Source organism: Pogoniulus pusillus, chromosome 3, assembly GCF_015220805.1.
Source record: "Pogoniulus pusillus isolate bPogPus1 chromosome 3, bPogPus1.pri, whole genome shotgun sequence".
Lineage (NCBI taxonomy): Eukaryota > Metazoa > Chordata > Aves > Piciformes > Lybiidae > Pogoniulus > Pogoniulus pusillus.
The window spans coordinates 895,797-1,033,977 of NC_087266.1; the positions used below are offsets into that span (position 1 = coordinate 895,797).

At 52.6% G+C, this 138,181-nt stretch overlaps 2 protein-coding genes and 1 non-coding gene across 14 annotated transcripts; 1 reads left to right on the top strand and 2 right to left on the bottom strand.

Moving 5' to 3' along the window:
• Positions 1-9,638: 9,638 nt before the first annotated feature.
• Positions 9,639-9,710, bottom strand: TRNAP-AGG (transfer RNA proline (anticodon AGG)). The gene has a single exon. It is a non-coding gene; the product is annotated as a tRNA-Pro (tRNA).
• Positions 9,711-10,682: 972 nt separating this feature from the next.
• On the bottom strand, positions 10,683-24,538 carry THAP12 (THAP domain containing 12). Of its 3 annotated transcripts, XM_064168468.1 has the most exons (5): positions 24,227-24,538; positions 18,584-18,704; positions 15,920-16,027; positions 13,787-13,823; positions 10,683-13,526 (listed from the first exon to the last, which is right to left on the bottom strand). In XM_064168468.1, exons 1-5 carry the CDS (start codon positions 24,313-24,315, stop codon positions 11,590-11,592), a joined length of 2,292 nt encoding a protein of 763 aa, XP_064024538.1. In that variant the 5' UTR covers positions 24,316-24,538; the 3' UTR covers positions 10,683-11,589. The 3 variants fall into 3 exon arrangements, 2 of the variants coding, with proteins under 2 accessions (XP_064024538.1, XP_064024546.1); XM_064168476.1 differs by lacking the exons at positions 13,787-13,823; positions 15,920-16,027; positions 18,584-18,704; positions 24,227-24,538 and adding an exon at positions 13,630-13,728; XR_010307860.1 differs by lacking the exons at positions 10,683-13,526; positions 13,787-13,823; positions 15,920-16,027; positions 18,584-18,704 and adding an exon at positions 19,171-19,524 and having other exon boundaries at positions 24,227-24,314.
• On the top strand, positions 23,922-79,657 carry EMSY (EMSY transcriptional repressor, BRCA2 interacting). 10 transcript variants are annotated; one of them, XM_064168421.1, is made up of 21 exons: positions 23,922-24,004; positions 24,893-24,972; positions 30,382-30,495; positions 33,845-33,944; positions 36,538-36,612; positions 38,982-39,157; positions 45,227-45,486; positions 51,387-51,660; positions 53,898-54,218; positions 56,435-56,584; positions 59,225-59,398; positions 62,095-62,231; positions 63,932-64,105; positions 65,859-66,057; positions 67,106-67,270; positions 68,552-68,710; positions 70,921-70,980; positions 72,504-72,658; positions 74,315-74,878; positions 76,208-76,372; positions 77,942-79,657. In XM_064168421.1, exons 3-21 carry the CDS (start codon positions 30,465-30,467, stop codon positions 78,134-78,136), a joined length of 3,534 nt encoding a protein of 1,177 aa, XP_064024491.1. In that variant the 5' UTR covers positions 23,922-24,004; positions 24,893-24,972; positions 30,382-30,464; the 3' UTR covers positions 78,137-79,657. The 10 variants fall into 10 exon arrangements, with proteins under 10 accessions (XP_064024491.1, XP_064024468.1, XP_064024475.1 ...); XM_064168398.1 differs by having other exon boundaries at positions 30,382-30,490; XM_064168405.1 differs by lacking the exon at positions 23,922-24,004 and adding an exon at positions 24,794-24,814 and having other exon boundaries at positions 30,382-30,490.
• The last annotated feature ends 58,524 nt before the right edge of the window (positions 79,658-138,181 follow it).

A 138,181-nucleotide genomic window follows, 5' to 3' on the forward strand; every position in this document is an offset into this window, starting at 1 on the left:
GCCTGATTCCGTGATTCTGTGATGCACTGCACTCACAGCAGGTTTGCTGAGCAAACCTTCAGCAGCAAGCCCTGCTCCCAGCAAGGTTTTTCTAATGCTTTTCACTTGCAGTCACTCTCTTGCTGCTTCTACACAAACAGCACATCACAAATGCGATGGTCTCAGAGAATCACAAAATGTTAGGAGCTGGAAGAGACCTCCAGAGATCATCCAGTCCAACCCTGCTGCCAGAGTGGGATCACCCAGGGCAAGCCACACAGGAACAACATTCAGGTGGGTTTGGAGAGTCTTCAGAGAAGGAGACTCCACAACCTCTCTGGGCAGTTTTTTTCTCATATTCAATGCAACCCTCCCCTGCTGCAAGCTGAGACCATTTCCTCTTGTCCTGAAGGCAGTCTCAGACCCTTCTCGGTGCTGCCTGTTGGCAGGATGGGCGTGAACTTGAGTACAGTGAGTTCCATTCAAACACGAGGACACAGGAACTTCACTGTGAGGGTGGTCAAGCAGTGGAACAGGTTACCCAGAGAGGCTCTAATTTCTCCATTCTTAAAGACACTCTCTGCTCCAGGGCTCTGCCACCCTCACTGGAAAGAAAATCTCTCCTTGTGTTGCACCGGAACCTCCTGTGTTCAGGTCATACCCCTCTTGCTTGTCCTATCCCTGGGCCCCACTGAAGAGAGCCTGGCACCTTCCTCTTCACACTCACCCCTCAGATATTTGTGGACATTGATAAAGTCCCTTCTCAGCCTTCTCTTCTCCAGACTAAGCAGCCCCAGGGCTCTCAGCCTTTCCTCACAGGAGAGATGTCAGTTGTCACAGCTCAATCAACACCAGCTAGTTGCAGCTGACCTCACCTGCTGAGTCTGCTTTGCTTTAGCAATGGCTTGTCTCAGCCTACTGCTCCTCTCCTTGACTGAATGGGATGAGATTGAACAAGTGCAGAGTTCTACACTCTGTCCTGCTACTCTGCTCTTGAAGCCAGGCTATTGCACACTTATCTGAAGAGAAGCAGAGGCCAGCTAGAACCAGCCCAACTGTTGCTCTGACCCTCTACTCACTGCACCTTACGCAGGCTGTGCTTATCTCTTCACTTCCGTAACCAAACCACAACGCTGATTGCTGCTGGAACCTTCCAGCCTCCTCCTGCAGGAAAGCACAGCTTGGGGCTATGGATAAAGGGCAACGTTTCACAGCTCCAGAACAGAGGAAAGAAGGACAAAAGGTCAGAGTGCAGAAACAGCATCAGAAGCGGTCGAAGCAGTCGCTGAGAAGAGCACAGCGGAGGACAATGGCAACCAGAGCTGATTGTGTTCAGATGTCAATACAGGAGTGTGAGCTGAAGGTTGCCATTCTCAGCTCTGCTGGCCCAGACTTCCTGACACAAGCAAAACCAATACCGTGTGCTCGGTGGAGCAACCCCACACCGTCACTGAGAAGGGGTTGTGGGGTCAGAATCCTGCCCCTGAACTCTCAGAAACTAAACAACTTTGCACAGAGCGAGGACCCCAAGCAGCTGGAAGGCTGGCTCAGGAGCAGTGTGGGCAGCAGAGCCAATGGCATCCTGGGCTGGCTCAGGAGCAGTGTGGGCAGCAGAGCCAATGGCATCCTGGGCTGGCTCAGGAGCAGTGTGGGCAGCAGAGCCAATGGCATCCTGGGCTGGCTCAGGAGCAGTGTGGGCAGCAGAGCCAATGGCATCCTGGGCTGGCTCAGGAGCAGTGTGGGCAGCAGAGCCAATGGCATCCTGGGCTGGCTCAGGAGCAGTGTGGGCAGCAGAGCCAATGGCATCCTGGGCTGGCTCAGGAGCAGTGTGGGCAGCAGAGCCAATGGTATCCTGGGCTGGCTCAGGAGCAGTGTGGGCAGCAGAGCCAATGGCATCCTGGGCTGGCTCAGGAGCAGTGTGGGCAGCAGGACAAGGGAGGTTCTGCTGCCCCTGTGCTCAGCACTGCTCAGGCCACCCCTGCAGTGCTGTGCCCAGTTGTGGGCTCATGAATTGCAGAGAGATGCTGAGGTGCTGGAATTTGTTGAGAGAAGGGTAGCAAGGAGCACAGCCCTGTGAGGAGAGGCTGAGGGAGCTGGGGGGGTGCAGCCTGCAGCAGAGGAGGCTCAGGGCAGAGCTGATTGCTGCCTGCAGCTGCCTGCAGGGAGGCTGTAGCCAGGTGGGGTTGGGCTCTGCTGCCAGGCAAGCAGCAAGAGAAGAAGGGGACAGAGTCTGAAGCTGTGGCAGGGCAGGTCTAGGCTGGATGTTGTTAGGAAGTTGCTGGCAGAGAGAGTGATTGGCATTGGAATGGGCTGCCCAGGGAGGTGGTGGAGTGGCTGTGGCTGGAGGTGTTGCAGCCAAGCCTGGCTGGGGCACTTAGTGCCATGGTCTGGTTGGTTGGGCAGGGCTGGGTGCTAGGTTGGGCTGGCTGAGCTTGGAGCTCTCTTCCAACCTGCTTGATCCTACGATTCTAAGCTTGGCTGTGGGAGTTCTTGCCAGGCCTCCCCAGTTCCAGCTGACTACTGCAGTTCTGGCACTGCCAGTTGGTGTTGTACAGCTCACTGTGGGGTTTGGTTGTGCAGCTCACCCGTGGGGTTTGGTAACAGGCACCTTTGATTTGCAGCCGCTAAGACGCCAGCGCCCAGGGTGCGAAATGTCTGAGGCTGCCTCTCCTTTCTTCTGCTCGCTCTGAGGTCAGAGGAGAGGGAAGTTTGCACAAAAATCAAGCACCATAAACACCTGTAGTGTTCCTGGGGTGGGAGGCTGCATTCCTTATCAGCAGTCCTCTGCTCTTCTCACATCAGGAGCAAACAGAAGCTATTGCCTTGGCTCCCCACCACATCTCACTGAGGCAAAGTGCAGGGATCAGGTTTCTCTTACTGCAACAGCAGAGCTGGCAGGCACACGAGACCTGAAGGTGCTTGTTTAAGAAAATCAGCCTCAGTTCACTCGGGATATGCTTGTGAGAGGTCAGCTCCCTTGGAACCAGTGCTCACTGAATTGTGCTGCTGTACTTGGAATGGAGCAAAGGTGGAGGTGGGGAGAGAGAGGCTGGAGGTGAGGAGGAAGTTGTTGAGCAGGAGAGTGGTGAGAGGCTGGACTGGGTTGCCCAGGGAGGTGGTTGAGGCCCCATGGCTGGAGGTGTTTGAGGCCAGGCTGGCTGAGGCTGTGGGCAGGTCCCTGGGCATGGCAGGGGTTGGGTTGGGACTGGCTGCTCCTTGTGGTCCCTTCCAACCCTGACTGACTCCATGATTCTGTGAAGGTGTTCTCAAAGGCTGGGCAGCAGAGGCTGCACAGTGCTGCTCAGTGCTGTGTCTCTTTCGGGAGCTGCATCTTCCCTCAGAAGGGTTCTCAGTGGAGCAGAGCAGAGCAGAGCAGAATCCCCTCTCCTGACTGCTGCCCATGTTTCTCTTGGTGCAGCCCAAGCTACAGCTGGCAGCTCCTGCCCAGGTTTCATCACACCTCTTGCTGCATTATGTAATGGCATCCTCTGGCATTTAACTGGGAGCCAAAAGCTGTCACTGAATTAAATATTTGGACTGGCACTGAAGCTTCACAAACATTTAAATGAGCTCTGGGCAGAGTTTTTCTGCTGTGAGTAGCCTCCCTAGATCTTTGGAAGCCATCGAGGTAGTTCAATGTTTGACTTAACCTGAGCAGGATCAGGCCTCCAGAACACTTCTCAGAATCCCTCCTGAAGATGTTTGCTGAAGCACTTAGTGCTCAGCTGAGGCACTCAGCTTGCAGATTGCGCAAGGAGGGGGCACGCTGAGGACAGCACAACTCAACCTCCCCTCTGGGAAGCTTCCAAAAGGCCAAAGCAAACCATGCAAGACCTTTCTGCAGAGCCTGCAGCCACCAGAGCATGAGCACACTGCTGCTGAGCAGAAGGCTTTGCTCCTCATGAGAAAGCACAGGAACCATAGAATGGTAGGGGCTGGGAGTCACCCCTGGAGGTCACTGAGTCCAGCAGGGGCTGGGAGTCACCCCTGGAGGTCACTGAGTCCAGCAGGGGCTGGGAGTCACCCCTGGAGGTCACTGAGTCCAGCAGGGGCTGGAAGTGACCCCTGGAGATCACTGAGCCCAGCAGGAGCTGGGAGTCACCCCTGGAGATCATTGAGTCCAGCAGGGGCTGGAAGTGACCTGATTTAAAAGTGGTAATGATCTCCTCATCCCAATCATTGATAAAGACATTAAACACAACTGGCTCCAAACCTGAGCCTTGGGCTGGCTGCCCACTGCAGTTGCCTCCATTCCCCACCACTCTTTGTCCCCAGCCAGCCAGTTCTGCACCCAGGGAAGCATCCACCTATCCCAGGAGGCTGCTGGAGAGACAGTGCCAAAGGCTTTGCTGAAGTGCAGGCAAGCAGCACCTAAGCCTTGCCCCTGTGCACTAAGCAGGTCACCTTGTCCCAGGAGGATCAGGCTGCCAGGCAGCAGCTGTCCTTCCCAGCCCCATGCTGACTGCCTGTGATCACCTGCTTGTCCTGGCCATGCCATGTGCAGGCACTCAACATTATCTGCTCCAGACGTTCCCCCAGCACCAAGGTCAGGCTGGCAGCCTGTGCTTGCCAACTTCCAGTCAGCAGGAACCTCCCCAGCCAGCCAGGAAAGGGGCTTGGTGAGCACTCCCCCAGCTCTTTCGGTCCCTTTGGGTGGCTCCCACCTGGCTCCATAGCCTGCATGTGCCTGTGGTGCAGTAGGTCATTAACCATTCCCTTTGGATTCTGGGGGGCTTCATTCTGCTTCCTGGTCCTGTCTTCTAGTTCAGGGGGCTGGGTACCCCCAGAACAACTGCTCTCACTATCAAAGCCTGAAGCAAGAGGACAATAAGTACCTCACCATTCTCTTCTCTCTTTGTCACTGTGCTTTCCCCCACATCCAGTTAAGGATGGGGAAGAAACTATAAGGGACTCTTTAGGCTGTCAGGGAGGGACAGGACTGACCCTGGGGGGTCAGGACTGGGGGGAATGGAGCAAAGCTGGAAACGGGGAGATTCAGACTGGGTGTTAGGAAGAAGCTCTTCAGCACGAGGGTGGTGAGAGGCTGGAGTGGGTTGCCCAGGGAGGTGGTTGAGGCCCCATGGCTGGAGGTGTTTGAGGCCAGGCTGGCTGAGGCTGTGTGCAGCCTGCTCTAGGGTAGGGTGTCCCTGGGCATGGCAGGGGGTTGGAACTGGCTGCTCCTTGTCCCTTCCAACCCTGACTGAGTCAATGACTCTGTTCTATGATCCTCCTTGGTCCTCCTTCAGTTACAAATGTATTTACAGAAACCTTTTTTGCTTGTGTGGCAGTACCCAGGTTAAAGTTCTAGCTGGGCTTTGGCCCTTCTAATTTCCTCCCTACATAATCTCACCACATCCCTGCAGTCCTCCTGAGCTGCCTACCCCCTTCTTCAATGGCCATAAATATTGCACTGATGGTACCAAAGGTCTGTTGACTCTGCTGGAGCTGATCTGAGAGCAGTCTCTGGAGACCATTCCGACCTACCTTGGCCACAGCCCAGGGCCAGTTCTGATCCCACACCATCCAGCACTGTGGAACTGTGGATGAAGCTCAGTTTGCAGACACCAAAGCAAAGCAGAGCTGCTGTGCAGGAAGGGCTCCGCTGAGCTGTGCTCCGCTGCCAACGCCACTGTGCCCTGCCTCTCTATGCCCCATCTCATGCTGTGCTCACCAAGGTGCAGCAGGACAGCAGCCCAGCTCATGCAGGTACTCACAGCCAGGAGATGAAGATGCCAAACCTACAAGAGTAAAGCTGTGCAGGATTCTGAACTAAGCCCAGCATCCAGAGACCTTCTGGTTCTCCAGGCATCAAGAGCCCTTCCCCGCCGGGCACCAGCTCACACAAGACGCAGACAAAACCTGCTCTTTCCTCGCCTGACCTCTTCAGGCTCTCAGAAAGACGGAATCAACACTGTCGTGAGCAGAACCTTCCTCTCCTCCTGAGCAGCCACTCGGTTCGGATGCCCACGGCCACCTGCTTTCCCGCTGCGTGGCTCTCCGCGGGAGCGCAGCGCCACCGAGCAGCGCCGCGCACGGCACCGCCTGGGAGCGCTCGCTGAGCACCGCTGCCTGCGGCTGCCGCCGAGCTGGGGCACGGCTGCTGCCTTTAGCCGTCCCCGCGTGGACCTGCCTGGCAAGAGCTTGGTGCGGAGCAGTGGAATGCGTGGAGCTGGAAGGGACTTTAAAGATCATCTGGTTCCAAATCCCTGCTACGGGCAGGGACACCTCCAGCCAAACCAGGTGGCTCAAAGCCTGCTCCAGCCTGGCCTGTCCTGGAGGCAGGGAATTAACGTGGCTAAGGAATTGTCTTAGAACCGCAGAATCAGGCAGGGCTGGAAGGGAGCACAAGGAGCAGGCAGTGCCAACCCCCTGCCATGCCCAGGGACACCCTACCCTAGAGCAGGCTGCACACAGCCTCAGCCAGCCTGGCCTCAAACACCTCCAGCCATGGGGCCTCAACCACCTCCCTGGGCAACCCACTCCAGCCTCTCACCACTCTCCTGCTCAACAACTTCCTCCTCCCCTCCAGCCTCACTCTCCACACCTCCACCTTTGCTCCATTCCCCCCACTCCTGACACTCTCTCACACCCTCAAAAGTCCCTCCCCAGCTTTTTTGTGGCCCCTTCAGATCCTGGCAGGCCACAATGAGGTCCCCTGGGAGCCTCCTCTGCTGCAGCCTGCACAGCCCCAACTCTTTCAGGCTGTGCTCACAGCAGAGCTGCTGCAGCCTCTCAGCATCCTCCTGGCCCTGCTCTGGACACTCTCCAGCATCTCCACAGCCCTCTTGTCCCAGGGGCTCCAGAGCTGGATGCAGTACTCCAGGTGGAGTCCCAGCAGAGCAGAGCAGAGAGAGAGAATCATCCCTCTTAATAGAATTGGTTTACTTTCCTGGGACCCTGTCCCCAGACTATATACAAAAGTTAGTTTAGTTTATTGACAGATTCAGTTTGATCAGGAATTTCTTCAAAAAAAACCAAAAGGATGTTATAAAGAACCTTGGAGGTTTAGGAAGTCAGGAAATGGAAAAGGCTAAGCTATAAACACAGCTGTAAGTCACTATCAGTCAGGCTGAGCAGAATCACAGAACCAACAAGGTTCTGGGCACCTTCCAGCACCTCAACAGCTCTCTGCAATTCAGGAGCCCACAGCTGGACACAGCACTCCAGGGGTGGCCTGAGCAGTGCTGAGCACAGGGGCACAAGAACCTCCCTTGTCCTGCTGCCCACACTGCTCCTGAGCCAGCCCAGGATGCCATTGGCTCTGCTGCCCACCTGGGCACTGCTGCCTCAGCTTCAGCTCCTCTCTCCCAGCACCCCCAGGGCCCTCTCTGCCTGGCTGCTCTCAGCCACTCTGGCCCCAGCCTGTAGTGCTGTTTGGGGTTGCTGTGGCCAAAGGGCAGAACCCTGCAATTGGCCTTGTTCAGTCTCATCCCATGGCCTCTGCTCACCCACCCAGCCTGGCCAGGCCCCTCTGCAGGGCTCTGCTACCCTCCCACAGCTCCACAGCTGCTCCTAGCTTGGTGCCATCTGCAAACTCACTGCTGCTGGACTCAATGCCCTGCTGCAGACCATCAGTAATGATGTTGAACAAGATTGGGCCCAGCACTGATCCCTGGGTGACAGCACTGGTGCCAGCTGGATGTGGCACCCTTCCCCACCGCTCCCTGAGCCCCAGTGACAGGCAAGCAGGACGAAGCAGGAAAGTGCTCTCCGGCCTCGCCTGCCAGCGGCCAGCAGCGCAGCCGCAGCCCACTAGAGGGCGCCGCGGGGCTGGCTCGGGCTCCGGCGCCCGGCCAGGGAAGCAGCCAGCAGCCAGGGACGGCAGCCCCAGGCGTGCCGCCTGCCCCAGCGCCTCGGCAGGGGCGAGCAGCGCGGCTCAGAACTGCACTTCTCACGCCGGTGCTGCAGGAGGGTCGGCAGCTGGAAGAGGTCTGCGTTGGCAGGCTTACCTCGGAGCTCGGAGAGGCTGGCATGCGTTAGTCGCAGGGAATGGTGCCTCAGCTCTTCTGGGGGGCCCCAAGTGAAGGCAGGGGAGCATGCGAAAATGCTCTGCAGGGCCAGGTTCTGTGCCGAGCCTGGCTGGTTTAATAGCGGTGAAACCCAAGAGCTTCGGGGATGAAATGGAGAGAGGAATGGAAGGGAGGCAGAGAAAGGAGCCTGGTCTGGTTCTGTTAGTAGGATGACCCAAAGCAATTGCCCAGGGCAGCCTTGGCACAGAACCCCCTTCCTGCCCTTTAACCATGAGCTGACACGGCTTGCCACAACCACTCCTCAGCTCAGTCTGCTTCAGAACATGTTCTGTGTATGGCATTCGTGGAAGCTGCTGTATGGAGGAGTGAGAGCATCTCAGCCCCATCTCTGCAGCCCTGAGGAGAGGGACTTGGGGGTGCTGCTGGAGGAGAAACTCAGCAGGAGCCAGCAGTGTGCACTTGCAGCCCAGAAAGCCAAGCAGAGCCTGGGCTGCAGCAGCAGCAGTGTGGCCAGCAGGGCCAGGGAGGGGATTCTGCCCCTCTGCTGTGCTCTGCTGAGACCCCACCTGGAGTCCTGCATCCAGCTCTGGAGCCTCTGGGACAAGAGGGCTGTGGAGATGCTGGAGTGTGTCCAGAGCAGGGCCAGGAGGATGCTGAGAGGCTGCAGCAGCTCTGCTGTGAGCACAGCCTGAAAGAGTTGGGGCTGTGCAGGCTGGAGCAGAGGAGGCGCCCAGGGGACTTTCTTGTGGCCTTCCAGCATCTGAAGGGGGCTCCAGAAAAGCTGGGGAGGGACTTTTGAGAGTGTGAGGGAGTGTCAGGAGTGGGAGGAATGGAGCAAAGGTGGAGGTGTGGAGAGTGAGGCTGGAGGTGAGGAGGAAGTTGTTGAGCAGGAGAGTGGTGAGAGGCTGGACTGGGTTGCCCAGGGAGGGGGTTGAGGCCCCATGGCTGGAGGTGTTTGAGGCCAGGCTGTGTGAGGCTGTGTGCAGCCTGCTCTAGGGTAGGGTGTCCCTGGGCATGGCAGGGGGACTGGCACTGGCTGCTCCTTGTGCTCCCTTCCAGCCCTGACTGGTTCTACGACCCCTTGTCCTGTCACAACAGGCCCTGCTAAAAGGTCTGTCCCCAGCTTTCTTGTAGCTCTTTCAAGTAAAGGCAGGCTGCAAGGTCTCCCTGGAGCCTTCTCTTGTCCAGGCTGAACAACCCCAACTCTCTCAGCCTGGCCTTACAGCAGAGAGGCTCCAGCATTGCTATCATGCTTGTGGCCTCCTCTGGCCCCAGTCCAATAGGCCTGTGTCTCTCCTGTGCTGAGGACTCCAGAGCTGGCCCTAGCACTCCAGGTGGGGTTTCTGAACAGCAGATTCCCCTCCCTCCCCTGCTCCCCACACTGCCAGCTGTGCAGCTGGCTCTGGGCTGTGAGCACACACTGCCAGTCCATGTCCAGCTTTTCACCCAGCAGCATCACCAAGTCCTTCTCTGCAGGGCTGCTCCTCATCCCTCCATCCTCTGGCCTGGATTGATACTGGGAATTAACCCAACCTGCATGCAGCACTTCGCACTTCCCCCTGTTGAACCTCCCGGCGTTCACAGAGGCTCACTTCACCATGTCCAAGTTCCCCTGGACAGCATCCAAGCCTTCAGGCACGTCAACCACATCCTTCAGCCTGATGCCATGAGAAAGAGAGAGAAAAAGAAGGGCTCGTCCGGGATTTGAACCCGGGACCTCTCGCACCCTAAGCGAGAATCATACCCCTAGACCAACGAGCCAACGCACTGCAGGCTCACACTGACTGCACACGGCCACGCCTGCAGCTCAGGGCACTTCATAACCTGCTTTCAATCAAATAACTGCATCAAAACATCAAGAACTGCATTTGCCAGTCCCTAAAATCACTGTCCCTTGGGGCCTGATCCACTGCAGAGATTAAAGGAGAGCCGCACATGAGTTCTACACACGCATCGAGGTAGCGGCAAAAAGAACTTCACTTCTCAACAGGCAAATTTCATCTACTTGTGCCTGTTTCAGTTGGAACTTCCATGGTGAAAAGCTCTGTGGTTCGTGCTGCCTCAACATCATAGAATCAAGCAGGTGGGAAGAGAGCTCCAAGCTCAGCCAGCCCAACCTAGCACCCAGCCTTGCCCAACCAACCAGACCATGGCACTAAGTGCCCCAGCCAGGCTTGGCTGCAACACCTCCAGCCACGGCCACTCCACCACCTCCCTGGGCAGCCCATTCCAATGCCAATCACTCTCTCTGCCAGCAACTTCCTAACAACATCCAGCCTAGACCTGCCCTGCCACAGCTTCAGACTCTGTCCCCTTCTTCTCTTGCTGCTTGCCTGGCAGCAGAGCCCAACCCCACCTGGCTACAGCCTCCCTGCAGGCAGCTGCAGGCAGCAATGAGCTCTGCCCTGAGCCTCCTCTGCTGCAGGCTGCACCCTCCCAGCTCCCTCAGCCTCTCCTCACAGGGCTGTGCTCCAGGCCCCTCCCCAGCCTTGCTGCCCTGCTCCAAACACCTTCCAGCACCTCAACAGCTCTCTTCAACTCAGAAGCCCACAACTGGACACCTTAAAGGACCTCCAGCAGGACATCTTACTATGGTTTCCTGTGTCTTAGGGCAATGTGCAAACACAGCGGGGGAAAAGAAAAAAGAAGTTGCCACGACTAAAAGCTACCTCCCAAAGGAAGATTAAATTCTCTGGGAGGCGCAGCTTGACTAAGGAACTCAATGCCACATAAAAAAGCAATTCACATTTTATTTTCAATTGCAATAAACTGTACAAAAAAAAAAAAAAAAAAGAAGTTTCCTTCTTGCCAAAAGTAACAACAACATTTTCAGTCTTGTTTTATTCCTTCCTGGGGGAGCTCACAAATAAACAGACAATAAGATGCGTGGGTTTGGGTCAGAGTCAGGGTAGAACAAAGAGACCGAAACGTTTGTGCAACAAAGGTTAAGGTTCTTTGCATTTTTAGGAGTTTCAGTACTCCTGCCATGCCTCTTAAAAAGCCTGAAGGGAAAAAAAAAACAAACAAAACCCAACACAAAAGTTTTGTGTCTCACACAAAGGAATGTAAACAGCCACCGAGAGATTAAAAGAGGTTGACTCTTCCAACCAAACTGCAGACGTACCTCAATACCACTAAGGTCCACTTTACACCGAGCACAGGGAACGTGCAAGAGCTGAGCCCACTCTCCAAATGCCAATTCAATGAGACAGCCAGAGACTTCTGTCTTTCAACGAGAAGGAAGATCCCAAGGGACGCAGAACTGAAATGGATTGTCCTCTTGTGAAGCATTCTGAGGTCTGTTTCCCTTATCCTGACCCATCAGACGTACAAACCCAACGCTGCTTTTCCAAGATGCAGTAAAGTCAGGGAGCACCTCGCTAGGCTGATTGCACGCAGGAAGCACCGAGAGGGTGGGCTTCTGTACGGGCTTAGTTTTGTTTGCATGACACATTTAATGCAGACTAACCAAACCAATTTGGGTCACTGAAAGTACCTGCTTCTGTCCAAGACCTGAAATGGCAATACAACTGCAGTGACTTTTGAGATTTCAGGGTTCCCCCCCCCCCCATTCTCCTCAGTGCTGAAACTTAGCTAAGAAAAAGCTGTTCCAACAGCTTGGGTAGAGCTCAACAAAAACTTAAGCATTTTCTGTTACTTCTGAGTTGTTTGAGGGAATAAAGTCTTGAAATTCCACTTTATCTGGGTAGAGTTTAATGTAGGTGTCCACCATTAAATCCAAGTCATGTTTTATGTCAAAGTTTATGTTCAGCAAAGCCAGGTTGCTTGACCTTGACAGAGCAGAGGTGCTTCTGAGGTAAGCCTTTAAGCGCTTCCGCCCCATTTCATACTTTTCATTCTCCACCTTCATCACTGGCAGTATGCACAAGACCTTAAGCAGGGCATAAACATTAGGGAAAAACTTGATATCAGGCAAGTGAAGTACTTCGTAAATAGAAGCTGGAAGTTCAATGTCCTTCCCTCGATGTTTCCATTTGATTCTCCAACAGTGAAGCTCAGCTGAAAGCGTATCTGGATTGGGCAGGTCATTTTTGTACACGTCAGCATGATGTTCCTCAGACGTACTGAACTTGAGCTGCCCCATGACTGAGGGCACCAATGATAAGCACTTGAGAGCTTTTAAATGTTGTTCTGAGAATATATCTTTCAATTCTTGAATAATATGCTCCACTGTGGGGACACTAAGGATTTCCTTGTAGTAGTTTTCCGACGTTAAATCGGAGTCCAAGCTCCTTTGCTGCGCCCTGCGGAATTTTCCCGGGAGCTTAATTCTTACATCCAGTTTTGTGGCCAAATTTGTTGCTTCCTCGAACCAAAACTCATGGTAAACGTCAATGTTCTCCATCACTTCATTCAGAGAATGCAACACTGCTGTCAAGCTGCTAGCTGCAAAGAAGACATCGATTGTTTGCCCCTGGAGGTTTTTTCCAAATGCTCTTGTGAAAGACAGGACATTCTTCAGAATGACAATAGTGACAATGAAGTCAAAGTCTGTTAATGCACTCGAAAGTACAAAGGCTCGACCCACAATGAAGCTGCTCCACCTGACAGAGGAGTCACTGCTTACTGCATCCAAGCACAGAACCAGCGCTTGCACGAGGTCCACTAAAACCTCGAACGTATCGTGCCTCCCTGTCCACTGAGAACGGCAGATCTGCTTCAGCTCGTTCCCCTTCTCCTCGTTGTCCTGAAAAAGAGCAGAAATGGTGGTGTCCAGTTCTGCCAACAGCTGAGGAGCCTGCTGAAAGAGACAGCAAACTTCTTCCATCGTTCCCAGTGCAATGGAAACGCCAACCACAGGAACGGATTTTGCCAGCCAGACATTTAAGGCACACGAGGAGCACAGCGTATACACAGCTTGTGGGTACTTCTCCAGCAGTCTTGTGGCCACGACTTTCATTTTAGAAGCAAACCCACTAGAGACAATGTAGGCTTGACCTCGACAGTATTCCATGTTTAGACCCCATTCTTCAGTAATAGTTGTGTGGAACTTAACAGCTAAGATTTCAGGGTCAGCCTCATAGGGTAAAAACCCTACGAACTCTTCCCTTAGGTTATGAGAATCATCAACAAACCTCACCAACACCGGCAAATGCTCCTCTCCAGCTATGTCTACTGCTTCGTCGGTGACAAGAGAAAAGAAGTGCGAGTCTCTTACTTCTCTCAGTGTCTCTTCCCTAACACAGCTTTCACAGATCTCCAGCATCTGCTTCTGCTGAGTTTTCGAACAATACTCCAGATTGACTGCAGTCATCTCAAATCGTTTCCTCAGAACTTCGTCTCCAGCATTTATTCTGTATTCCAGCAGAGCCTGGAAGTTATCCGAAGTAAAAATACCCTCCGGAAGCTCATCCACATTATGGCCATCCAAGGGAATATTTTGTTTACCCATCAGGATCAAAATTTCAAACAAGGATTTAAGGTAATCTTTTTTCTCTCTTTCTTCCAGCGTTAAGGGAGCAGCTTTTTCCTCTTGTCCCTCCTCCAAGACAGTGTTTTGTTCATTGCTTGCATTCAGCCCTTGAGTTGCCTGTTCACATCCAAAACCTTCACCAACTAGAAAATGTGGAAAAAAACACACTGAGTGTCAACACAACTTGAATAAAACATAACATTTGCTTTCTCTTGCTCCCCCCCCACTACTTTTTATCTCACTTACTGAGAAGCATTTCAGACAGAGTTGAGACTGGCTGCTTGAATCAAGCAGAACTCAAATGTAAGTCGATATGTATCAGGAGGATGATTAAGTGTCCTGCATTACCTTGGCAGTCTTAGTAAACAAGGCTTTAATGAGCTCAATTATTTTGCCCACTTACTCTTTTGTTGCTTCAGCATTCTTATTTCATCTTCACTCTTAAAAAAAACAAAAACAAAACCACACTTATACTGATGACAACACCCAGCATGCTACCTTAAATTATTAAAACACTCCAAGACACAAATACTTCAGCTGAGACAGTAATATCTACCAAGAAAGGGCTAGGAGAGACAGACGCCTCTTAAATGCTGGAACAGGTTGCCCAAAGATGTGGTTGAAGCCCCACCCCTGGAGACACAGGTTAAACGTGATGGGACCCTGAGCAAACTGATCTACTAGGAGATGTCTCAGCCCAATGCTGGGGAGGTTGGATAAGATGACCTTTGAGGGTCCCTCCCAACCCGATGCATTCTGTGATTCTTTGGGCAGCTTGGTGTTGCCATGACCCCTATCTACTAACTACATAAGAACAGTTTGCTACTACTGCTAAAGTTTCCATTCCCATTCAGTTTGTTCAGCAACAGAAGAAAGGGACACAGCCTCAAGTTGTGCCAGGGGAGGTCTAGGCTGGATGTGAGAGGAAGTTCCTGGCAGAGAGAGTGATTGGCATTGGAATGGGCTGCCCAGGAAGGTGGTGGAGTTGCCCTGCCTGGAGGTGTTCAGGCAAAGCCTGGCTGGGGCACTTAGTGCCATGGTCTGGTTGGTTGGGCAGGGCTGGGTGCTAGGTTAGGCTGGCTGAGCTTGGAGGTCTCTTCCAACCTGCCTGAGCCTATGATTCTATAATTCCTCTTAAATATATTCCAGTAAAGAATTTAAGAGGCACTATCAGTAGACAGAACTGTCTTTAGCTCTATTCTTACTCAGTAAACAAACTCAAACTCTGAAAAAAAATATTTAAAATTTGTAATTTCCCAACAATTGTAATTGTCCAAATTTAGGAGCTGAATTCTTCTTAACTCAGAGACCCAGAGACTCTTTCTCTGTGCATGATAGAGGTATCAACAACACAAAAAAAAATCAGCTCTTGGTATTGGTTCCATACATGAATGACCTTCTCAGGACAAACCAAGCATGCATATAGGCCTCAAGCTGGGCCAGGAGAGGAGGTTCAGGCTGGATGTTAGGAGGAAGTTTTTGACAGAAAGAGTGATCGGCACTGGAATGGGCTGCCCAGGGAGGTGGTGGAGTCACTGTCCCTGGAGGTGTTCAAGACAAGACTGGATGAGGCACTTAGTGCCATGGTCTGGTGGATTGGCCAGGGCTGGGTGCTAGGTTGTACTGGATGATCTTGGAGCTCTCTTCCAACCTGGTTGATTCAATGCTTCTATGTCTCAACTGGTGCAGACTGCAGCAGTTAAATGGGTGAACTCAAGATCACAATCAGTATGAAGGAGAAATTTCAAGGTATAATGCATAAGATGTACTCAGCCCAGTGATAAGAAGCCAAAAGATGATGTGCACTTTCTTTGGAGCACTGTGCCCTGTTCTGGGCTCTCCAGTGCCAGAGAGACAAAAGAAGTACTGGAGAAAGCCAGCAAGCGCTACAAGGATGAGAGGGCTGGAGGATCTCTCTGGGGAGGAAAGGCTGAGGGAAATGGAGCTGTTCAGCCTGGAGAAAACTGAGAGAGGATCTTCTCAATGCTTGCCAGTAGCTAAAGGGTGAAAAGTCAGGAGGTTGGGGCCAGACTCTTTCAAATGGTGCCTAGTGACAGGACAAGGGTCAATGGGCAGAAATTGGAAAAGAGGAAGTTTCATCTGAACATGAAGAAAAAAATTCTTTCCTGTGAGGGTCCTGGAGCACTGAAAAAGGCTTTCCAGACAGGTTGTGGAGTCTCTTTCTCTGGAGAGATTCCAAAACCTGTCCAGCTATTGTGATCCTGTGCAACCTTCTCTAAGCAATCCTGCTTTTAGCAAGGGAGTTGGATGAGATGAGCTCCAGAGGTCACTTCCAACCCCCATCATTCTGTGATTAGGAAGAAAGAATCAGCTCTGCTCACCACACTTCATTTTGCAGATTCTATCTACCAAGGAAAGTGTAAGTTGGAGTCAACACAAACATACTTCCAGTAGGCGGCAGAGAAAGGGCAACCACTCGAGTGATAAATATTAGTATTCAACGCTTCTGTAAGAGAGTTTGACATGAATTTACTTGTCTGTTTGCTCAGCTAATAGCTCTCCATGCAAAACTTACCAGCTCTTTTATCCTTTTCCTGTGCCTGCTGCGGGGGTTGTTCAGGTGACTCGTAAGGTCAAATATAGTTGGCACAGCATCATCCCGTAAAACCGTCCTGTAAGGGCTCTGTAAGATGACAAACATCTCGATTGGGGACTTTTAGGGAAGGACTTCTGAAGGAACTTCAGAATTTCAGATGCCATGCACCTATCCACCTGCCTTTTCCCTTTTTTTTTCAGTATTTTCACTTTCTGATATTTCAAAGCATCCATATTTTAGGGGAATCAACAGAACAATGAAGACAAGAAAAGAGATACTAAAGCAAACTCCCAATCCAAACTAGAAATGGCTTTTCCTCCCTGTGCTTTTATAGAATCATAAAATGTTTTGGGTTGGAAGGGACCTCATCTAACCCAATGTTCCCCACCTCCCAGCACTGAGCAGGGACATCTTTAACTAGATCAGGTTGCTCAGCACAACCTGACATTGAACATTTGTAACGATGGTGCAGGGACGTTCTTCTGCCCCTGTACTTGGCACTGGCCAGGCCACCCCTTGAGTGCTGTGTCCAGTTGTGGGCTCCTGAATTGCAGAGAGATGTTCAAGAGGTACTGGAAGCTGTTAAGGGAAGGGCAGCAAGGCTGGGGAGGGGCCTGGAGCACAGCCCTGTGAGGAGAGGCTGAGGGAGCTGGGGGTGTGCAGCCTGCAGCAGAGGAGGCTCAGGGCAGAGCTCATTGCTGCCTGCAGCTGCCTGCAGGGAGGCTGTAGCTAGGTGGGGTTGGGCTCTGCTGCCAGGCAAGCAGCAAGAGAAGAAGGGGACAGAGGCTGAAGCTGTGTCAGGGCTGGATGTGAGGAGGAAGTTGCTGGCAGAGAGAGTGATTGGCACTGGAATGGGCTGCCCAGGGAGGTGATGGAGTGGCCGTGGCTGGAGGTGTTGAAGCCAAGCCTGGCTGGGGCACTTAGTGCCATGGTCTGATTGGTTGGACAGGGCTGGATGAGCTTGGAAGTCTCTTCCAAGCTTCTTGATTCTATGGTTCCCACCTCTCTAGGAACCCTGGGCCAGTGTTTCACCACCCTTATAGAAAAAAAAAAAAATCTTCCTTATATCCAGTCTAAATTTTCTCTTTTAATTTAAAACCATCAACTCTTGTCCTGTCACATCAGGTCTTGTTAAAATGACAGCACACCACGTTCTTATAGGCCAACTTTTAAGTACTAGAATCCACAGTGAGGTCCTCCTAAGTCTTCACAAAGACCCCAGATGCACCAATTTTAATTGACTGCAATATTATGGCTCTTGACAAACGAACACTCTGGTTAGGAAAATGTTTGTGCACCAGAAAGGAAGGGATTTGGTACTGCTGTGCTTTGGTTGTTATCACTTTTATTAGAAACAATCAGATAAACCTTTTTGTTTGAGATAGTCTTCAACTGCTTCTTTATGCAGGCTTATGAATTCCACAAAACTCTACAATGGAGGATCATATTGAAGGAGAATTCATCTGTCAGATGAGGAGGAAGAATGATGTAAATGTTTCTAGCAGGTGAGTGAAAAACATACGTATAATTTATATTTGGCCATACTGTAAGCTTCTGTTGTTCATGCTGGCTCATTTCCAGCAAGCAGAACTCTTTAACTGGTGATGCTTACTCCTGTCATGAGACTGAAGTGTATTTTAAACAACCTATGTTTTATAAGTTACATTTCAGGTGCAGAATGACTTCCAAACCCCCTCTGTTTGTCTCTGGAACGCTGGCTAATAGGAGACCCTGCCATGTGTGATACCTCAGGAGCTAAGCCTGCCCTGTATATTTTAATTATCCTTTGTAACTGAAGGAATAACTTTGCCTATGTATCAAAGGGAAATTCAGCCTAGAAATTAAAACTCCATACAAAGCCCTGTGTCCATCAGCTCAAGAGAGACAGGGGTCTGCTGAAGGATGAGTGGGGGACTTGACCATCTCAGTTGTGAAGAGAGATTGAGAGTCCTTGGGATGTTTAGTCCGGAGAAGGCTGAGAGAAGATCTGATCAATGTCTATCAATATCTGTAGGGTGAGTGTCAAGTGGAGGGGGGCAAACTCTTTTGGGTGGTGCACAGCAATAAGACAAGGAGCAATGGATCCAAACTTGAACAGAGAAGGTTTCAGCTCAACGGGAACAGAGACTTCTTCACAGTGAGGGTGCCAGAGCCCTGGCACAGGCTGCCCAGAGAGGTTGTGGACTCTCCTTCTCTGGAGACTTTCCAAACCTGCCCGGATGTGTTCCTGTGTGAACTACCCTAGGGGATCCTGCCATGGTAGGGAGGTTGGACTGGATGATCTCTGGAGGTCCCTTCCAACCTCTAAAGTTCTGTGATTCCCACTGCTCTGTAAGCTGTTAAAAACAAGGTTAGCTTGAGAATTGTTTTGCATAAGTGAGGAACTGCAGTGAGTGCTCCACAGATTCAGACAGCAGGAGCAGGTCTGCTTTTGTCATCCCCAACTGCTCATTTCCACCTTACCCATCGTGCCGACACCTGCAGGTTCTGTGTCCTGGACCATGACAATGATCTCACTTATGACTGAGAGAGAAATTTTCCCAGAGACCAGTTACCCAGCAGATCAAAGGTGAAAAGGCAGCACTCTGCTGGAAAAGGTCAGTCACATTTTGCAAGATGGAATAACCAAAAGCTTGTACTTACACTTCTACATATCATAGAAGTCTCAAAGTGTTTAGCACACAGTCTGTAATGCTTGTTGAGCTGATCTGGAGTTTTACCTTCCAAGTCTGCCCTTCGACAGTTCTCTACCCATCTTTGACATCTGCATGAAAGCAAAAGAATTAGCTAGCCAAAAGATGAAGCAAAGTCCCCTCCAGTTTCAAAGTGCCCTGAGCACTGCCCTTTATACAAGACTACAGAAAGCTGCAATGTAGCACAAATCACTATTGTATTTTCCCCCTTTTGCCCACCCACTTCACACTCAAGAATCAATTCCATCCTATATATCCTGGCCTTCATCTCACACAGGCACACCAGACTATAAACACAGCTGCTCATGAAGCCAGACCATTTTGCTCTTAAGCATTTACCCTTGAATAGTTAAAAAAGAGATGTGCTTATTGACTCAAGCCATAAAACATTTAAAGGAAGCTATTCAGAGCTGTCTTCTCCACCTCCCTCCACAGCAGTGCATTTTTCTTATTTACTGTGGTCACTGGGGAAGTTAGGGTGTGGAAAAAGGAAACAATACAAACAAAAGAGAAAAGGAACCATTCTACAGACAGTGCTCACATGCCCAAAGTAAGTTTCCATTAGATGCAGATTTTTACAACGTTTACTTCTGCTTTGGATAATTTCTCTGAGCTAAAACACAAAGCTGATGGCTTGGTGTGAGTTAGAACAGAAGCAATTCTGCTCAGTGATTTGACTTCTCAGCTCAGTCTCTGCTCAGCGAGGGCACTTTGTGAACTCCAGGACATGACTGCACAGGCAGAGTCTGCTTCTAGCAGTGAGAAGCTGATGGGGAGAGTTACTGCCAAGGGCTGGGCTGCAGAAAGGCTCTGGCTTAGACTTGCTTCTACGGAGACCAAGGTCACTGCTAAACCTTGTGCATCACATAGGGCTGCAGTAAGAAGTGGCACCTGTAGGGAGAAACAGACAGAAGAGATGACCCTAAACTGACAAATAAGGGAGTCCATCCCATGGATGTCATCTTCAGAATAAACCTGAGGGATCACCAGAGTCAAGCCTTTTCTTCAATGTCCAGTGCCTAAGGACTCTGTTCTGCCTCCAATCACAGCCCATGTGTTCCTGTATCCAGTTCCAAAATCCAGAGTCTGACTCTGGTACCCATCTGACACCCAGTTCACTCTAGGACTTGCCCAGTGCCTGCGCAGAGTTTCACTGGTGACAGTAACACAGTTGCCATCAGGAGGCTGGTTTCATTATTTGCTTGTATCCATTTCATTTTACTGCTATTACTTTCATTAAAGCTGGTTTAGTTCCTTTCCCAACCCCATCAGCCTCTCTCCCTTACTCCCTTTCTCATCTCCTTGGGGAATGCAGAAGGGTTCATAGAGAGCGCTTAGTGGCCTGCCCAGCCCCAACCCTTGACAGCCACAGAAACATTTCCCTTACTAACAGTCCTCTTTTTAGATCTGCCAGATGCTGCTTCCTCTGACAAGTACAACACTTGCAGTAATTGATGCAGACGCATTCAGCAGGTTCTATTTCGCCCAGTGGGGTCTTTGCAGTCACTTCCTTACTATGAATTTCTGAGCAAAAACATGCCTGGACCATGCCTGCAGAGTGACTCCAGAAAAACTCACCTGCTATCTCACTGTGCAATGAAAGTCTATAAATAAATCAACAAGACTCCAGCAGCTATGGCTACACCTGGATTTAAAAGTTGTTGTTGTTGTTGTTTTTCAAGTAACTCTTTCCTGTAAAACCAGCACTGCTTCAAAGGACTGTTTTAGTGCACCTGCTTGCAACCCATAGTACCACAGTACTGTGTGCAGTTTGGGGGCCTCGCTACAAGGTCATGGAGGTGCTGAGGAAGGTTCAGAGAAAGGCAGCAAAGCTGGTTAAAGGTCTGGAGAGGAGCGGCTGAGGGAACTGAGGGTAGCCAGCTCTACAAAAATGAGGCCGAGGAGGGACCTCACTGCCCTCTACAAGTCACTGAAAGGAGGCTGCAGTGAGGTGGGTGTGGGTCTCTTCTATTAACACGAGAATGGGGTGAGAGGAAACGCCCTCAAGTTGCACTGGAGGAAGTCTAGGTTGGACATCAGAAGACATTTCTTCACTGAAGGGCTTCTCAAACACTGGAGTAGGCTCCCCAGGGAGCTGGTTGAATCCCTATCCCTGGAGGAATTGAAAAGAGGTAGAGATGTGGTGCTGAGGGACATGGCAGAGTACAGCAGTGGTTGGACCGTGTGGAAAATATCCATTCTCAACATCTTTCAGAAGAGCATTTCTAGCCTGAAGGCAGTGAACTGTCCCATAGGGATTTTACACTACTTGGCATCACTCAGATTTTACAGTATGGACTCCTGACACATTAAGATCGAAGTTCAGACAGCACCACAGAATGGTGGGATTGGAAGGGTCCTCCAGGGGTCATCCAGTCCAACCTCCCTGCTAGAGCAGGGTCACTTTAAGCAGACTGCATAGGATCAAGCCTACATGCACACTGAATCTCTCCAGAGAAGGAGATTCCACAACCCCTCTGGGCAATCTGGTCCAGTGCTCCATCACTCTTCAAAGTAAAGAAGTTCTTCCACATATTTAGGTGAAAATCTCTTCAGTTCTGCACAAACTGTGATCATTCTTATGACTGTGTGAGAACCTGCAGGCTCCAAAGTCTGAGAGTGGGAAGAGGCAACACCAAGAAGTGAGTCATACAAACGAAAGTTTAGGAGTAGGCAACAAACTGTTTGGATTTCAGTCTTCATTTAAAGCATAAATGTGTGTCACATGGATTTGTACTGCAAATCCTTGCCTATGTGGGCATCAGGAAGAGGTCTGGTTATCCCAGCATGAACACAAGGCCTTCAGCCAGGACAATTTTGCTGACAGACCAGAAAAGGCAGCCCTAAGTAGCAGCTACTACCTAGGGGAGCTTTTTAATACACACTCTTTTAAAAATCACTTAGAGAAGAGTGCTCTGTTAGAATGAACTACAGATCCAAAATACCCAGAGGCACTGAAATTCTCCACAGAATCAGCTCAAGCAGCTTCAAGGGAGGGAGTATCACATGTCAGACACTGAGAATTTCAGCCTCAATTACCTGCTCGTATCAGAGATAACTGATACGAAAGATGAGGGGCGAGCAACTGATGCCATTTACCTGGCCCTGAGCAAGGCCTTTGACACTGTCCCCTTTGACACTGGTCTCCAAGCTGGTGACACATGGGTTTGATGGGTGGACCAATGGATGGATAAAGAACTGGCTTGATGGCTGCACCCAAAGAGGGGCTGTCAACAGGTCCATGTCCAAGTGGAGGCCAGTGACAAGCAGAGTCCCTCAGAGATCAGTCCAGCAGTGTGCACTTGCAGCCCAGAAAGCCAAGCAGAGCCTGGGCTGCAGCAGCAGAAGTGTGGCCAGCAGGGCCAGGGAGGGGATTCTCCCCCTCTACTCTGCTCTGCTGAGACCCCACCTGGAGTCCTGCATCCAGCTCTGGAGCCCCTGGGACAAGAGGGCTGTGGAGATGCTGGAGTGTGTCCAGAGCAGGGCCAGGAGGATGCTCAGAGGGCTGCAGCAGCTCTGCTGTGAGCACAGCCTGAAAGAGTTGGGGCTGTGCAGGCTGGAGCAGAGGAGGTTCCCAGGGGACCTTCTTGTGGCCTTCCAGCATCTGAAGGGGGCTACAAAAAAGCTGGGGAGGGACTTTGGAGGGTGTGAAGGAGTGTCAGGAGTGGGGGGAATGGAGCAAAGGTGGAGGTGGGGAGAGTGAGGCTGGAGGTGAGGAGGAAGTTGCTGAGCAGGAGAGTGGTGAGAGGCTGGACTGGGTTGCCCAGGGAGGTGGTTGAGGCCCCATGGCTGGAGGTGTTTGAGGCCAGGCTGGCTGAGGCTGTGTGCAGCCTGCTCTAGGGTAGGGTGTCCCTGGGCATGGCAGGGGGGTTGGGACTGGCTGATCATTGTGGTCCCTTCCAGTCCTGGCTGATTCTATGATACTGCTGTGGTGTCTGTGTACCTTCCAAAGTTCGAGTCAGGTCATGGCTTCATGAGCATTACCTAGATTTTATAGTGATCTTCTACATGGAGGCTGCCAGCTCGTTTAAGTGCATGAGTTATTATTCATGGCATTTCTCACCACCTCTCACTCACACACTTCTCTCTCTAGCAGTGCACCCCTGCTTTTCACCACCGACAACTAGAATATCCCATCACTTCTGCTGCTGCTCTTGCTTCACCAGCAGCACCCTTGGCACCCAACGACAGCTGTCACATCAGCATCCTATGTGCCAGACACACACTTCCTTGTCCAGCACCACATCACCTCAGCACACACAGCACAACTGACAGATTTCCACCATCTGAGCCAGTGCTGGGCCTGCATCCTGCATGGACTCCCCTGCCTCAGCCCACAGCTCCGGCACCCCTCCAGCTGCTCCACACATCTAACAGCCATGCATCCCCTCACTGCTCCACACTCCTAACAAAGAGGTGTCCCTTCCACGTTCCTTCGGGGCAGGTCTAGGCTGGATGTTGTTAGGAAGTTGTTGCCAGAGAGAGTGATTGGCATTGGAATGGGCTGCCCAGGGAGGTGGTGGAGTGGCTGTGGCTGGAGGTGTTGCAGCCAAGCCTGGCTGGGGCACTTAGTGCCATGGTCTGGTTGGTTGGGCAGGGCTGGGTGCTAGGTTGGACTGGAGGAGCTTGGAGCTCTCTTCCAACCTGGCTGATTTTGAGATTCTCACAGCCAGGCAGGCTCCCAGCCCTGTACACACTTCACAGACAGACAGACCTCTCACTCCCCTCACAATCAGGCAGCTCCTCAGCCCCTCATTCCCCTCACACCTTCCCATGCCCCTAATGATCAGGCAAGTCTCTCATACCCTCAGACACCCTCCTGTCTGCTGCTGCTCACAGCCAGGCAGGCACTCATTCGTTCAGCCTGCCGTGCCGCTCAGAGGCAGCCCCCACGTCCCTCAAGATCCAGGCAGCCCTGATATTCTCAGGCGTGTCCCCTCGAGCAGGCAGCCGCTCAAAGCCTCCCACTCCCCTCACAGCCAGGCACCCCCTCACTGCCTCCCAATCCTCTCACAACCCGAGCGCCCCTCACTGCCTGCCTCCCTCCCACTCCTCACAGCCATACAGCCCCTCACTCGCCATCCCCCGGAGCGGCCCCGCCGTCCGTCGCACCGCACACCCGAGCCCCTTCCCTGTCCCCCGAGGGCCGCGGCGGCGGCGCATGCGCAGCTGTTCGCCGCCTCCCCGCCGCAGCCGGAGGGTCCCGCCGAGCCCCGCCCACCGGCGCACAGCGCGGGCGGCCTCCGCCGGGAGCCGCAGCTCCGAGCGGCCTCCGCCAGAGAGCCGGCAGCTCCGGCGGCCGCGGGCCCTGCGCGGCACGCTGCCTGCCCCGGCCCGCCGCCGGCCCTCAGCGTGGCGGCTCCCCGCCCAGGTGAGGAGGCGCGGAGACGGGTTATACTGGGGACGGGGAGGGAGGCGCCTTCCCACCGGGGTGTCTGCTTCAGGCACAGCGTCAGCCTGCGGGCCGGCGGGGCTGGAGAGGCCTGAGGGGAGAAGCGACCGCACCGCCCCCCTCCCTGCCATTACTTCCCCCCTGCCGCCCCTCCGCTGCCTTCCTTGAGGCGGCGTCGGCAGTGCCCGGCTTGGCTCTCACCTGACCGGGTCCCGGGGGAAACGGAAGAAGGCCAGATCGGACTGGGTGCTCTTGCAGGTGCAGTTGGGAGCCGCACAGAAGTTCGGCATGGTCCCCCGGGCGGACGCCGCTGCCCCTTTAAATTCGCGGGCCGGAGGGAGGGGGGGGGGGGTGGGGGGGTGTATGTGGGGTGGTGGAGGAGGAGGAGGACGGGGGGCGGGACGGGGGGGTAGGGCGGTGGGGGGGGAAGCGGCTCTACACTGCTGTGAGCGGCCGGGAGGATTCACCGCCAGCCTCCGCCGGGGCCAGAGCCGCCTCCTTCCCGCCGTGCCCCGCGCCGGCCGCCGGCGGGCCCTGCGCATGCGCCCGCTCCGCTCCGCGCCGCCGGGGGCAGGGCCCGGATGGACGGGGCGCGCGCGCCGGGGGCGCCTGCGCGGAGCCAGAGGAGACGCCGGGGCGCGTGCGCGGAGCGGGAGCGCGAGGGGGCACCGTGCGCGTGCGCGGAGCTGCGCCGGGGGCGCCGTGCGGCGGGGGGCGGTGAGCGCCGTGCGGCGGGGGGCGGTGAGCGCCGTGCGGCGGGGGGCGGTGAGCGCCGTGCGGCGGGGGGCGGTGAGCGCCCTCACCCCGGCGGTGAGCGCAGGGAGCGCCTAACCTCCGCCTCTTCTTTCCTGCCGTTGTGCTGCTTAGGAGGATGAGCCTCTACAGCCGGCATGGGTCATGAGCGAGTGACTGCATCCTGTGCGGAGCCGTGGGTAAACCTGGCACAGGTAACATCGCTTAGCAGGAAAGGAGCAGGCAGCATAACAGTGGAGAGTTGGAACAAGGAAAAGACTTATTGAGCAAGTTAGGATGACAGAAAGTGGCCGCAAGTTGCACCGGGAGAGGTTTAGGTTAGATATTAGAAGAAACTTCATCACTGAAAGGGTTTTCAAACACTGGAGTAGGCTGCCCAGGGAGGGGGTTGAATCCTGTGAGGGTTTAGCTGTTACCCGCCCCCCTCCCTCTTAGGCAATCACCCAGACGCGCTGGAAACTAAGGAATGAAGCTTTGTGTTCACAGCTTAGCACAATATACAAGCAGATACTTATATACTGGCATTGGAATGGGCTGCCCAGGGAGGTGGTGGAGTCGCTGTCCCTAGAGGTGTTCAAGCAAAGCCTGGATGAGGCACTTAGTGCCATGTTCTGGTTGGTTGGGCAGGGCTGGGTGCTAGGTTGGACTGGCTGAGCTTGGAGGTCTCTTCCAACCTGGTTGATTCTATGATTCTATGAAATATACAAGTTAAAAGTGACACAGAAACACAGCAGTCCTCCAGAAACCAGAGTGCCCAGCAGGGGCTCCCAACCACCGTTCCACCTCCTTTCCAACTTGTGATCTTATCAAGCAGAGTGGATTTCTTACCTCTTTTCTCAACTGCTGTCAAGCTGCTACAAATAATCCATTTCTTTCTTCCTTGATTTTCTAATTGTACTTGGGAAATTAGCAGTGTGAAGCTCTAGGCTGCTGCAAATCAACTGTTTATGGCATGGAGGGAGCAGCTGCAGTAGCTGTGTGTGGTTCCCTTCTAGCACCAGGCACTGATTTGCATCTCTCCTACCTGGGGAAGGCTGCTCTGAAGAAAAGGGATTCTTTTGGTGTCTGAATCAGCCAGGCTGGGAGTGGACCTGCAGTTAATAACCCAGCAAGAACTGCACTGAGGGCTGAGAAGTGCAGCTGTGTCCTGCTGATCTGGGTTGCATACAAATCACTTTGTCCGTGTGAAATGTGCTGCTTCTCCCTTGGGCCATCTCACTGCTGATGCTTCCACAGCTCCAGCTCCTTGTCCTTCCCTTTCCGTTGTCTTCAGGGATAGAAGGGAACATGGTGAGGCATAGATTAGTGCCCAGAAAGATTAATTGCCTAAACCACCACCTGCAGTTGAGGAGAATCATTTTTAGAATCATAGAGTCATGGAATGGTTTAGGTTGGAAGGGACCTCAAGGATCAGCCAGTTCCAAGCCCCATGCCATGGGCAGGGACACCCTACTCTGGATCAGGCTGGCCAGCCTCATCCAGCCTGGCCTTAAGAACATCTACTCTGCCCTGCTGAGACCTCATCTTGAGCACTGCCTTCAGTTTTGGGCTCCCCAGTTGCAGAGGCACAGGGGTCTGCTGGAGAGAGTCCAGCGGAGGGCTATGAGGATGATGAGGGGACTGGAGGGCACTGCCTGGTGAGGAGAGGCTGAGGGCCCTGGGGCTGCTTAGTCTGGAGAAGAGAAGACTGAGAGGGGATTGAATCAATGTCTGTAACTATCTGAGGGCTGGGGGTCAGGGGGGGACAGGCTCTGCTCACTGCTCCCTGGCATAGGACAAGCAGCGATGGATGGAAGCTGCAGCAAAAGAAGCTCCAGCTCAACACAAGGGAAGGGTCCCAGAGCTGCCCAGAAAGGTTGTGGAGTCTCCTTCTGTGGAGCCTTTCCAGGCCTGTCTGGATGTGTTCCTGTGTGCCCTGTGCTAGATTGTGTGGTCCTGCTCTGTCAGGGGAGTTGGACTGGATGCTCTCCTTGGGTCCCTTCCAACCCCTGACATCTGTGAGCCTGTGACCTCCAGGCATGAGGCTTCCACCACCTCCAGGCTTTCAGCACCCTCATGGTGAAGAACTTCTTCCTCACATCCAGTCTAAATCTCCCCATTTCCAGCTTTGTTCCATTCCACCCAGTCCAGTCACTACCTGACAGCCTAAAAAGCCACTTAAGATACCAAAAGGTCACAGTAAGATCACCTGGGAGCCTTCTCTCCAAACTGCACAGCCCCAACTGCCTCAGTCTCTCCTTACAGCAGAGCAGCTCCATCCCTCTGCTCATCCTCGTGGCCCTTCTCTGGACATGTTCCAGATGCATTCTTCTCTCTCCTGCAAAATAAAACCAGACTATTGCAAGCTACTTCCACCTTGTGCTTTGGGTTTTTACTGTTTTACACTGTTGAGCCTTGCTTCCTTAGGAACCAGTGATGAAATGTTGCTGCTGCCCATAAGTTTCTCTGCTGCTTTGCTTTCTGAACCGTCAGGAAGTGCTCTGCAGGTTTGGAACTTCCTGAACTGATGACTCAGGATGTAAATAAATAAATAAATAACGAAGGAAGTGATTAACATCCTGGAAGGCAACAAAGGCTAGAAAAGCTGCTAGCAATATTTTCACATTCTGCATTTTGCTCCTTTGCTCACCTGTTGGAGGGTAGCAGAGCCCTGCAGAGGGACCTGGCCAGGCTGGATGAGTGGGCAGAGGCCAAGGGGATGAGACTGAACAAGGCCAAGTGCAGGGTTCTGCACTTTGGCCACAACAACCCCAAGCAGCACTGCAGGCTGGGACCAGGGTGGCTGAGAGCAGTCAGGCAGAGAGGGAGCTGGGGGTGCTGGGAGAGAGGAGCTGAAGCTGAGGCAGCAGTGCCCAGGTGGGCAGCAGAGCCAATGGCATCCTGGGCTGGCTCAGGAGCAGTGTGGCTGAGGGCTGGGGGTCAGGAGGGGGGGACAGGGTCTGCTCACTGCTCCCTGGCATAGGACAAGCAGCAATGGATGGAAGCTGCAGCACAGGAGGTTCCAGCTCAGCACAAGGGGGAACCTCTTGCCTGGAAGGGTCCCAGAGCCCTGGCACAGGCTGCCCAGAGAGGTTGTGGAGTCTCCTTCTCTGGAGCCTTTCCAGGCCTGTCTGCATGTGTTCTGTGTGCTCTGAGCTGGATTGTGTGGTCCTGCTGTGGCAGGGGGACTGGACTGGAAGCTCTCCTTGAGTCCCTTCCAGCCCCTGACATCTGTGAGCCTGTGATTTATTCTTTACTTTGTCACTGTAACATGCAGCAGCCACAGCCTGGAGCTTTTAAGATTCACCGAGACCTTTTCTATTTCTTATCTCAGGACTTTTAAAGATATAAATGTCTGTGTTTCTGGGAAGTACGAAGATAAGGAAAGTTATAATTGCTGTAATACATAAAATAGGTGCCGGGCCCAGGAAATCAGGGTGTTGGTCTCTTCTGCCAGGCACCTAGGGACAGAAGGGGACACAGCCTCAAGCCGTGGCAGAGGTGGTCTAAGGTGGATGTGAGGAGGAAGTTGCTGGCAGAGAGTGATTGGCACTGGAATGGGCTGCCCAGGGAGGTGGTGGAGTGGCTGTGGCTGGAGGTGTTGCAGCCAAGCCTGGCTGGGGCACTTAGTGCCATGTTCTGGTTGGTTGGGCAGGGCTGGGTGCTAGGTTGGGCTGGCTGAGCTGGGAGCTCTCTTCCAGCCTGGTCGATTCTGTGATGGTGTTGGGATGTGATGGTTGCTCTGCTCAGTGACTCGCTGCAGTACGGAGCGAAACTACCCAGCAGCAGTTTCACGCTGCGGATGTAATGACCTTATTGTTTGCACAGAAGCGCCGCTGACTACGTCCCTACCCTGCACGGCTTGCAGCCAGTGCTCGTTTGAAGTCAGAGTGCTGCAATCGGCCAAATGACAGTGCTGCGGATGCCAACCACGCCAGAATCCTTTGCCAGATGCGGTGTTACTGCCTAAAGTTTAGGGGCACGCAACATACATTTAAACGCACCGCTTCCACGGCTGGACCAAGGCGGGCGGGACGCGCGCGAGGTGTTTTGTCCTCTCTCGCTGCCCGTAGGCGGCGGGCCCGCCATGGCGGGGCGAGCCGCCGCTGCGTCCCCATGGCGTCGGCAGAGGCCGCGGGGACTACAGCTCCCGGAGCGCCGTGCTCGGCCGCCATGCGCCTCGCTGCCGCCTCGGCACTGCCTTTCTTCGCCTCGGCACTGCCTTCTCTCTGCCTTCCTCCGCCTCGCCGCTCGCCGGCCGTGAGGAGCGGGACTGCAGCTCCCGGCGTGCTCCGCGGCGCGCGCGCAGCCGGCGCGCTGCCATCTTGGCCCGGGGAGCGCTGCCGCCGCCGAACGGAGCCGGAGCGGCGCCGGAGCGGGGGGATCGGGGCTTGCCGCCGAGGAGCTCTTCCATGTGCCAGGCGCAGCCGGGCAGGTGGGTGCCGTGCCCCGGTAGAGCCGTCGCGCCTCTCTGTGTTGCCCAGGGCGCTCTCCCTCGGGCAGAGGCTCAGCTCCGCTGCTCCCGGCGCCGGGGACCCGCCGCCTCTTCACGGGCCCGCGCCCGCGGCAGCTCTCTGTCCGGCGCTGCAAGCTGCCGCCGCTGCTCCTCCGCCCTGCGCGGGTAAGCAGCGGCCACCACCCGCTCGCTCGCTCGCTCCCTCCCTCCCTCCTGCCGGCGGGGGCCCCGGGGATGGTTACCCCCGAACCTGTCGGGGATCGAGCGTCGTCGGATCCCGCCAGTCCCTCACAGAGGGCCTTGGAGGCCCCGAGAAGGGCGGGCGGGCAGTTCCCGGGTGGTGGCTGCCTCCGGGCGCCTTTGTAGGAGGTCCTCCCTGCAGCCCCGCGCTGGAAGGTGCGACGGCGCCGGGGCTTTTGTTCCCGGTGTCCACCCCCACCCCTCCTGCGCTGTGTCCTTCTCTGCCCGGCGAGCGCAGCGCGGCGCGGCCGCGGGCCGGCCCAGGCCGGCTCGACCCGCTCCGCTCATCTCCGGCTCATCTCCGGCTCATCTCCGGCTCATCTCCGGCTCATCTCCGGCTCATCTCCGGCTCCTCTCTTTCGCTTCGTTTCCCCGTTGCACCGGGGAGAGGCATCTCTCTTCCCCGCCGCCCCCGGGATCTCTGCGAAGTGCCGTCGGTCGGAGGGGTGTTCCCGTGCCAGGCGATTTTTTCCGGGGGGCTGCCGTTGGTTGGAACGCAGAATTCTGACACTGTTTTAGCTATTCTGTCGTATTATGGGCTAGGACTGAATGCATTGCCCGGGGGGGAGGGAGGGCGTGCGGTTAGCTGGAAGAGTTCTTATAATAGGTGCTCTGTGCATAAAGAGGAGGAGGAGACTTGGGCAGCAGTTCGGAGCGTTTCAACATGGGAAAAAAAGGCTGAGGAAGAGATGGGAAACTCGGTAAAAGGCTCTGGTGATGGATCTGAGCAAGAGAGTGCAGGAAGTGCGTGCCCTTGTGAAGCTGCTGAATTCCGGCGTGGCAAAGAATGCCGCTACAAGGTTGGAACCGAGAGGGGAGCGAATGTGTCTGTGGAGTCGTGAGCAGGCTGAGGAGAGTTTGCATTTATCGGCTCGGGAGATCAATAAGTGATGGACTTGCACTTAGTGCATTTATGTTCCTTCTCCAGCGAGGCTGAGCTCGGTGGGAGCGCAGACAGGCGGCAGAGATGCCCGTGGTGTGGCCAACTCTTCTGGATCTCAGCAGAGATGAATGCAAGAGGATCCTTCGCAAACTGGGTACAGTAAGATGCGATCTGTGGCTCTGTATGTTTGCCCTTTTAAAGCTTTGCCTGCCCGCTGCTTCCCTGAAATACTTTAATCTACCTCCAGGCAACTTGCAAGTGATTACCCGCTTTTTGCCTGTGCCATTGGTTGGACAGCCCTGGCTTACAGTGATGTTTGGCAGAGGTTCTCTGCCTGAGCAAGATGGGTAAAGAGGATTGGTTTGGTTGCATCTGCCATGGATGTCCCAGTCCCTCTCTGCCTCGCTGATGTTGTTCTTTTTACAGCTACTGACGTGCAGCAGGAGGGTCTTCATTTGTATTGGACACCTTTTTGTGCAAAATCCCCCATGACAAAATCATAGAACCCTGATTTAACTGTCACTGTGGCTCTGAGTTGAAGTATTTAAGGTGCTGTCAGAAACACCTGAAAGAGGAGGAAAACAAAAGGTGATGGTTTGTGGTTTTGCAGTTACACAGGGCAGGGTTAAAACAGTGTTTGTCACTTCACTGCCATAACAGTGTTTCAGATGTAGTGCAGTATCTGAGACCCCTGCCTGATAAATACATGTTGGGAGGTTGTTTTTTGTGCTCTGTCTTAAAATGTCTCTGTACCAGGAAAGGGTGATAAAAATATCTGCTCTCTCCTCATGCATCCCTGTTTCTGCTATCACAGGAGAGAGAATCCTTTGTTAAACCATGGCTCTGATCTGTGCAGTCATTACTGAGTTCTTAGAGATTAGTTTGTTTGGTTAAGGATTATTTGTGTTTCCCAGTTAAATGATGCATAATACTAGAAGGAGGGAGGAGATTTCTTTTCGAGCTTTCTTCTGGGGAGCATAATCCAGGAGATGATGTCAGGGAGAGAGTTGCGGCTCCCTCTAACTTGCTGTCACCGTTGTCACAGCTTTTCTTCTCTCTGTACTTGAGTATGCTGCAGTTCTTAACTCTCTTGAGGTTCTCATAGATTACCAAGCCACCCACTTTATTTTCTGAGAGCCGAGGGCTTTATTTTCCCTCTCTTTCTGCTTGCATTTAATTTCTTGGGAATCTGGGATTGGCTCAAGCAAGCGCAGACATCGCATGCAGCGTTGCAGCTAAGCTGTACATCTGCTAACATCTGCTGAAGTGACGACTCTAGGTCTTAAGTGAGGCTCAAGAAGTACAAAAACCAGGAGCAAAGTGCAGGGTGCCAGGAGATTTGGACTGCATCTGTGCTACAAAATGAAACCCAAGAAAAACCTCACTTCCACTCCAGCTGTGTGCTGGCAGAACCTTGCTGCTGCCCCTGAGCCAAACAACTGCAGCTACACCTCCTTCAGTGACATAACCTAGGCTGACAGGAAGGAAAAGAAAATATCCAAAAAAGAGGTTTTTTTCTTTCTCTCTCTCTCGCTGGCAGGAGCTGTGTCCCCACAAGGGGGCCCTGCCAGCAGAGCGGCGGCAGAGCCTGTAGCAGCCGCCTCTTGTAGCTCGCAGTTAAACAGACACAGCGCAAGCCCTGAGGGTGAGGGAGCCTGGTGGTCCCGTCCAGCCGTACTCGTCTTCATTGCAGAAGCTCACTTTTCCAGCTCTCAGCCCATCATCTCATCTGTTGGCCACTCAGCAACTCCGTCGTGAGCCAAATGTAGTGGTGTAGGTGAGGCTGAAATGCCTCCTGTGGTGTGCGGTAGCCTCCTGCTGCAGCGCTCCTGGGCTTTAAGTGCACAGGGGATGGTGACAGCGCCTTAACGCCAGGGAATAATGAGGTTTGTTTGTGAAACCTCTCCTGGCCTTTTGTGCTTCGTGCTGGAGAGAGAGCAGCAGTTAGTGATTGATACCTAGATGTAAGGCTGAGGAAGGTGGGTACAGCTGCCCTGTAATATTTTCTAGCTTCCCAAAGGTCGGAATGTGCCTTTTTAAAGCTCTGATGTGGAGGGTTTCTGGTTGAAAAGAATGCAGAGAGGAGGCAAAACTGAATCTATTCTTGCTAAATAATTACACCGTGGTATCTGAGAATTACTTGGTGGTGTTCAGGGAGGAAAGTAATTAGCATCTCAAATATTTTAACATGATTGTCTAAATAAACGTTGATATTAGCAATAACCATTGCAGTAATTAGCAAATGTTTTCTAACTGAAGCTCTAAATGCTTCTGGAGGTCACTCAGCATCCCCAGAGCAGGCTGCGTAGTTAACTAAAGCAACTCTGCTTTGTGTTTTTGTCTCTTTAATCGGGCCAGGAGAGCAGGGCTTCTGCTCAGCACAGTTCCTTGATTTGATTTGTAAATTAGCTCTTTGGAATCCCAAACTGAAAGCTTTTCAGAGTAGCATCAGTCTTTCTTTTGCAGCAAACTTCAGAGGTGTGAGGCTTTGCCCAGCCCCTTTTCTTCTTGCCTGTTTTTATTTCCTGGTTAGCTGGGATGTGCTGTGGGGTAGGTCTGAGTTGGCTGCGGGCATGGGGGACGCTGAATAGAAGGCGTCAGTGAAAGTATCCAACTCATTGGCCTTTCTGGTTTAAAGCAGGAGCTTCAGGAAGGCTTCCTTAAGTTCTGCTAAGCACAGAACAGGAAATCATCCTCTGGCAAGTTAGCAGGCTCTGTTATTGGCACTGAGTGCATTTTCACCCTGCTTGCTAGGACAGAAAATCAGCACTTCTGGTGGCGTTTAACTATTTCTTCAAGTCCTGCTGGCATGATGAGTCACCTGGAATTACAGACTTACATTAAATCAGAGCTGGGCTTTTGTGAGTTGATGCTGATTGCTGTGCACTTAAGAACGGCCTGGTTGTTTCTTTTGTGTTGAGCAGGTTTAATTCGCTCTGTTGCCTTCTTTCCAGCTTCAGGCAGTTGCACATAGCTAGTAAATGGGCATAAAGGCTTCTGATGGTTGTATTTAACAAACTGGAGCTGATGTTCTCCATGCTAATTAAAGCAAGCAATTAAGAACAAAAAAGAAGGTGCTGTTTTGGTGGTGTATTTCTCTTCCACGCTGAGCTTCTCCAGGCAGCTTCTCGTAATGATGCCTGTTCAAGATTTTCTTCTGCTTCTAGAGAGTTCTGAGCAGCTCTCCAGATTTGAGAAGTGTTCAAGTTTTGTGTCTGGACTGTCAGCCCAGAGAGAGAGAGCTTGCAGTACTTGGTTGGGTTTATAAACCAGATAATCCTCTGTGCTGGTAGAATTGTTTCATAGGAAAGCTGTGCGCTGCAGAGTAATTGGCTGAGAGGGTTCTAAATCATCAGCCCCTTTCCAAAGGCACTGCCTAATTGAGAGACATGTTCCTGTTCATGGCTTTGAAAATTAATAGAATGCTGTAACTAAGACTGGCAATAACATTTTCTTTCTTTTCTGCTGTGAGCATTAAGTGGCAATGTTGTTTGCTCTGATTCTTCAGAACTGGAGGCATATGCAGGTGTCATCAGTGCCTTACGTGCACAGGGGGACCTCACGAGAGAGAAGAAGGATCTTCTTGGAGAGCTCTCTAAAGTGCTTAGGTAAGCTGACCTTTGTGGAAGAAGAACTGACCTCCTCTTTTCTGTTAAGGTGTTGTGTGAATCCCACAGGCAGAGTCTCAGCAGGATAGGGGTTGGAAGGGACCTCTGGAGATCATCTGCCCGTGCCTCCCTGCTAAAGCAGGGTCACCCGCAGCAGGCTGCACAGAGCTGCGTCCAGGCGAGTTTGGAATCTCTCCAGAGGAGACTCCACAGCCTCTCTGGGCAGTCTGCTCCAGTGCTCTGGCACCCTCAGAGTTTTTCCTCATGCTTAGGTGAACTTTTGTGTTCCAGGTTGTGCCCATTGCTCCTTGTCCTGTTGCTGGGCACCACTGAGTTGTGCTGGGGGAAGTATAGGCTGGATGTTGTTAGGAAGTTCCTGGCAGAAAGAGTGATTGGCATTGGAATGGGCTGCCCAGGGAGGTGGTGGAGTGGCCGTGGCTGGAGGTGTTGCAGCCAAGCCTGGCTGGGGCACTTAGTGCCATGGTCTGGTTGGTTGGGCAGGGCTGGGTGCTAGGTTGGGCTGGCTGAGCTTGGAGCTCTCTTCCAACCTGCTTGATTCTGTGATTCTATGAAAAGAGTCTAGCCCCATCTTTTTAGATACTTACCAGCAATGAAAAGATGCCCTCTCAGTTTACTCTTCTCCAGGCTAAGCAACCCAAGGTCTCTCAGCTTCTTGTAGAGGAGACATTCCAGTCCAGTAGCCAGCAAAACTCAACTCAGAGAAGTAATTCTCCATCTTGTGGAGATGTAATTCCCATTCTGCTCAAAGTTCTGAATGAGGAAAGGAACTCTTTCTGTAGTGGGAGGTTTAGTGTTTTGAGAGACACTGAGTATTAAAAGGACTACATCCAGCTCAGGAGTGTGAGCTTGTTCACATGGAGCCTCCTCAAGGCAGGACCTTTGGGCTGAGGTTACAACAAGAAGGAACTGTCAGTGTTCGGTGTGATTTTTTTAACATATGCTTTACTGCTCTCATTAGGAGCTTGGATTCTGGTTGCTTTTCAGGGCTGCCCAGTGAGCAGTAATGACAGGGATTGAGTGAGCCCTCAGCAGATTTGCTCATGATAAGAAACTGCAGGGGCAGCAGCCTGTCAGGCTGTGCTGCCATCCAGTGAGATCTGGACTGGCTGGAGGGCTGAGTGAATGGAAACCTCAGGAGGTTCAATAAGGACAAGTGCAGAGTCCTGCATCTGGGGGGGAAGAACACCAGGCACACTGGTGTCTGCCCAGGGATTGTCCTACTGGAAAGCAGCTCCATGGGGAAAGACCCTAGATCCATAGTGGACAGCAATTCTCCGTGAGACAGCAGTATGCCCTGGTGGCTAAGAAGGCCAATGGCATCCCAGGGTGCATCAAGAAAAGTGTGTTCAGCTGGTCTAGGGAGGTTCTCCTCCCTCTGTGCTCTGTCCTGCTGAGATCACACCTGGAATAGTGTCCAGTTTTGGGCTCCCCAGTTCAGGAGAGACGGGGATCTGCTGGAAAGAGTCCAATAGAGCACTGCGAAGATGAGTGGGAGCTTGAACATCTCTGCTGTGAAGAGAGACTGAGAGCCCTGGGGTGATTTATTCTGGAAAGGAGAAGGCTGAGAGGAGATCTTTTCACTGCCTATAATTATCTGAAGGGTGGATGTCAAGATAAAGGTGCCAGGTTCTTTTGGGTGATGCCCTGTGATAGCATAAGGAGCAGTGGGTACAGGCTGGAACATAGCAGGTTCCACCTCACATAGAACCATAGAATCGGGCAGGGTTGGAAGGGAGCACAAGGATCAGCCAGTTCCAACCCCCTGCCATGCCCAGGGATACCCTACCCTAGAGCAGGCTGCACACAACCTCAGCCAGCCTGGCCTCAAACACCTCCAGCCATGGGGCCTCAACCACCTCCCTGGGCAACCCAGTCCAGCCTCTCACCACTCTCCTGCTCAACAACTTCCTCCTCACCTCCAGCCTCCCTCTCCACACCTCCACCTTTGCTCCATTCCCCCCACTCCTGACACTCCCTCACACCCTCCAAAGTCCCTCCCCAGCGTTTTTGGAGCCCCCTTCAGATGCTGGAAGGCCACAAGAAGGTCCCCTGGGAGCCTCCTCTGCTCCAGCCTGCACAGCCTCAACTCTTTCAGGCTGTGCTCACAGCAGAGCTGCTGCAGCCCTCTGAGCATCCTCCTGGCCCTGCTCTGGACACACTTCAGCATCTCCACAGCCCTTGGCTTAAGGGGACACTTCTTTATGGTGAGGGTGATGGAGTCCTGGAACAGGCTGCCCAGAAAGGTTGTGGAGTCTCCTTCACTGGAGATTTTTCAGACCCTTCTGGATGCATTCCTGTCTGACCTGCCCTAGGTGATTCTGCTGGCTGCTCTGTGGAGGTCCCTTCCAACCCCTCTGAGTCTCTCCCCATTCTCCAGTGGTCCCTGAGCACAGCAACACATTTTGTTTGTTCTCACCGCAGTAGCAGAAGGTGAGGCGACAACCTCCTAGATGCAGCTGTGCCTCTTGTCTCTTTGAGTAGGTCGTTCCTAAGGTCAGTTTTAGCTCGAAGTTTGAGATGGATGTTCTGCCTGCCTGCTGACTGAGCTGTGTGGCTGGCTTTCTTTCACCAGCATTTCCACAGAGAGACACCGCGCCGAGGTTCGGAGAGCAGTGAATGATGAGCGGCTAACAACCATCGCGCACAAGTAAGTTAGGGGTCATTTTCTACATGCTTTCCAAAGCTAGCCTTTGCAAAATCCATTATCCCTCCACTGAAGGATAGGACTTGGAAGATGGATGGGGGATTTGAAAGAACAATAGCTACAGCAATTCCTTCATCCATACACTGCTTTGTCAGGTTGACGTTAGAAGACTGGAAGCAGGTCTTCAGCAGCGTTGCGGTTGGGAGCTGAAGGCTTCTCGCTCACTGTACAAGTGCAAGGGATGATTTGGGGGTTTTATGATCTTAGATTGCCCTAAGAAATTCTGAAGGCAACAACCCTGGAAGTGTTCAAGGTTAGGGATCTCCAAAGCTCATCCAGTCCAACCCCCCCTGCAGAGGAGCATCACCTACAGCAGATCACACAGGAGCACATCCAGGCAGGTCTGGAATAGAATATCTCCAGAGAGGGAGACTCCACAGCCCGCCTGGGCAGCCTGTGCCAGGCTCTGTCACCCTCACAGAGAAAAAATTCCTCCTCATGTTTCCATGAAACTTCCTATGGCTCAGCTTCCACCCAGTGCCCCTTGGCCTGGCACTGGGCATCTCCCAGCAGAGCCTGGCTGCAGCCTCTGGGCGCTCATCCTGCACATCTTCACAGACATGATTGAGGTCATCTCTCAGTCTTCTTCAAGCTCAAGAGCCCCAGCTCCCTCAGGCTCTGCTCATAAGAGAGGTCTTCCATTCCCTCCATCATCTTTGTAGCTCTGCTCTGAACTCTCTCAAGCAGTTCTATGTCCTTGAACTGAGGGCCCAGAACTGGACACAGTACTCTGGATTCAGGCTCACCAGGGCAGAGTGGAAGGGAAAAGAAACTCTCTCAACTTACCACACCCCTTTTAATACTCCCTACCATGGCATTGGCCCTCCTGGCCACAAGGGCACACTGCTTTGTTATTTGATTTGCCTTTAGTTTTGTTTAAATCCCCTTGGAAAGAGTCTGTGAAGAGGGACTTAGCTTGATCTGGAAAGACAAAAGGAGGCAAAGAGGTGGCAGAGCTTAGTGGAAAGCAGTGTGTCAGCACAGAGGGGAAAAATGGCCAGAGTGAAAAAAGTGGAGGTGGTGACCTCATTGTACACTCTTAGCTGCTGCATGCAGCTGCTCCAGTGGCATCAGCTGGGTGAGTTCCTCCTTGCATTTGCTTTTGCAAGCGGCACATGGTTTGGAGAGGTGAGGAGCAAGCGGGCAGGTGCTCATGTGTCTTTGGTGGCTGCTCAACAGTGTTGCTGCTTTTTAGAGCTGGACTGTAAGTGCCTGTATTTGTTTTTCTGTGTCATCACCATTAATTTGTAACTGTTGTAGGTTAGGTGTTGGGGGGAGGAAACAAAGAAGCCAGACATGCAAATAGCTGAGTGAGCCATTGTCTGATCCCAGGCTTGCCAAAAATCAGCCTGCTCTTCTAGTGCTGCAGATGGGCAGCTAAGAGTTCAGTGTTTCATGTTCAAGGTTAAGAAGTTAGAAATACACTGTTTACCAAACAAACCCCACCCTTCCCTACACTCTTTCAAAGCCAGAGGGGAAAAACAGCTAATAAACAATGAGCATTTAGTTGGCAAATCAGGCTAAGGGCAAGGCCCAGCAGCTCTGTCAGGGCAGTCCTCAGTATCAGTACAGGCTGAGCCTGATGTTATTGAGAGCAGCCCTGAGAAGAAGGCCTTGAGGGTACTGATGAGTGAAGAGATGGGCATGAACCAGCACTGTACACTCCCAGCCCACAAGTCCTGGGTTGCAGCAGGTGGAGGAAAGGGACTCTCCCCCTCTGCTCCACTCTGCTGAGATACCCACATGCAGTGCTGGGTCTGTCTCTGCAGGCCTCAGCACAGGAGAGACATGGACCCATGGAGGCCACCTTCCAGATCTTGAACGGGGCTACAAGAAGGCTGCAGAGGGCCTGCTTCTAAAGCCCTGCAGTGGCAGGACCAGGGGCAATGGTTTGACCTTAGAGAAGAGGAGCTTTAGGTTGGATATTAGACACAAGTACTTTATCAAGAGAACACTGGAGCAGGTTGCCCAGGAAGGTGGTGGAAGCCCCATCCTTGGAGCTAGTCAAGATTGGGTTCAACAGGGCTTTGGGCCCTCTAATGGAGGATGTGACTGCTGACTGCAGGGGTATTGGACTAGATGACCTCTGGGGGTCCTTTCCAACCCAAACCATTCTGTGCTTCCATGAAATAAAGGTTGATATTCCATGACACTGAAATACAGGTACAGCTCCACGCGAGCAGTGTTGGGAGAGCCTGTGGCTCCGAGCTGCTTGAACTGCCTTCAGCTGTTGACAAAAAGGCCCTTGGAAAAGGTCAGTGAGTGTTCTGGAAGCTCAGCAGAAGGCTCACAGAAGGTTCATTTCTCTGTAGCATGACTGGGCCAAACAGCTCTTCGGAGTGGTCCATCGAAGGTCGTCGCCTGGTGCCGCTGATGCCTCGGCTCGTCCCACAGACGGCTTTTACCGTTACCGCCAACGCCGTGGCCAATGCAGCTGTCCAGCACAACGCCTCTCTTCCCGTTCCTGCGGAGACTGGGAGCAAAGAAGGTGAGGGAAGGCTGGGATTCTGTGGGAATCTAAAAGTGAGCTCAGAGTGTAAGCTGTTACCTTGGGTTTGCTGTGTTAGATACTTACTGACCTAAGTGTTTCTTACTGCACGGCGCTGGTAGGAATGCACGCAGAATGCTGCTTTGTGGTGGTGCTTTAGAGATGCTTTTGCATCATCTGCAGTGTCAGTCTGACAACTTCGTGTTGGTGAGCACACAGGCAACTGAAATAGATTGCCAAGAACTCTGGCCTTCCAGCATCTGAAGGGGGCTACAGAAAAGCTGGGGAGGGACTTTGGAGGCTGTCAGAGAGTGGCAGGAGTGGGGGGAATGGAGCAAAGTTGGAGGTGGGGAGAGGGAGGCTGGAGGTGAGGAGGAAGTTGTTGAGCAGGGGAGTGGTGAGAGGCTGGACTGGGTTGCCCAGGGAGGTGGCTGAGGCCCCATTGCTGGAGGTGTTTGAGGCCAGGCTGGCTGAGGCTGTGTGCAGCCTGCTCTAGGGTAGGGTGTCCCTGGGCATGGCAGGGGGGTTGGAACTGGCAGATGCTTGTGGTCTCTTCCAGCCCTGACTGATTCTGTGATAACTGGGTAAATGCACTGGTTAACCTGTGAAACTATAAGTCCCCTAACTGTAAATGTTTGAGCCACTGCCTTAAGATCTTGTAAAGGTCTTTATGTGATGAAATATTTTTCAGAGCATGTAAAGAATTTTAAGTAGCTTTTGGTGGCAGTCAAGAGGATTTTGTTGGTTTCCTTTTTGTTGGGGTTTTGATTTATTTATTTAGCTTCAGATGAAACGTGAGAAGTTGAAGAGGTTTCCTCCTGCTTTCCCTGTGTCTTTTAAAAGATCCTGGTAGACATTCCACCTAGCTCAGCTGAATGGACTCAAATTATGCTGCATGCAGCTGGAGAATGTGGTAACACCTCTTGAAACAGGCTCTTTTATTCTGGTCAGACTGGATCAGTGTGCTGTTACTTCTGAGTGGCAGTTCAAAAAAGCTGAATAGCAAAACACTTGCTCATTACTGAAGGAATACTTTGGTTTCTTCAACTGACGTGCTGTGAAGAAAGCTAGCTGGCTATTGTCTGTCAGTTACCAGTCTGGATGTGACTGTGTCCAGAAAAGCAAAAGGATCAAAATACTGAATTAATGCTAAAAAGGAAAAGTATGAAGTGTGAGGTAAACCATCAGCTTAATACCTGCAAGTGAAATCTGGAGCAACAATAAACCATCAGCTTAATACCTGCAAGTGAAATCTAGAGCAATAATAAACCATCACCTTACTACATGCAAGTGAAATCTAGAGCAACAATAAACCATCTGTGTTGTCTTTGAAGGCCATTAATCTCACACTTAGGTCAGATTGGGAAGTATTTGACAGTAGAAGGTTTGTAGAGGCAAAGATGTGGATAGTCACCCACTGAGTCTTTGACTTCATGTCAGTTGTTAAGACAGCAATAGAGGCATGGGATTCTGCACTTGGGTTATATGGAAGGTGTCTTTTCTCCTCTTCAGTGGTGGTTTGCTATTCCTACACAAGTACCACTTCAACCCCAACATCTACCCCTGTTCCAAGTGGCAGTGTAGCAACAGTGAAGTCCCCCAGGCCTGCCAGTCCAGCCTCCAATGTAGTCGTCTTGCCAAGTGGAAGTACTGTTTACGTCAAAAGTAAGTGATGCTAGCAACTGATTAACCATGGACTGACTTAAACACTCTTAAACTGACTTAAACACTTGGGCAAGCCATTTAGCACCTTTCTGCTTTTGTTCAGTCTGAAGAATGAATTTCTTGCTTCCCTTTTTTCAGGGAGATTGTGTTCAGGAGAAGGCTGCAACCTGCCAAGCGCCTGAAGGGAGCAGTAGTGGCAAGGGCAGCAAGAGTGGAAAATGGTTTGCAGATAACATAGAGCAGTTGCTGCATATCAGAGCGTTGCTGATCCAGCTCGTTCAGAACTTCTCTTTAAGGTGACTCTGCTGGTTGCTGCTGCAGAAGACTTCCTTCTTCCTCCTGTGTAAATAATGCACTGCGGTCATTTGTTGGAGGTAGAGCAGGGTCCCTGCTTTCCACTTTGATATTTGACCTAGATCACTGTTTTTAGAGCACAGAAGGTTGACAAGCTTTTATATGCCTGCTTAGCTGTGTCTGGACATGCTGTCAGTTATTGAGGCAGCTCTTACTGAGACTTGCATTCCTGGGCAGCTGTGAAAGCTCCAGATCAAATCTCACCAGATACCCACCTGCCTGTAATTAGATTTGGAAATCCAGGGCATAACATCTAGCAACAGGCTTGGGGTTTCTTTTTACCCTCTTTTCTCCTTCTTTTGAGTTACAAACCAGCTAATTCCAAGTGGAGCTTGTCCTTGCCCATATGCCCAGCTCGGCATAGGTAATTAACAATGCTTCCTTGTTTCACAGGATCACAGGTTGGAAGGGGGCCTCAGGAGGTCATCATGTCCAACCTGCCAGCAAGAGCAGGACTGCATAATCTAGTGCAGGTCACACAGGAACACATCCAGACAGGCCTTGAAAGGCTTCAGAGCAGGAGATTCCACAGCCTCTCTGGGCAGGCTGTGCCAGGGCTCTGGGATCCTTCCATGAAGAAATTTTTCCTCACATTGAGGTGGAGCTTGCCATGCTGCAGTTTACATCCATTGCCCCTTGTCCTCTCACAGGGTGTACTTGGGCAGAGCCTGTCCCCTCCCTCTTGACCCCCAGCCCTCAGATACTCATGAGCATTGATTCAATCCCCTCTCAAGCTTCTCTTCTCCAGACCACACAGCCCCAGGTCCCTCAGCCTCTCCTCACAGGGCACTGCTCCAGTCCCTTCAGCATCTCCCTAGCCCTTTATTATTTCTGTGTTTGCTGTTCCTCAGAATTCAGATGACAGAAGTGAAAAGTGGAGCTGCTAAGAGCTGCTTTTGTGTTTGCTGTGGCTACCTCACATACTTTATGAATTGACTCTTTAGGGGAGGTGTAGATGTCAGCTTTTAATTCCTCAGAAATGTCACACTCTGCATTCATAGACTCACCTGCAGTCATGGAATCATAGAGACAAGCAGGTTGGAAGAGGGCTCCAAGCTTATCCAGCCCAACCTAGCACCCAGCCCTGCCCAACCAACCAGACCATGGCACTGAGTGCCCCAGCCAGGCTTGCCTGCAGCACTTCCAGGCACAGCAACTCCACCACCCCCCTGGGCAGCCAAGCCACCACCTCCAGTGGCTGCTCCAGCCCTCAGAGCCCAATACATTTAAGCACTCTCATTTCTCTGATTTAATGCTCTGATCACTCAGCTTTAATTTTAAAGTTCAGGAGGCAATGTTCTTAACCTCCTAAAAATTAGTTTAGCCCTCTGTTGAGTGATGAGAGGGTAATGAGAATAACACCAGTCTGGACACATGATGGAGGGATGAGAGCTTCTCATTTTCATTCTGTCCAGCCCTAGGAGTTACTCTTTTTCCCCCTCTCATTTCACATGCTGCCTTTTTTCCTCCCTGAGGAATCTGTGCCTTTCAGAGTGTGTTGTATCAGCCACATTAGTTCTAATAAACCTGCTGTAAGTCAGGAGGGGCCTGACTTACAGTCTTGACTTTGCCACTGATCTGTTGTGTGACCTCATCCAAGTCAGAGTCTGATTGAGCCATTAACCTCTCCAAGCCTCTGCTTCCTTGCTTCTCAAGTGTGACTTGTAGTCAGGCTGCATTACTTTTGAGCTAAATGCTTGTGGAGAGCCTCCTGCAAGTGCAGTTTCTGACATGGTATCAGAGGAGTTATGTTTTTACAAGACCCCAGCAGTGCAAACAGGAGAAGAAACAAGCAGTATCTAAGATAAATGAATGGTCACAAGGTCACAGGACATTAGGGGTTGTAAAGGACCTTCATAGATCACCTCTGTAGTTCTTCTACTTAAATCTGAATCTCCTACTTCTGTGTTGTGGTGGTTTGGAGGTTTTTTATGGATGACAACCACAAATCATAGAATTAACCAGATTGGAAGAGAGCTCCAAGCTCAACCAGTCCAGCCTAGCACCCAGCCCTGCCCAGCCAACCAGACCATGGCACTAAGTGCCCCAGCCAGGCTTGGCTGCAACACCTCCAGGCACGGCCACTCCACCACCTCCCTGGGCAGCCCATTCCAGTGCCAATCACTCTCTCTGCCAGGAACTTCCTCCTAACATCCAGCCTAGACCTGCCCTGGCACAGCTTGAGACTCTGTCCCCTTCTTCTCTTGCTGCTTGCCTGGCAGCAGAGCCCAACCCCACCTGGCTACAGCCTCCCTGCAGGCAGCTGTAGGCAGCAATGAGCTCTGCCCTGAGCCTCCTCTGCTGCAGGCTGCACCCCCCCAGCTCCCTCAGCCTCTCCTCACAGGGCTGTGCTCCAGGCCCCTCCCCAGCCTTGCTGCCCTGCTCCAAACACCTTCCAGCACCTCAACAGCTCTCTGCAATTCAGGAGCCCAGAACTGGACACAGCACTCCAGGGGTGTCCTGAGCAGTGCTGAGCACAGGGGCAGAAGAACCTCCCTTGTCCTTGCAGAGCTCATTGCTGTCTGCAGCTGCCTGCAGGGAGGCTGCAGCCAGGTGGGGTTGGGCAAGCAGCAAGAGAAGAAGGAAACAGTGTCTGAAGCTATGGCAGGGCAGGTCCAGGCTGGATGTTTTAGGAGGAAGTTCTTGCCAGAGAGAGATTGGAATTCCCAGAGGGAGCCCATTGGAATGGGCTGCCCAGGGAGGTGGTGGAGTGGCTGTGGCTGGAGGTATTGCAGCCAAGCCTGGCTGGGACACTTAGTGCCATGGTCTGGTTGGTTGGGCAGGGCTGGGTGCTAGGTTGGGCTGGCTGAGCTTGGAGCTCTCTTCCAACTTGGGTGATTCTATGATTCTACGTTTAGACTGGGTATAAAGAAGACAGTTGTTGAGGTTGCCCAGAAAGGTGGTAGATGCATCATCCCTGAAAACCTTCAGGGTCCAGTTAGGGCTTTGAGCAACCTGATCTCGGTGACGAAGTCCCTGCTGGCTGCAGAGGGGTTGGGCTGGGTAAGCTTGGATGATCTCTCTGACCTAAATCATTCTCTGATTCAATTCATGAATTCTTTGCCTCCTTAAGAGCATTGTATATAGATTTAAGTACCATCAGTTAGGAACTGATGACACTGCAGAAGCAGTTATCCATTACTCAGCTGATTATTCAGCAGACTTATTTTTCCTACACTTGCAGCAGTAGATTGTGAGGAGGAGTGAGCTCCTGTGAGGCTGGAATTTGGTTTTCCTGATGGTCTGTGTTAGATGCTGGATTATATCTGTTGGATGAGAGCAGAGCTAACAAAGCAGAAGCTGATAAAGGTGAGGTTTAACCTTCACAGTTAAAGTACATCTTTAAAAAAGGATCTCCGGATGCTGTGCTGAGGTGAAAGGAAGAAGGCTGCTGTGATGATAGAGGCATGTCATGAGACTAGAATCATAGAATCAGTCAGGGCTGGAAGGGGCCACAAGGAGCAGCCAGTGCCAACCCCTCTGCCATGGGCAGGGACACCCTACCCTAGAGCAGGCTGCACACAGCCTCAGCCAGCCTGGCCTTAAACACCTCCAGGTATACCAGTTAGGTGTAGAGGTTGAAAGAGGAGAAGACTCCAGGAGGATCAGCTTCAGTTTGTCCTTTGTAATTTTGTAACTTCAGCTCTGTAAGCAAAGCAGGAGCGAGGCCAAGCAGCAGTGCAACGTTTGCACCTGGGACATGCACCCCTGGCCTGCAGAGTCCTGTGAGTCGAACTTCTGGAGGCAGAGTGGAGCCCTGCACTGGTTCCTGCATTAGTTTAATCTCTTAAACTGAGTGATGTAAGCCAGTAACTGAGTGGCTGGTGGGGTCTTGGCTTTCTTTTGTGTTGTGGCACTCTGAAGTGGGGTCTGTCTCAAGGGGTGAGACCATCTGTGGTGCGGTACAGGTTAGTGGTGGTCGTAAGATGTCCTTTCTCCTCTGTTTCTTCTTCCTGGCTGTGAAGGTGGGTGTAAAACTCAGCCATGCTGTGTGTGGTGTGGGAGCCACAGGTGGGGAAATCATGATTTAGAGAAGTGCTTCTCTTGCAGGTGTCAGCTGCTCAGATGATGACGAAAAGCCCCGCAAGAGGCGGCGAACCAACTCTTCCAGTTCTTCTCCTGTCCTCCTGAAGGAAGTCCCGAAGGCGGTGACTCCTGTCACTAAAACCATCACCGTGCCTGTAAGTGGCAGCCCCAAGATGAGTAATATCATGCAGAGCATTGCCAACTCCTTACCAGCACACATGTCTCCTGTGAAGATCACCTTCACTAAGCCCTCCACGCAGACGACGAACACGACGACGCAGAAGGTACGTGGGGAGCCCAGGCGCATGTGGTGTGGGACTCTCCTTTCTGTCAGCTCCCTGCCCCGTGCTGGCTTTGGTGTAAGGATTGCACTTGGGCTAAGTCATCATCCCTCCTCTAAGAACACAGAACAAAGACAAAACCCACCTCGTGTGTGCCTTTGGTTCAGCTGTGTGTGAAGGGACCTGGATTGACAGCCGTGGAGACTGAAGCCCTCTTTTTATCCACAGAACAGGTACAGCACAGGCAGAGGGAGTGCAAGCTTCCCCCAGACTGCCCCACCAATGTGCCTCAGCCCTGACCTGAAGGGACCACTTCTAGGGATGAGAGGGGGTTCAGTCTCCATGCTCATTCAATTCTTGGCCTCTCTGGTGAGACTGCCAACAAGGTTGCCAGTTAGTACCATTTGTGGTGTTGGGTTTTGTGCTGTGGACACTGAGAACTGGATCACTTAGGTCACTGACCAGCCTTCAGATGGTAACAACTATTGGTCAAAGGTAATCTTTCTTATTTCTGTTTTCCTTGTTTCTGATAACTCTTTGCAGTAGAACTCCAGGGGAGGTGGCTTGGGCTTTCCCTTGCCAGGCCTTTTATCTGGAGACTGCTTTCTGGGGCTTTGTAAAGCTTATTCTTGGAGCTGACCAAAGGCTGTGTGGGGAGGTGTGTCCTTGTTTTCCTTTCAGTGCTGTTTCTCATTCACATGAGCAGTGCTGCAGTGCTCAAAGTCAGTGATTGCAGCTGAGTGTGCCAGGCTTTTGCCAGAATGCAGCATGTGGAAGAGCTCTGCCCTCTGTGGCACTCGGATTTTTATGTCCCTCACCCGTGGCCTGGCTATTCCCCGTGCTTTAGGAGGCATTTCAGATGTGTCTGCCTTTTTGTCCTTAAAAGTAAAAGGAAAGATGAAAGGCTCAGACCGAGTTCATTCTTGGTAGGGTTATTAATTAAGGCAGACTTGAGCAGGGGGTGGCCTGTGGAATTCATTTGGCCTCGGTACCAACACACTGATGGTAGGTTGGTCACTAGCAAGCCTGTTTCTCCAACTGTGAGAGTCTGACTGTTGAGCTCGAACCTCCTCCTTCTATTAGTCTTAATTGTTGTATGACTCTGTTTGGATTAAGAGTGCCCATGTCCTGATTCTTGGAAGCTTTAGAAGCAAGGAAGATGAACTGATGTGCAGTGGAGAGCTTGCTTTCTGGCCTTTTCCCACTCCAGAGCTCTTTGATGCTTTTATTTGATTCACTCTTCTTTAACAGTGCCTTTAATCAAATTCCATCTCTCAGTACATGTATAGAAATTCATGAGTGAGCATAAACCATCAAATAAAATGTCCTGCACTCAGTGCAGCAGAGCCACAGCTAGGGCAGGGCTTAAATTAACCCATTCTGTTGTTCTTAGAATCATAGAGTGGTTTAGGTTGGAAGGCACCGCAAGGATTAGCCAGTTCCAACCCCCTGTGCCATAGGCAGGGACACCTCTCGCTAGGAGAGGTTGCTCAAGGCCTCATCCAGCCTGGCCTTGAACACCTCCAGGGAGGTTGTGGAGCACAGAAGCACCCATTGTGATCTTTGATCATATTCTGTGCTTCTGTGCTCCACAACCTCCCTGGGCAGCCTGTGCCAGTGTCTCACCACCCTCACTGCAAAGAACCTTTTCCTAATATCCAGTTTCAATCTCCCCTCTGCCAGTTCAAATCCATTCCTCCTCCTCCTCTCATTCCCAGACCTTGTCAGTAATCCGTCCCCAGCCCTCCTGTAGCCCCCTTCAGATACTGCAAGACTACTCCAAGGTCTCCTGGAAGCCTTGTCTTCTGCAGGCTGCAGAGCCCCAACTCTTGTAGCCTTCTTGTTAGGCTCATTTTGTGGTTTTGAGCAGGAAGAATGATTTTCCTCTGACAATCTGTAGTGTTGCATTAAGTGATGAGTGTTGCACATCATTGTGTTTAAAGGTGGAGTGTGTTAAATCTCCTAGAGGAGGAGAATGGTCTATTGAGAGGCTTTTCTGCACTTAGAATCATAGAATCAGTCAGGGTTGGAAGGGACCACAAAGATCATCTAGTTCCTACCCACTGCCATGGGCAGGGACACTTCACACTAATCAGGCTGGCCAGACCACATCCAACCTGGCCTTAAACACTTGTGGCATGGAAGCTGTAGGGTTTGCTCTGCTAGGACTGTTTGAGTCTCTTGCTAATCTGCAGGGGTAGGGAAATCATCACTTGCTTATTTAGGGAGCCAGCATCATGCTTGCAGCTGAGTTTGCCAGGTTGTCCTCTTTGGCTGGATTTAGATGCACCAGACTGCAGAACTGGATTATTTTGGTGGGAGAAATCCCTCTTAGTGGTTTAGAATGAAATGTCAGACTTGTTACACTGGAATTGGAGATGAACTATTTTGAACAAGTGCAGTTGGCTAGGAGTGAAGCTGGTGGATGTGAATGAAGTCCTTCGTTTCTGCACGCCTGCTCTCTGAGTTGTTTTGACATTTCAGTAGGTGGGAGGAAGATTTATCATAACTAATAATGTCACAGCTCCACTCTCTGGAGTCCTCTGTCTGGGACACAGATGGAGTCTTGGCAGTGAAGCTTCTGGCAGTCAATGCCTTTATTTCTTCAGGAGTTAAGTTCTGATGTCCCTCAGAACAGAGCTGACAGAACTAATTGCAGATGTATGTTAGGGATTAGTTTTTACCACAACAGAATCAAAATCCACCTTGCTTAGATTTTCCTACCAGGAGTTTTGAATCAGGCCACCTCTCTGCTCTGAAAGATGGGAGGCAGGTGAGGTGCCCATGGTGAGCTTACATTGATCATTTGCACATACAGGAGAAAAGAGTATCATAGAATAGAATATCATAGAATAGAATATTAGAGAATCAAGCAGGTGGGAAGAGAGCTCCAAGCTCCTGCAGCCCAACCTAGCACCCAGCCCTGCCCAACCAACCAGACCATGGCACTAAGTGCCCCAGCCAGGCTTGGCTGCAACACCTCCAGCCACGGCCACTCCACCACCTCCCTGGGCAGCCCATTCCAGTGCAAATCACTCTCTCTGCCAACAACTTCCTCCTAGTATCTCAAAAATATAATCACTGTGATAGTTTTCAGTTTTTACCCCAAAATTCTGTTTCCTGGATGTATTTCATACCTGGAGGTCACTAAACTTTGTGCTGCTGTGGTGATTTTTGAAAGAAGGAGGAAAATTGTAGAATAGAATCAGAGAATCAGTCAGGGCTGGAAGAGAGCATAAGCATCAGGCAGTGCCAACCCTCCTGCCATGCCCAGGGACACCCTACCCTAGAGCAGGCTGCCCACAGCCTCAGCCAGCCTGGCCTCAAACACCTCCAGCCATGGGGCCTCAACCACCTCCCTGGCAGCGCAGTCCAGCAGGGGGTTCCTCAGGTAAAGCTAGGACAGGCTTAGCTGAGCAGCAGGGACAATAAGATTGGACTCTAGGGCAAAAGAAGAGGCAGCCACGCTGGGGAAGTTTGCTGCTGCTCTTGTCCTGCCCATGTGGTTAACATTTATTTATCCATTGATTTCTAACAGCAAATGCTGCACTCTCTCTGTGCTTCATCTGTCACTTGAATCTATTCCAGGTGCCACTGCCATGTCATTTCTTTCCCTGTCAGGCAAGGGTTCAGTAGCCCTTGGGCTGGTAGTCCTTTTGGTTTGAGCTGAAGCCAGGTGTGCTTTGCTCCTGTGCCCTTTTGTTCCTGCTCTTGTTTCTACTTTGAAGGCTTTAATCAATGCTGGGTGTTTTCCTGGGGACAATCACATGGTGGAATCAGCTCCTCAGTGTTCTTGCATGGTGAGCTGAAAATCTGCTGTATCTCTGTGCACTGTCTGCTTGTGTTTTGTTTTTAACCCTGTGTTGGTGAGTGCAGGGAGGTAAAGCAGAGTGAAGGGAATGGCTTTATGCAAACAGTGCTGGTATTCAGGGCTCCAGAATTGGTCAGTTGCCTAAGAAGAGATCTCTTCCAGTCTTGTAATCGATTCTGTGGTTTTCCCTAGCCAGCATGGATTTACCAAGGGGAAGTTGTGCTTGACTAACCTGACAGCATTTGATGATGCCATAACTGAATGGGTAGATTCAGGGGGAGCAGTGGATGTAGTCTACCTTGACCTTAGCAAGGCCTTTGACAGCATCTCCCATGACATTTTAGTGAGCAAGCTGAGGCAGTGTGGGCTGGAAGAGCAGACATGAGGTGGGTTAGGAACTGGTTCCAAGATAGAATTCAGAGGGTGGTGATCAATGGTGCCAGGCCCAGCTGGAGAGCTGTGACCAGTGCTGTCCCCCAGGGATCAGTGCTGGGGCCAGTCCTGTTCAACATCTTCATCAATGGCATTGATGAGGGCACAGACAGAGTCTGCTCAGCAAGTTTGCTGCAGACACCAACAATGGGAGGCTTGGCTGAGACAGCTGCAGGCTGTGCTGCCATCCAGAGAGCCCTGGGCACAGAGCTGGGCACAGGGGAACCAGATGAAGTTCAACAAGGCCAAGTGAAGAGTCCTGCATCTAGGGAGAGATAATAAACTGCAGCAGTCCAGGCTGGGAGGTGACTGCTGGAGAGCAGCCCCAAGGAGAGGGAGCTGGCAGTGCTGGGGGAGAACATCCCTGGCACAGCAATGTGCCCTGGGGGCCAAGAGGCCAATGGGGTCCTGGGGGGCATTGAGCAGAGAGTGTCCAGCAGATCCAGGGAGGTTCTCCTGCCCCTCTGCTCTGCCCTGCTGAGACCTCATCTCGAGCACTGCCTTCAGTTTTGGGCTCCCCAGTTGCAGAGGGACAGGGATCTGCTGGAGAGGGTCCAGTAGAGAGCTACAAGGATGAGGAGGAGACTGGAGGGCACTGCCTGGTGAGGAGAGGCTGAGGGCCCTGGGGCTGCTTAGTCTGGAGAAGAGAAGACTCAGAGGGGATTTGATAAAGTTTGTAAGTATCTGAGGGCTGCCAGGAGGGGGGGACAGGCTCTGCTCACTGCTCCCTGGGATAGGACAAGCAGCAATGGGTGTAAATTGCAGCACAGGAGGTTCCAGCTCAGCACAAGGGGAAACTTCTTTGCTGGAAGGGTCCCAGAGCCCTGGCACAGGCTGCCCAGAGAGGCTGTGGAGTCTCCTTCTCTGGAGCCTTTCAAGGCCTGTCTGGATGTGTTCCTGTGTGATCTGTGCTAGATAGCATTGTCCTGCTCTGGCAGGGGGGATGGGCTGGATGCTCTCCTTGGGTCACTTCCAGCCCCTACCACCTCGTGAGCCTGTGAGCCTGTGTCGGGTCAGGTTCGCGGTGTTGTGACTGTCACTAGGGGTAGTGTTTCTTCTCTTTGTACAAATGGTTTTCAGACAGCTGAAGAGTTGAGAGTGTTAATGAGAGCAGAAATTGTTTCAAAGCTAAGCCTGAGGTTTTTTCACAGATGTCATATTGATTGTTTACAGCTTGTGGACCAACAGCCACATTTCCCATTCCTGACTCAGCAACTGCTTGCTAGTTGTTAAAGAGCAGGGGGAAATAAAAGGGATGTCTCTTCTCTTGTTGCTGTTTCTGGATGTGTGTGCAAGGTTTGGGAGAAGGGTGGATAAAACCTGGTGGAAATCTCCTTTTAAAATGGGCTTCAGGCTTCCTGGCCCATGTTACCCAGGCCAAGGAGTTCATTCTTGGCTGTTCACAGGCAGGAGATAATTCTGTTTCACCTAGATAGTGATTGTTTTCCTCACCTTTCTGACTTTCAGGAAATGTTAATTACTTCTTCAGACTGAGTCTTTCCTGTGGCCAGCAAATGTGACCATGATGCTTTGAAATGGTCTTAACAAACAGGTGTCCCTAAGGCTAAATGCAGACAGACAGCTCTGTCAGGCAGGTGTTATTGTGCTTTGAAATGAATGCAAAGGACAAAGGAATTTCTTCTTGTTCTCTCTCTTTCAGGTGATAATAGTAACCACCTCTCCAAGCTCAACTTTTGTACCCAACATCCTTTCCAAGTCCCACAACTATGCAGCGGTTACAAAACTTGTCCCAACGTCTGTCATTGCCTCCACTACCCAAAAGCAGCCAGTGGTTATAACAGCTTCCCAGTCCTCTCTGGTCACTAGCAGCAGCAGCAGCAGCTGTTCCACTCCTTCCTGTACTGCAAGTACCATTGCTGTGACTGCTGTGGTGTCATCAACACCCTCCGTGGTTATGTCCACAGTAGCCCAAGGTATGGCAGCAGCACTCTGGTTGTGAAAGCTCTTGCATGGGTGAGCTGGGGGGGTTGTTTTCAGAACAGCCTAGAGCAAATGCACTTGGGGTTTGCACCTCCCACATGGGCACAGGCTGTGAGGGTTGGGGCCATTCAGCCTGGACAAAAGAAGGCTTCAAGGAGCAGCATTCTAGCACCTGAAGGGCACTACAGGAAAGCCAGGAGGGGACTATTCCAAGGGCTTGTAGTAATAGGGCAAGAGAGAATTGATTGAATCTGGAAGAGAGGAGATTTGCACTGGGCATTAGGAAGACATTCTTGACAGGGAGGGTGATGAGACACTGGCACAGCTTGCCCAGGGAGGTTGTGGGTGCCTCCTCCCTAGACATGTTCAAGGTCAGGATGGACAAGGCCTTGAGCAACCTGTTCTAGTGGAAAGTGTCTCTGCCTGTGGTGGAGAGGTTGGAGCTAAATGGTCTTTAAGCTGCCTTCCAACCTAAACTGTTCTGTGAATCTGAGCAAAGCACAGGAGATGCCAAAGAAGTCTACTGACAGCAATCCTAGATACTCCACCAAAGGTTCTTGCTGATCTCCTTCCCTCTTCAGCAATTAAAGTGCAGCTCCTCTTTTTAAATAGCATGTGCTGAGACAGGATGGCTCAGCTTTTACTTTGAGCAGATTTTACTTGCAGCCTCAAAATGATATGCTTTAAGAGCTCTGATGCATGGGAAATGGATGTTTGCAGCATCTGAAGGTAATTGCTTCTCACAAAGTCTGATTTGCAAACAGATGCAAAGTTAAAATGGAATAAACACAACTTACACTTGGTGTGCCTGGACTATAGAATATATCTTGTGGTAGCTGTTCTTGATGGCAATTCTGAAAGCTGCAGGAGCCTCTACACCTTTTTCTCCATGTGTTTTATCAGCATGGCAGCTCTGCAGAGCCTTAACAATTGAGATCTGAGTGAGCCTGGATTGAAATTCCTGGTTTCTGGGTGTTTCAATTCCAGCTCTGTGTGCCAGCTTGTCTCTTGGGGACAGAGAGGCTGAGAGCAGCCAGGCAGAGAGGGACCTGGGGGTGCTGGTAAAGAGCAGCTGAACATGAGCCAGCAGTGTGCCCAAGAATCACAGAATCAAGCAGGTTGGAAGAGAGCTCCAAGCTCAGCCAGCACAACCTAGCACCCAGCCCTGCCCAACCAACCAGACCATGGCACTAAGTGCCCCAGCCAGGCTTGGCTGCAACACCTCCAGCCACGGCCACTCCACCACCTCCCTGGGCAGCCCATTCCAATGCCAATCACTCTCTCTGCCAACAACTTCCTAACAACATCCAGCCTAGACCTGCCCTGCCACAGCTTCAGACTCTGTCCCCGTCTTCTCTTGCTGCTTGCCTGGCAGCAGAGCCCAACCCCACCTGGCTACAGCCTCCCTGCAGGCAGCTGCAGGCAGCAATCAGCTCTGCCCTGAGCCTCTTCTGCTGCAGGCTGCACCCCCCCAGCTCCCTCAGCCTCTCCTCACAGGGCTGTGCTCCAGGCCCCTCCCCAGCCTTGCTGCCCTGCTCCAAACACCTTCCAGCACCTCAGCATCTCTCTGCAATTCAGGACCCCAGAGCTGGACACAGCACTCCAGGGGTGTCCTGAGCAGTGCTGAGCACAGGGGCAGAAGAACCTCCCTTGTCCTGCTGCCCACACTGCTCCTGAGCCAGCCCAGGATGCCATTGGCTCTGCTGCCCACCTGGGCACTCTGCTGGCCTCATTACTTGTTGGATCACCACCACCTAACCTGGCAGCCCCAGTCTTAGTGCTCCATACATGATTTGCATCCCATTACTGGATTCATTCTTTTGCAGTTAGGTTGCACTCACTAACGTGTTCTTGGTTGGTGTTGGTGAGTTTGACATTTGTTATCCACACATCCTTGCTTATTTTACAGCCCTAACTGTAAATATTTTTCTTGTTTGGAGATCAGGCTTGGAAAATATTTGTTGAAGTGTTTGTACTACAGAAAGTGTGGGAAGTAGACTGGGACTGTGGTGCTTCCATTAGCTGCTGTTCTGCTGCCACAGTGAACATCTATGTAAAGCTCCTTTGTCTCTGACCAGAGCCCTTCTTCTGGGTGGAAGCTTTTATCCCTCATGATATCTGTGCTTCTTCTGCTTTATATCAGCAGTAAAAATGCAGAAAGTTTCAGGGTGATGCAGTTTTTTTCTTTCATGTTGCACTGTTCCATCTTAAACCATTTACTCTTTTCCAGGTGTGTCTACATCAGCAATCAAAGTTGCTTCTACCAGACTACCTTCCCCCAAAGGTTTGGTTGGGAATCCAACTCAGATTTTAGCACAGTTTCCCAAACAGCATCAGCAGTCCCCCAAGCAGCAGCTGCACCAAATACAGCAACAACCACAACAGCAGCAGCAGCAGCAACCGCAGCAGCAGCAGCAACAACAGCAGCAACAACAACAGCAGCAGCAGCAACAGCAGCAGCTGGTGCAGTCATCGGTAGCTCAACAGCAGCCACAGCAGTCTCAGTTGCCACCTGGCATCAAGCCCACCATTCAGATCAAGCAAGAATCAGGTAGTTGGCAGTTAATCTTGGGTCATATTCGTGAAGTTCTAACCACAGCTGAAGAAATCAGGGCAAAATTCTGTCCCAAAATGTGCATGGGGAGCCTGTGTGCAGGATTTGGCATGAAACCTGGACGTAAGCAAGTAGTGAAGGATGTCTGTCTGCATGCTTTTATTTAATGGTGATTGGGGAATTTGCTTCTGACACACCTGTTTGGTTCAGGTATTTAACAGAGCATGTTTTAGGAGTAAATGTTTCATCTTGAAAGATGGAAAGGTATGTAAAGATCTGCACAAGCAGTGTGATTGGCAGCCTGGAAGACACCAGTTCTCTCAAGATCCAAGAGCTGTTCAACTCTGACCAACTGGGAAAAGAAATTGATCCATGCTTTAATGATTTTCTTGAGTTCAGATATCAAAAGCTGCTTCTGAGGTACTTGTCTAAACAAATGCAATTAGAGTGGAATTTGGACTGAATTCTTTTTGTCACAGCAGTCCATTCATTGGCTTTGGGCAAGTTGTGTAACCTTTCGGTCTCGGCTTTCCTCTGGTGTGGTTTTTACCTCCGTAAGATGTAGCCAAAAGCAATGCCTGCAGAGTTACCTAATTCTAAAGGAAGAAGTGCTATAAAAGTGCAAAGTATTTTCATGTGGACAAGTTACAGTAGTCATGCCAGCAGAATTGGTTTATTTAGCTCAGAGAAGTAAGACAGACCACAGCATGACAAGAATAAACAGCCCTACCTTGATACATTGCCTTTTGGATTATAGGAGCATTGCCTAAGGGAAAAAGAGATACCTACTGATGAAGGCACCTAAGAGGCCTTCATCCTCCAGGCACTGAACAGTATCTGATCAAGAAGAGCCTGCCCCTTAGCTTGGGGGTTTAGGCTCAGTGTGCTTGTCAGTTAACGATTCTTTGGAGGATGAATGAATTTTCAGTGAGACTTTTCTTTGTCCAGTTTTGTGTCTGGATGATGCAAGGCTTCAGTTTCTCTTTCCTAGCTTCTTTCTGTGAGTTTGGAGCTCACTTGCTCCTTACTGCTTTTATTGTCAGCATAAAGAAGAGATATCTCTGGAGGATGTTTCATGTCATGAGTGGACAGATTTGCTCACCTTGAAATACTTGTAACTAGAAGTTGCCTCCATTTAGATTCATTCAAGCTGGCTGTTTCGTGGCTTTGACCAACACAAAGCCCTCATCATGGAACAGAACATAAGATGAAGTGTCCTGGATGTACTCTGAACAGCTGACATGAATCTCCTGCTTTGCAGCTAAGAAATGAATCTCACAGAGGTCCCATTCTACTGCACAAGGCAGAGGGAGCAGAATCCTTGCTGTACTAAGGTGTCCTCATCCTTTGTTCTTGCTGATTCTACCCAGAGCTTGTTTCACTCCCAGTCCTTTTGGGGCTTTGTTAACCAATGAATGAGGAGGAAGGAGAGAGCAGTTTACTTATAGCAGCTTTCTCTAGCCACTGTCCCAGTTCTTCCTTCCAGGCAGCAATTCTCAGTGCAGAAAGCTTTGGAAGTACTCAGAGGGGTGAAATTCATCTAGGTTGGTTAAGCCACTGAGGAGTGTACAGAGTAGATTGATGCTGAACTGTTTACCTTCTGGGTGGTTCATTCTGTATGAACAAATTCAGTGTTGGTTGTAACCTACTGGTTAGAATGATAGAGTGGCCTGGGTTGGAAGGGACCTTCAGGGCCATCTGGTCCAACCCCCTCTGCAGCAAGCGGGGACATTCTCAACTGGATCAGGTTGTCCTGTCGAGCCTGACCTTGAGTATCTGCAGTTTAGTAGCTCCTTGTCGTGGCTCAGCTACAGCATAAAAAGGGAAGTCTTTCACAGGCTCTCAATTCACCTTTGTACTGCAAAGCAGCCCAGACAGTGCTAGGATCCTGGAAAACGTTTTCTGTTTTGAATCAGGGAGCAGAGAAGGTTGAAAACTGTTAGAGCAGTGGAATGGAATGCCATGCCTCAGTGGGAGTAGCTAGGCTTTGAAACAGGCACGTGAAAAGCAAAGGTCTTGTTCTTTGCAAAACAAAAGCAAGCAGCCAAGCCCAGCCCACTCCAAAAGCAAAAGTCTTTTCAGGATCAAGAGTACGTGGACTCAGAGTAAAAGCCTTGTGAGGCTACTGGCCCACTTGGGCTTGGTCTGAGAAAGCATTACAGAAAGTAACTTTTGGTGCCTGTATTTTAACAGTGACCTTTCTCCTTTCCTAGGTGTTAAAATAATCACTCAACAGGTGCAGCCCAGTAAAATCCTTCCCAAACCAGTTACAGCGACCTTGCCCAGCAGTAGCAATTCACCCATTGTGGTGGTTAGCAGTAATGGGACTGTCATGACAACTAAACTGGTCACTACTCCCACTGGTAAGTTCTGACTCTGAGAAGGGAAGGGAGGGTAAACCCAGGCATACAGGTGATCAAACCAAGGGCCCCTGTCTCTTTGAGAGCAGTGAGCACAGCAGCACATTCACAGCCTTGTTGGTATTCTAGATGAGGCTTTTTGCACTGAATGCTGTCATTCCTCTTAGGGTCTTTTTGCAGTGGTACACACAATAATGATCTTCCCTGCCCCACTGGGTTTGTTTTAAAGGGCATTTTCTTGCACCTTAAACTGATACTTTGCACTTTTGTAGCATCTTGATGTTAGACAATTCACCTTAATTTAACTTCTTCAGGTACCTCAAGCAGATCATTCCTGTTTTACTAAGCTGTCTGGACTATAACTAACAGCTGACTTGCTCACAGTCAATACAAGCCTTATCAAAAAGGCCAAGCAATTGGATTTGAAACTCCCCAGTGATTTTCTGGGCATCTAATTGTGTTTGTTTCCTTACTGAAATAATGCAGACTGTTCACAGTACAAACTTGGGTGAGGAGAACTTGAAAGGCAGCTTCAGAAACCTCTTCAGTCAAATTTTAGCATCAACCAATGGTTAATGTTATGCTCTTAACTACTTCACAGAAACACCCTGAAGTGTGTGTGTGTATATCTACATCTGAAGGGTTGTGCAGTTCATGTAGTTGATGAAGGCAGTATGGTGCTCTCCTGGATTTCAACAGGTGGCTTCCTTGTTGCAATGAACTGTTTTGCTCTGCAAGCTTTAGCAGTCGAGATCTGCAGTGCACTGTCTGCAGCAGTGCAAGCAGAGTGGAGCTGCAGTCTGTGTGTAGCTGTTGGCTCATGCTGTTATTTTGAACAGGGGGGGCTTTTTTTGTGTGAGTTCTGCTTCCATTCTCAGAAGAAGTAGGTCTGCAAACCCCACCTGCTGTACCATGTCAGGAGGTTTCTTTTGTGCTGCCAAATGCTGGATCCATAAAGCAGCACTATCACTGTAAATCACATTTTTCTTTGTAGTGATATTCTGACCAGTTCTTGGTAGTGTTCATAGATTAATAGGCTTGGAAGGGACTTGGAAGTTTCAACCTCCCCTGGCATAGGCAAGGGCATCTTGGTTGCTCATGGCCTCATCCAGCCTGGCCTTAAACACCTCCAGAGAGGGGGTATCATAAAATCAGTCATGGCTGGAAGGGAGCACAAGGATCAGCCAGTGCCAACCCCCTGCCATGCCCAGGGACACCCTACCCTAGAGCAGGCTGCACACAGCCTCAGCCAGCCTGGCCTCAAACACCTCCAGCCATGGGGCCTCAACCACCTCCCTGGGCAACCCAGTCCAGCCTCTCACCACTCTCCTGCTCAACAACTTCCTCCTCACCTCCAGCCTCACTCTCCTCACCTCCACCTTTACTCCATTCCCCCCACTCCTGACACTCCCTCACACCCTTAAAAATCCCTCCCCAGCTTTTTTGGAGCCCCCTTCAGATGCTGGAAGGGCACAAGAAGGTCCCCTGGGAGCCTCCTCTGCTCCAGCCTGCACAGCCCCAACTCTTTCAGGCTGTGCTCACAGCAGAGCTGCTGCAGCCCTCTCAGCATCCTCCTGGCCCTGCTCTGGACACTCTCCAGCATCTCCACAGCCCTCTTGTCCCAGGGGCTCCAGAGCTGGATGCAGGACTCCAGGTGGGGTCTCAGCAGAGCAGAGCAGAGGGGGAGAATCCCCTCCCTGGCCCTGCTGGCCACACTGCTGCTGCTGCAGCCCAGGCTCTGCTTGGCTTTCTGGGCTGCAAGTGCACACTGCTGGCTCTCCACTGTTACGGTATCCATAACACCCCTGGGCTACCTCTCCAGTGTCTCACCACCCTTTCTTAAAGAATTTCTCCCCAATATCTGGTCTAAAGAAATTCCTTGGCAGGGCTGGTGAGGTACTGGAGCAGGTCTTTGTAACATGTTCTTTATAAACAGTTTGTCCTACAGAAGAAGTGGGAGTGTAGGTCTCCACCTCATCTTGTTCTTTCATCAGTGTCAGCCTGTGTCTTCCCTTTACCCTGTGCTCTAGCTTAGATTTTTCCTCCCAGCCTCTTCCAGGCCCTGCTATTCATCCTTCAGTTGTCTTCTAAGAGAGGAAGAGATAAGTTTTTGGTAGTGATGCCCGACTCATGGTCATCTGGGAGAGGAAGAGGCAAAATGCAGGCAGATTCTAGGCACCTGTTGAAGATGAGAGTCTTCATCAGAAGGGTGTGAAGTAGAATACAGAGTCATGGAACACTGGTAAAATACTGCAGAAGGTTCTTAATTGAATGTTAATTTTACCAAGTTCAGTTAACCACGAGGGTGATGAGGCACTAGAGAGGTTGTGGAGGCTCAAAACCAGGCTGGATGGGGCTGTGAGCAGCCTGGTGTGGTGGAAGTTAACCCTTTCTTATGGCAGGTGGCTTAAAATGAGATGATCTTTAGGGCCTCTTCCAACTCAAACCATTCTGTGATATACTTCAGTGTTGCTCCCTGGGTTTAAAAAGCAGTAGAAGTGTAAAGGATGGTCCTAAATGACAGTGTGGGCTCTCTTGGAGTCAAATGGCTAACTCTTTTTTCCCTTAGCTCATGTATTTTGCCACAAACACCAATGGGGGATGATGTTCTAACAGTGGATTTTCTTGTTCTCTTTTGAACAGGCACTCAAGCAACATACACAAGGCCAGCAGTCAGCCCCTCCATCGGGGCTCGGGTGGCAGGAGCTCCAGGGGCTGCTACCTATGTGAAAACTACCAGTGGCAGCATCATCACCGTGGTACCCAAATCTCTGGCTACTCTGGGAGGGAAGATAATCAGCAGCAACATTGTTTCTGGTAGGCACATGAGTTACTTGGGTTTGTAAGGCTTGTTGGAACAGGGTTTTTCTGTGGGTTACAGGCTCGTGGAATTATTAGAGGGGCCAATTCAGAAGGAAGATGGGTGAGGATGGAATAAAAAGGAGTGAGAAGGCCTGTGAGGAGAGGCTGAGGGAGCTGGGGATGTGCAGCCTGCAGCAGAGGAGGCTCAGGGCAGAGCTCATTGCAGCCTGCAGCTGCCTGCAGAGAGGCTGTGGCCGGGTGGGGTTGGGCTCTGCTGCCAGGCAAGCAGCAAGAGAAGAAGGGGACAGAGTCTGAAGCTGTGGCAGGGCAGGTCTAGGCTGGATGTTGTTAGGAAGTTGCTGTCAGAGAGTGATTGGCATTGGAATGGGCTGCCCAGGGAGGTGTTGTAGCCAAGCCTGGCTGGGGCACTTAGTGCCATGGTCTGGTTGGTTGGGCAGGGCTGGGTGCTAGGTTGTGCTGGCTGAGCTTGGAGCTCTCTTCCAGCCTGATGGAGTCTGTGATTCTATGACATTGTGCAGGTGAAGTGCTTTTAAGGGTTCTTATGTTTGAGAACATCCAATAGGAGGGAGGACTGGAAAGAGAAGCGTGAGGGAGGAGGTCTGCTATGTTGTCCTCTGTTAGAGGGAGGAAAGGTCCCTCTGAATGAGCTGAATTAGCCCCAGTTCAGAAGCATTTTGTGAGCTAGATGCTGCCCTTTACTGTTCCACTGCATGTCCAAAGAGCCAGAAGCAAATGAGCTGTGCATTCCAGGCTAAGCTGTGCAGTCCCTGCCTCAGCTTGTAACTTACTCAGTGTCAGCCTGTCCTCCCCTTGCCCTCTGTTCTAGCTTGTAAGCTTTACCTCCCAGCCTCATGCAGACCCTGCTGCTTGTCCTGGTCTGCTGCCCAGCCCAAGCCACTCACACCACTCACAATTCCTTTGTAACTGCTTTGAACTTTGACAGAGCCCAGGCAGAGTTTTGCTGCATTTTCTAGCTAGGTGCCCATGTACAGCAACGTTCAGGTCTCTTCAGCCTGTCTAGTCACATTTTTCACTGAGGGGTCCTTAACAAGGACCTGCCATGGCCCCAGCCAGCTCCTGTCACTGGAATGTGGTGCACAGGCTATCCACTAAGCCTGCCCCTGGTAGCAGTGCCTCAGGTTTTCAGATCCTGGTATCTACAAAAAGCTAATTCAGGGTTGACAAAGAAGCTTCTTTGTGAAGAAGTAACTCTCTTAGCCTGCCTTGGGTGTGATGAGTTGGTAAGAGTTCTGCATCTCTTAATGGCTTCAAATGTTATTCCCCTCAGCACCAGCTCATGCAGGGAAACCCTTGGCAGATCCTGATAAGCATAATGATGATTGGCCTGAAACAACACAGATTAATGATGATTGGCCTGCAACAACACAGATTTGGATGGGTGTCTGCTGTTCTGTTGTTGTTGTTGTTTCATGGTGAGGCTTTGGGGGCTGGTTTTGAAGGGTTTGGGAATTTCTTGCTAGGGGAGCGGTCTTAAGGTGCTTTTGAAGTCTCTAGAATTAAGTAAATCCTGGTCCTGACTCAGCAGGCTCTTCCCTTTCTCAGAATTAGTAGGACTACTAAGCTGAAAGATGTAGTGAGGTACCTACAGGCTGTGATTGATCAGTAGAAGGCAGTGAGGTACCTACAGACTGTGATTGATCAGTAGAAGGCAGCGAGGGGAATCCTTGGGTTTGCAGCTTTGCAGTGCCTGAGTGATGCTCACTTGAAGGAGATAGTGGAAGGTGTTGCTAAAAAGCTGTCTGAGTAGATTCTGGAGTGGCAGTTTGGTGATGCTGATGAGATGTATCAGTGTGTGTAGGCTGTTGGAGGGCTCAGCAGAGTTACCTCTCACTGCAGGTAAATGAAAACCTTGGTTCAGGGAGTGGAGCTAATTAAATAGTGGGAGAGGAAGCCAAGTAGCCAGCACAGCACTTCAGATGAATGAACCAAGCAAACCAAAGCACCCCACGCTTCTGAGCTCAGCTTTTAAGAACTGCTGCTACAAACAATAGCATCTGTTTCTTTTTCCTTTCTTTCAATCCACCACTCACCACTTGTATTACACCAGTTCAGGGCCAGAAAGAGCTGGTGTTTCTCTTGGCTTGGAGACTCACTCTTGGTATGTAAATGCTTCTGCAGAGGCTATCTGTAGAAGAGTATTTGTCTGTGGAAATAGGACCTCGAGTTGAGTATTAGTGGTGTCCTTACTACCCCCCTGGAAAGTTAGATGTGCTAGCCTGAGAAGTGCTCTGTAACTCCTGAGAAGGGACTGGGTGTCTTAATAGAGAGTGAATGACTTGCTCCTGGGGATGTCTGTTTCACCTGTAGGTGAAAGGCTTGTAGATTGGGCATCTAAATCTTCCTGTGGTGAGTTGGGTGAAGTAAACTCCCATTGGGCATCTTCCTGTGTTGAGTTGGGTGAAGTAAGCTCCCATTGGGCATCTTCCTGTGTTGAGATGGGTGAAGTAAACTCCCATTGGGCATCTTCCTCTGTTGAGTTGGGTGAAATGAATTCCCATTCCATGTGCCTCCCTTCTTTCTCCTTTTTTCTTCCTGTTGTCCAGTCACATTTAGATGTGATGAGACCTGTGTAGCTCACCAACTCCTACAGCAGTAAGAAATGTACACCTGATAATCTGCACATTGTTTCTTTTCCCCACCAAAAAAACCCCAAACAACCCAAAATGCAGGAACTACAACCAAAATCACTACAATTCCAATGACATCCAAACCCAACGTGATTGTCGTGCAGAAGACTACTGGAAAAGGAACCACCATTCAAGGGCTTCCAGGCAAAAATGTTGTCACAACGTTGTTGAATGCTGGGGTAAGTAAGAGTTTGACATCTCTGCTCCATGGCTGAGTGGTGAGGCTGTGTCAGTAAGGGTTTGACATCTCTGCTCCATGGCTGAGTGGTGAGGCTGTTTGGTGGCTGCTACATTCATTCTGCTCCAGGCACTCTTCAAGCAAACTGTGCATGAGCTCCTTAACAGATAGAGCATGCCCTAAGGCCAGGGGTGTTTGAAAAGCAAGTGTCTTTTGCAGGATATCAAAGATGCTGAAATCAAATTGGCAATGTTCTCAAGGGGAAAGAGTAGTCTTGGCAATGTTCTCAAGGGGAAAGGAGAACCTTGGGGCTTGCCTTCCCCCCACCCCATGGTGAACAATTCTGTCATCCTGAAGTGCTGAAGTAGAAGAAAATGGTTAGAATCTTGGCCTGTTTGTGCTCAGGTGAGGGCTGTGGCCCTTTGGTAGTAGCTTACACCTCCAAGCATTTATCCTGGGCTGTAAAGGGCAGGAGTACCCTGGCCCTTCCCAGTGAGGGGGTCCTACTTTTCAAGTGCTGTGATGTGCAGCATCCTGTACCTGAGCACTGCGCAGGGTTGAGTTTATGTTTTGGATAACCCGAGGAACACGTTCAAGTTTCCAGCTTCAACTGAGTTTCTCTTTTGAGTGCCACTGAACAAGAAGTGGTGAAGGTGCTCTGTGTTTCTGGGCAGAAGTGGGAGGTGCATCAATCAGATCATTTCACAGGCAGCAGAGCTGAGTAGGGAGGGGGTTTTAAACCCTTCAGGATCGGTGAGCTTCCCTCACAGAACTGCAGCCTGTATTTTCATGTGGAGATCTCATGGTGCTGCACAGCAGGAACCACCAGAGCACAGTGATATTTCTGCATCTCTTGGGATTTCCAGCTCCTTGGTGGGAATTAGTAGGAATACTGAGAGAACAGGCAGCAAATCCTGTTCCTCACCTGGTTTGTTGCTGTGCAGAGCTAAAAATCCACACGGGCTCAATGTCTTTGCTCTTCTTAAGCTGTCAGGTGTCTGATCATGTGTCAGCACTATTGCCAAGTCAAGTGTTTGCTGTGAAACAGCAGGGAATTGGCTGCTTTTTTAACCAAGTAAACTTTTGTTAGCTTAAAAAAGAAAAGAAGACTGTAGACAATTCATGTCTTGGCCATGAGAATGCTACAAAGGTCTGTGTGTAGCTGACTTCTTTCTAGGATCTCAGTTCCTGGATTTAGATCATTCCGGCTTAGAATCTCAGTTCCTGCTTTTAGGTCATTGCTTTTTAGGATCTCCTTTCCAGTTTTGTAGCTGTCTTGCCAAAATTCAGTGTTGAGAGAATTAAGAAGGTTTTAAAAGAGCTTTGCCAAGGGTTGGAAGGAAGTTCTGATTTAGTGGGGATCCTTCCAAGCAGCTTCAAAAAGAAACCTTCTCAGTGTCTTTTAGTTGCTCCTCCTGTTTGTTTTTGTTCATCCTTTCAGAGCTGCTCAAAAGGTAAAGTGATGGAGAGGGGGACTTTGGTAACTTTGCCACTCCAAGCCATAGGGGCTTTTTGTTCTTGCTCTGGGAATACTCTGCTACCAGCTCAGTCTAGCTGAACTCTGCTGCCAGCTCAGTCTGGCTGCAGCAGCAGGTGGATTTCCTGGTGCGTGCTCACCTCTCACTGTGTGTCTGTGGGAGAGGAGTGGGTCTCTCGGAAGGATCTCACCAAGTTAACCTGTAAACTTTGACTTCTCTACAGGGGGAGAAAACTCTTCAGGCAGTGCCAGCAGGAGCAAAGCCTGCTATCATCACTGCCACGAGACCCATCACGAAAATGATTGTTACCCAGCCAAAGGGAATAGGGTCCACGGTCCAGCCAGCCACCAAAATCATCCCAACTAAAATTGTGTATGGGCAGCAAGGGAAAACACAGGTACAGTGAGGACCCATTTCTGTCTTGAAGTGTACCCCAGCATTGTGCTGGAAAGTGAAAGCCTTTTCCTTGCATTGTGTTGCCACATTTGTTGCAGGTTTAATGTGTGCCTGTGGGGAATGAGGCTCAGGGGTGTAACCAGGTGGCCTTGCATCTAACTGTGCAAGCACAGCGTTTGCGTTTGCTAACTGCTTCTGGAGGCCTAGAGCAAGCCTAAAGGGTTCCCTGAGCCTTGCACGGAGCTGAACAGGCACTGGAGCAGGCTGCCCAGGGAGGTGGTGGAGTCACCATCCCTGGAGGTGTTCAAGAAATGGGTGGATGTTGCACTTTGGGACGTGGTTTAATGGCCATGGTGGCCTTAGGGCGGTGGTTGGAGTTGTTGATCTTAGAGGTCTCTTCCAACGGAAGTAACTCTGTGACTCTGGTTCTGAACCTGTGGTCATGGCTCTGGGTGCCTGTTTAAATACACAGGGAATAGCTACACCGTAAGAAATAAAGACACAGGCCAGATCCCAGGGTTTACTGATGTCATGTCCTGCTAACGTATGCTCAGGTTGTCCCTGCAGCCTTGTGTAGCTGCTGGGGCTGTCTCCAGAGAAAGTAGATTCCTTCTGGGTGCTTTCAGCTGCTTCTGTGCTTGCACTTAAAGAACTAAACTACAATTCAGATGGAATATTTTCATGTCTTGATTGTTCAAGACTATGTTTATTGTGGATTGCAGAAGAGAGGTGCTTGCCCTTATCAGTGCAGTGCATGCTGGAGCTCACTTGCGAAGCTTTCTCTTGTCACACCAGCCCTGCAAAGTGGTTCTGTAGTGACCTTTTTGGTGCCTTAAGAGCTCCAAATTACTAAATGAGAAGTACATTCCTGTGCACTGCCATTTACTTGAGCTTTGTGGTTTCATAATCAGAGCTGCTGAATTTACAGGTAGACTTTTTCAGTCAATTATTAATCTAGTGATAAATCTACCTTGTGGTGAATCCTTTAGAATCACAGAACCGGGCAGGGCTGGAAGGGAGCACAAGGATCAGCCAGTGCCAACCCCCTGCCATGCCCAGGGACACCCTACCCTAGAGCAGGCTGCACACAGCCTCAGCCAGCCTGGCCTCAAACACCTCCAGCCATGGGGCCTCAACCACCTCCCTGGGCAACCCAGTCCAGCCTCTCACCACTCTCCTGCTCAACAACTTCCTTCTCACCTCCAGCCTCACTCTCCTCACCTCCACCTTTACTCCATTCCCCCCACTCCTGACACTCCCTCACACCCTTAAAAATCCCTCCCCAGCTTTTTTGGAGCCCCCTTCAGATGCTGGAAGGCCACAAGCAGGTCCCCTGGGAGCCTCCTCTGCTCCAGCCTGCACAGCCCCAACTCTTTCAGGCTGTGCTCACAGCAGAGCTGCTGCAGCCCTCTCAGCATCCTCCTGGCCCTGCTCTGGACACTCTCCAGCATCTCCACAGCCCTCTTGTCCCAGGGGCTCCAGAGCTGGATGCAGGACTCCAGGTGGGGTCTCAGCAGAGCAGAGGGGAGAATCCCCTCCCTTGACCCACTTTTGATCTAGTGGAAGGTTTGCCTGCCCGTGGTAGTGGGGGTTTTAACTCGATGATCCTCGAGGTGCCCTTCCAAGCCTGACAATTCTGTGTTGCTTTAATGTAGCTTTGTACATGGATCTGTTTGCCTGGCACTGCCATGCTCTTGACTACTCAGGTCTGTTTCCCTGAGTGCTCTTTACCCAAATGTTCTCTTTCTAATTAGGTTCTCATTAAACCAAAGCCAGTGACGTTTCAAGCAACAGTTGTGAGTGAACAAACTCGGCAGCTGGTGACAGAAACCTTGCAGCAGGCATCAAGGGTAACAGAGACAGGAAACTCCTCCCTGCCAGAAGTGAAAGAAGAGCCACAAACCTACACTGACAGCAGCTCCTCTTCTACAGAGTCCTCCCAGAGTTCCCAAGGTGAGCACAGCTGGGCTGCATCCCGGGCCTGCTGGCCAGTGTCAGACAGTCACTGTCTCCTAGGCTTCCCTAGGAGTTTTATTTGACTTCCATGGGCTCTCTAATGTCTGCCTCCATTTCCTATATGAGGACTGGAGATAGTGGTTTCTTGCTGCTGCCAGTGCCTGTGGCCTTCAGCCTGCTCCCTCTGAGGATTGCCAGAGGTAGGCTGTGCAGCAGGCTTGGCAGTGAAGCCTGCACCTCTCTGTCACCTTGTCTGTGCAGTTCTGTAACTCTTGCTCTGTGTTACCATTGTAAGCAGAGTTTAGAAAGCTCTGAAGATCCAAGAGGGTTGAGAAAATTCAGGAGCTGTTAATTCAGCATGAGGAGCACAGATTGAGCAGCTGAGCTACTGAAACTGGAAGAGTTCAGCCCAAGGCAATCTTATCAAGGATGATCAATACTTTGTGCCTTTGTGCCCTTCTGGCACAAAAGGGGCCAGACTCCAGTGGTGCTCAGCAGCAGACACAAACTAGAGGGCAGGACGTTCCCTCTGAACGTGAAGAAAAGCTTTTCTGTGAGGGTGCCAGAGCACTGGAACAGGCTGCCCAGACAGGTTTGGAGTGTCCTCCTCTGAAGGCTTCCAAACCCTGCCTGGATGTGATCCTGTGCAGCCTGCTCTGAGTGACCCTGCTTTAGCAGGGAGATTGGACCAGATGGCGTTCAGAGGTCCCTTCCAGCCCTGATTCTCCTGAAATCCACCAGCTCAATTTGGATTCTTCAAACCAAAGCAGCTGCAAACAGTTCAGATTTAGGACTCCTTTTTTTTCCCTCCCCCCTTCTTTTCCCTCCCCCCAGAAAATGTCCATAGCATCAACAGAGTCAATTGTGATAAACCCTAAAGTGTTCCCGAACGGGATCATGGATCAGTGGCAGTGTCCAAACCACCAGAGGATGGGCAGTAACCTGGTCTGACTGTGAGCTGTAGCCCTGTGAGCACGAAGCTGGGAGGCAGCCCCAGCCCAGAGTGGTGCTGTGCTGACTGCCCCCTGTGCTGTTTTGCAAGCAGATTCTCAGCCCGTGGTGCATGTGATCGCTTCCAGAAGTCAGGACTGGTCGGAGCACGACATCGCTGTGGATGCCAGCCCCACCATCATCTACCAGGATGTGTCCAGTGAATCCCAGTCAGCTACTTCCACCATCAAAGCTCTGCTGGAGCTGCAGCAGACATCAGGTGTGAGAACAGAGGCACTCCTGCAGGATAGCTTCAAAGCTTAGTACCTGCTTAAGCAGCAGCTTGTAATAAGTATTGTAATTACAGAGCGCCTCTCTTGAACCCGCTTGCTTCCTTTCTTCTTCCCCTGCAAGAGCTGATTTGCATCTGCTGTAATTAATTAAGCTTTTGCATTTATAGTGGTGGTTTGTTGTGGAGGTTTCTCATATTGGAAGTTTATTGTGGAGGTTTTCTTATATTGTGGTTTATTGCATTGGGGGTTTGTTGTGGAGGTTGTTAGGCTCCGTCGCCAAGTGGAGGCCAGGGACAAGTGGAGTCCCTCAGGGACATCTCTGTGGGTGCCATGGGCAGAGGCACTGAGTGCAGCCTCAGCAGGTTTGCTGCCCACACCAAGCTGTGTGCTGCAGCAGCCAGGCTGGAGGGCAGGATCCATCCAGAGGGAGCTGCACAGGCTGCAGAGGTGGGCACAAGCCAAGCTCAGGAGGCTCAACAAGAGCAAGGGCAAGGTCCTGCAGCTGGGTGGAGGCAATGGCAAGCATAACTCCAGGCTGGGCAGTGAGTGGCTGGAGAGCAGCCCTGAGGAGAGGGACTTGGGGGTGCTGCTGGAGGAGAAGCTCAGCAGGAGCCAGCAGTGTGTACTGGCAGCCCAGAAAGCCAAGCAGAGCCTGGGCTACAGCAGCAGAAGTGTGGCCAGCAGGGCCAGGGAGGGGATTCTCCCCCTCTGCTCTGCTCTGCTGAGACCCCAGCTGGAGTCCTGCATCCAGCTCTGGAGCCCCTGGGACAAGAGGGCTGTGGAGATGCTGGAGAGTGTCCAGAGCAGGGCCAGGAGGATGCTGAGAGGGCTGCAGCAGCTCTGCTGTGAGCACAGACTGAAGAGCAAAGGTGGAGGTGGGGAGAGTGAGGCTGGAGGTGAGGAGGAAGTTGTTGAGCAGGAGAGTGGTGAGAGGCTGGAGTGGGTTGCCCAGGGAGGTGGTTGAGGCCCCATGGCTGGAGATGTTTGAGGCCAGGCTGGCTGAGGCTGTGTGCAGCCTGCTCTAGGGTAGGGTGTCCCTGGGCATGGCAGGGGGTTGGCACTGGCTGCTCCTTGTGGTCCTTTAAACCCTGACTGGTTCTGATTCTATATTGGAGGTTTCTTACATTGGAGGTTTTCATATTGGAAGTTTCTTGTATTGGAGGTGTCTTATAGAGACTTTTACACTGGAGGCTGGTTATGGAGAGAGGATCTTACATTGGAGGTTTATATGTTGGGTGTTTATTTTGTGTTCTTCTTTCCTCCTAAAGCAGTGAAGGAGAAGTTAGAATCCAAGCCAAGGCAGCCTACAATTGACCTGAGCCAAATGGCTGTCCCAATCCAGATGACCCAGGAAAAGAGGCATTCTCCAGAGAGCCCTTCCATTGCTGTAGTAGAGTCAGAGTTAGTTGCTGAGTACATCACAACTGGTAAGTAGCTGTGGTGCTGCAGTGGTGGGTTTGCTCTGGCAGTCTGGGGACTTCACTTTGCAGTTTCCTTGCAGTGGGTTTCAGCTCAGTCTTTCCACTCTCAGTTACTGTAGAGGAAATGAGTATTTCCTTCCACTCCTGAGACCCTGTGCAGAGGTCAGAGATTACATCTGCTTTTCTGGGGCCTACTGGAGACTCTTTCTGTCTGAAACAAAAGGTTGTGGCTTCAAGGCATTCTAGCTGAAGGGATTTTTCTCTCCCCTGATCTTGATTGAGAGGCCAGGCTGTGCAACTTGTCCTTAAGGACAATGGGTAGTGAGGAAGAGGTGGGAGACTGCAGGCAGTCTTGAGAGGAGTCAGACCCTGAATTAGCTTAACCATGGCTGCGAAATGCTGTTTGCTTCCCTGAGCTAGGAGGCTCTGAAGCCAGGTCTGCATTTACTCAGTCCCTAGGTGCTTCATTTGCCTAGAAGGCTTTGAGCTGATAAATTTGCACTTTAGCAACAAATACATTACCCAAATTGAAGGTGGATTTGGGATCCAGCTCCTAAAACTTGAGACATCCCCTTCCTGGTTGTCCATGTTTGTCTAAGTCCATGACCCTCCTGTCTGTCTGATGCTCCCTGCTGCTCCAGAAGGCTGGCTGTGAGCCACTTCTATCCATTCTTGAGAGGATCAAATGACATGATTTAGGTTTTAATTTCTTGAGGCCACATCATTCATCTTCCTGCTTTACTTGGAGCATAAAACCAGAAGTGTGGAAAATCTCAATTAACATTAAATTGTCTAAGTCCATGGCTACAGCTGCAGTGCATTTAGGCTAACCTGATGTGTTCAGTTTTCCCTTTGCCTGCTCTCTGCCTGCTCCCAGTGCTGCCACCTCCTGTGCCTGCTCCCAGTGCTGCCACCTCCTGTGCCTGCTCCCAGTGCTGCCACCTCCTGTGCCTGCTCCCAGTGCTGCCACCTCCTGTGCCTGCTCCCAGTGCTGCCACCTCCTGTGCCTGCTCCCAGTGCTGCCACCTCCTGTGCCTGCTCCCAGTGCTGCCACCTCCTGTGCCTGCTCCCACTGCTGCCACCTCCTGTGCCTGCTCCCACTGCTGCCACCTCCTGTGCCTGCTCCCACTGCTCCCATCTCCTGTGCCTGCTCCCATCTCCTGTGCCTGCTCCCACTGCTCCCATCTCCTGTGCCTGCTCCCAGTGCTGCCATCTCCTGTGTCTGCTCCCAGTGCTCCCACCTCCTGTGTCTGCTCTCACCTCTTGTGCCTGCTCCCATCTCTTGTAGGGTCTAAGTGTAAGTGGTGAGTGGATTTGGGGGAGGGTGTTATTGTTGGTCATTTAACATTTATTGTATCTGGCTTGAGTTTTGAATGTTTGAGTCCTGCTCTCTTGGAACTGTTTGAAAACAGACTCAAAAGTAGAGTCATAGAACTGTCAAGGCTGGAAGGGACCTCAGGGATCATCCAGTTCCAAGCTCCCTGCTGTGGGCAGAGACACCTCACACTTGATAAGATTGCTCAGAGCCCCATCCAGCCTGGCCTTAAAGACCTCCAGGGATGAGGCTTCCAGCACCTCCCAGTAAGAAGTGTTCAGGCAATCTCCAGTTTACAGCCAGCTCTCATCAGTGACACAGATGCTGTGCACTCAGCTTCTTTCTGTTCCTGGCTCCAGCCTTTGCTGGGCCTTGATGTAAGCCAGGGCCCCTCGCAGGGTGGGTGGCACAGTACAATCAGGATCTTTGCTCATGTAAGTCCCTTTGTGCAGCTTAGAAGCCAGGCAGAGTACAAAGGTTGAACATCTCTTGATCTGTGCTTAATTGTCAAAATCCTGGGATTGTTATAAACAGGAAACATAGCCAGGGAAGTGCAGGCTGGTTTGGGCTAAGCAACACTGGAAGCTACAGCACCAAAGTGGTTCTTCTGCTGGGGTTTTTTGGCCTCTCCCCCTGGTTTCTGTGAACACTGCTGGCTGATGGTTTAATCTGGCCTCTTAGAATCCAGCAGTAATCCATGCAGCTTTATTTTCTGCTACAGATCCAGCAGTAAGGTAGCAACCAGGCTATAACCTTGCTGTAAGCTCAGCTGCAGGGACCTAAAGCAAAGCCTTAGGCAGGGTTGGAGCTGTGTGGGAGCTGGGAGTCACGAGGTGCTTCCCAGCCAGACAGAGGGAGCTGCTCACCCCTCTTAGTGTCACCATTTTCTGTCTGTCTGCAGACTCAGGAAGACAACCCTCTCTTGCTTCTCACTCGGAAGAGTATCTGCACAACCACATAGGTTAGAACCTTTACTTTTCCATGGAGCTTTGCACTGTGCAGGAGCTGCTGTGGGGGATAGCCGTGGTGCACCGGCACAGCGGGCAGGCTGGGAGCGATAGGACCCAGCTCCTGCCCTGCCGTGGGGGAGTGAAGTTGTTCTGTCCATTGCAAGTGAGACCTTTCTTTGAGCTTCCAGAAAGGTCACTTGAAACCTAACTTCCAACTGAATGTAAGCTTTGCTTGTGCTCCTTCTGTTGTTTGTTGTTTCATAGCTACAAAGTTAATGGAAGCAAGTGTTTGTTTGTGGATCTGGCCAAGCATAAAGGACATGAGACTCATGTTTTTTACCAGCAGACAGTGGTCCTTGGGTGGGTGTTTGTTTCCAGCAGCAGGTCCTTTCCCTGCCAGTCCCCTCTTTCACCACAGTGCCATCACCATAGCTCTGTAGTTCACCCCAGGTCTGGTCTGAAAAGCACCACAGACCTATGGCAGGCTCTCCATTTTTTGGGGTCCTGATCAACTCCACTTGCTGTCATAGTACCCAACCATGTCCTGATGTCTCATCTTTCCAGTGCAGCCTGTGCTCTGGAGAGTGCTTCCTGGAGATCAGCCACGAGCAAGGCTTGTTACTCTTGCTCACAGTCAGTTGGGCAGCTGCTTTTAACAGTGAAACAACCACTGGGTGATTTGTGCCCTGCAGCTGGTGCTGTGCAAAGAACCCAGCTGGAAACTGAGTCTAAATTCTCTTTGCAAGGTTGATGTGTTGAGAGAGAGAAGCCAGAGGACCAAGTGTGACTATAGAATCATGGAGTTGTTTTGGTTGGAAGAGACCTCTAAGATCATCAAGTCCAACCATTGGCCTAACACTGCCCTGGCCATTAAATCATGTCCTGAAGTGCCATGTCCACATGTTCCTCCAACACCTCCAGGGGTGCTGACTCCACCACCTCCTAGGGCACCCTGTTCCAATCCCTGACCACTCCTAATACCAAACCTGAACCTCCCCTGACACAGTTTCAGGCCATTTCCTCTTATCCTATTGCTTGTTACTAGGGAGAAGAGATCAACCTCCACCTTACTCCAACCTCCTTTCAGGGGGTGGCAGAGAGCAGAGAAGTTTTCTCTCTGCCTCCTCTCCAGCAGACTAAACACTCCCAGTTACCTCAGTCACTCCTCACCAGACCTGTTCCCAGGACCCTTCTCCAGCTGCTTTGCCCTTGTCTGGACACACTTTAGCACCTTAGTGTCCCCTTGTAACCAGGGGGCCAAAACCGACCCAGTAGTTGTGGTGTGGCCTCGGGGCAGGTTCTGTGGGTTCCTTGGTTAGGAAATGGAGACAAAAGCAGCCCCCCTGAGTTGCCACTTGGAAAAGGCTTCTCAGAATAGATCTGCACTGGAAGGTTGAAGGCAGCATGCAGTAAAAGCTGGGTTTTTCCACACCCAGAGTCTTTATTTCACTCCTGTGCGCTTGCAGTCGAAGCAGACAGTTCAAAGTGCTTGCAGTTAGTTCTGGAGAAGTGCCACTGACCTCTTTGCTTTCAGTCAGCCATCGGTCCCAGCCCCACCAGCAGTCATCTCAGCCCCAGAGGACTCTGCTGCAGCATGTGGCTCAGTCGCAGACAGCAACGCAGACTTCTGTTGTGGTGAAATCTATCCCCGCATCCTCCACAGGCGCAATTACCCATATCATGCAGCAGGTTGTACCCTTTCTTTTCCCAACCAGTCTATCAACAGCAGCAGGTGAAGTGGGTGATGCAGGAGCAGGCCTTGTTCTGCACGGGCATACCGTGTTGCTGCCACTGGCAGTGCTAAGCACAGGGGCAGGCACGTTCGTGCCTTCAGGCTGCCTCTTTCGGTGGTGAGGGTGGTTTGATGAAAGGGAAGCAGCTAATGAGATTGCTTGAGGCTGTGAAGTAAGCAGTGTTGAGAGCCACTGTGCTTCCTAGATGAGTTCTTGCTGTCTGTGTGGCATCTCCTCAACAGCAACAGGCTGCTTGTTTTCAAGATCTTAGAGTTGCTTTGGGTTGGAGAGGACACTTAAGATCATTGAGTCCAACCTTTATATAACTTGACCAAGTCTGGTGCTGTAAACATGGCCCTCAGCACCACATCTCTCTGTCTTTTAAACACCTCCAGGGATCAGGAGGTTCAATCACCTACCTAGGGAGCCTGTTCTAGTGTTAGAACCCTTTCAGTGAAGGTTTCCTCTAATATCCAGCCTTAACCTGCCCTGGAGCACCTCTTGTCCTACAATATATTGCAAAGATATAGCCTCTTCAGACTGTCACAGAACTGTTTCAGTCGGAAAGTACCTCTGAGATCACTGAGTCCAACCTTCAGCCAAAGACCACAGCTGTGGTGTAAGTGTAGGGGAAAAGGAGTGAAGCAGAATCTGGTCAGTACACACTGCAGTGTCTTGTTCACATGGGGGCTTTAGTCTACGAATGGCTTAACCTTTCCTGAATCTGAAAGTCAGCCCCTGGGGATCCCAAACACTTCAGATAAGCAGTGGAGCTTGTAGTGAATCGTAGTGAAGCCACTCAAGTTCAAGAGCTTGTGTTCAAGAGCTGCTTAACGCTGCAGTGCTCTAAGTTCTGGACCTTCAGCTGTAGTCCAGGACAGTTCTGTGCTGGGCTTACAAACCCACTTCAGAGAGGCTGTTTTCACAGGTGTTTGAGTGGGCTGCTTCATCTTGCTAAGGGCTTTACTACCTTTGTACCATGGCATATAAAGCATAGTAATGCAGATCTCTTGCACCCTCAGATCCCTCAAAACATGAAACAGGGTTTGTGCAGTACCCAACAGAAACTGCAGTGAGCTTTTGAGGAAGGAAAGGAAGGAAGGGAGGGAGGGAGGGAGGGAGGGAGGGAGGGGAGGGGAGGGGAGGGAGGATCTCTGCTGAAGTATGGTAATCTGTAGGTATATGGGGAGGTGCAGAAGAAGCTGTGGTGACTATGTTCTCAAGAGGCAGAATGAGAATGCCTTGCACAGAGAGAATAACTTTGAAGAGGAGCTACTGGTTTAACAATCTCCTAAGCCTCCTGCTTCATAGCCAACTGCCAGGTGACCTCAGGGGCTTTGAACCTTCCTCTGACACACGAGAGCTGCCTAAACTCCACTGAGGATTAGTTGCACAGTTTGTTGTCGTAGCACAGTCTAACATGATGAAAATAGCTGTTGATTGCCTCCCTGTTCTGGATTCTCCACGGAAGGCTGTCCTCTTGTACATGATTTGGCAGCCCCCACTGGTAAAATAGGTTAGTCCAGGCGAAGCATTGCAAAGAACTGTTAGGTTTGTGTATTCTTAGAGCTTTTATTTCTCTACTAACTGGTTTTAACTTCTTCTTGTTAAGGCCTTAAGCAGTCACACCGCATTTACCAAACACAGTGAACAGCTTGGAACTGAGGAAGGAGAAGTGGAAGAGATGGACACCTTAGATCCTCAGACTGGCCTCTTTTACCGATCTGCCCTGACACAATCCCAGGCACAGAAGCAGCAAAAACTGAGTCAGCCGCAGCTGGAACAGACTCAACTGCAAGTGAAAACTCTGCAGTGCTTCCAGACTAAGCAGAAGCAGACAATCCACCTGCAGGCCGATCAGATCCAGCACAAACTCCCACAAATGCCCCAGCTGTCTATAAGGCATCAAAAGCTAACCCCCCTGCAGCAAGAGCAAGCACAGACCAAACCAGAGGCACAGCACCCCCCCCACCACACGGTGGCCAAAGAAAGGCAACTCCCTACCTTAGTGGCGCAGCCACAGCAAACTGTAGTGCAGGTGCTGGCGGTGAAAACCACGCAGCAGCTGCCCAAACTGCAACAGGCACCAACGGCACAAAAAATCTACGTGCAGCCCCAGCCCCCCCAGGGTCAAATGCAGCTACCTGCCTCTTCAGAGAAGCAGCCAGCGAGCCAGGTAACGGAATACTGATAGCATGCACACCAAACCCGTGCCCCGCCGATGTGCCAGCAGGGAGCCAGAGCGCGCTCCAGACACCGCCCTGGCGCTCTGGCACTGCCTCGGCCTGCCAGGAGGCACAACCAAACCTCCTCGTCCCGCTGGTGTTACATTCCCCCCTCAGGAGGTTGCCACTAGGAAGGAGAAGCAGAGGTTTTAGGGGAGAACCCCAGCAATGCAGTAGCCCGTAAAGCTCGCAGGTGTTCTGTCGGACAGCTTGGATGAGTTTCTGCCACTGCTGCTCCCTACTTATTTAAGTTTTAATATAACTTTTTTTCATTTTGATTCTTTTTTCTTTTTTTTTTTGAAGCTCTTGACACAGTTATTCATTTCCTTTCCCATAGCAGTTCATTTTTCTTTCTGTGGATAATAAAAGGTGAACACCCTGCAGTCTCTCCAGCCTCTCCATTGTACATCTTTCCTTTGTAGCTTACATCTTCCTCCAGTTAGGCAGCTTTGCTGGACAGGAATCCTTTTGATTTTCTTTCTTTTTTTTCTTGGGAGGGGAAAAATGTAAAGACTTGAGAAAGAAGGAAAAAAAAAATCCTATTTTTAAACTCCAGCAAAGTACAGTTTAATTTTTTGGGGGGGTTGGGTTTTTTTTGGTTGTTGTTTTTTGGCCCTGTGAAAATAAGAAGGTTAACCAACACGGGGATGTAAGTCCCAAAGGCAAACCAGGCTGCTGTGGTATTATACTGCTGCAGTGCTTATCTAGCAGCCTGAAAAAAACTAGAGCTGCTTTTCCCCAGGCTTCGGTTAACTGTTACCATATCACTGCTCATTCCTTTGTTCCAGCACTTGAGTTTCAGCTGTCTTCCTAATAGCAACTCTGTTGTTTTGTGCCATTCTGTCCTTGGAAACATTGGCTTTTTTTGCCATTCTTTTTAGAGATAGAGATTATTTTTTTCTCTCTGTATGAACTCCAGAGTCTAGCTGTAACATGCACAACCAACATTTGATTTTCAGGTGCAGCATCCCATTGTAACGCAAGGACCCGCTGTTACAAAGCTAACTTTGGAGGGGCGCCAGCCTCCTTCTGTTTCAGAGGTAGCAGGGGGCAGTTCTGTGCCCAAGCAGGCGTTGCCAGTTACCAGCCTGTTTCCCACTCAGGCCCCCGTGCAGCCAGCAGTAGCAGATGCTTTGTCTGTGGTGGAAGCTCAGACGGATGCGAGCGTAGAGCAGGCCCTAGCAGGTGCCCCCAGCGAGGCCATGCCCACCAGTGCTAGCGCAGCAGAGGCGCCGCCGTGCGCCCCGGTGCCCAGGGTGACTGCGACTTCCATCCCCCAGCAACAGACACGAGCAGAGTCCAGCTCAAGCCCTCCTGCTGTTGGTCCTGCTGTAACCGAGAGGAAACTCGATGCCCAAGGAATGCCTCCAGCAAAGCAGTTTGTACACAGTCAGAGTCTGTCCCAAAAGACAGCTGAAGAGAGCTCATCAGAAGTGGTTACCCAGGTAAGAGAAGACCGGAGCCAGTAAGGCAGAGCTTGAGCGGAGCAAACTCGTGGCTAATGTGATAGTAGCTGAACGGTGTTCAAGTGGTTTTTGTTTCCCATCTCCAGTTTTTGGTTCTTTTGCTGCTCTTGTCATGGATTACTTCCAAGTGTGTGCTGCTGAGATTGAGCTGGAGTCCCTCCAGTGCTGCATCACTCATTGTGTCCTCCCTGCCTGCCTTTTCTGTTACCAAAACAAACCGAGCTCATCTAATTTTACCTGGAGTGCTTCCACATCTGACCTTCAACATTTGCTGTGGGACTGTGATCTGGAATCCCTTTTTTTTTGTGTGGTATCCATTAATGTGATCTCTGAGCATGAAATAACAACAGCAACAACAAGAGAAATAATGGGAGTCTGTTCTCTGAGCAAGCTCAGCAAGTAAGGTGCGGATTCAGAAGAAAAGCTTCACTTTATAACCAGTCATTGATTTTTAACCTGAATGCCTTGAGTCGTTTACCTCATGCTTGATGCCTTCCCTGATTCTCCTGTCTTAAATATGATGCTTTGATGTAGTAACTCGTGGTCAGAATGTCAACTGAGGAGGAAGTACTGAAGCCGTCCAAGGAGTCACGGTGGTTGCACCTGAACCTTTGTAGACAAGTTGGCCTGGTTTTATGTTCACCACACGAATGCTAGAGTGGGTTGAAAAGGGGTTTTTCTTTTGTGTCACATTTGTGTTACTGTGAAAAATGCTTCTGCTGTGGGAAGTGACTTCTGTGAGCAGAACTTTCCAGTTTTTCATGCTGCTCTGTAAAGTCTTCATTGCAGCCAGCTTGGCCTCTGTAGGAAACATCACTTTTGTGCTTGTTTTTAGCCCTCGTTGCCCTAAATAGACCAAGGTAGATGTCAGTTTTGCTTGAAACCTGTGGTGTTCAGCTCTGTGGCGTGCTGCAGGCTGTCTCAGAAGTCAGATGCTGCCTGGAAATTGCAATCTGTAAAGTTGTAGATGTAGCTTCTAGAGCCTGTGAAAGTATACCCAGAAATAAATAGCTTAGATTCACTGCCTTTCTCTAACCTCTCTGCTGCTCTGGGCAGCTCTGGAGTGTCTGGAGCAGCCCTGAAGCAGCTCTGAGTATGGCTGGAACTTGTATACAGAGCTGTAACCAGTCCTTAGGTCTGAAAAGAGAAAGCTGAGGCTGTCAGATCTCCCTGCCTTTGGTGGGTGGTGGGCAGCAGTGCTTTAGCTGTTGGTTATACTGTCATGGATCTTTAATGAAGCTCCAAGGCTCAGGATCAGCGCAAGGCGGTTCCAGTTTTGTCTTTCACAACTTAACCTGGTGAAAAGGTGCTTTGAAGCTTTAGCTGATGGAGCTTTGGAGGTGATGTAGCTGATGTGGTTTTGAAGCTTTAGCTGATGTAGCTTTGTGGCTGATGGAGCTTTAGCTGATGTAGCCCAGTGGGCCTTAGCTGGGGCAGAATTGCTCCTGGAGACTGAATCTCCCTTTTCCACGAGAACCTGCACTTGTGCAGACACAGTGACCTGTGAAAGCTGCCAGTGCTGAAACACAGATCTTTTCTTTCTTACAGGCTATCCCTCACTATTCCATCCCTTGTCACTCCAGCTCCAACGTGGTAGTGGAACCCAGCGGGCTCCTGGAGCTCAACAACTTCACCAGTCAGCGCCTGGACGACGAGGAGACGGCAATGGAGCAAGACGTGGACAGTAGCACCGAGGACGGCACTGAGCCCAGCCCCTCCCGAAGTTCTGCTGAGCAATCCTGAGGGAATTGGGACACTTGGAGTGCACTTTAAACAACAACAAAAAAATACCTTGGGTTTTTTTTAACTGTTTTTTATTTTAAGTATCCAGGCTGCCCTTGTGTCGTGATGTCTTAGAGCACTTTGCCCTCTAGAGTCATTCGTTGGACCCCTGAAGCATCACCGTGTTTGAGCAGGACAGTCTTGGCAAAAGCTGCATCTTCAGAATGCTTTGCAAAAAGAGAGAGGGGGAGGGGAAAAGGAAAGGAAGAATAAGAATAAGATGTAGCCACCGAGGTGTAGTTCAAGCTGTGACAGTGGAATGTACTCTGTTCAAAAACAAACCAGCAAAAGGCGGGTGACAGCTGTCGAAGCCCTTGCCCGGCTACCGAAACAGCCTTCCCTGCAAAGGGGAGTCCCTGGAAAGGGGAGTGTTACTTGGCTGTGTCTTTGGGTTAGCTGTTGAGCAAAACGCCATCCAAAAAAGGGAAAAAAAAGAATGTTTAATAAATATTTGTATTTTCAACTAGCATGTGAGAGGAAAAAGTGTCTCTGACAGTGCTGGAAAAGCCCCAGGGATGTTTGGGATCGCCTGAGTAGGTACAAGCTTTCTTGCACTTGTGCTCAATTAAAAGAGTTAAGATCTTTTTTTTACCCCATTAAGCCTAAAAAAGATTTTTAAAGTATTTTAAAACATTTTTTCATGTTGGCTGTTTGGAAACGAGCTGGCAGCAGAGCAGATTCATTAGTGAATTGCTTTTTTGCTGTGGCTGTTTCTGTGCTTTACAAGAGGTAGAATAAGAGTGCGTGAAGCATTTCGTTGTGCCCTAAGCACACTCAGTGCTCCTCTGCTCTGCTTAGACCGTTGCTTATTGCTTGAAATAGAGGATTTGGGAAGAGGAGAGGCCAAGCTGTTTGCAGAGCTGCTGTGGGGCAGGCAGCTGTGTGCGTTCTAACGCAGAGAGAGTGGTGGTGTTGGGACGTGGCGTGGGGGATGTTTTGTTACAGATGTGGGTTTCAGAATTGGGGATAATGTGGTTCAGCATCTTCCAGAGCTGAACCTCTGACTTGAGAAGTCAGAAGGAAAAGAACAAACAGCCCAGCCCAGCAGGTGTATTTTCCTGGTTTTAAAGTGATCCATTCTGGGAGGTTCAGAGCTGCTACGCAGTGGTAGGTTTCAGAGAGCAGCCTTAGGACGTGGCTCATTGAAGCAATACTTCGTGGTGGCAGTTAACAAGCCACCAAGAGAGGGTTGGGTTCAGGTGGGGTTAGGAACCAATTTTAATGCATTCTGCTAATGAAGACAATGGTTTTTTTTTCTTTTTCTTCCCTTTTTGCCTCTTTTTTCCCCCCTCAACTGTATATAGCCCCCAGGTTTTTAACTGTTTTGTATAGATCTCGTTATAAATAATGAAGCAGTTTCTGCTGTACCATTTAATTGTACATACACATCTCTCAAGCCTACCTTGCCCACTTTTTGGTGCTGAAGTTGTACTGTAAGCAGATTCCATCAGAAGTCTTAATACAGTTTTTTTTGCATCAGTCTTTTCTTCTCCTTAAGCTGTGACTTTTACTCCCAGAATCACAGAAACACTGGGGTTGGAAAAGACCCTCAGGATCATCAAGTCCAAGTGGTAACTGTAGCTAAGAGGAAATTCCAGTTAAGGTAACTCATCCTGAGAATACAAACCCCTAAAAACTCCTTTTTGTCTTAACTTGGGCAGAGTATCCACCTGTGCAAGACCATTCGGTAGCCCCTAGATGGTGCTGCTGGTTTTCAGTCTAACCTCCTGTTTGTAAATCAGGTCCCTGTGACTCCCTTACACTTGTGTCCCTCACCTCCCTTCCCATTTCTCTGCCAGCAACATTAGTTCCAACATTAAGTTGCCTCTTAGGGTAAAGTGTTCTGATAAATTCAACCTGCAAATGCCAGAGTAGTAGGTCAGGAAGCTTGATTATTCATGTCTTTCTGTTGGAATAGGTTTGCCTTCTGCTGGCTTCAGTGCTCAGGATGGAAGAGAATAGTCTATGTGAAATGAAACATGACCCTACCAGGATGCCACTCCAGCTGGCTCAAATTTTGATAGCTCTGTGGGAGTTTTGGACACTGCCTTTGACCCCTTCTGCCACAACAAGCTCCTGAGCAAGCTGGCAGCTTGTGGCTGGGACAGATTCATTCTGGTATGGGTCAAGAACTGGCTGGAGGGCTGGGCCCAGAGAGTGGTGGTGAATGGTGCCACATCCAGCTGGCAGCTGGCACCAGTGGTGTGCCCCAGGGATCAGTGCTGGGCACAGTCCTGTTCAATGTCTTTAGTGATGATCTGGAGCAGAGGATTGAGTCCAGCAGCAGTGAGTTTGCAGATGACACCAAGCTAGGAGCAGCTGTGGAGCTGTTGGAGGGTCCCTGCAGAGGGACCTGGCCAGGCTGAATGGGTGGGCAGAGGCCAAGGGGATGAGACTGAACAAGGCCAAGGGCAGGGTTCTGCACTTTGGCCACAACAACCCCAAGCAGAACTAGAGGCTGGGGCCAGAGTGGCTGAGAGCAGCCAGGCAGAGAGAGCCCTGGGGGTGCTGGGAGAGAGGAGCTGAAGCTGAGGCAGCAGTGCCCAGGTGGGCAGCAGAGCCAATGGCATCCTGGGCTGGCTCAGGAGCAGTGTGGGCAGCAGGACAAGGGAGGTTCTTGTGCCCCTGTGCTCAGCACTGCTCAGGCCACCCCTGGAGTGCTGTGTTCAGTTGTGGGCTCCTGAATTGCAGAGAGCTGTTGAGGTGCTGGAAGGTGTTTGGAGCAGGGCAGCAAGGCTGGGGAGGGGCCTGGAGCACAGCCCTGTGAGGAGAGGCTGAGGGAGCTGGGGGGGTGCAGCCTGCAGCAGAGGAGGCTCAGGGCAGAGCTGATTGCTGCCTGCAGCTGCCTGCAGGGAGGCTGTAGCCAGGTGGGGTTGGGCTCTGCTGCCAGGCAAGCAGCAAGAGAAGAAGGGGACAGAGCCTGAAGCTGTGGCAGGGCAGGTCTAGGCTGGATGTTGTTAGGAAGTTGCTGGCAGAGAGAGTGATTGGCACTGGAATGGGCTGCCCAGGGAGGTGGTGGAGTGGCCGTGGCTGGAGGTGTTGCAGCCAAGCCTGGCTGGGGCACTTAGTGCCATGGTCTGGTTGGTTGGGCAGGGCTGGGTGCTAGGTTGGGCTGGCTGAGCTTGGAGCTCTCTTCCAGCCTGCCTGATTCTGTGGCTTTCTTTTTTACTTCTTCATGTTTTGATGACAGCTCCTAGAAAACCTGCGCAGAGCATCACAGAAAACCACAGAAACATTCTGGTTGGAAAAGGCCCTCAGGGTCACCAACCTCTGTCCCTGCTCTGCAAGGCTCACCCTCAACCATATCCCCAAGCACCACATCCAAACGACCTTTAAACACATCCAGGATTGGGGACTCAACCACCAGCATTTGCCTTTCTCCTGCTGCCTGTTCTTGTCCTGCCTTGCAGCTGGACTCGGTCTCAAAGATCTCTTCCAACCAAAAGGAGTCTGTGCAGATCTTCATTGCCTCCACCTGAGATTCTTAACTTCATCCTGCTGCAGCCCTGTACCCACTCCTCAGGGCCTCAGAAGCATCACTGAGCTGCTAAAAATAAACCACCAGTGTGTAAGGTTGCATTTGCATGTCCCAACTCCCTTAATAAGCTGCATCCTTCTCCCTGATAGGAGTCTGTCCCTCCATGGAACAGCAGAAAGCTGAGTTGTGCTGCTGCTGCTGAGCTTTGGTGGCAGGAATTAGCTGCTCTGAGGCTTGTAAGTTGTGATGAAGCTGTGAATGAGTTGCAGAGTAACTGAAACAGCATCCAAGAGCTGCTCTGAATTCGTTGCTTCTAACAGCTGGGCTCTGGCTCTGCAGGACAGCCCAGGTGAGTTTTCACAGGATGCTAAAAAAGTTCAAATGAGTCCTAGAAAGGTTTGGGTTGGAAGGGACCTTAAAGATCATCTAGTTCCAAACCCCCTGCCATGGGCAAGGGCACCTTGCACCAGGCCAGTCTGCTCAAGGCCCTGGCTGTAGTGGCTTCCACGGAGAGGGTATCCACAGCCTCCCTGGGAAACCTGCTCAGTGTCTCACTGGCCTCAGTGGAAAGAGTTTCTTTAGTCTCCAGTCTAAATCTCTCCTCTTACAGCTCCAGTCCATTCCTCCTTGTCCTGTCACTGTAAGCTCTTGTAAAAGCTTCCTCCCCTGCTTTGCTGTAGGCCCTCTTCAGATACTGAAATGCTGCTCTAAGGTCTCCATGGAGCCTTCTTTCCTCCAGGCTGAACAACCCCAACCCTCATCCCTGTGGTCACCTTTAGAGCCCTCCTCAATGAAATAAGCACTGAAGTGAGGATGAAGTTCCATGCACTGAGGGAGCTGGGGGTGTGCAGCCTGCAGCAGAGGAGGCTCAGGGCAGAGCTGATTGCTGCCTGCAGCTGCCTGCAGGGAGGCTGTAGCCAGGTGGGGTTGGGCTCTGCTGCCAGGCAGCCAGGGACAGAAGAAGAGGACAGAGTCTGAAGCTGCGGCAGGGCTGGTTCACGCTGGATGCTGTCAGGAAGTTGCTGGCAGAGAGAGTGATTGGCACTGGAATGGGCTGCCCAGGGAGGTGGTGGAGTGGCTGTGGCTGGAGGTGTTGCAGCCAAGCCTGGCTGGGGCACTGAGTGCCATGGTCTGGTTGGTTGGGCAGGGCTGGGTGCTAGGTTGGGCTGTGTGAGCTTGGAGGCTAAAATGATTGAGTCTTCTCAAATTGAGTCTTCTGAAGAAGCAGAGAGGCTGCAGGCTGCCATGCCTTGTGGAGCTAGACAGTTGCATTGGGATGTTAAGGCTTTAAATGATGAAGAAAATAGTACTTGGTGGTACCTTGGGGCAGGTAGAGCTGTGACTGACAAGTAGAGCTAATTGGTGACCTCAGGCCCCACGAGGAGTGGCTGAGGGAGCTGGGGTGGTTCACCCTGGAGAAGAGGAGGCTCAGGGCAGTGCTGTCTACTTCAGGTTTCTGTGTTCCTCACTCTCCTTGTTCTTAGGAAGCTGCTTTCCCCATAGCTTTAGCTCAGGCCTGTAATCTGCTCTGCTCTCTCCTGTGCTCCTTGCATGAAGTGGACAAAAGACAACCTGTGGGGGTGACCTGTCTGGACTCCTGCAGGGCCTTCAACACAGTCCCTCAGACATAGAATCACAGAGCCAAGCAGGCTGGAAGAGACCTCCAAGCTTAATCAGTCAGGGTTGGAAGGGAGCACAAGGAGCAGCCAGTGCCAACCCCCTGCCATGCCCAGGGACACCCTACCCTAGAGCAGGCTGCACACAGCCTCAGCCAGCCTGGCCTCAAACACCTCCAGCCATGGGGCCTCAACCACCTCCCTGGGCAACCCCTGCCAGCCTCTCACCACTGATCAAGCTGAGGCTGTCCCTGCTGACTGCAGAGGTGGTTGGACTGGATGAGCTTGGAGGTGCCTTCCAATCCAGATAGAGCTGTGCATGACCTCCTCCATTTCCATGGAGAGAGTGTGAGTGTTTGCATCCCTGCAAGGCACTTGGAAGGCAGGGGAGGACTGGGAGCAGCTCCTTGTGCACTCCTGTGGTCAGTGGGTTGGCAGGGACCCCTGGCCAGTGTCCTCTTGCTCAAAGCAGGGTCAGCTGGGGCAGGTTGCTCAGGTCCAGCTGGGTTTTTGGAAATCTCCTGTGGTGGAAACTCAACAACTCGGTGCAGTGTTTGACCACCAGCACATTTTTTTGTCTTCATTCTCCTATTTAAGTGGAATTTCCTGTTTTTGAGTTTGTGCCCATTGTCTTGTGTTCTTCCCTTGGTTACCACTCAGAGAAAGCCTGGCTCCAGCTCCTTCACACCCCCACCAAGTATTTAGAGACACGATGGAGGTCCTAGTTCACCCCTGGTACCCTCAGTCCTTCTATGATGATGATTCTGTGATGTAGATATAGATGATATAGATCATAGAATCAGTCAGGGCTGAAAGGGACCACAAGGAGCAGCCAGTGCCAACCCCCTGCCATGCCCAGGGACACCCTACCCTAGAGCAGGCTGCACACAGCCTCAGCCAGCCTGGCCTCAAACACCTCCAGCCATGGGGCCTCAACCACCTCCTTGGGCAATCCAGTCCAGGGTTGACATAGGTGATAGAGATAGAGGGCTGCTCAGGGAGGTGGTGGAGTCCCCATCCCTGGAGGTGTATAAGAGAAGCTTGGATGAGGCACTTGGTGCCATGGGTCAGTTAATGAGAAGGGTTAGGTGCTAGGTTGGACTGGATGATCCTGGAGGTCTCTTCCAATCTGGTTGATTCTGTGATCCTAAATGAGCTGCAAACTCAGTGTTGTACTTGGAGAAATCACTTCTGGTTTCAGTCTTCAAAAACCCAGCCCAAGGTTTGCTGCTTCTCTTGGGATCAATCATGCAACATAAAATTGATTGGCTTTGTGAGGATCATCCAGGTCCAACCCCCTGCCATGGGCAGAGACAGCTCACACTAGAGCAGGTTGCTCAGAGCCACATCCACATATCTACAGCTGCCTGCAGGGAGGCTGTAGCCAGGTGGGGTTGGGCTCTGCTGCCAGGCAAGCAGCAAGAGAAGAGGACACAGCCTGAAGCTGTGTCAGGGCAGGTCTAGGCTGGATGTTGTTAGGAAGTTGTCGGCAGAGAGAGTGATTGGCACTGGAATAGGCTGCCCAGGGAGGTGGTGGAGTGGCCATGGCTGGAGGTGTTGCAGCCAAGCCTGGCTGGGGCACTTAGTGCCATGGTCTGGTTGGTTGGGCAGGGCTGGGTGCTAGGTTGGGCTGGCTGAGCTTGGAGCTCTCTTCCAGCCTGGTTCATAGAATCAGTCAAGCAGGTTAGAAGAGAGCTCCAGGCTCAGCCAGCCCGACCTAGCACCCAGCCCTGCCCAACCAACCAGACCATGGCACTAAGTGCACCTCCAGGCATGAGGCTTCCACCACCTCCCTGGGCAACCTGTTGCAGGCTCTCACCACCCTCATGCTGAAGAACTTCTTCCTAACATTCAGTCTGAATCCCTCACTTCCAGCTTTGCTCCATTCCCCCCAGTCCTATCACTACCTGACAGCCTAAGCAGTCCCTCCCCAGCTCTCTTGTGGGCCCTCTTCAGACACTGGGAGGCTTCTGACTTGAGTCCTCTCTGGTGGGAGGATTTCAACTACCAGCAGTGCAAAATGTGCTGTTTCCAGGGCTCTGGGGAAGATCTGCACTCTGAGGCTTGTGGAGGCAGCTTGGAGGGATGAGAGCCATGGGGCTGGGGGGGGGGGGGGTGAGAAGAATACCAGGAAATTGCTTGCAGTGGCACTCAGAGAGGCTGGGACAAGATTTTCCTGGTGTGCATTGCATGGGGACCATCTCCCTGCTCCCAAGTCAGGATCAAGCACGTCCCATGGGGTGCCTGACATGTCCCAAAGAATGGAAACCAGGATTTTGGTCAAACTGATTTCTGCCAGAGAAGCAAGAAGTCCTCACCCTGTGGTTTGCTGTTTTCTTTCTCTGCTTTATTTTGTCCTTTGTTTTGTTTGTTTCCTGTCAAAGATTTTTTTTCCTCCTTCTTCTCCTTCTTTGTGTGAAGCAAATGTCACAGTGAGATGTCATAGCAAGCCTGGGCTATTTATAGGGGAAAGCAGCAGTGTCTTGACTTTCAAAGTCTCTAGCACAGAATTAGAGAGCAACTTTTCTGGTCAGGAAATGGGAAAGGTTTGTTTTGAAAGCAGCAGTAAAAGCAGAGCCTGCAGGATAAAGAGCTGCGTTGGGGCAGTGCCTGCCTGCACCCAGATCCTGAGCCAAAGGGAGGTTACCTTTCTCTTGTGATTGCCTCGCTCCTGCCTCACAGGCGGTTGGAGAGGATGCTGCTCCCTCTGTAGCTACACCTGTGGGACTGTCATAGAACCATAGAACCAAGCAGGCTGGCAGAGAGCTCCAGGCTCAGCCAGCCCAACCTAGCACCCAGCCCTGCCCAACCAACCAGACCATGGCACTAAGTGCCCCAGCCAGGCTTGGCTGCAACACCTCCAGCCACAGCCACTCCACCACCTCCCTGGGCAGCCCATTCCAGTGCCAATCACTCTTTCTGCCAGCAACTTCCTAACAACATCCAGCCTAGACCTGCCCTGCCACAGCTTCAGACTCTGTCCCCTTCTTCTCTTGCTGCTTGCCTGGCAGCAGAGCCCAACCCCACCTGGCTACAGCCTCCCTGCAGGCAGCTGCAGGCAGCACTGAGCTCTGCCCTGAGCCTCCTCTGCTGCAGGCTGCACCCCCCCAGCTCCCTCAGCCTCTCCTCACAGGGCTGTGCTCCAGGCCCCTCCCCAGCCTTGCTGCCCTGCTCCAAACACCTTCCAGCACCTCAACAGCTCTCTGCAATTCAGGAGCCCACAACTGGACACAGCACTCCAGGGGTGGCCTGAGCAGTGCTGAGCACAGGGGCAGAAGAACCTGCCTTGTCCTGCTGCCCACACTGCTCCTGAGCCAGCCCAGGATGCCATTGGCTCTGCTGCCCACCTGGGCACTGCTGCCTCAGCTTCAGCTCCTCTCTGCCAGCACCCCCAGGGCCCTCTCTGCCTGGCTGCTCTCAGCCACTCTGGCCCCAGCCTGCAGTGCTGCTTGGGGTTGTTGTGGCCAAAGCACAGAACCCTGCACTTGGCCTTGTTCAGTCTGATGGCTCTGGACTGTGCCCATCCAATCAGCCCCTCCAGGTCCTCTTCTCCAGGCTGAACCCCCCCTGATCCCTCAACCTGTCCTCACAGCAGAGGTGCTGCAGCCCCCTGACCATCAGGTCCATGTGCTGAGGGCTCCAGCCCTGAATGCAGTTCTCCAGGTGTGTTCTGCATCTCTCCAGATGCTTCTCTCAGGGAAGGCAACTCCAGAATCTTTCTGAGCAGTCTGAGGTCAGGAAAATCACCTTCAAAGCAGACTCTTTAGCCAGAAATTGATCTGGTTATTGTGATTGTTTTCCCAAGCCCAACCACTCTGTTCTCTAACTGGGCAGTGAAGCCTAAGCTTCTTTTGGAGCTTTGTTGGTGCTGTGCTGGCTGATAAGTTGAAAGAGGAACATGTGAGCTCCTTAGGGAAGAAAAACAGACACAAACCCAGAAGGGATTGACTAAACTGTGGCTAAAACCCTGCTGGCAATGAAAAGGTTTCTCTGCTCGACTGTTTTTCTCTGTGTGCTGTGTTTGCTGTTGTGGGTTGGTATTTTTTTCCTGCCTTTCTCCCCCCTCCTTGGTTTGTTTTGGACATGGAATAGAAATCCTCTATTGGCTTGAGGAGAGGTTAAAACCAGCATGAGAACAAACCACCAGCGGTAGGAAGTAGCACAAGTTTAGTGAGAACAAAAAGTTGTGTGGCTGCAGCGTTCCCAGAAATAGGAATGTTTGTTTTCCTCTCTGCACCTCTCCTCTCCCATCCTCCCTGCAGCCACGGTTGGGCGCTGGGGACACGAGGCAGGAGCAAAGCTCTGCACTGGGTCCCACTCTCTAGGAGCTCTTGAGGGTGAAAAAGTCTCCAGAGGAGGAGTTGGGTGCTCAGAAATGAGCTGCAGAAGGCTACAGTTGGGTGCAGAAGTAACCGAGAGTGCTGAGGCTGCATCCCCACCGTGAGAGTGGTGAGAGCCTGGCAGGGGTGGCCCAGGGAGGTGGTTGAGGCCCCATGGCTGGAGGTGTTTGAGGCCAGGCTGGCTGAGGCTGTGTGCAGCCTGCTCTAGGGTAGGGTGTCCCTGGGCATGGCAGGGGGTTGGCACTGCCTGCTCCTTGTGCTCCCTTCCAACCCTGACTGACTCTGATTCTGTGGAATCCTGTGCCTGTTCTGAGCCCCTCAGTGCCAGAAGGACCTGAGGGAAGTCCATGAGAGTCCAGTGCAGAGCCACAGAGCTGCTGAAGGCAGCTGGGGGAGCTGGGGCTTGGAGTTTGGGGCAGAGGTGCCTGAGGGACTGGCTGGTCCTGGCAGTCCTTGGCAGCCATAGTGAGTCATAGTGATTGGATGTGCTGAGGGCTTTGCTCTGGCCAAGGACAGTGTGGAACTAATGGTTGGACTCGGGGAGCTTGAGGGGCTGCTCCAGCCCAAGAGATCTTGTGGTGCTGAGGGCTCTATGATCTTGACACACACCCCTCAGATACTCACAGACATGGACAAGCTCCCCTCTCACCCTTCTCTTCTGCAGACACAGCCCTGGGGCTCTCAGGCTGTCTCCACAGCAGAGATGCTCAGGTTCCTGCCACCCTCGTGGCTCTCTGTGGGGCTCCCTGCAGCAGGTCCCTGTCCCTGCCAAGTGAGCAGACAGTGCCACGAGCTGAGGGCCACTGTGCTCAGCGTGGAGCCTCTCGTGTCAACACACAGCTAGGCTGGGGCCCTGCCAAGCCAGCCAGAAGGTGTCCACACTGGGCTCTCGGGTTGGAGGGTTTATGTTTTGGTTTGAAGATCTGACAAACAAACCCCACAGCACCCCTGGCCTGCCTCAGCAGCAGCAGCAGGCACTGCTGGGTTAACCTGAGCTGCTGCTCACCACACAGCACCTGTGGCCCAGGGAAGGAGCAGACACAGCTGCTGCACAGGTCACAGCACACTGCGGCTGCTGGAGGCAGGCTGCTCCTGCTCTCTGTCGGTGAGCTCCTTAGAGGGGGCTGGTGGCAGGGAGGGATGCCTGGGCTGGAGGCAGGGAGGGATGCCTGGGCTGGAGGCAGGGAGGGATGCCTGGGCTGGAGGCAGGGAGGGATGCCGGGGCTGGAGGCAGGGAGGGATGCCTGGGATGGAGGCAGGGAGGGAAGCCTGGGCTGGAGGCAGGGAGGGAAGCCTGGGCTGGAGGCAGGGAGGAAAGCCTGGGCTGGAGGCAGGGAGGGATGCCTGGGCTGGAGGCAGGGAGGGAAGCCTGGGCTGGTGGCAGGAAGGGATGCCTGGGCTGGTGGCAGGGAGGGAAGCCGGGGCTGGTGGCAGGGAGGGATGCCTGAGCTGGAGGCAGGGAGGGAAGCCTGGGCTGGAGGCAGGGAGGGAAGCCTGGGCTGGAGGCAGGGAGGGATGCCTGAGCTGGAGGCAGGGAGGGATGCCTGGGCTGGAGGCAGGGAGGGATGCCTGGGCTGGAGGCAGGGAGGGAAGCCTGGGCTGGAGGCAGGGAGGGATGCCTGGGCTGGTGGCAGGGAGGGAAGCCGGGGCTGGTGGCAGGGAGGGATGCCTGGGCTGGTGGCAGGGAGGGAAGCCTGGGCTGGTGGCAGGGAGGGATGCCTGGGCTGGAGGCAGGGAGGGAAGCCTGGGCTGGTGGCAGGGAGGGATGCCTGGGCTGGAGGCAGGGAGGGAAGCCTGAGCTGGAGGCAGGGAGGGATGCCTGGGCTGGAGGCAGGGAGGGATGCCTGAGCTGGAGGCAGGGAGGGATGCCTGGGATGGAGGCAGGGAGGGAAGCCTGAGCTGGAGGCAGGGAGGGATGCCTGGGCTGGAGGCAGGGAGGGATGCCTGGGCTGGTGGCAGGGAGGGATGCCTGCCCTGCATGGCAGAACACGGGGAGAGGCTGCTCAGGAGGTGCTGGAGTCTCCATCCCTGGAGGGCAGAAGAAATGTGTGAGCATGGCACATGGCTGGATGGCCCTGGTGCTCCTGGGGAGGTGGTTGGACTCAGAGGCCCCAGAGTCTTGTCCAAGCAAAACAATTATGTGGTTCTGTGAAGAGGAGGCTCAGGGCAGAGCTGATTGCTGCCTGCAGCTGCCTGCAGGGAGGCTGTAGCCAGGTGGGGTTGGGCTCTGCTGCCAGGCAAGCAGCAAGAGAAGAAGGGGACACATCCTGAAGCTGTGGCAGGGCAGGTCTAGGCTGGATGTTGTTAGGAAGTTCCTGGCAGAGAGAGTGATTGGCATTGGAATGGGCTGCCCAGGGAAGTGGTAGAGTGGCTGTGGCTGGAGGTGTTGCAGCCAAGGCTGGCTGGGGCACTTAGTGCCATGGTCTGGTTGGTTGGGCAGGGCTGGGTGCTAGGCTGGGCTGGCTGAGCTTGGAGCTCTCTGCCAACCTGTGTTTGTGTTCTTCCTCCCGCAGATGCTGAGGCAGAGAGCTGGCAGGCACTGGATGTGAGGTGTGAGTTAGACATTCCCCACCCCGGGAAACATCAGCCCACTGACCCAAAAGCCCAATCAAAGGCTCAGGTGTCTTCGTGGGCTGCCACCTGCGTGAAGCTCCCCAGGAGCACAGCCAGGCTCCTGCAGCCATCCTGCAGGCTCTTGTTGAGCAAGGAGCATAAACAACCCCGAGCAGCTGTTCCACCGCAGCCCGAAGCTGCACAGCACAAAGTGCATCCCGCTGCAGACGCAGTTTCCTGTGGGGAACAATGACATTAATCACTCCTTTATGTCACCGTCTGAGCCTGGTGCCAGGCTGCTCGCACTTGGCAAAGGAAATAGCTCACAAAAACCCAAGCGAAATGCCAAGCCCAAGCTCAAATTGCTACCAGAAAGCCTCCAGATTCTTTCATCTGGTCACAGCATTGTAAATGAGTCCTCTGCTCCTTTCCCAGGCTCAGCTGGAAGAGAGAAATGAATGTTCATGGAATCATAGAGTGGCTTCACCTGTAAGGGACCTTAAGGGACACAGTAGGCTGGAGATGAGGCAGCAGTGTGCCCAGGTGGGCAGCAGAGCCAATGGCATCCTGGGCTGGCTCAGGAGCAGTGTGGGCAGCAGGACAAGGGAGGTTCTTGTGCCCCTGTGCTCAGCACTGCTCAGGCCACCCCTGCAGTGCTGTGTCCAGTTGTGGGCTCCTGAATTGCAGAGAGCTGCTGAGGTGCTGGAAGGTGTTTGGAGCAGGGCAGCAAGGCTGGGGAGGGGCCTGGAGCACAGCCCTGTGAGGAGAGGCTGAGGGAGCTGGGGGGGTGCAGCCTGCAGCAGAGGAGGCTCAGGGCAGAGCTGATTGCTGCCTGCAGCTGCCTGCAGGGAGGCTGTAGCCAGGTGGGGTTGGGCTCTGCTGCCAGGCAAGCAGCAAGAGAAGAAGGGGACAGAGTCTGAAGCTGTGGCAGGGCAGGTCTAGGCTGGATGTTGTTAGGAAGTTGCTGGCAGAGAGAGTGATTGGCATTGGAATGGGCTGCCCAGGGAGGTGGTGGAGTGGCCGTGGCTGGAGGTGTTGCAGCCAAGCCTGGCTGGGGCACTTAGTGCCATGGTCTGGTTGGTTGGGCAGGGCTGGGTGCTAGGTTGGGCTGGCTGAGCTTGGAGCTCTCTGCCAACCTGCCTGAATCTATGGTTCTATGACTCTGTGATTCTCTATGCCTTGCCTCCCCAAGAGTTTGGCCACCTCCCTGCAGCACAGGGTGACATGAGGATAAAACCCATCTGTGTCTCTTGGATGCTCTCTGGGCTGGGGGCTAAACTAAAGTTTAAGAAGTAGGAGAAAAGGCATCTTCTGGAGCCTTCCCTCTGCTCTCCAGCCCTCCTCATGTAATTAGCCAACTGCTGTGCCTTCCCTTGGGCCAGTTTGCCACCCTGAGCTGCTGCTCATCTGCTCTGCTCCCCACAGGGCTCTGCAGCTTCTTTCCCTAATTGGCAGCTTTTAGCTGACAAATCATTGTCCTCTCGCTGCAGGATTCCTCCCTCTGCTGCAGCGGCCCTGGGTGGTGCCTGAAGGGTGAAGCATGACTGATAGCCTCTTCCAGGGCTTTCCCTGCACCAGCTGCTCTTCAGAGGAAGCCTTCTCCCTGGGAATGAGTGATGCTCCTTTTGAGTCTTATGTTATAGAAGCACAGAATGGCCTAGGCTGGAAGAGAGCTCCAGGATCATCCAGCTCCAAGCCCCTGCCATAGGCAGGGACACCTGCCCCTAGAGCAGGCTGCTCTCAGCCACTCTGGCCCCAGCCTGCAGTGCTGCTTGGGGTTGTTGTGGCCAAAGTGCAGAACCCTGCACTTAGCCTTGTTCAGTCTCATCCCCTTGGCCTCTGCCCACCCTAGATATCACCAGGCAGAGCTGTCAAAGTTGTTTGTTGTTCTGGTTGCCATCAGCCTTGCAGCAGCCATCACCCTCTTCTCTCCTCCAGAGGACAAATGTGTCCTGTGCTGCATCCCCAGCAGCAGGGGCTGCAGGTGGAAGGAGAGGAAGCAGCAAAGCCCCAGGGTTTGCTAACACACAGCTGCAAGTTGTGATTTGTTTGCAGCCCAAAGCAAAGCCTCACTTCAAAATAAATATCTTCATGGAACCGTTTTAAACTTCAAGAGGGGAGGCTTGGACTGGAGCTGAGGAAGGAATTGTTCCTGGAAGTGTGGTGAGGCACTGCCCCAGGTTGCCTGCTGGTGTTCCTCTGAGGTCTGTGTTGGGACCACTTCTCTTTAACAGCTTTGTTGATGACGTTGGCTCAGGCACAGAGAGTGCCAGCAGTGAGTCTGCAGATGGCACCAACTCAGGTGGCAGTGTTGATCTGAATGAGGGCAGAGAGGCTCTGCAGAGGGACTTGCATAGGCTTAGATCAGTGAGCCAACATCAATGGGATGAGCTTCAGCATGGCCAAATGCCAGGTCCTGCCCTTGGGGCACAACAACCCTAAGCAATGCTACAGGCCTGGGGCAGTGTGGCTGGAGAGCTGCTGGCAGAAAGGGACCTGGGGGTTGTAACAGACAGGAGCTGAGTGTGAGCCTGCAGTGTGCCCAGGCAGCTGAGTGTGAGCCAGCAGAGTGTTGGTTCTTTTTCCCCTCCTGTGCTTGGTGCAACAACTCCCAGAAGAAGAAGGGTAGAAAAACAGTTCCCTCCCTGGAGCCCAGCTTTGGTTGTGAGTGGACAAACAAAGTCCCTCAGAGCAGCTGCTGCGTTCTGTGCTGGCCACAAAGCAAGGAGAGCTGTGCAACTTGCAGCGATGTGTAGCAACTGCAGCAGGCTGCAGCATCTGGGGAGTTTGATGTCCATTTGTTCTTAGTAGATCCTCAGTTCCTGCTTGTGAGATGCCTCTCAGCATCTGCAGCCCTCCAACCATGCACTGTCATCAGAAGGTGGTTAGAGGAGGTTGTCTGCTTGGAGTGGTGGTGAGTAGTTAGAGGCTGATTTGCAGTGGAACGAGATAAAGCTTTGGTTGATACAAAGATCTGACTGGCCAGGGCTGGGTGCTAGGTTGGACTGGGTGACCTTGGAGGTCTCTTCCAACCTGCTTGATTCTATGACTCAGCTAGTCCAAGTTGGCCTGGGTCACTTGAGGGCTCAACTCTGCTCTGCCTTTCTGTTCTTGGGTTTAATCAAAACCATGTCATGGAATCCTAGTCACAGAATCATAGGAGCATAGAGTCATAGAGTCAGAGAGTCAAAGAATCATAGAGTCACAGAATCATAGGAGCAGAGAGTCAGAGAGTCATAAAGTCAGAGAGTCAAAGAATCATAGAGTCACAGAATCATAGGAACATAGAGTCACAGAATCACAAAGTCAGAGTCAAAGAATCATAGAGTCAAACAATCAGAGGAACATAGAGTCACAGAATCACAGTCATAGAGTCACAGAATCATAGGAACATAGAGTCAAAGAATTACAGAGTCATAGGAACATAGAGTCAAAGAGTAATAGTCATAGAATCATAGAGTCAAAGAGTCATAGTCATAGAATCACAAGGTCATAGAGTCAAACAATCATAGGAACATAGAGTCATAGAGTCATAGTCATAGAATCACAAAGTCATAGAGTCACAGAATCATAGTCATAGAGTCACAGAATCATAGGAACATAGAGTCAAAGAATTACAGAGTCATGGGAACACAGAGTCAAAGAGTAATAGTCATAGAATCATAGAGTCAAAGAGTCATAGAGTCATAGAATCACAAGGTCATAGAGTCAAACAATCATAGGAACATAGAGTCATAGGAACATAGAGTCATAGAGTCATAGTCATAGAATCACAAAGTCATAGAGTCACAGAATCATAGTCAGAGAGCCATAGAATCACAAGGTCATAGAGTCATAGAATCATAGAGTCAGAGAGTCAAAGAAGTATAGAATCAAAGTATCCTAAGTCATAGAATCAAAGAACTGGAGCCATGGAGTCATAGAATCATTGAGTCATAGAATCAAAGTATCATAGAATCATAGATTCACGGAGTCAAAGAAGTATAGAATCAAAGTGTCATAGAGTCATAAAGTCATGGAGTCAGAGAATCAAACAATCATAGAGTAACAGAGGGATAGAGTCATAGGATGGTTTGAGTTGGAGGAAGTTTAAAGGCCACCTGGTCTAACCCCTCTGCAATCAACAGGAACACCTTCCATTAGAGCCCCATCCAACCTGACTGGGAATGTTCCCAGGAGTGGGTCATTTGCCACCTCTCTGGGCAAATTGGGCCAGGGTTGCACCTCCCTGGTTGTGGAATTCCTGACTGGAATAAATTTCTTCCCCTTTTAGTTCCTCTGCTTCCCTCTTTCAGTTTCAAACCACCACCCTTTGTGCTGTTACAACAGGCCCTGAGAAAAAGCCTGTCCCCAGCTCTCCTGTAGCACCTCTTAAGTACACAAAGGGCACAAGAAGGACTTTCCAGAGTCTTCTCCATGCTGAAGAACCCCAACTCTCTCACCTTGACCTCATAGAAGAGATGCTCCTGTGCTATTTTACAATGGAATCATAGAACCAAGCAGGTTGGAAGAGAGCTCCAAGCTCAGCCAGCCCAGCCTAGCACCCAGCCCTGCCCAACCAACCAGACCATGGCACTAAGTGCCCCAGCCAGGCTTGGCTGCAACACCTCCAGCCACAGCCACTCCACCACCTCCCTGGGCAGCCCATTCCAATGCCAATCACTCTCTCTGCCAACAACTTCCTCCCAACATCCAGCCTAGACTTGCCCTGGCACAGCTTCAGGCTGTGTCCCCTTGCTGGATGCCTGGCAGCAGAGCCCAACCTCACCTGGCTACAGCCTCCCTGCAGGCAGCTGTTGTCTGTGGCTCACACTGTGGGTTTCAAATCTCCACACAGAAGGAGACCTCACAGCTTGCTTGGGCAGCCTGGTCCAGTGCTCTTCCCTTTCACAGGACAGGATTTCCCCTCCCTTATCTTTAGGCAGAGCTTCCTGCTCTGGTTTGTGCTCCTTGCCCTTGTCCTAGATTGGGCACCTGGCCCCAGCCTCCTGACTTTGTACACTGACCAGCACTGCTCAGATCCCCTCTCAGGCTTCTCTCCTCCAGTATAACAGCCCCAGTCCCTCAGCCTTCTCTTGGCACAGAGGTGCTGCAGGGCTGTGCAGCAGCAGCAGGGAGTGCCTGTGGCAGCAGCCCAGCAGCTGATCCTCCTCTGCTGCTGCGTAGGGGCGCGCAGGAGCCAGTCCAAACCCAATGCTGCTCAGGAACACGGCAGCAGTTAGCACACAGGCATCATCAAACCTCCCTGCCCAAAACAGCAGCTCGGAGCTCTCGTTTACCCACCCCTGCTGCCCACTGAAAACAAGCAGATTGAAGTCACAAAGCTCCTGTGTGAGGAGGGAAAGAAGCCAGCACCTGCGAAGCACAGCACGCTTGAAATGGCTCTCTGCTACACTTCCAGGCTGCCCCCACCTCCCAGCCTCCCTCCTGCAGCTGGCCTTGAGCTACTGGATGCTGTGGGACAGACACTCTGCTCTGTGTGGTTATCCATCACCCTCAGCCACGGCTCCAGGCTGAACTTAGCACTAAGGCTTCCACTCTTCCTTTCCTTTCCTTTCCTTTCCTTTCCTTTCCTTTCCCTTTCCCTTTCCTTTCCCTTTCCCTTTCCCTTTCCCTTTCCCTTTCCCTTTCCCTTTCCCTTTCCCTTTCCCTTTCCCTTTCCCTTTCCCTTTCCCTTTCCCTTTCCCTTTCCCTTTCCCTTCCCCTTTCCCCTTTCCCCTTTCCCTTTCCCCTTTCCCCTTTCCCTTTCCTTTCCGTTGTTTTCCCTCCCCCCTTATTAATTTTCTCTTTGCTCTGCTGCAGACATCAGAGCCCCAGGTTAGGATTCTAACCCTGGCTTTGCCACTGGCAAGAGAAGAAGGGGACACAGTCTCAAGTTGTGCCAGTGCAGATCTAGGCTGGATGTGAGGAGGAAGCTCCTGGCAGAGAGAGTGATTGGCACTGGAATGGGCTGCCCAGGGAGGTGGTGGAGTGGCCGTGGCTGGAGGTGTTGCAGCCAAGCCTGGCTGGGGCACTTAGTGCCATGGTCTGGTTGGTTGGGCAGGGCTGGGTGCTAGGCTGGGCTGGATGAGCTTGGAGCTCTCTGCCAACCTGCCTGAGTCTGTGAATCTCTTTGTGAGTCAGTGGCACTGCACCTCTTACATTCTGCTAGACAAAAGGAAGAAATCTCAAACCACAGAATTTTCTAGACCAGCTTTTCCAAACCCTTCTCTTAATTTAGGCTCTGCAGCCTATATTTAGCTGCCTCTTGTCTGGTGATGTTTCAGAGGAGCTGAGCCCCTCTGCTTTCCACTGACACAGACTTCTTCTCGACGCCTCTCGGAACCAGATGACATTTCTCAGGCAGCCTAACAATGGTGCAGACATCCAGTTTTGACTCACTGGCCCGGACATCTTCACAGCAAAACTGAGTCTCCAGACTGAAGACTGCAACCAATTACAGCAGAAAACCTCAGTGCTTCAGGGGCTGGTGAAAGGCACACACTGTGCTGGGAACCCTGGAGTCACAGAACCAGTCAGGGCTGGAAGGGAGCACAAGGAGCAGCCAGTGCCAACCCCCTGCCATGCCCAGGGACACCCTACCCTAGAGCAGGCTGCACACAGCCTCAGCCAGCCTGGCCTCAAACACCTCCAGCCATGGGGCCTCAACCACCTCCCTGGGCAACCCACTCCAGCCTCTCACCACTCTCCTGCTCAACAACTTCCTCCTCACCTCCAGCCTGAACCTTCTATGGAGAGGTTCAAAGCCTGCTGGATGTGATCCTGTGCAGCTTGCTACGAGTGGCCAAGCTTTAGCAGGGAGGTTGGAGTAGATGGTCCCCAGATGTCCCTTCCCACCCCCACTATGCCTTGGTTCTGTGATTGAATGGCCTTTTGGAACAAGCTGCAGATGCTGTGCAATAAGCTCATGGCTGTCAAGGCTTGAGCAAGGCACAGAGGATATGATTGCACACACCTGGCTTCAGACACAGCTCCCTCAGCCTCTCCTCACAGGGCTCTGCTCCAGGCCCCTCCCCAGCCTTGCTGCCCTGCTCCAAACACCTTCCAGCACCTCAGCAGCTCTCTGCAATTCAGGAGCCCACAACTGGACACAGCACTCCAGGGGTGGCCTGAGCAGTGCTGAGCACAGGGGCACAAGAACCTCCCTTGTGCTGCTGCCCACACTGCTCCTGAGCCAGCCCAGGATGCCATTGGCTCTGCTGCCCACCTGGGCACTGCTGCCTCAGCTTCAGCTCCTCTCTCCCAGCACCCCCAGGGCCCTCTCTGCCTGGTTGCTCTCAGCCTGTAGTGCTGCTTGGGGTTGTTGTGGCCAAAGTACAGAACTCTGCCCTTGGCCTTGTTAACCCCTGGAGATCACTGAGTCCAAGCTCTCTGCCCCTGCCAGAACAAGATCAGGCAGGGCAGGTCACACAGGAGCACATCCAGGTGAGTTTTGAATGTCTGCAGAGCAGGAGGCTGCACAACCTCTCTGGGCAGCCTGCTCCAGGGCTCTGCCACCCTCCACAAGACCACAGAATGTTAGGGGTTGGAGGGTACCCCAAGAGATCATCGAGTGGTGTGAGCCTGGTGTCCTGTTGTCCCTCCAGCACTGGGTTGAAGGTTGGGCTGCATGATCTTTGAGGTCTCTTCCAACCAGATAAATTCTGTGATTCTGTGGTATGGTTTAGTGGTGAAATTGATAGAGTAGAGGTAATGGTTGCACCTGATGATCTCTCAGTCTGGAGAGGGGAAGGCTGAGAGGAGATCTGAGCAATGTGCACAGAGAGCTGAGGGGTGGGGGTCAGGTGGAGGGGGCCAAGCTCTGTTGGGTGCTGCACAGCAGCCAAGGAGCAATGGATGCAAACTGGAACAGAGAAGGTTTCAACTCAACAGGAGGAGAAACTTCTTTGGTGTGAGGGTGGCAGAGCCCTGGAGCAGGCTGCCCAGAGAGGTTGTGCAGCCTCCTGCTCTGCAGCCTTTCCAAGCCCACCTGGATGCATTCCTGTGTGAGCTACCCTAGGGGATCCTGCCGTGGCAGGGAGGTTGGACTGGATGTTCTCTGGAGGTCCCTTCCAACCTCTCAGGTTCTGTGACTGTGACCTGAAGGCTCTTTCCAACCTGGAGGGCTCTGTGATGCTCTGACACAGGAAGGGCAGAGTCGGTGGGAGCCATCGCGGCGCAGAGGACAGCACCGCCTGTGCAGTGCTGCCTGCAGGCTGAAACAGTGACAGCTTGCTGAAAAGGCTTTGGAGGACATCAACTTGTGCAGTGCTCGGAGGAGGAGGGGGGGGGGGAAAGAAACCCAACCAAAAGAGCCTAGAGAAGCTGTTGAGATGTTGCTGTGCTCATTCACTGCCCAGGAATTTCCCTCCACGCGGCGTCAGCGCCACGGCTGCGGTGTCTTTTCCGACTGTCTCTGCTGTAGTGGAGTCAATGAAAACACTCTTGCTCGTGTGGGGCAACCACTGTTTGCACCAGGGCCTTCTCTGCCCCTCCACCTTTCCCAGAATATGATCAGATTAGGAGTGGAAAAAACCAGCAAACTTCTGTCAGTGACATCCTCAGGCTCAGAATTACTAAGCGGTGAATGCGTGGAGAGGGCACTCAGACATCTGCTGGGACTGCTGAGGCAGTGCCTGCTCCTGCTGCTGAGGGGGATCTGCTTTCAGAGTCACAGAATGGTGACTTTAAAGGCCCCTTCCAACACAAAATATTCTGTCAGGAGGGAGTTGGTCTCTTCTCCTGGGCACACGGCAATGGAACAAGGGGGCACAGTCTCGAGTGGTGCCAGGGAAGGTCTAGGCTGGATGTTAGAACCATAGAACCAGGCAGGCTGGCAGAGAGCTCCAAGCTCAGCCAGCCCAACCTAGCACCCAGCCCTGCCCAACCAACCAGACCATGGCACTAAGTGCCCCAGCCAGGCTTGGCTGCAACACCTCCAGCCACAGCCACTCCACCACCTCCCTGGGCAGCCCATTCCAATGCCAATCACTCTCTCTGCCAGAAACCTCCTCCTCACATCCAGCCTAGACCTGCCCTGGCACAGCTTCAGACTGTGTCCCCTTCTTCTCTTGCTGCTTGCCTGGCAGCAGAGCCCAACCCCACCTGGCTACAGCCTCCCTGCAGGCAGCTGCAGGCAGCAATGAGCTCTGCCCTGAGCCTCCTCTGCTGCAGGCTGCACACCCCCAGCTCCCTCAGCCTCTCCTCACAGGGCTGTGCTCCAGGCCCCTCCCCAGCCTTGCTGCCCTGCTCCAAACACCTTCCAGCACCTCAGCAGCTCTCTGCAATTCAGGAGCCCAGCACTGGACATAGCACTGAAGGGGTGGCCTGAGCAGAGGGGCAGAACAGCATCAGAGTTGTGAGGATGGTCAGGAGAGGCCCCAGCAAGGAGGAAAATGGCACAGAGACATCTGCAAAGTGACCTCCAGCTGAGGTGGGAAAATCTCTGGGAAAGTTTGAAGATGAAGAGGATGATGTGGGAAGATGCTGCTATCTTCCAAGCTTTCAGGTCATCCTGACCTCATTCCTTTTATAGGCTTAAAAGACAACTTTGCCTTTAATGGGCTCTGAGGGCTTCATGCTTTTTGCTGCTGCTTTGGGCCCCTGGGGGTACCTCAGAGCGAGCTGCGTGGTGCTGACCACTGTGCATTGGGTGCAAGCTCTGTGCTGCAAAGTGCCTTCAGGACAGGGCTGTGCACTTGTTCATGGCCTGCTCACCTGCAAGGGAGGGATGGTAAGGATCCTCTCTCTTCTCTCTTCCTTTATTTTCTTTTCCCTTTTCTTTTCTTTTCTTTTCTTTTCTTTTCTTTTCTTTTCTTTTCTTTTCTTTTCTTTTCTTTTCTTTTCTTCTCTTCTCTTCTCTTCTCTTCTCTTCTCTTCTCTTCTCTTCTCTTTTCTTTTCTTTTCTTTTCTTTTCTTTTCTTTTCTTTTCTTTTCTTTTCTTTTCTTTTCTTTTCTTTTCTTTTCTTTTCTTTTCTTCTTTTTTTCTTTTCTTTTCCTTTCCTTTCCTTTCCCTTTCCTTTCATTTTCTTTCCTTTTTCCTTTCATTTCCCTCTCCTCTCCTCTCCTCTCCTCTCCTCTCCTCTCCTCTCCTCTCCTCTCCTCTCCTCTCCTCTCCTCTCCTCTCCTCTCCTCTCCTCTCCTCTCCTCTCCTCTCCTCTCCTCTCCTCTCCTCTCCTCTCCTCTCCTCTCCTCTCCTCTCCTCTCCTCTCCTCTCCTCTCCTCTCCTCTCCTCTCCTCTCCTCTCCTCTCCTCTCCTCTCCTCTCCTCTCCTCTCCTCTCCTCTCCTCTCCTCTCCCCTCCCCTCTCCTCTCCTCTCCTCTCCCCTCTCCTCTCCTTTTCCCTCTTCTCTTCCCTTCCTTTCCCTCCTCCTATGTTTGGTGCAACAATTCCCAGAAGAAGAATGAGGGTAGAAACATAGAATCAAGCAGGCTGGAAGAGAGCTCCAAGCTCAGCCAGCCCAACCTAGCACCCAGCCCTGCCCAACCAACCAGACCATGGCACTAAGTGCCTCATCCAATCTTCTCCTGAACACTTATTGCCCTAATTCACATAACACCTAATTCTTGAACATATAATTCCCTTTTCTTCAGCCTAGACCTTCCAGCTGGGGTTGGGCTCTGCTGCCAGGCAAGCAGCAAGAGAAGAAGGGGACAGAGTCTGAAGCTGTGTCAGGGCAGGTCTAGGCTGGATGTTGTTAGGAAGTTGCTGGCAGAGAGAGTGATTGGCATTGGAATGGGCTGCCCAGGGAGGTGGTGGAGTGGCCGTGGCTGGAGGTGTTGCAGCCAAGCCTGGCTGGGGCACTTAGTGCCATGGTCTGGTTGGTTGGGCAGGGCTGGGTGCTAGGTTGGGCTGGCTGAGCCTGGAGCTCTCTTCCAGCCTGCCTGATTCTGTGAATCTGTGAAGCACAGACACTGGAGGAAGGCACATGGTGAGTGTCCTAACAGCTCACCTTTTCCTCTGGCTCTGCACCAGCAAGGAGGTTTGCAGGTCACACAGGGCATTGCTATGCACATGAGACATTGTTGTTTCCAGGTACCAGTGTGATAAACCTGCCCTGCTGCTCTCTTCAGACAATAAAGCTGGAATCCTTAATTCACATTCTGAGTACTTCATAGAGCTCAGCTGGCCCATTCATACAAGAAACAGAGAGCCAGCAGCAAGGACCATGACAGCCACATCTGGCTCAAGATGATAGGAGTAAGCATCTGCATTGGTATGTGTGCACTTAATTAGCCACCACTTGAGCAGCCCCCTCCTGAGAAGATTATTCTTACTGGAGTCACTGGAACACCAAGGATGTGCTCAGCACTTCAGAGTGAGCAAAGCAGGGAGGCAGATGTCAAATCCCCTGCAATCCAAATGGAATTTAGCTGCTTTGCTTACTAAAAATGGGCTCTTCAAACAGGATGTGCTCCCAGAGGCCCCGAGCAGATGATCAGAAAGCAAATGAAATATTCCTTCCTGGCCCCAGCTTCTCCTTGAGACTCTCAGAGCCCTTTTCCTGAAGAGGGCATCACCCACAGCCCACATTGTGTGGTCACACTGCTAACTGTGCTAAAGAAAAGCCATTTCCTCCTCAGCACCCTCTGGGGACCAGCAGCACAGTCACAGCACAATGCAAAGGCTCTTCCAAGAAATCCTTTCTCTGCTTAGAAGCCCTTTTGGAGGAAGGCAGTGCCCCTTCACCTCGAGCCAGTGCTCCTCTTCTGTGTCCTGGGCTGGCTCAGGAGCAGTGTGGGCAGCAGGACAAGGGAGCTGCTTCTGCCCCTGTGCTCAGCACTGCTCAGGCCAGCCCTGGAGTGCTGTGTCCAGCTGTGGGCTCCTGAATTGCAGAGAGCTGTTGAGGTGCTGGAAGGTGTTTGGAGCAGGGCAGCAAGGCTGGGGAGGGGCCTGGAGCACAGCCCTGTGAGGAGAGGCTGAGGGAGCTGGGGGGGTGCAGCCTGCAGCAGAGGAGGCTCAGGGCAGAGCTCATTGCTGCCTGCAGCTGCCTGCAGGGAGGCTGTAGCCAGGTGGGGTTGGGCTCTGCTGCCAGGCAAGCAGCAAGAGAAGAAGGGGACAGAGTCTGAAGCTGTGGCAGGGCAGGTCTAGGCTGGATGTTGTTAGGAAGTTGCTGGCAGAGAGAGTGATTGGCATTGGAATGGGCTGCCCAGGGAGGTGGTGGAGTGGCTGTGGCTGGAGGTGTTGCAGCCAAGCCTGGCTGGGGCACTTAGTGCCATGGTCTGGTTGGTTGGGCAGGGCTGGGTGCTAGGTTGGGCTGGGTGTGCTTGGAGCTCTCTGCCAGCCTGCTTGGTTCTCTGATTCTATGAACAGGAGCAGTGCTGGAGCAGGCAGCTGCACTGTGATCCATGGAGCAGCAACTCCAGCAGGTCTCCCAAGTGCTGAGGAGCTGCTCCCAGCTCCAGGGTTTGAACCTGACCTGCAGCTGGGCGATGGCAGCAGGAGGAGGAGCAGAGCTGAGATGTCTCTCTAGGAACACAGATCATGCTCTGGGCTGCTCCCATGTTGCACACTCTTCAGAGAGCTGTTTATCATTTGCTGCTGCCCATGGAATCTTGCTGCACACAAGATGCTTCAGATAAGCTCATCCCAAGGCCTCTGTGTCAAGGCACTGCAAAGCAGAGTTCTCTGTCTCGGGGGGGGCATGGTGAAAAATCCCAACCCCACAAAACCTTTGCAATGAATTACGTTGTGCAAGGGAAGGAAGGAATGCCTGGAATGGTTTAGCTGTGCTGTGTATAGCTCCAGGCTCTGTGCCAAGAGACGAGGGAAGATGTCAGATCCCTTTTATAGCTTAGCCCCACCCGGCTGGACAGACACAGAGCAGAGGCTGAAATAGCACAGATGGAAAAGGCCAAGTTGGAGAGGCAGGATGGGGAGCAGGGAGAACATCAGGAGCAGCATTCGTGGGGAGGCTGTGCCCAGGAGAAGGCAAAAAGTGCTCTGAGTGCCCAGAGCAAGGATGGGGAGCAGGGAGAACATCAGGAGCAGCATTTGTGAGGAGGTTTGTGCCCAAGAGGAGGCAAAAGGTGCTCTGAGTGCCCAGAGGCAGAGGTTTGGGCAAATGAGATTGTAAGCTGGGAGTCTCCCAGGCATGAAGCAGCCTCAGGCTGTGGCAGGGGAGGTCTAGGCTGGCTGTCAGGAGGAAGCTGTTGGCAGAGAGAGTGTTCTTGCCCCGGGTAAGGAGTATTCCTGCCCCAGATATAATCAGTGTTCTTGCCCTGAGTAAGGAGTGTTGCTCTGAGTAAGAAAGCTCTCTGGGGGTAAGATGGGGTCTTCTCTTGCCCTGAAGCTTTTGCTCAGTGTGAGGGTCTGCAGAGCCAGTGGTAGGAGGAGGTTTTTGTCCTAAAGGCAACTTTCACCCCCCACACCCCCCCACGGTGAGTAGTTCTGGGGAGCCGCCGCTAACATTCCCTGACCACAGAAAACCAGGATCATTTGGCAGCTCCAGGGGTGACTGTAGGATATAAAAGGAGCAAGGGTGGGGCTGGGGGAGATCCCAGAGGACAGACAGTAGCCTGTTCCCACACAAGGACTGGAGGCTGTGATGCCAATCCCAGACACTTGCCCTGGGCACGCGGAGGGCGCTAAGAGAATCGGTGACATGGGTGGCTGGGAGGAGAAACCTCTCCAGAGGTGGCTTCAGCCACGGATGGAGCCCTAATGGGGTCAATATGTGCAGAGCTTTGTAGGCTGCAAACCCCAAAGCAGTGATCCAAACGCTGGGGCAGAGCATGGAAACCCAGCAAAGGCATCAGCTGAGGCATTACTCACAGCCTCTAGACATGAAAGCCGATGAGGTGGCAGCTGCCCTGCCCCGAGCTCTTCCATGGTGGAGAGGCCTCATGTGGAGAAAGTTTGACTCAGAAGTGCAGAGAAGCCAAGAGGCAATGAGACATTAAAGCCATCAGGAAGGATAAAAGGGAGGATAATCCAAGAGATAAACAAGCAGCAATCTCCTGGGTGGTAGAGATGAATATTAGCTTCGCCCCAAAGGACAAGGACCAGCGATGACACAGAGCAAGAAGGGCTGGGGCAGAGTTAGTTGCACTGTCTGCTCCAGGCTTGACATGCAAGTGGCTTGGGAGGTCACTGAATAGGCATTTCCTGGCTGGGTCCTCAGTCTGCAGCCACTCCTGCTTTTGGTTAGTGTGGAGTTGGCTTTAATTGCTTGCAGAACAGCAGAGATGTGCTGTAGAGATGCAGGCAGCAAGGCTGGGGACCAAAACTTGGGAAACTGGCACCAAACTCCTTCCTGTGCTTCCTGCCAAACCACCACTGTCCCACATCTTAGGGCTCCTGGCCAGGCTGCTTAGCTGGGGCTGGGACTTTGCTCTCTCTAACAGAGATGTGAATCTGCCCTGGCCTGGCTGATTTTCTATGAGGAGAGCTCTTCCTGCCAACATTTGGGTGAATCATATCAAAGAATCACAGAACCAAGCAGGCTGGAAGAGAGCTCCAAGCTCAGCCAGCCCAACCTAGCACCCAGCCCTGCCCAACCAACCAGACCATGGCACTCAGTGCCCCAGCCAGGCTTGGCTGCAACACCTCCAGCCACAGCCACTCCACCACCTCCCTGGGCAGCCCATTCCAGTGCCAATCACTCTCTCTGGCAGGGCAGGTCTAGGCTGGATGTCAGAAGGAAGTTGTTGGCAGAGAGAGTGATTGGCACTGGAATGGGCTGCCTCTGCAGTGGACCTGAAGTTGGGCCAGAGGAAGCTAAGCTCTGAGGGAAGATGTCCTCACTGCAAGGGCAGTCAGGCACTGGAACAGGCTGCCCGGGGAAGTGGTGCAGTCACCATCCCTGCAGGGCTTTGAGAGCCATGAAGGTGTGACCCTGAGGGACGTGGGCCTGATGGTGCTGGGTTGAGGATTGGACCCAGTGACATTAAAAGTCTTTTTAAACCAAAACTGTTCTATGATTCCATGATTCTATCATTACAGAGTCAGGCAGGGCTGGAAGGGAGCACAAGGAGCAGGCAGTGCCAACCCCCTGCCATGCCCAGGGACACCCTACCCTAGAGCAGGCTGCACACAGCCTCAGCCAGCCTGGCCTCAAACACCTCCAGCCATGGGGCCTCAACCACCTCCCTGGGCAACCCCTGCCAGCCTCTCACCACTCTCCTGCTCAACAACTTCCTCCTCACCTCCAGCCTCACTCTCCCCACCTCCACCTTTGCTCCATTCCCCCCACTCCTGCCACTCCCTCACACCCTCCAAAGTCCCTCCCCAGCTTTTTTGGAGCCCCCTTCAGATGCTGCAAGGCCACAAGAAGGTCCCCAGGGAGCCTCCTCTGCTGCAGCCTGCACAGCCCCAACTCTTTCAGGCTGTGCTCACAGCAGAGCTGCTGCAGCCTCTCAGCATCCTCCTGGCCCTGCTCTGGACACTCTCCAGCATCTCCACAGCCCTCTTGTCCCAGGGGCTCCAGAGCTGGAGGGGGAACAGGATAGATCCAATCCAAGGCTGTGGCAGTTTCTTGCAGTTAATACAGACCCCACTTTAAATGCTACCTGACAGTGCCCTCAGTGCACTCTGCTGCCCCTGGCAGTGCTCAGCACTGATCACCTAAAGAAGGGATTTCTTCTGCAGCAGGTTCTTCTCTATGACAGCCTCTGGCTGGGTGAGCAGCTGGGCAGGTACTGGGCCCTGGGCAACTGCACAAGTGTGATGGACCAAAGTGGAGGCACAGCACCACTGTGCCATGCTTCTCTGTCCTCCTTAGGACTTGATCTGCCTTTTCTTCACATGCATCAGAAGAAATCTCCACCTTTCATGGCAGCTACAAGCCACAGCCCTCTGGGCAGATCCCAAAGGAACTCCTAGGGGCAGGCTGGCAGCTTGCTAAGCCCTGAATTGCAGCTCTGGGCAAAGCTCAGCTATAACCACCTCCTCAGGGTGGAAATAAAGACTTTGTGTGGGTTGCTCCAGTGGTTAAGGACCTCCTGCCACGTCCTGACTTACAGCCCAAGGAAGCTCTCTTCCTGCCAGGTGGGATTGAAACAAGAATGGTGTCTCATTTTAGCCCTGCTAGAGCTGAAGGCTTCTGGAAAGCCTCAGAAAAACAAACAAGCAAACCCACAAAACCAATCCCAAGCAAGCAGAGAGTCACAGACTGAGCTGGGCTCCAAGCTCCCCTGCCCTCAGCAAGGGCATCCTCAACTACAGCAGGCTGCCCAGAGCCCTCTTGAGCCTCACCTTGAATATCTCCAGGGATGGAGCCTCAACCACCTCCCTGGGCAACCTGTGCCAGTGTTCCACCACCCCCCTGGTGCAGAACTTGTTCCTAACACCCAACCTCAATCTGCTCTGCTCTAGCTGGGGAAGGGGAGGGACTTTGGAGGCCGTCAGGGAGAGACAGGAGTGGGGGGAATGGAGCAAAGGTGGAGGTGGGGAGAGTGAGGCTGGAGGTGAGGAGGAGGTTGTTGAGCAGGAGAGTGGTGAGAGGCTGGCAGGGGTTGCCCAGGGAGGTGGTTGAGGCCCCATGGCTGGAGGTGTTTGAGGCCAGGCTGTGTGAGGCTGTGTGCAGCCTGCTCTAGGGTAGGGTGTCCCTGGGCATGGCAGGGGGTTGGCACTGGCTGCTCCTTGTGCTCCCTTCCAGCCCTGCCTGGTTCTATGGTTCTAGTTTGAAGGCACTGAGCTCACCCTGCCCCTGCAGGCCTTTGCAGACAGTCTCTCTGTAGCCTTCTTGTAGCCTCCTTTAGGTTGCTATTAGGTGTCCCTGGAGCCTTCTCTCCTGCAGGCTGAACATCTCCTGCCTGTCCTCACAGCAGAGGTGTTCCACCCCCCTGATCATCTTTATGGCCCTCCTCTGGACCTGCTCCATCAGTGCAGCCATCCAAAACTCTTGTTTTGGTCCATACTGCGTGGAGCAGCTGGGAGCAGCTTGTTAGGAGACACCAACATGCAGTCAGCCCACTCCCCTTTGAGAGAGTGAGCAAGAGCTGACAACAAGAGCACTTGTGGGGATAAGCATCCTGTAAACAGACAGCTAACAAGGAGGAGATGGGGTGAGGAAGCTGCCTCCCCATCTGCTCCTCACAGGAGCCCTCCTCACCTAAATGGAGCTGGCAAAGCTCACTCGAGGTATCTTGACAGGTTCCTTTCTTGCTGTGCTTTTTCTATCAGAAGCAGCCAAAGTAAAAAAGGAAGTAAAAGAGGGGTTTGGCCTGAAGCACACACCCAGGGATCCGAGACTATTCATCATTCCCATCCCCTCTGCAGTGTCTGACTTGGATGTCTCACTTGCAGCTCATTTTTGGAGCAGTGAACTTTGTTTGCCACAGGAACTGCTGCATCGGCACAAAGCTTGGCTGGGCTCACCCTGAAACACACAACTCAGCTCACCCAGGGGCTGGGGATGTCTCCTCTGCACCAGGGCTACTCTTTGGCCACAACAACCCCCAGCAGCAGTGCAGGCTGGGCCAGGGTGGCTGAGAGCAGCCAGGCAGAGAGGGCCCTGGGGGTGCTGGCAGAGAGGAGCTGACGAGGAGGCAGCAGTGCCCAGGTGGGCAGCAGAGCCAATGGCATCCTGGGCTGGCTCAGGAGCAGTGTGGGCAGCAGGACAAGGGAGGTTCTTCTGCCCCTGTGCTCAGCACTGCTCAGGCCACCCCTGCAGTGCTGTGTCCAGTTGTGGGCTCCTGAATTGCAGAGAGCTGCTGAGGTGCTGGAAGGTGTTTGGAGCAGGGCAGCAAGGCTGGGGAGGGGCCTGGAGCAGAGCCCTGTGAGGAGAGGCTGAGGGAGCTGGGGGGGTGCAGCCTGCAGCAGAGGAGGCTCAGGGCAGAGCTCATTGCTGCCTGCAGCTGCCTGCAGGGAGGCTGTAGCCAGGTGGGGTTGGGCTCTGCTGCCAGGCAAGCAGCAAGAGAAGAAGGGGACAGAGTCTGAAGCTGTGTCAGGGCAGGTCTAGGCTGGATGTTGTTAGGAAGTTGCTGGCAGAGAGAGTGATTGGCATTGGAATGGGCTGCCCAGGGAGGTGGTGGAGTGGCCGTGGCTGGAGGTGTTGCAGCCAAGCCTGGCTGGGGCACTTAGTGCCATGGTCTGGTTGGTTGGGCAGGGCTGGGTGCTAGGCTGGGCTGGCTGAGCTCTTCCAGCCTGCCTGATTCTGTCAGTCTGTGGTTCTATGCTCCCCCAGGTGATTGTAGCTGCAAAACCTCTGCAGAGCCATTCAGATGCCAGAGTGGTGAGAGCCATGGAAAGAGTAAATCTCCACAAACCAGAGCTGTTTACACTTCTGCTGATAGCAGAGGAGCACAGGAGGGTTTTCTCCTCTCTCTTTTCTGCTGGGGGTGGTGGTTTGTTGGTCTCCTCTCAGTCCCCAGGCGTGGGGAAGATGTTGACTCTGTTGTGTCACTGCAAGAAAAATGAAGCTGCTCAGCATCATAGCAGTGAAAAAAGGAGAAGCTGATAAAAGTCAGGGGAAGAGATGTCCCTGGGCAGCAGTGTCACTCTGCACAGCTTCAAAGCCTTCAGAGCTGCCTGCCAGGAAGCTGACTTTCCACTCTGACGTTCAGATTCCCAGGGCATTGTTTCTATTTTGGTGAGCTGTTTGTTGTGACAGCCATGACCTTCCTGAAGGAATAGCTTCAGCATCTGAGCAGCCACCCCTGGCAGAGGCACAGCTCCAACTGCATGTGCAAGTGGCTCTTCCCAAACTCAGCTCAAGCACCTAGCAAGAGCCTCTCATATGGACCTGCAGGGAGGCTGTGGCCAGGTGGGGTTGGGCTCTGCTGCCAGGCAAGCAGCAAGAGAAGAAGGGGACAGAGTCTGAAGCTGTGTCAGGGCAGGTCTAGGCTGGATGTTGTTAGGAAGTTGTTGGCAGAGAGAGTGATTGGCATTGGAATGGGCTGCCCAGGGAGGTGGTGGAGTGGCTGTGGCTGGAGGTGTTGCAGCCAAGCCTGGCTGGGGCACTTAGTGCCATGGTCTGGTTGGTTGGGCAGGGCTGGGTGCTAGGTTGGGCTGGATGAGCCTGGAGCTCTCTGCCAGCCTGCCTGGTTCTATGGTTCTGTGATAACTGGCCAGGGGTTGTCCACACAGGGGCAAGAGAACCAAGCCTTTCTCCTCCAGTGTCTGACAAGGAGGCTGTAGAGATGCCTTTGTGGGAGAGGCTGGGATGCCACAGGCTCACATGTGATGGGATTTCACAGGCTCACAGGATGCCAGAGGCTGGAGGGGACCTGCAGAGCTCATCCAGTCCAACCCCCCTGCCAGAGCAGGGCCACAGAATCTAGCTCAGGGCACACAGGAACTCATCCAGCCAAGGCTTGGCAGTCTGCAGAGAAAGAGACAAGGGTAGGCCACACAGGGATGCACCCAGGGGGGGCTGGAAAGGCTGCAGAGAAGGAGACTCCACAGCCTCTCTGGGCAGCCTGCTGCAGGGCTCTGGCAGCCTTACAGTTAAAAAGTCCTTCCTCACGTTGAGGTGGAACTCCCTGTGCTGTATCCATTGCTCCTTGTCCTGTCTCAGGGTGCAACAGAGCAGATTCTGTCCCCTCCCTCTTGACCCCCACCCCTCAGGTATTGATCAGTATTGATCAGATCCCCTCTCAGCCTTGTCTTCACCAGACCAGACAGCCCCAGGTGCCTCAGCCTCTCCTCATGGGGCACTGCTCCAGCCCCTTCAGCACCTCTGTAGCCCTCCCTTGGAAGCAGGTCCCTGTCCCCCCCGAGCTGGGGAGCCCAGGACTGACTGCAGTATTGCAGGAGAGGTCTCCCTGGGCAGAGCAGAGCAGGATTTGGCATCACAAACATAGTTTATTTGGGGAAAAAGGTGCAAGGTGAGATGTGCTAAGGAGACCATCCTCCTGCCACCCCCTCTGCAGAGGTGGAGGAGGGCACAGGGGGCTCTGGGGCTTCTCCTGGACAGTGAATTGCAAGTAGGGAACTGAGCTTGGCAAGAGATTCTCTGGAGGCCCTGGCCCTGACCCTAGGCAACAAAGGGCAGAGGTCACAGCAAGGAGTCCTTTGCAAATCCTTGCTCCTGGAGAGGTCAGGAATGTTGTAGCCTGAGAAACTGAGGCCCCAGAATTCTCACTGAGGACTTAGAGCATGACCTCTGCAAGCTCAGGGTGGGAATGTCCTCCCTCAGCCCTAAGTGCTGGGTCAGCAGTGGGTTTGGGGCTGGCTCCTGGGGCAGGGTGGCTCTCTGGGCCAGCATCTGTGTGCAGGAGGAAGGGGCTGTTTGCCTGACTCTTCTCTGCAGCCAGAGATGAATCCAAAGGGCCTGGAGATGCTCTCATGGGAATGCACTGCCCAGCTCCAGAGGGGGGAAAGCTGCAGCATGAGCCCAGGCCTGCACAGGCAGCAGGAGTCACCTGCACAGCCTGGCTCTGGAGGACACCACAGGCTTGGTCCTCAGTCCTAGGCTCGAGGTGAGTGGGAAAGAGGAAGGAGAGAAGTAAAGTCTGCCCTGCAGAGGCTTCAACCTCGGTATTCTGCAGGGCTGGTTTTGGGCTCCCTTTCCCCATCTGAGCATTTAACTGCACTTCTGTCCTGTGAGCAAACACTGCCAAAGCTTCCAGCTGTAGCAGGGGCCTTGAAGCCACAGAATCACTGAGCCATAGCATCACTGAGCCACAGCATCACAGAATCATAGAATCATTGAGTCACACAACCAGAGAATCAAGCAGCAATGAGCTCTGCCCTGGGCCTCCTCTGCTGCAGGCTGCACCCCCCCAGCTCCCTCAGCCTCTCCTCACAGGGCTCTGCTCCAGGCCCCTCCCCAGCCTTGCTGCCCTGCTCCAAACACCTTCCAGCACCTCAACAGCTCTCTGCAATTCAGGAGCCCACAACTGGACACAGCACTGCAGGGGTGGCTGCTTCTCCTCCAGCAGCACCCCCAAGTCCCTCTCCTCAGGGCTGCTCTCCAGCCTGGCACTGCCCAGCCTGCATTGGTGCTTGGCATTGCCTCTACCCAGCTGCAGGACCTTGCCCTTGCTCTTGTTGCACCTCCTGAGCTTGGCTTGTGCCCACCTCTGCAGCCTGTGCAGCTCCCTCTGGATGGATCCTGCCCTCCAGCCTGGCTGCTGCAGCACACAGCTTGGTGTGGGCAGCAAACCTGCTGAGGCTGCACTCAGTGCCTCTGCCCATGGCACCCACAGAGCTGCTGACCAAGACTGGTGCCAGGACTGATCCCTGAGGGTCACTGCCTGCACTTGGCCATGGAGCCATTGGCAGCCACTCTCTGGGGGGGCTCCCAGGCAGTGCTGGCTGGCACGGAGGGTGCAGCCTGTCTCAGCCCCAGGGGGAGCCCAGCCCCGAGGGGAAGCACAGCTCCTTGCCTCTATTTAGGCAGGATGGGTCCAGCCCCTCCCCAGTGTTTATAGTGCTTTCGTTTGCAGCCCCAGCGGAAGGCAGCAATTATACACAGCCCAGATGGGGAAAGAGGTTTGAAAGGAGGCCTGCTCAGAGCAGCTGCCCTGCTGCTTGCTCCTGCTGCTGGGCTGCTTGCTGGCCTCTGCTAGAGAAGGAGCAGGAACTCTCCAGTCGCTGCCTCCCCCTCCCTCGCTGTTTCCAAGAAGCTGCACCCCTTTGATCCTTCTGAGTCGTGCAAAGCCTGGGCCTGACCCTGCTTCCCGGGCAGCCAGTGGCAAATGCACAGGGTCAGAGCCTTAGCTGGGTGCAAGCTGGCACAACAGCTCTGCACATCAAAGAGATGCCCCCCTGATTGCAGACCGCAGGCTCTTCACGGGAGGGGAGGCTCCACCTCTCCCACCCTGCTCAGAAAATGGCTTCATTAAGAGCAGTCATTAAACAATCTTTAATCTGCTGTTTATTTCTCCAGGCTGATCTGTTTACTCTGCTTGTGGCTGCTCTGCCTCATGCCAGAGCAGTGGGATGCTGCAGCCAGGCACTGCTGTGCTGTGCTGCCTTTAGGGTGGGATGCAAAGAGCTTGGAGGTCTTTTCCAACAGCAGCGAGCCCAGGATTCAGGGATGCTGTGACTCAGTCATTCTGTGTCGCTGTGGTTCAGTGCTTCTGTGATCCTCTGCCTCTGTGATTCAGTGTTTCTGTGCCTCTGTGATTCAATGATTCTGTGCCTCTGTGATTCAAGGGATCAATGATTCTGTGCCTCTGTGATTCAAGGAATCAATGATTCTGTGTCTCTGTGATTCAATGATTCTGTGCATCTGTGATTCAGTGATTCTGTGTCTCTGTGATTCAGTGATTCTGTGTCTCTGTGATTCAATGATTCTGTGATTCTGTGTCTCTGTGATTCAATGAATCAATGATTCTGTGTCTCTGTGATTCAGTGATTCTGTGTCTCTGTGTCTCTGTGATTCAGTGATTCAATGATTCTCTGATTCTGTGATTCCAGCTGGCACCAGCGGTGTGCCCCAGGGGTCAGCGCTGGACCCAGTCCTGGTCAATATCTTTAGTGATGATCTGGAGCAGGGGATTGAGTCCAGCAGCAGGCAGTTTGCAGATGGCACCAAGCTACGAGCAGCTGTGGAGCTGTTGGAGGTTGGGAAGGCCCTGCAGAGGGACCTGGCCAGGCTGGATAGGTGGGCAGAGGCCAAGGGGATGAGACTGAACAAGGCCAAGTGAAGGTTCTGCACTTTGGCCACAACAACCCCAAGCAGCACTAGAGGCTGGGGCCAGAGTGGCTGAGAGCAGGCAGGCAGAGAGGGCCCTGGGGGTGCTGGCAGAGAGGAGCTGAAGCTGAGGCAGCAGTGCCCAGGTGGGCAGCAGAGCCAATGGCATCCTGGGCTGGCTCAGGAGCAGTGTGGGCAGCAGGACAAGGGAGGTTCTTGTGCCCCTGTGCTCAGCACTGCTCAGGCCACCCCTGGAGTGCTGTGTCCAGCTGTGGGCTCCTGAATTGCAGAGAGCTGTTGAGGTGCTGGAAGGTGTTTGGAGCAGGGCAGCAAGGCTGGGGAGGGGCCTGGAGCAGAGCCCTGTGAGGAGAGGCTGAGGGAGCTGGGGGTGTGCAGCCTGCAGCAGAGGAGGCTCAGGGCAGAGCTGATTGCTGCCTGCAGCTGCCTGCAGGGAGGCTGTAGCCAGGTGGGGTTGGGCTCTGCTGCCAGGCAAGCAGCAAGAGAAGAAGGGGACAGAGTCTGAAGCTGTGGCAGGGCAGGTCTAGGCTGGATGTTGTTAGGAAGTTGCTGTCAGAGAGAGTGATTGGCATTGGAATGGGCTGCCCAGGGAGGTGGTGGAGTGGCCGTGGCTGGAGGTGTTGCAGCCAAGCCTGGCTGGGGCACTTAGTGCCATGGTCTGGTTGGTTGGGCAGGGCTGGGTGCTAGGTTGGGCTGGCTGAGCTTGAAGCTCTCTTCCAACCTGCCTGATTCTATGATTCAATAGTTACAAAGCTGTGCAGGTGAGTGCCAGGAGGCTGCAGCCAGGCTCTGCTGGGTGATGCCAGTGCCAGGCCAAGGGGTACTGGGTGGCAGCTGAGGCATAGGAAGTTCCATGGGAACAGGAGGAGGAATTTTTCCCCTCTGATGGTACAGAGCCTGGCACAGGCTGCCCAGGGAGGCTGAGGAGTCTGCCTTTCTGGAGATACTCAAAACCCACCTGGATGTGTTCCTGTGTGACCTGCTCTGGGTGATGCTGCTCTGGCAGGGGGTTGGACTGGATGAGCTTTGGAGGTCCCTTCCAGCCCCTGACCCCCTGTGACTCTCTGAACTTCTTACATGATTTCTTGCTTCAGCCTTCTCACCACTCACCCTGGCGTGGTCAGACCTGCCCTGTTGGAACCTGCCAAGTGTAAGGAAGGAAATAATTCCTTACCCCTGGCAGAAAATAACAGACCATGTGTTAGCATCATGTCCACAGGGACAAATCCTGGGTGATGGAAATCAAGATGATTGGAGAACAAGGAATCAGGGAAGATGATGTCTTAGTGGACATGCAGGGCTGGGCTCCTTGTCAGGCAGCTGCTGATTCATCACCCCTGCTCCTTGGGGGATCCACTCATGATTGCACCCAGATGCTGATCAAGGGCAGCAAACAATGTCATGCCTGTGATGAAAGTGGGGGAAACTGGTGGTGGTAGCTCTGTTGGCCACAGCTGCACAGTGAAAGGGTTCCTGCAGCATGTACACAGCAGGGTGAGGTCTTGGGGGGAATGAGTACATGGTGGTGTGGCCTGATGGCCTCCTAGAGACCTGCTCAGTCCCCTGGGCAAACATTTGGATGGAGAGGAATCATGGAATCATAGATTCAGCCACTCCACCACCTCCCTGGGCAGCCCATTCCAATGCCAATCACTCTCTCTGCCAGGAACTTCCTCCTCACATCCAGCCTAGACCTGCCCTGCCACAGCTTCAGACTCTGTCCCCTTCTTCCCTTGCTGCTTGCCTGGCAGCAGAGCCCAACCCCACCTGGCTACAGCCTCCCTGCAGGGAGTCCTAAACAGCCATGGAATTTTGTCCCTGTGAGGGTGCCAGAGCCCTGGCACAGGGTGCCCAGGGGGGCTGTGCAGTCTCCCTCTCTGGAAGTGTTCAAACCCTGCCTGGATGTGTTCCTGTGTGAGCTGCTCTGGGTGATGCTGCTCTGGCAGGGGGTTGGGCTGGCTGAGCTGTGGAGCTCCCTCCCAGCCCCGGACACTCTGTGGTTCTGTGACTCCAATTCCATGACTACCTCATTTTCCCTCCTTGCTGCTTCTGTGAGGACGTCTTTGCAGAGCAACCCTTTGAGAAGCTGAGGTCCTGCCCTCTGTGAAGTGTTAAGATCACAGGGCCTGTCATCCCCCCTCCCCCAGCCCCTCCTTCCCTTCTCTTCTGCTCTCAAAGCAGAGGGAGACGACAAGCAAGGAAGGGGGAGGTTAGCAATGAAGTTATCCTGCACACATGCAAGCACACACTTCAGAGCTCAGTGATGCAAACCAGATGCTGACTGTCTGAGCCCTTGGAAGAGTGATTTAACTCGTCCATGGTCATGGAGAGCACGAAGTCATCTACCAAAGTGCTGCAGTTAGCTGCTTACAACAAGAACTCTGCATTTATACCACATAATGATTGACAGCTGCTGAGCAATGCAGACAGCAACCTGCCACCCCTTGCACTTGGAGCTGCTCTCTTTTCACACCATTGCTGAGGCTGGAATTGACCTCTGAGATCGTCAAGTTCAGGCTGTGACCCAACACCTCCACATGGGCCAGACCATGGCACTAAGTGCCACATCCAGGCTGTCCTGAGGCACCTCCAGGGACAGTGATGTGTACAAATGCCTGAGGGGTGGGGGTCAAAGCTCAGCAGCAATCAGCCAAGCAGCAGCAGCTACAATCTGGAACAGAGAAGGTTTCAGCTCAACAGGAGGAGAAACTCCTTTGGTGTGAGGGTGGCAGAGCCCTGGAGCAGGCTGCCCAGAGAGGTTGTGCAGCCTCCTGCTCTGCAGACTTTCCAAGCCCACCTGGATGCATTCCTGTGTGGACTGCCCTGGGGGATGCTGCTTGGCAGGGGGTTGGAGTGGATGATCTCTTCAGGTCCCTTCCAAGCTCTAATGTTGTGTGTAATTCTGTGTCTCCACCACCTCCCTGGGGAGTCTATTCCAGTGTCTAACTACCCTTTCCATCAGGAAGTGCTTCCTGGCACCCAACCTAACCCTCCCCTGGCACAGCTTCAGGCCATGCTCTCTTGTCAAAAGTAGCCTGGGAGAAGAGCCTGACCCCCACCTGGCTACAGCTTCCCTTCCCTGTAGAAGGTGACAGAGTCCCCCCTGAGCCTCCTCTTGTCCAGGCTGAGCACCCCCAGCTCCTTCAGCCTCTCTTCATTAGACTTTCCCCCCAGTGCCTTCCCCAGTCTGGTTGCTCTCCTCTGCACCCACTCCAGCACCTCAATATCTCTCTTGTGGTGAGACCCCAGAGCTGCACACAGACTCACACAACTATTGAGCTGGAGTAGACCCCTGCCAGCTGGGGATGGGCTCTGCTGCCAGCCACCCAGCAACAGAACAAGCCTCAAGCTGTGCCAGGGCAGGTCTAGGCTGGATGTGAGGAGGAAGTTGTTGGCAGAGAGAGTGATTGGCATTGGAATGGGCTGCCCAGGGAGGTGGTGGAGTGGCTGTGGCTGGAGGTGTTGCAGCCAAGCCTGGCTGGGGCACTTAGTGCCATGGTCTGGTTGGTTGGGCAGGGCTGGGTGCTAGGTTGGGCTGGCTGAGCTTGGAGCTCTCTCCCAGCCTGGCTGACTCTCTGCTTCTCATGTAATTGCCTACTTGAAGGGGTTGTTATCTCCTCAGCTGCCAAACCACTGGGTTGGTTTTGAGGTCAGAGCTCCTCGTGTGTGCAAGAGGACCCTGTGGTAACTCAGCTCCTTTCAACATCTCTGTTGGTTTGGGATCAAAGCAAATGCTGCTGGCTGTAAGGACTGGGAGAGAGATCTATGGACAGTGTTTCCTGGAAATGAGCCTGTGAGGAAGATGAGGCTCCTCTGCTTGACAGGCTTGTTTTGTGTTGCTTGCTTTTAATCAATGCTGTAAGTGTTTATGGCTTCCTCTGTGCCAGCCTGACCTGATAAATCTGCAACAGAAGGCTGCTAGGAGATAAGGCCATGCCTCTGCAACAGCTGAGTCAGCAGAATCATTGAGTGGGCTGGGCTGGAAGGGACCTCCAAAGGTCATCCAGTCCAAAGCCCTCTGCAGTCAGCAGGGGCACCCTCAACTAGATCAGGTTGCCCAGAGCCATGTCCAGCCCTGTGAGGAGAGGCTGAGGGAGCTGGGGGTGTGCAGCCTGCAGCAGAGGAGGCTCAGGGCAGAGCTGATTGCTGCCTGCAGCTGCCTGCAGGGAGGCTGTAGCCAGGTGGGGTTGGGCTCTGCTGCCAGGCAAGCAGCAAGAGAAGAAGGGGACAGAGTCTGAAGCTGTGGCAGGGCAGGTCTAGGCTGGATGTTGTTAGGAAGTTGCTGGCAGAGAGAGTGATTGGCATTGGAATGGGCTGCCCAGGGAGGTGGTGGAGTGGCTGTGGCTGGAGGTGTTGCAGCCAAGCCTGGCTGGGGCACTTAGTGCCATGGTCTGGTTGGTTGGGCAGGGCTGGGTGATAGGTTGTGCTGGCTGAGCTTGGAGCTCTCTGCCAACCTGCCTGATTCTATGGTTCCTTCTCCAAACACCTTCCAGCACCTCAGCAGCTCTCTGCAATTCAGGAGCCCACAGCTGGACACAGCACTCCAGGGGTGGCCTGAGCAGTGCTGAGCACAGGGGCACAAGAACCTCCCTTGTCCTGCTGCCCACACTGCTCCTGAGCCAGCCCAGGATGCCACTGGCTGTCTCAGAGTGTGTAACAAGTCATTTGAGCCCGTTGGAAGGAGGCAATGTGGTTGATTTTCCCTTGCTAGCAGCTCTCCAGATCAGCACAGTTCCTTCTCCTCCTTCTCAAGCATGAATTATCCACCAGAGCTCAACAGGCTCTTACGCAAGAAGCCAGAGCAGAGCATCGCCAGGCTCTTCCCTGCTCTTGCAGCCTGTGACTAATGCATCATGTGTTTGTTCTCTCATCCTCTCTGGGGGAGAAGCTGATGGAGTGGGCTGCTTTGTTTTGGAAGCATCATTGGGAGATTCCAGTGAGCTGCACTCGGGTGAGTGGAGGGAGGTCAGGAATGGTGTTGCAGCTGGAAGCGAGAGCCGCGATGTCTGCGGGGGTACCCGGGGGAGAACTTGTCCCCTGAGAACACTCTGGATTTCATCCCACCTCTGTTAGTAGTTGTTGCAATGCCAGAAGGTTGAGATTTCCCCAGTCCTGGAAGTGTGGCTGATCTTTTGCCATGGCCACGGAACCCTGAGAGTGAGGAGTTATGACACTGACCTGCAGGGGACTGCTGTGCGCAGGGGCAGGTCTCTGAGGCCAGGCTGGATGTGGCTCTGAGCAACCTGATCTATGGGAGGTGTCCCTGCCCATGGCAGGGGGGTTGGAACTGGATGGTGCTTGAGGTATCTCCAAGCCCTGGCAGTTGGGCTACTGCTTGACAGGCAACTGAAGCTGAGGTAGCAGTGCCCAGGTGGGCAGCAGAGCCAATGGCATCCTGGGCTGGCTCAGGAGCAGTGTGGGCAGCAGCACAAGGGAGGTTCTTCTGCCCCTGTGCTCAGCACTGCTCAGGCCACCCCTGGAGTGCTGTGTCCAGTTGTGGGCTCCTGAATTGCAGAGAGATGCTGAGGTGCTGGAAGGTGTTTGAAGCAGGGCAGCAAGGCTGGGGAGGGGCCTGGAGCAGAGCCCTGTGAGGAGAGGCTGAGGGAGCTGGGGGTGTGCAGCCTGCAGCAGAGGAGGCTCAGGGCAGAGCTCATTGCTGCCTGCAGCTGCCTGCAGGGAGGCTGTAGCCAGGTGGGGTTGGGCTCTGCTGCCAGGCAAGCAGCAAGAGAAGAAGGGGACAGAGTCTGAAGCTGTGCCAGGGCAGGCCTAGGCTGGATGTTGTTAGGAAGTTGCTGGCAGAGAGAGTGATTGGCATTGGAATGGGCTGCCCAGGGAGGTGGTGGAGTCACCATCCCTGGGGGTTGTTAAAAGGAGCTGGATGAGGCCCTTGGTGCCATGGGTTAGTTAATCACCAGGTGTTGGGTGCTAGGTTGGGCTCAGTGGTCTCAGAGGCCTTTTCCAACCTGGTGGTTCCATGGTTCTATGATCTTCCATGTCTGGTAGAGCTTACTGTGATGCCTTGGACCCCGTGGGAATCCAACCTGCTGCTGATTGGAAAGATCTGTGTTGGTCTTCTGCTCTTCTCCACGGATGTGGGTAATGTACAGCCAAGTGGTGCTGTCAGGGGGATAGCACTGACCTCCTGAACTGTGCCAGAGGGAAGAAGATGAGTGTCAGGCTTGAGTCACTCCTCAGATATTAGGATAGCTCACAAATACCACTTGCAATCAGCCAAGGACAACTACCTCATTCTCATATACCCAGGCTGTGACTAATCAATAGTATTATTAAGGGAAAAAAAAGACAAAAGCTTTAATTCTGGCTTAAGAAACCCCAAATGTGACTGCTTGACAGTGCTTAATGAAGCATGTAAGAGCCTCCTGGATGGATTCCTCTGCAGGAAGCACAGAACTGTCAGGGTTGGAAGGGAACTCAAGGATCAGCCAGCTCCAACCCCCCTGCCGTGGGCAGGGACACCTCACACTAGATCAGGTCACTCACAGCCCCATCCAGCCTGGCCTTAAAAATCCCCAGGGATGAGGCTTCCACCACCTCCCTGGGAAGCTTCTTCCAGTGTCTCACCACCCTCATGCTGAAGAACTTCTTCCTGACATGCAATCTGAATCTCTGAGTCTATGATTCCAATTATCAGTCTCAGTGCATCATTGCTGTTGCTGTTTCACTCATTAATGATCTATGAAATGTTCCTTTTTGATTCCTCCCCCTTTACCCCCCAGCTCAACACATCATGAAAGAAGCAACACTTGGCTGTAGTGGGAAGTAGGATGTTGAGAATCAAAGTCATTTTCCCAATGTTTTTTCCTTCTGATGTTCTCTGTTGCAGCCCAAACACACATCTGTCGTCTCTCTTGGTGCCAGAACACAACTGACATGTTCTGGGAACTCTGAGGTCTGAGCTGCACATTTTCCAACAGCAATGATGCAATGATTTGTGCTGGGTCCTGGAGTCCTCAGCACGGGGAGGACATGGAGCTGATGGAGTGAGCCCAGAAGAGGGCCACAAAAATGAGCAGGGGGTTGCAGCATCTCTGCTACGAGGACAGGCTGAGGGAGCTGGTGGTGTTCAGCCTGGAGAAGAGAAAGCTCCAGGGAGAAGGCTCCAGGAATAAGGGTCCAGGGAGAAGGCTCCAGGAATAAGGTCCCAGGGAGACTGAAGACTCCAGGGAGACCCTAATAGCAGCCTGCCAGGACTGGAAGGAGGCTACAAGAAGGCTGCAGAGAGACTGTGTGCAAAGGGCTGCAGGGACAGGATGAGAGGCAATGGCTGCAAACTAGAGCAGAGCAGATGGAGATTGGATGCTAGGAACAACTTCTTCACCATGAGGGTAGTGGAGCAGGTTGCCCAGGGAGGTGGCTGTGGCCCCATCCCTGGAGATCACAGAATCATAGAATCAACCAGGTTGGAAGAGAGCTCCAAGCTCATCCAGTCCAACCTAGCACCCAGCCCTGCCCAGTCAGCTAGACCATGGCACTAAGTGCCTCATCCAGGCTGGGCAGTGCTGTGGGGAACCTGATCCAGCTGAGGATGACTCTGCTGGCTGCAGAGGGGCTTGGACTGGATGAGCTCTGGGGGTCCCTTCCAACCCAGACCATTCTATGACAATACTGCTTCTTAGTCCTCTGAAGACTGCTCAAGCAGCTCTGCCTGCACTTGTTTGCTACTGGAATGGGCTGCCCAGGGAGGTGGTGGAGTCACTGTCCCTGGAGGTGTTGCAGCCAAGCCTGGCTGGGGCACTTAGTGCCATGGTCTGGTTGGTTGGGCAGGGCTGGGTGCTAGGTTGGGCTGGCTGAGCTTGGAGCTCTCTTCCAGCCTGCTTGGTTCTGTGATTCTGCGTTGGTCCCAGAGCTCCTTTCAGTTTCAGGCAGTGCTATAGGAGTGAATGAAGCACTTTAAACCTAAAGCAGCCCACATCCTGACCCCAGCCCCCAAACTAGAATGCAGTAAAACTGAAGCCACTCAGCAAAACATTGCAAACAGGTCTGGTGAGAGTCAAAAGCAGGAACCAACGTTCCTAAATGCAGGCAATAAGCCAAATGCAGGGAAAAAGATTCTGAGGAACAATGAGTAGGACTTTTTATTTGGTTTAGTATAAAAACAAGTGCCAAATTGTGTGGGGTTTCCTGATAACTCCTTCTAGAAAGCAGCATAGGCCAAGCTGGGAAGCACAGATCCACTCAGTTCGGTCTTGGCAATCTGGAGCAGAGCTGTCTGCACTGTGGAGGCATCAGCTGCATCAGCTCTGCTCTCTCTTTCTTGAGGGCATCTGCTTTGTGTTTCATCTGGACCACTCTGAAATGACTCTCAGCTGTGTGTTTAAAGCATAGAATCACAGAATCATTAAGTATTTTGGATTGGGAAAGCCTGAATGGGCTGTCCAGGGAGGTGGTGGAGTCTCTGCTCCTGGATGGGGCAAAGCCTGGCTGGGGCACTTAGTGCCATGGTCTGGCTGGTTGGGCAGGGCTGGGTGCTAGGTTGGGCTGGCTGAGCCTGGAGCTCTCTTCCAGCCTGCTTGATTCCATGATTCTGTAGTTCTGGGCTGCAAGTGCACACTGCTGACTCACATCCAGCTCTTTGTCCACCAGCACCACCAGGTCCATTGTTTGCAGGGCTGCTCTCCATGCACTCATCCTTTCAGCCTGAGGACTGTCCCAAGCCAGGTCCAGGATCCCAGGAATAGTACCCCAGGAGAAGAGTGTCTGCTGTCTTGCATGACCTCTGCCTGCCCCTGGCTGATTTCTCATGCCCCTCTGAGTCTTTTCCAAGCTTTCTCCATAAGGACAATCCTCCACTGTGAGAAAAATGCAATCTCTGGCTTGTTAAAGCAACTATCACTTCTTGAGCTGATAATCAGGGAGCTGCTTATCTGTTAAACAGCCCCGGTCAGGAGCAGGCAGCCAAAGAGTCTGCGTGAGTAACACTGCTGAATCAGCCAAGGAGCCCTCCCCTGGGCTGCTGTGCAGCCTCTCTGCACCCCTCCCAGCCTGGCTCCCCTCTCCAGGACACAGCCAGCAGAGAGCTGTGGGCTGCTCCCAGGGAGGGCTCCAGCCTCAGCCCTCTGCTCCCTACCTCTTTGCCTTGCTGGATTGTAATGGCGCAAGGGGAAGCCTGGCAAGGGCCAGGTCACTCTTCCTCACTGGGAAGGAATGGAGCACAGCCAGTGCTGTCCTTAGGCAGGACACTTGCTCTGGGAGGTGGGCTGCAGCAGCAGCAGTGTGGCCAGCAGGGCCAGGGATAGGTTTCTCCCTCTCTGCTGTGCTCTGCTGAGACCTCACCTGGAGTCCTGCATCCAGTTCTGGAGCCCCTGGGACAAGAGGGCTGTGGAGATGCTGGAGAGTGTCCAGAGCAGGGCCAGGAGGATGCTGAGAGGCTGCAGCAGCTCTGCTGTGAGCACAGACTGGAAGAGCTGGGGCTGTGTAGTCTTCTCAGCACTGTTGTACTCAGCACTGCTCAGGCCACCCCTGGAGTGCTGTGTCCAGTTGTGGGCTCCTGAATTGCAGAGAGCTGTTGAGGTGCTGGAAGGTGTTTGGAGCAGGGCAGCAAGGCTGGGGAGGGGCCTGGAGCACAGCCCTGTGAGGAGAGGCTGAGGGAGCTGGGGGGGTGCAGCCTGCAGCAGAGGAGGCTCAGGGCAGAGCTGATTGCTGCCTGCAGCTGCCTGCAGGGAGGCTGTAGCCAGGTGGGGTTGGGCTCTGCTGCCAGGCAAGCAGCAAGAGAAGAAGGGGACAGAGTCTGAAGCTGTGGCAGGGCAGGTCTAGGCTGGATGTTGTTAGGAAGTTGCTGGCAGAGAGAGTGATTGGCATTGGAATGGGCTGCCCAGGGAGGTGGTGGAGTGGCCGTGGCTGGAGGTGTTGCAGCCAAGCCTGGCTGGGGCACTTAGTGCCATGGTCTGGTTGGTTGGGCAGGGCTGGGTGCTAGGTTGGGCTGGCTGAGCTTGGAGCTCTCTGCCAACCTGCCTGATTCTGTGATTCTGTGATTCTGTTCTGGCTGTCTGGCTGCTCTTCTGCCTCCCTTGAGTTGGGCAAGCCTGTGTGTGGGTCTCCAAAGGGAGCTGAACTCTGAGGAAGCTGTGGGAGAAATCATCTTACTGCTGTTCAGCAGCACTCAGATAACACTGAAGAGCAACTCTTCACTGCAGTGGAGGGAAGGAAAGAGGGATGGAGCAGTGCAAACAACCCCAGGGGGCTTGGCAGCTGACTCGTTGCCTCTCCAGAGTGCTCTTGAATCCAGTGGTAGGGAACGAATCATGCTGTCCCCAGCCCCAGGCTGCTCGGTGCTACTGTTCAGCCTCCATGCAGTAACGTGTCACACACCATGCCTCTAGCTCAGCACTCTGTCAGCCTGGCAGCACATTCCTCCTCCTGCTGCTCCATTAAGGAAGCAGCCCCCTGAGGAGGGATGCTCTGGACAAGTCCTGTGCCAGGGAAAACGCTTCTGGAGAAAGGCATTGGATAACCCTCCCCAGCAGCTCTGTGCTTCCCTTTGACCTCCCCAGGGGCACATCCTCGTGGCCAGGGGCAGCCAGATGTGTGCTTACTCCATCCCAGTGCTGGCTGCTTGGCCTCAAGCCAGCTCCCCCTGGGATCTTCATGGTTTCATGGGTGTGAGCTCACAGCTCCCACCAAGGAGTTGCCCTGGGCACACAGCCCCAGGCAGGGCCAGCCAATACCCTGCCAGTGGCCCAGCCCAGGGTGAGCTCAAAGGCTGAGACCCAGCAGCTGATGCAGCTGTCCTGCTCTGCTCCCCACTCTTACATTTGGGAGATTCCTAATAACACTGGGACCAAACAGTGCCCTGGGGCCACCTGGGCTGGCACAATGACCCAGTAGCCACCCAGATCACTCTGACCACCTTGGCAAGGCAGCCTGGATATCACCTCCTGGATTGCCCTCCAGCAAGCCATGAGAAGGCATCATCCAGGCAAGCAGCGTTCACTGCTCCCTTTCAGGCAGAGCTGGAGCCCAGCAGAGCCCAGTGACCCTAGGGCAGTTGAGCCTCTGTGTCTGGAGAAGAGCTCTGCATCAGCAGTGCCACGATGGTCTTTGAGACAGACTTTCCATCACTAGCAGAGAGAAGAGGCAGCAGGGGATGACCACTGCCCCTGGGAGAGGCACCCAGCTGCACCGGGGCTGTATCCTGGTCACACGGGACACAGGCAGAGCTCACAGCTCCAAACCCACCTGCTGCTGTGACCACAAAGGCTTTGCTGTGCAAGCCCACAGGGACATCTTTGCTCTAAGGGAAACCTCACTGCTGCTCAGTGCTGCTTTTGTCCAGTGTCAGAAAGCTCTCTCAGAAGGAGCAGCACAGATGCAGCTGTGCCTCACTGAGTCTCCTATGAGGAGTGGTGCAAGGGTGGTTGCTGACATCACAGATCCACAGGACAGCTGCTCTGATGGGCAGCTGAGGTGTGAGGGGTCATGTTTTATGAGGAGTGGCTAAAAGAGATGGCTTGGAGAAGAGAAGGATGGGGAGACCTCATTCCTCTCTACAGCTCCCTGGCAGGAGGTGGGGGTTGGCATCTTCCCTCAAGTAACTATTGAATCATAGAATCAGGCAGGTGGGAAGAGAGCTCCAGGCTCAGCCAGCCCAGCCTGGCACCCAGCCCTGCCCAACCAACCAGACCATGGCACTAAGTGCCCCAGCCAGGCTTGGCTGCAACACCTCCAGCCACGGCCACTCCACCACCTCCCTGGGCAGCCCATTCCAATGCCAATCACTCTCTCTGCCAGCAGCTTCCTCCTCACATCCAGCCCAGACCTGCCCTGCCACAGCTTCAGACTCTGTCCCCTTCTTCTCTTGCTGCTTGCCTGGCAGCAGAGCCCAACCCCACCTGGCTACAGCCTCCCTGCAGGCAGCTGCAGGCAGCAATCAGCTCTGCCCTGAGCCTCCTCTGCTGCAGGCTGCACCCCCCCAGCTCCCTCAGCCTCTCCTCACAGGGCTCTGCTCCAGGCCCCTCCCCAGCCTTGCTGCCCTGCTCCAAACACCTTCCAGCACCTCAACAGCTCTCTTGACTGGAGGAACCCAGAACTGGACACAGCACTCAAGCTGTGGCCTTCAGTACAATACAGGGAAGCCTCATTCAGCTTAGCTTTGGCTGAGGACCAGTTGGGCTGGTGGTTAAACTGGAAGCCTCAAGCTTATCTGCAGCTCCCTGGGATCTGGGTGCATGGGGAATGTCTATTCCAGGGAAATCCAGGCAAGTTATGTATACCTGGCAACATTCCAGGTCAGGTAGGTTGGAATGTGTCCCTGCTCACTGCAGTGGGTTTGAACTGAATGACCTTGAAAGGTTACTTCCAACCCAAACCATGCTGTGCTTCTGTGGCTCTGTGCCTTGGGGTTAGCCACCCTTGCCCAAGGCAGCATGCATTTTGTTGCAAGGATGGATTGTGAGGTACTGATGCACACTGGAGAATGAGAACTATCCAAAGGAGTTACTTACTGGGTAAGGATGCTCCCAGTGGAGTCACAGGATGAGAGATGTTGGAAAGGACCTCTGGGGGTGGGACTCGATGATCTCTTTGGATCTCTTCCAACCCCTAACATCCTATGACACTGTGATATCATCTAGTTCAAGCCTCCTGCTGAAGCAGGGCCAGCCAGAGCAGGTTGTGCAGCTCTGCTGTGGGCACAGACTGAAAGAGTTGGGGCTGTGCAGGCTGGAGCAGAGGAGGCTCCCAGGGGACCTTCTTGTGCCCTTCCAGCATCTGAAGGGGGCTCCAAAAAAGCTGGGGAGGGACTTTGGAGGCTGTGAGGGAGTGTCAGGAGTGGAGGGAATGGAGCAAAGGTGGAGGTGGGGAGAGGGAGGCTGGAGGTGAGGAGGAAGTTGTTGAGCAGGAGAGTGGTGAGAGGCTGGAGTGGGTTGCCCAGGGAGGTGGTTGAGGCCCCATGGCTGGAGGTGTTTGAGGCCAGGCTGGCTGAGGCTGTGTGCAGCCTGCTCTAGGGTAGGGTGTCCCTGGGCATGGCAGGGGGTTGGCACTGCCTGCTCCTTGTGCTCCCTTCCAGCCCTGACTGATTCTATGGTTCTGTGATGTGTTCTTCTGTGACCTGAGCTAGACTGTCTGGTCCTGCTCTGGCAGGGTCTTGGACTGGATGATCTCCTTGGGTCCTTTCCAGCCCCTCATATCCTGTGATCCTGACTTGTGGGGGTGGAAAAGCAAAGGAGGTCTGGATGTTTGTGTGAAAAACTTATCTATGCCTTAACTCTGTCTTTTAGGCCTTGATTAATTGAATACAACTTTTAATTATTATTATTATTGGAGGAAGAAAGTTAGGGAGGTCTATTCCTTATCTTCCATCCAAAGAAAGCAAGACATTTTGCTTTGCTTTTGAGAAATGCTCTATTCCCACAACTCTTGCACAAGACCAAATCCCAGCAGATGAGCTGTGAATCCCTCCCATCCCTGGAGGTCGTTGGGGCCAGGCTGGATGGGGCTCTGATCAACCTGCTTTGATGTGAAGTGTCCCTTCTCATGGCAGGGGGGGTTGGGACTGAATGACCCTTGAGGTGCCCTCCAGCCCTGGCAATGCTCTGAGTCCATGAAATAAATGCTAAGCATTTGTTCATGAGATGTGGCTTAGTTGGGGCAGTTACTTGTAAGATATGTAGTTAGAGTTGGGGTCTAATTCAGTGGGGAAAAGCTTCCCAAGGCTGCTTCTGGGCAACTCATTCATTGAGCAGAATCAGAACACTGGGAAAGGTTTGGCCACACAGTGGCTTTGCCTCACTCCCAAACAGGCAGCTGCAGCCCTAGGGCAGGTCTGTGCTGCTCACTGCAGGCAGTAGACATTTCAGGCTAGTCCCTGGCTGCTTTGTGGCAGGGTTGGAACTGCTCAGCCCTTGAGAGGCTTCCAGACCTTCCCAGGGTGCTGGGAAAGAGGCAGAGCATCTCTGACCTGCTCCTGGTTCCTCTTGGCAGGGAGGTGTGCAGAGGTGCAGCAGCATCTCCTGCAGCTGTGCAGAGAGCACCATGTGGGTGGCACTGCCTGCCAGGGCCTGAGGCACTCCAGGGCCTTCTCCTGGGAAACTTGAGGCACTTCAGCTTCCAGGCAGTTCAGGCCCAAAGCATCAGGGCTAAGCTGGTCTGAAGCACCAGGCAGAGGAGGACACAGTGTCCAGGAGCAGCGAGGCAGAGGCTGCACACACTGGACAGAGGCAGCATGGCAGAAGCAGCACAGCTGATTCTCTCTTCAGAGGTCCCTTTCTCCAGCAGATCACTTTTTGCTCCTGCAAGTCAAGACACACCAGCTAAAGCACAACACCTCAAGCACCATGCTGTTGCTGAGAGGGTGTAAAGCACACTGACAATCAGATACAAAAAACCCTTTGTGTGTCAAAGCTGAAGCTTCAGAACTGAACAAGAAACACCTTGAAAAAACATCTCCTTCAGCTCTGAGCTTCTTTGTCCGTTCTGGACCTGCCTCTTAGAGTAGAATAAATTCTTGTAATGCCATTTTATCTCACTTTTCATCCAAAACTCTAACAAAGAAGCCCAACCAGCTGCTGTTTGATACTGCACCTCTGAGCCAGCATTTCCTGAGCATAAATAAAACAAAGCCCTCCAGTTTATTTATGACTAAAGATTATAGAATCATAGAATCAACCAGCTTGGAAGAGAGCTCCAAGCTCAGCCAGCCCAACCTATCCCCCAGCCCTATCCAGCCAACCAGACCATGGCACTAAGTGCCTCAGCCAGTCTTTGCTTGAACACCTCCAGGCACAGCCACTCCACCACCTCCCTGGGCAGCCCATTCCAATGGCAATGCTTACAGCCCATAATTAGTTCTTTTTTCCTTTACAGTTCTTTTCTGTGACATGAAGAAGCTGAAAGCTCACAGCCAGGGAGTTCTGCTGCTCCCCTGCAACTCACCTTTCCACGTCCATCATCCTACAGTTCTATCATCTTCCCTTACTGGTCCCTCCTGCCCCTTCAGAAGCTTAGCAGCCTGCTCTGATGTCTGGGTTTTGCTTTTCCCTATGTCCCAGCACTGAGGGATGCCTAAAAAAGATGAATTAATTTGTGTCATCTCGACAGCTTTGCCTCTTCATTGATTTATTTACCCTGTGCTTTGGTTTGCTTTTGTTTTGACTCAGAGATAAGTGGGGATGGGGGGTGGGGGGGGGTGGGGGGGAAGTGTTATTTAGCATTCAGCTGATTGAAGGACTTCCTCATCTGCTCTGCAACCAAGGTAATAAAAGCAAACTGAATGTTGCAGTGATTTATTTGCTTTTAATTGTGTGAGAATGTGCTTACTGCAGCAGGAATCGCTGAACTCCAGCTGAAGCTCTGGCTTGGCAAGGAAAACATTTCCCAGCTTCAGCCTTTTCTTTTGGCTTTGGTTTGGTTTGGTTTGTGGCAGAATTTTCATGGGAAAAAAGAAAATTCAAACCTTAAATTTGAGTTAGAGGTAACTTGGTGAGAGCCCAATCTGCCACCACCTGCCTCACCCTGCCCACATCTGCCAGCATCACCCATGCCTGCCATCTCTCTGGACCCCTTCCACAGCTCCTCTGCAGGGAGCAGGCACCACGAGCAGGCTGCTGCTGCTCAGGAGAGTCTCTGCTCCTCTACTGCTCAGCTCAGTGCATGACTCATTCTTGCTCTGCAAACAGCCAGAGAATAATTCAGGCTGAAAGGGGCCCCTGGAGAGCTCCAGTCCTGCTCCCTGATCAAAGCAGGGCCAGCTTCAATGTCAGTAGTGGTTGCCCCAACGAGTTTTGAACCCCCCCCAAGGATTTTCCAGAGTTTGACCTCTCTCATTATGAAGAATGTTTTTTTTCTTCCCCTCTCATGCTCACTCTGAACTTCCCCAGTTGCAGCTCTCAGCAGTCACATCTTCTCCTTTGACAGAATGCTCCTGGGAGGGACTGATGCTGTCTTCTTTCTGACTGCCCTTCCAGTAGAATCACAGAAGCAGTCAGGGCTGGAAGGGAGCACAAGGAGCAGCCAGTGCCAACCCCCTGCCATGCCCAGGGACACCCTACCCTAGAGCAGGCTGCACACAGCCTCAGCCAGCCTGGCCTCAAACACCTCCAGCCATGGGGCCTCAACCACCTCCCTGGGCAACCCACTCCAGCCTCTCACCACTCTCCTGCTCAACAACTTCCTCCTCACCTCCAGCCTCACTCTCCACACCTCCACCTTTGCTCCATTCCCCCCACTCCTGACACTCCCTCACACCCTCCAAAGTCCCTCCCCAGCTTTTTTGGAGCCCCCTTCAGATGCTGCAAGGCCACAAGAAGGTCCCCTGGGAGCCTCCTCTGCTCCAGCCTGCACAGCCCCAACTCTTTCAGGCTGTGCTCACAGCAGAGCTGCTGCAGCCTCTCAGCATCCTCCTGGTACTGAAAGAAGACTTCCCCCGAAAGACTTCTCCTCTCCAGGCTGAACAAGCTCTGTTCACTCCACTTCTTGCTCAGATCTCAGCTATCCTATGTTTCAGCCCCCTGACCAGCCTGGTGGCCTCTGTTGGACTCACTACAGTTTATCAGCCTTTCTCTTACAGTGGGAGGCCCACAGCTGGACACAATAACCAGATGTGGTGTTGGATCTGCAAGCAGAGAGCAGCATCAGCATCTCTTGACTTTCTAACTAAGCTTTTGCAAATGCAGCTCGGTGTGCAGCTGGATTTAGCTGTCACTAAGAGCATGATGGTGACTCCACCACCTCCCTGGGCAGCCCATTCCAGTGCCAATCACTCTTGATGTGAAGAACTTCTTCCTAACATCCAGCCTGACCCTGCCCTGGTGCAGCTTGAGGCTGTGTCCCCTTCTTCTGCTGCTGCTTGCCTGGCAGCAGAGCCCAACCCCACCTGGCTACAGCCTCCCTGCAGGCAGCTGCAGGCAGCAATGAGCTCTGCCCTGAGCCTCCTCTGCTGCAGGCTGCACCCCCCCAGCTCCCTCAGCCTCTCCTCACAGGGCTCTGCTCCAGGCCCCTCCCCAGCCTTGCTGCCCTGCTCCAAACACCTTCCAGCACCTCAGCAGCTCTCTGCAATGGAGGAGCCCAGACCTGGACACAGCACTCAAAGGATGACCTGAGCAGTGCTGATCACAGGGGCACAAGAACCTCCCTTGTGCTGCTGCCCACACTGCTCCTGAGCCAGCCCAGGATGCCATTTGAACCTCCTATGCTCCAGTTTGCACCCTTTGCCCTTTGTCTTGTCAGTGGACATCACTGAGGAGAGTCTGGCTCCATCTTCCTGGCCCTCTCCTCTCATGTACTTCCAAACATGAGTCAGGTCACACATCCCTGGCAGAGCAGGCAGCTATCACTGGAGAGCAGTGCAAGGACTACAAGCTACTTCTGGACTCAGGCTTTTTGAGAGGCTTGTGCAAGGCACAGTCAGGACCTTGAGTTTTGAGAGGAGCTGGACCCAGTTTTCCAGCAGAGCAGACTCGTTCCAGGCTTGCTGAGATGCAAGCTGCAAATTTGGTCACCTGGGATAAATCACTGATTGCTTTTGAAAAGCTTGATCAAATTCCTTCAGATATCCAGGCATGAAATAGCAGCCCACAGGCACCAGCAGCAGGGGTGCTTGTTGCTATAGAGGATCATTTGGTACAGGCTGTTCCAGTTTGGGTTCAACAGAGTTCGTTCTCAAGTGATGCACTTCTTGAATCGCCTGCCTGGGTCTGTGTCTTTGCTCTGCAACAGAGACAGAACAGACAAATGCTCATGGGAAAGAATGGACCTGGCCAGGGGATGTCTCTGTGTGCAGGACATGGTTTGGTAGGAGGATGGATCTGGCCAGAGGATATCTCTGTGTGCAGGACATGGTTTGGTAGGAGGATGGATCTGGCCAGAGGATATCTCTGTGTGCAGGACATGGTTTGGTAGGAGGATGGATCTGGCCAGAGGATATCTCTGTGTGCAGGACATGGTTTGGTAGGAGGATGGATCTGGCCAGAGGATATCTCTGTGTGCAGGACATGGTTTGGTAGGAGGATGGATCTGGCCAGAGGATATCTCTGTGTGCAGGACATGGTTTGGTAGGAGGATGGATCTGGCCAGAGGATATCTCTGTGTGCAGGACATGGTTTGGTAGGTGGATGGATCTGGCCAGAGGATATCTCTGTGTGCAGGACATGGTTTGGTAGGAGGATGGATCTGGCCAGAGGATATCTCTGTGTGCAGGACATGGTTTGGTAGGAGGATGGATCTGGCCAGAGGATATCTCTGTGTGCAGGGCAGGACATGGTTTGGTAGGAGGATGGATCTGGCCAGAGGATATCTCTGTGTGCAGGGCAGGACATGGTTTGGTAGGAGGATGGACCTGGCCAGAGGATATCTCTGTGTGCAGGGCAGGACATGGTTTGGTAGGAGGATGGATCTGGCCAGAGGATATCTCTGTGTGCAGGACATGGCTTGGTAGGAGGATGGATCTGGCCAGAGGATATCTCTGTGTGCAGGACATGGTTTGGTAGGAGGATGGATCTGGCCAGAGGATCTCTCCAGGCAGGGCAGGACATGGTTTGGTAGGAGGATGGATCTGGCCAGAGGATCTCTCCAGGCAGGGCAGGACATGGTTTGGTAGGAGGATGGATCTGGCCAGAGGATCTCTCCAGGCAGGGCAGGACATGGTTTGGTAGGAGGATGGATCTGGCCAGAGGATCTCTCCAGGCAGGGCAGGACATGGTTTTCTTTCTGGTGGGTGTCACAGAAGTGTAGAATCACTTGTTCTGGAGCAGACTTTGAGCCCAGCCACTCACTCAACACTACCAAGGCCCCTGCTAATGATGCCCACAAGCACCAGCTCTCTGTGGCCTTTAAATCCCTCCAGGGATGATGATTTGACCACTTCCCTGACTGCCTGTTCAAGGGTTTGACAGCACTCTGGGGAAAGGAATTGTTCCTGATGCCCAACTTAGACCTCCCCTGCTACAACCTGAGGCTGTTTCCTCATGTCCTATCACTTGTTACTGGGGATGAGAGATCAACACTCACCTCTCCACAGCCTCCTTCAGGGAGCTGTAAAATGAGGTCTCCCCTCAGCCTCTATTCCTGGGACCTCAGCAAGCCTTCTTCTCTCAGCTGCTCCTCACCAGACCTGTTCTTCAGACCCTTCACAGCTTTGTTGCTGTGCTTCAGTACCTCGATGTCTTTCTTGGAGTGAAGTGCCCAAAGCCAAACCAGGGGTTTGAGGTGCAGCCTCTCCAGTGCCAAGTACAGAGGACTGAGGTTGTGGTTTTGGTTTGATTCTCCCCAGGTGAGTACTACTGAATCATAGAGTCATAGAGTTAGAGTCATAGAGTCATAGAGTTAGAGTCATAGAGTCACAGAGGCATAGAACCACAGAGTCACAGAGTCATAGAGTCATAGAGTCACAGAGTCAGTCATAGAGTCACAGAGGCATAGAACCACAGAGTCACAGAGTCACAGAGTCATAGAGTCACAGAGTCAGTCATAGAATCACAGAGTCATAGAGTCATAGAGTCAGAGTCACAGAGTCACAGAGTCATAGAGTCACAGAGTCATAGAGTCACAGAGTCACAGAGTCATAGAGTCACAGAGTCATAGAGTCACAGAGTCACAGAACCACAGAGTCATAGAGTCACAGAGTCATAGAGTCATAGAGTCATAGAGCCACAGAGTCATAGAGTCATAGAGTCATAGAGTCATAGAGTCACAGAGTCACAGAGTCACAGAGTCATAGAGTCAGAGAGTCATAGAATCACAGAGTCACAGAGTCACAGAGTCATAGAGTCAGAGAGTCATAGAGCCACAGAGTCATAGAGTCACAGAGTCACAGAGTCATAGAGTCACAGAGTCATAGAGTCAGAGAGTCATAGAATCACAGAGTCACAGAGTCACAGAGTCATAGAGTCATAGAGTCATAGAGTCACAGAGTCACAGAGTCACAGAGTCATAGAGTCATAGAGTCATAGAGTCACAGAGTCACAGAGTCACAGAGTCATAGAGTCAGAGAGTCATAGAATCACAGAGTCACAGAGTCACAGAGTCATAGAGTCATAGAGTCAGAGTCATAGAGTCACAGAGTCACAGAGTCATAGAGTCACAGAGTCATAGAATCATAGAACCAGTCAGGGCTGGAAGGGAGCACAAGGAGCAGCCAGTGCCAACCCCCTGCCATGCCCAGGGACACCCTACCCTAGAGCAGGCTGCACACAGCCTCAGCCAGCCTGGCCTCAAACACCTCCAAGGATGAGACTTCCACCACCTCCCTGGGCAGCCCAGTCCAGCCTCTCACCACCCTCATGCTGAAGAACTTCCTAACATCCAGGCTGACTCTCCCCATTTCCAGGTTGGTTTCATTCTCCCCAGTCCTATCTCTACCTGACAGCCTCCAAAGTCCCTCCCCAGCTTTCCTGTAGCCCCCTTAAGAGATTGAAAGGCCACAGGAAGGCCACAGTGGCATGGGGAATAAAGAGGAACAGGAAGATGAATGCTGCAGCCTGCCAGATGTCAGGAATCACTCGCTGGGTGTTAGGCTGTGGTCAGGGTCCCTGCAGAGAGGTCTGTAGCCAGAGGCTCTGGAGCTGTGCTTGGGCATTGTTCTGCTGTGCCTTTGCAGGAACAGGCAACGCCTTTGGAAGCTGCCTCCTGACTTTCCACGGATGGCCAAGGTGAGTCATGACTTGCTGAACTTTTAGGGACTCTCTCTGGGAGTTTTCCTGGGGCTGCCATTACTCATCCCTATCTGATCACTGCATGGAGATCATTCTTGGGAACACAGCAAGCTGTGGCAGGAAAGATCTGAAGGAGGTGTCTTGTCCAGCCACATGCACACAGCTGCAGAGAGGGAGCCACTTGCTGCATGCAGCTTGCACTGGCTGCATGAAGCCCACATGGTCTGCTGTGTATCCCAGAGGATACTCCTTGGCCTTAATCATTGATTCACCTGAAACCACAGCCCTAAGCACCACATCCAGACAACCCTTAAACACATCCAGGGTGGGTGACTGCACCACCTCCCTGGGCAGCTCATTCTGGTTCTGCTATGGGTAAGATTCTGCTGTCTGCTTGTGTCAGGATGCTGGTGCAGGATCATAGAATCACAGAATCAAGCAGGTTGGAAGAGAGCTCCAAGCTCAGCCAGCCCAACCTAGCACCCAGCCCTGCCCAACCAACCACACCATGGCACTAAGTGCCCCAGCCAGGCTTGGCTTCAACACCTCCAGCCACAGCCACTCCACCACCTCCCTGGGCAGCCCATTCCAATGCCAATCACTCTCTCTGCCAGCAACTTCCTAACAACATCCAGCCCAGATCTGGCCTGGCACAGCTTGAGGCTCTGTCCTCTTGTTCTGTAGATGTAGAGAGTGAAAAGATCTCCCCTGGTCCTTCCTTTCTCTGGGCTAAGCCACCCCAAGTCATCACAGCAAGCTCCACTTCACTCTTCTCTCTCTCTTTCCTTTTTCCTCTTCAAATTTTATTTCCCTCATACTTCTGATCCCGTCCAGAGTAACAGAGCTGCCTGGAGCAGGCTCAGGTCACTTCTAGGCTGCTCTTGCTGCTAACAGAAATCCAAATGAGCCATGCTGAGGCCCACTCCTCGAGAAAGCTGTTCCTGCTCCCAGGGAAGTGAGTGGAAGCCTAACTAGTCCCAGATGCTCAGCAATAACAAGCACTTCCTCTGGCCCAAGCCAAGCACCAGCAGTGTTAAAACCGTTAATGAAATGGGTTTGGCTCTGTCACCAGGTTAGTAAGCAGTTCCAGCCAGAGCAGCCAAGCCAATGCTGCCTCTCAGGAGCACAGATCAGCTTACCCTGCCCCACACAGGAGGTGTGAACTGGGGTCTGGGCAGGCAGCTCAGCTTGCTGTCACACCAAAGGAGCAGCTCACCCATGGCAGCAGCCAGGCTTGCAGCCGAGGTTGCAAAGGTTCTGCTGCAAGGGCCACAGCTGTAGCCAATAGGTAGTGCTGGCTTTGAGAGGGGTTAGATCATAGAGCTGTGGGGTCATGGAGTCAGCCAGGTTGGGAGAGAGCTCCAAGCTCAGCCAGCCCAACCTAGCACCCAGCCCTGCCCAACCAACCAGACCATGGCACTAAGTGCCCCAGCCAGGCTTGGCTGCAACACCTCCAGCCACAGCCACTCCACCACCTCCCTGGGCAGCCCATTCCAATGCCAATCACTCTCTCTGCCAGCAACTTCCTAACAACATCCAGCCTAGACCTGCCCTGCCACAGCTTCAGACTCTGTCCCCTTCTTCTCTTGCTGCTTGCCTGGCAGCAGAGCCCAACCCCACCTGGCTACAGCCTCCCTGCAGGCAGCTGCAGGCAGCAATCAGCTCTGCCCTGAGCCTCCTCTGCTGCAGGCTGCACCCCACCAGCTCCCTCAGCCTCTCCTCACAGGGCTCTGCTCCAGGCCCCTCCCCAGCCTTGCTGCCCTGCTCCAAACACCTTCCAGCACCTCAACAGCTCTCTGCAATTCAGGAGCCCACAACTGGACACAGCACTGCAGGGGTGGCCTGAGCAGTGCTGAGCACAGGGGCACAAGAACCTCCCTTGTGCTGCTGCCCACACTGCTCCTGAGCCAGCCCAGGATGCCATTGGGCTTCTTGGCTACCTGAGCACACTGCTGGCTCCTGTGCAGCCACCTGTGAACCAGCACCTTTCAGTAGATCTCCTTTTCCTCCACTGGTTAGACTCTAAGATACAGAGCAGCTGTCTCTGCTCCAGGAGCCAGAGAGTGAAGATCTAAGGTGGCCTTTGAACACCACATCCGAATAGGAAGGCATAACTTTGCACCTGGGGAGCACTCCAAGCTGGTGCTTTAATGCAGTCACAACCCTGTGGCTTTTACAAAACCCAGAGGTGCTTTTTATTGTACAAAATTCCACAGTGGGAGCCACCAGCCAGCTTCTTACACAACTGCCTTTGAAAAGAGAACTGCACACCTCTTTTTGTTGGTGTGCTGTGGTGAGCTGGACATCCACTAGCTGGAGGAGCCAGAAAGGGAGCAGCAATCTGGCTCTGACGCTGTTCAGCTGCACAGGCTTTGGTTTGAGCTCTTTTTCTCCTATGTGCCTGTGAAGTACAGCTCCTGGCATTAAGAGAAAACCTGGTGTAGCTCCTGCTGGAGCCATCACACCCTGTTAGAAGGTCAGGCTCTCACTCTTGGTCAGCCCCCTTTTTTGCCTCTCTTCCAACGTGTGGACTTGCTGTCAGAAGACAGAACAGGTGTGCCAGAGCACATAAGAGTTGTGTAGGAGACAGAACAGTTGTGCCAGAGGACATAAGAGTTGTGTAGGAGACAGAACAGTTGTGTCAGTGTCAGCTTTGGGCAACACAACAGGTTGGCCATCTTAAACCCATCACAGAATTAGCATCTCCATAACTTATCTCATCAGCCAGTCCTCTAGACCATAATACCTTGTTAGAGAGCAGTGGACTTCTGCTCTGAATAATGGCCCAGGAGTAGGTTCCCAACTGGTATCTCTAAAGCACCTTCTGGCTGTCTCCTGTGGCCTCTCAAGACAGACACTTTCTGCTGTCCATCTCCTGTGGCCTCTCAAGACAGACACTTTCTGCTGTCTCTGTCTCCTATAACCTCTCAAGACAGACACTTTCTGCTGTCTCTATCTCCTGTGACCTCTCCAGACAGACACTTTCTGCTGTCTCTATCTCCTGTGCCCTCTCAAGACAGACACTTTCTGCTGTCTCTCTCCTGTGACCTCTCAAGACAGACACTTTCTGCTGTCTATCTCCTATGCCCTCTCAAGACAGACACTTTCTGCTGTCTCTATCTCCTATGACCTCTCAAGACAGACACTTTCTGCTGTCTCTATCTCCTATGACCTCTCAAGACAGACACTTTCTGCTGTCTCTCTCCTATGACCTCTCAAGACAGACACTTTCAGCTGTCCATTTCCTATGACCTCTCAAGACAGACACTTTCAGCTGTCCATCTCCTGTGACCTCTCAAGACAGACACTTTCTGCTGTCCATCTCCTATGACCTCTCAAGACAGACACTTTCTGCTGTCTCTATCTCCTATGCCCTCTCAAGACAGACACTTTCTGCTGTCTCTATCTCCTATGACCTCTCAAGACAGACACTTTCTGCTGTCTCTATCTCCTATGACCTCTCAAGACAGACACTTTCTGCTGTCTCTATCTCCTATGACCTCTCAAGACAGACACTTTCTGCTGTCTCTCTCCTATGACCTCTCAAGACAGACACTTTCAGCTGTCCATTTCCTATGACCTCTCAAGACAGACACTTTCAGCTGTCCATCTCCTGTGACCTCTCAAGACAGACACTTTCTGCTGTCCATCTCCTATGACCTCTCAAGACAGACACTTTCTGCTGTCTCTATCTCCTATGCCCTCTCAAGACAGACACTTTCTGCTGTCTCTATCTCCTATGACCTCTCAAGACAGACACTTTCTGCTGTCTCTCTCCTATGACCTCTCATCCTTTTGCATCAGAAGGCAGCTCTACACAGTGACTTCCCAGCAATATTCCTTAGAAATACCCCCACCACCCCCAAAGTCCCCCCTGAGCATTTCAGTCCAATGTTGGCTGGTTGAAATTCATTCTCAGAGAGAGCTTTGTCTGGTTCTTTTTTCTCTTCTCTCTTCCAAAAAGCCTCCCCCCCAGAGATGAATTTCTTCACATTAAACCCAGGTTAAGTATGTATTGCACGTGAGGGGCAAATTTCTCCTCTTGGAGCTGGACTGTGGAGCTGGTGACCCTCTGAGCAGACCTGGGTACTGTAGAGTGCAGCTGTTAAAGCCTGAGATGTTTCTCTTACATACCTCATGGCAATGAAGTGTCAGGGATAATGGATCTCATCTACCTCTCACGTCCTGCCCCGGTGGCTGGAGCAACACGTTGCAAGCAAAAGGAGGGACCCAAAAAGGCTCCTAACAACAAACACAAACTCTAATTCCCCCTTTTAAGCTAAATTCGTCTTGGTTTGTAATCCAGGAGAGATTTGCAGCCAGCTTGAAGGAGGGGAACGTTATATTTGGGCCAGCCCTGCCCTTGGTTTGTATGATTTTAGTTGAAGAAGCTTAGGAAAAGGCAAAGCCAGACCAAACCAAAACATGCCAGGGCTTTGAGAAGGGATTTCCTGCTCAGCTGATGCCTCCAATGGCTGGCATGGAAAAGTGATGCACTTAGAATGTTCCATTTACATAAAGCCTTTGTCTGAAGGTGACATCATAGAATCATAGGAAAAACCAGGTTGGAAGATCTCAACCAGCCCAGCCTAGCACCCAGCCCTGCCCAACCAACCAGACCATGGCACTAAGTGCCCCAGCCAGGCTTGGCTGCAACACCTCCAGCCACAGCCACTCCACCACCTCCCTGGGCAGCCCATTCCAATGCCAATCACTCTCTCTGCCAGCAACTTCCTAACAACATCCAGCCTAGACCTGCCCTGACACAGCTTCAGACTCTGTCCCCTTCTTCTCTTGCTGCTTGCCTGGCAGCAGAGCCCAACCCCACCTGGCTACAGCCTCCCTGCAGGCAGCTGCAGGCAGCAATCAGCTCTGCCCTGAGCCTCCTCTGCTG

What these genes read in the sequence shown, in the direction of transcription:
- THAP12 (XM_064168468.1), bottom strand. Translation starts at nt 24,315, where the DNA reads ATGCCGAACTTCTGTGCGGCTCCCAACTGCACCTGCAAGAGCACCCAG. An exon ending in TTCCCCCGGGACCCGGTCAG is followed by an intron (nt 18,705 to 24,226) that starts GTGAGAGCCAAG and finishes GCTTTCATGCAG; the next exon opens with ATGTCAAAGATGGGTAGAGA. An exon ending in CTTCTATGATATGTAGAAGT is followed by an intron (nt 16,028 to 18,583) that starts GTAAGTACAAGC and finishes GTCATCTTACAG; the next exon opens with AGCCCTTACAGGACGGTTTT.
- EMSY (XM_064168455.1), top strand. Translation starts at nt 30,421, where the DNA reads ATGCCCGTGGTGTGGCCAACTCTTCTGGATCTCAGCAGAGATGAATGC. An exon ending in GTATCTGCACAACCACATAG is followed by an intron (nt 70,981 to 72,503) that starts GTTAGAACCTTT and finishes CTTTGCTTTCAG; the next exon opens with TCAGCCATCGGTCCCAGCCC. An exon ending in AGAAGCAGCCAGCGAGCCAG is followed by an intron (nt 74,879 to 75,886) that starts GTAACGGAATAC and finishes TTTGATTTTCAG; the next exon opens with GTGCAGCATCCCATTGTAAC.